Source organism: Pieris napi, chromosome 23 (genome assembly GCF_905475465.1).
Source record: "Pieris napi chromosome 23, ilPieNapi1.2, whole genome shotgun sequence".
Taxonomy (NCBI): domain Eukaryota; kingdom Metazoa; phylum Arthropoda; class Insecta; order Lepidoptera; family Pieridae; genus Pieris; species Pieris napi.
The window spans coordinates 5,844,239-5,973,617 of NC_062256.1; the positions used below are offsets into that span (position 1 = coordinate 5,844,239).

The window sequence follows — 129,379 nt, forward strand, 5'->3', positions numbered from 1 at the left end:
CTATAAATATTATAGTTACAATTTCAGTTGGAAACATGGCATTGCTTGGAGGCGCCCTTTCGTTTCACCTGCTGCCATTGACTACTCGAATACCAGCACCACAATAATTCACCTTAAATGAAATGAAATAGTTTATTCTTGCAAGTAGGACTATATAAATCACTTTTACAATGTCTTCCTAAACTAGATGAAGTCGACATTTCCTAACTGACTGCCCTGAGAAGAAATGTCGAAACAAACTCGGGGGTCTTAGTCTCTTTTATAGTCCAGATAATACAATGATAAATTAATAAGTTGGTGTAAACAAATGCAGAGTATTTACTGGACTGGTCTTTGGAAGAAAGAACCAGATCGATCTGAGCAAGCCTGCGCCAGCAGACGGCTAGCATGCCCCGAATAGCTCATGCAGCTCAACCATTTTTGAGGGAGCTGCACAACCCGGTACACAACAATACCGCCAGTGGCACCATAAAAATCTGTGGGGTAAGAGTTTATGATATACCCGCATAATGTTTACACTTACAATGGATACAAAATGTATTTTTAAGGTGTACCTTAAAGCAAGGAAAATATAATGAAATTGAAAAATATAATCGTAATATAAACATTATTCACTTGGCATGTCAAAGTGTAAAATATTGTATGCAAAAGCACAAAACATGTCAGTATTGTAGAAAAAGAAAAAATGAATATGCACTAAGCACAAAACATGTCAGTAATGTAGAGAAAAAAAAAATGTAAAAAAATGAATATGCACTAAGCACAAACATGTCAATAGAATAAAATAAAATGCATATGCAAAAGCACAAGACATGTCAGATTGTAAATATGTACAACATGCAAAAAAAAAAAGAAGTGAAAGACAGCTTAAAAAAAAACACAAGCGATAGCTGTATAAGCGAGCAGCTCAATCCCAGGCGTTTCTATCATTTAAATAATCGGATATCCTGTAATATCCTTTAGTTAATAATTTTATTACATTATAACATATAAAATTCAATATTTTAATTAAAACTAGTTCTTAAAGTAAGATGTATAAGAAGATATATATAGATAGACTACAATGTCTAATTGCGATATATTAATAACAATTATTTAGATTGAAAAAAAAAAAAAAAAAAAAAAAAAACTAAACTTAACATAAACTAAAATATATCATTAAAAGGAGTCCCTTTAGGCAACGTTCCGAAGATACTGGCAGCGTTCCCCCTTTGAATTGCTAGACTAATTCTTTGTCCGAGGTAGCTGCCAGATCTTCGGTCTCCTGTGATGTCGACTAACCTTTTTGAAATTTCTTTGAAAAGCCTTAAAGCGTTAGGACCCCACGGACCAAGGGTCTCGACACCGAATGGGACAAAATCATATTCTGAGCCTAGACCCCTGTATTTGCATGCTTTATTTTTTTCAGCCGCTTCACAAGCCGCACCAGCTCTGTAGTTGGTTCCATGTAGATGGGAAGGGGCCAGCGTGTCTGAACAGGTTGCATCCCATACCAGTACCCGACCCATCTTCCATGGAATCAAACTCATACCGTCCGGTCTCTTGCCATCGTCTCTTGCAATACCACTCGGCTCAAGTATACTTGGCACGTTGACGGTGGCAAGGGAACGGCGTATGATATCGTTAAGTGCGGCATGTCTCGAGAAGCGGCCTGCACTTTTTTGGCATGACAGGCCGTGATGTCCTAACTTGTCGACATCACTGCCACAGGGACATATATGAGGAGCGCAGACCGGAACCCCAAGCCGTAGACAGGTTGCGATTCGAAGCGTGTCAGGCTCAAGAAAAGTTCCTGTATTTGTCGATGGGTAAGCTTGAAGCCAGTAGCCGGCCTCATGCGTACCCACGGCCAAAAGCCTAGCACGCGCCGAACCTGTACTACAACTCAAAAGATCGTCAAAAGTCAGTTTGCAGTGTATGTCATCCCAGCTCCTCTGTGAATTTAGAGATAATGGAAAATTTTGACCTGGGCATGCAATCAAGAAAGCGTTTCTAGCTTCTTCCAAGCCAGCAATCTCAAAGTTTGAAGGGGAAGCCCTTAAAATTTTACTTATGAGATTTGCTGAACTATGGACAGAAGATAGAAAGGCTGGCAAAGCGACACTGGAAATTTTGCGAATCCCTAAACCACCATAACGGATGGGTAGGGAAGCTTGGGTCCAAGATTGCTCGTTCAGCTGCATATTAAGAAGTGATTCTAAGCTAATTTTAATTAAGTCGTCTAATGGTGTTAAAAGATCTGGGTGATTCCAAAAGGAGCAGCAACGGAGCACATACGTAAATTTTGGGAGAAAAAGACAGAATTTTAGGATGCAAAGTGCATAATGTGGACTAATTTCAAGGAGACGGTCAGCAGAATTTTGAAATTTAGTAATTGAAGTATGAATATAATCAGAGATAGATTCATTAAAAATTGGAGAACCTAAAAGGTAAAAGGAATTCCTGTTAACTATTTTAATGTTTGGAGCCAAAATTTGAATTTTTTTTTTTACATCATTTAAATTTATGTCGCAGTTATTTATGAAAAGTTCGCATTTGTCAAAATTAAGCTCCAAACCAATGGCTTCAAATTTATTTTTGATTAAAAGAAGGTCCGAAAACACAGTATCCACATCACCTCCTAGGGTTCCGTCGTCCAAATACCAAACATTGAAATTAGAATTTAAATTTTTGATTATCGGATTTATAGCCAAACTAAAAATTGCAGGCCCAAGGGGATCACCCTGTTGACAACCTACTTCCGAGGAAAGTTCATTAGAACGATATAACAATTTAGTTGGATCAGCGTAACTGAGAAGAAGATAATTGTATATTTCCGGTATATGTTGTTTTATTTCAGTCAGCAGGGTATCCCTATTCACCGAATTAAATGCATTTTTCACATCAATTTTGAGCAACACGTCTGGCTGTCCGTGACTTAGGAAAGAGCGTAGGGCATGGACGGCTGCCTCACACCCTCCTTTCACACCGAAGCCTAACTGTACAGGTTCAAATTCTGAATTTAATTTTGGTAAAATATGTCGAACAGCAATTTTGGAAGCCAGACGTCGTAGTGTTGATCCAACAGCAATTGGTCTCACCCCTCCGTCCTTTTTAGTGAGGGCAATGAGGTTCGCGCCGAAAAGAATGGGAACAATTTCTGTATTTACATCCCCGGAATACATAAAATTTATTAATTTTGTGATCGAGTTAATAAGTTGCTCGCCTGCATCACCCACAGAATGCGATGTTAAATCTTTTAAATGTTGGGGTGAGATACCATCCAATCCTGCAGCCGAACCTGGTTTAAAAGATAAAATTGCATCAGTTACATCTTTGTTTCGAATTTTAAGGCATGCTTGTCCTGCTGTTGGTGGGTCGAGAAAATATGGGTTTACTGGAGCTGGGGGATGTTTTGTCCGTAATGCCTCAAGGGTGTCAGGGGTATCTGGTGATAGCACGTCATTGGAGAACAAAAGGCGAGCGGCACCTTTAAGATCTCCGTCACAAATTTTGTTCTCGATGAGTTTTTTGCGATTAAAAGGGGCATCATGTTTAATTAGAGGTGCGGGAGAAGGTGAGGAACTTACAGCACAGTTATTCTTTATCTTTTGTGTCAGGGATAAATTCGGTTCATCAGTTTTTATTATGTGTAGTGTACTGTATGAAAATAAAAACAGGTTCTGCCAGTCTTGAGTACAATTGCTTATATAACATTTCTGGATTAATTTTGACAAATGTGTAGCAACAGTTATTCGAGCTCCTCGAGGGATTCTTTTAACAATGGGTACATTATTTTTCAAATGGCTAAGTAATGTATGGAAAGAAGTTGGAGCGTTGGCTACAGAAACAGAAGTAGGCGCACTCGGAATAATGGGAAGGATTTCTAAAAGTGAACTGGTTTGGCTAATACAGTTCCTGTGTGTTTTAGTAATGTGTATTTTGAGGCCTTTCAAAGATTTGAAAGACTTGTTGCAAAATGTACATATATGGGACGCGTTCGACGTGCCATCACAAGATAGGGTCACGGCCTGCATTCACAACAGTTAAGTACTTACATAAAAAAAACAATAACTTAAAACAAATTTAAAAACACAAAAAAAAAATAAATACTTAAAACAAATTTAAAAATACAAAAAAGTAACTTAAAAAGGACACTGATAACAAAAAATAGGTCAAAGTCAAAAATAAAAATTAAGGCTGCTGGTTTTGGTAACAGAACGCATTCGTGGTTTCGTCACAGGATGGACTTGCAATTGGACGTTGCCTTAGCAACCGCGTAGGCAAAAAAAGGAGCACAAACACAAGCAAAAGCGGGAGCACAGAGAAAACAGGAGAGTTCAGGTTTAGGAGGAAACAATGCTCGTCTGGCCACTATTCATTGGTCCATTTCACAAACTTTGCACAACACAAATTTTTTCTCATCTCATGTTTTTTTGTAATTTAAATTTTTATTGAATTTGTTTACTTCCATGTAATATTTGTTTACTTCCATGCAATTTCGCAACATATTCCATTTATAATCATTAATATATATTTCTAAATTCTTATAAATACAATTTTTGATGTTGTCACTTTCTGCTTAATAATTTGCACGTTAATAATTTTGATTTAATAAAAAATTTAAATTTCTTAAGGGGAAGTTTACGAACATCCATAGGAAGTTTATTGTAAAAGCGTATTACATTGACCCATGAACGAGTTGCTTATTCTATGAAGGCGAGTAGCATGAACTGTTAAATTATTTTTGTTCCTAGTATTTCGGGAGTGAAGATCAGACAATTTGACAAAATCCGGTTCGTTTTTGTGAACATAAAGTAAATTTTCAAAAATATATTGTGAAGTTACAGTCAGAATGTTTATCTCTTTGAATTTCTCTCGGAGAGAAACTCTAGGACCTAAGTTATATATAGGGCGGACAGCTCTTTTTTGTAATAAGAAGATTGTATTAATATCCGCACAGTTTCCCCAAAGGAGAATGCCGTACGTCATCAAGCTATGAAAATAACTGAAATAAACAATTCTGGCTGTATCCACATCAGTAATTTGTCTAATTTTCCTTACAGCATAAGCAGCTGAACTGAGCCTTCCAGACAATTTGTTAATGTGTGGGCCCCACTGTAGTTTAGCGTCAACAGTAATGCCAAGAAAAACAGTTGACTCAACAGGTTCCAACTCTACTCCATTCAGTTGTACATTGGTGCTTAACTGTCTCACATTAGGCGTAGAAAATTTTATTAATTTAGTTTTACTTGAGTTCAAAAGCAGATTATTAACATTAAACCAATGGACAACCTTAGATAGTGCCAAATTAACTTGGTCAAAATTTTCAAGTTGACGCTTAACTTTAAAAACAAGCGAAGTGTCATCCGCAAATAATAGGATTTTGTGATCATCCCTTACACAAAAAGGTAAATCATTGATATAGATAAGGAATAAGAAAGGACCTAGAATTGAACCCTGCGGAACACCCATAGTTACCACAGATCCTTTTGATTTTTTGCCATTAATATCTACACTTTGTATTCTATTGTCTAAATATGAACTGAGAAGTCTAAGAGCCTTATTTCTAATGCCATAGTGGTGTAGTTTCTTGATAAGTGTGTCATGGCAAACACAGTCAAAAGCTTTGGACAAGTCACAGAATATGCCTAAAGCATCCTGTGAATTCTCCCAAGCCTCGAATACATTTTTGAGTAGTTCCACACCGACCCTTAGTAAATCCAAATTGTTTGGAGTGAAAAAGATTCTGTCTGTTAAAATGCTTTAGCATTTGCTTTAAAATTATTTTCTCAAAAATTTTGCTCAGTGTAGGCAAAATTGAGATAGGGCGAAAATTCGTAGGATCGGTTGTACTACCAGATTTGAAGAGTGGAATCACCTTGTTATTATAAATAACCCTCATTATAAAGCTAGATTAATCTTCAAGATTTCTCCTTTAATTAAAAAAACATTATAATTATATTTAAATACTTATGTAAGTATCGCTCTAATCAGTGGATTAACGTTAATAAATGAACGATAAAACAGTTTTGTTCATTATGCTGATTATTACACAGTGCGTCTGTATGAACGCGATGAACTACTGAACAGATATTTATACGTCAAACTGCTCAAGAAGTTTGCCGGTATCTGTATCTACTTTATTATTTATTAGCACTTGACACTTGAACCCCACTGCCCAAGAGTCAACTCCAAAGGAAACAAAACCAAAGTTGGAGGAAAGTTTCTTATCAACCGTTTATGATTATGTTATTGTATTATTATGTAAATGTTTCAATGTTAAAGACTTTTTTCCATATACTTAACAGCTAAGTAGGAAGTTCTTGTTTAGCATTTCTATTGATAACACTCTGATAATATTTACACGAAGGCTAATTTGCATGATTGATGTTTCTAATCATCATTATTGTTTCCCTCGTCTACATTTGATTCGATTTACAAGCATTTTAATCTTATCTTTTTTTAATACTAGCTGTGCCCTGCGATTCCATCCGCATTCATTTGGTCATAGAACGATGTTCTATAGCATAATGCTTCTCGGTAAGAGTTTTAATTGCAAAAAGAATTTTGGTATACACATAAAGCTTTTTGTAGATATTGTCTATAATTCTGTAGTACATCACTTTGCTCTAAGCCCTAAAGCTAGTTCCCGCACCGCCCGCGATTTTGGATTTTTAATTGGTTTTTCACACATTGGGTGTGAAACTATGGAATTACGATATAACTATCTATCATACTTTCATAGAATCCTATTTTTTTTTAAATATTCTATAGCCTATGTTCATCAGGGATAACGTAGGGTTCTAAACGTGAAATAATTTTTTATGTTAGTTCTATATTTTTGGAAGCTATTTAATGGAAACAAACAATCAAATCTTTCCCATTTATAATAATATTATAATGTAGATAAGTAATTTTATTATATGTATTTAAAAAATCTTAGCCTACGCTATCTATGCATTAAATAAATAACATATAAAACTCAATATAATATTTATTATATAACTAAAAAATCCCATTAATCAACATCAAGCTAAATTGGGTGATGGTGATTAAGGGAGCGTTCAAGTATCATGTAACGAATTTGGGAAGGGGGGGAAACCGTTACGATGCGAACGATAACGAAACGTTTCCTTTTGCAAAACGTTACGATGCTGAGAAACGGTACAAAGATACCGCCAAAACCAATATTTTCTCTTTTCTTCAGACATCCTTTCTAAGCAATGTCATAGACGGCTACAAATTATTAGACAGAAAAGACCATTTGTGGACTACAAATGTAGATATTAATGGATCATGGAGCGTTTGCTGAATAACTGTACATTTAATCTGAAATCAGATTCCACAAGTACATGCGACCTTCAAATAAGACGGACAGTAATGCATCTCATTATAGATTGACCAGTATTTGGAGCCGCCAGATGCGACCTGTAGAAACAAATCGATATTAAGGCAGTCGATATTATTAGCAGTTACCCGATGAGGCTCCAGTTTTTTTTCCGCTATCTCTTTTATTTCATCTTCCCAAGTTTTCGGTGGGCATCCTCTCTTTCTTTTCTTCTCTTTTTCTTTCTAGCCCTTCGACATACTCCAATCTTTTTTATTAACGTTATTAAAAATAAATTAAAACATGTAATTAAAAAGTTTTACGGGTATTCATAATTATCGTATCTTATCATTTTAATCCATATCTTTAAAAACACAATGCTATCATTCTATGATTGTCATTATTCTTTGGCCAAAGAGCTGGCCAAGACCTAATTCAAGATGAAATTTGTTCTGCTTGTCACGTTGTTTGTGGTGGTGTCTTCGATCCCAACAGAGTTGCCATATCCAGATGAACTGGTCTATAAACTCGGGGAAGAGGAATTTGAGGACTATGTTGATAAGTGGATAGAATACCAACAACGTAAATGGACCAATGCGTCCGAAGCAACAACCACAAGCGCCAGGAGTGGTGAGTTTTTTTTTTTTTTTAAAGACAATTCACACCAATTGACCTAGTCCCATGCTAAGCTGGTGAAGCTTGTGTTATGGGTACTAGGCAACGGATATACATACATATAAAAGATAGATAGACATATAAATACATATTTAAACACCCAAGACCTAAGCTCAACACCAAATGCTCATCACATCGATGTTCGTCTCAGCCGGGGATCGAACCCGGGACCCATGGATTCGCAGTCAGGGGTACTAACCACTAGACCAATGAGTCGTCACGTAGTACTTTAAGCTACTTAATAATATCTTCAGGCATTTCATATACATATCATGGTTCCCGTATCTCTGTCGTAGAACAAAGACTTCTTATATATTTAAAAAAAAATCTTTTTAGGTCAGGGCCTCAGATTTCTGTATCTGTTTCATGATCATTTGTTTATTTAGGCAAGTTGGTGATCAGCCTTCTGTGCCTGACGCACGCCCTCGACTTTTTTAGTTTACGGCAAGCCGATTTCCGCGCGATGTTATCATTAACCGTTCGAGCGAATGCGCACATAGAAAGAAAGTCCATTGGTGCTCAGCCGGGGATTAAACCTACGACCTCAGGGATGAGAGTCGCACGCTGAAGCCACCAAGCCAACACTGCTCACCTTATATCTTTTAAATTAAAATAAATACAAAGATTAATCAGTTCTTATCACTCACGTAGGGTTCATGCATGCATTGTCCGACTAACCAATCCAAAAAAATCTAATTGGATTTTTTTTGATTGCTGATTGCATTTACAAATATCGTACATAATTATGACAGAATGTTTCCATTTTCAATCCTTTTTACGTGTTTTCTGATGAAGAAAGAGAAAGAAGAAATATATGATCATCATTAATTTGTTGAATTTAATAAGTTTACAGCTTACAAATGCAGCTAAACAATTGTTTAATATCTCTTTCATAGGGATCTCCATGCTTACGATCTAAGATGATCTTTAATTACCCCTTTTCAGGATGCACTTTAAACGTGCGCAATGACTTCTCAAATCCACAGCCAGTTTTCATACACAGATGGTTGAACAACTACCTAGCACCACATGGCAACTCGGGACAAGTTCGCCTAAACAGTGGAGACGAAATTATTGTCGCATGTACTGGATCAGGACGTCAAATACGTCACCCTAATATCATATCCAATGTTGCAGTTGCAGTAAGTACCATTACGGATAATAATCATAGCTTCCCCTGTGTAACACTGATAGACTCTTGCCAATGTTTTATATCACACATCTTAAAATGAGGACAATCAAATACTTATAAAATATGTTTATTATGGAACATAAGATACAGGTATCACTTATTCCACGTAATTAAATTTGAATCGGTAGACATCCCTACTCATCGGCAAAGAAGACAGAGGGTGTAGGCCGAGAGAAAAAGCTCTCGGTACTCTTTTAAAATAGCAAATCATCAAACAACACTTATTTTAAAACAAATATCGCAAATTAATTAGAAGTAGCCTGTCTAGCACTAGTCCCAGGCCCTTTTATCAACTAGATAATCGTTAACTTTATATAGCCTTTTTACAAAGCTTTTCTTTAATACATTTCTTAAATTTATTAAAAGGCAGAGATAAAATATATATATGAAAATATGTTACACATACTACATAGAAAGGATGACATGAGAACTAAAAAGCACAGAACTAACCATATCCATGAAACTTCCTCACAATCGAGTAGCCCCCAATATCGCAGCACAAACCTCTCAAGGGGACTCTTTGTATTGAAGAAGACCCATGGGTCCGCCAAGCATCCGCGAATATACACAGTAAATACATAACATAATTAGGTAGGAATATAACAAGCAGAAGAAAACAATAATAAACAATTAACAATGAAAGGTCTCTATGGAGTTGCTGTAATTTTCCACCGAGTCATTTTTCACAGTTTTATTGTATCTGTTTCTTTAATCGCTTTTCTTTTAGAGCAGGTTGGCCTTTTACGCCGATGGTTAGGTCTAAGACCTGTTTTCCCAAGTTTTCTAGGCCGGTTTTCTCACCAAACATCTTCGCCGTATCAAATAATAGAGGAGCTACAACCTTTTATGTCCGGGCACCAGATTTCTTTCTCATCCGATTCTGTGCCTGACACAGAAGTGTAAGGAATGTCATTCCATGTTTTACTTCACCGTTGCAGCGAGTGTTAAATTTTTATAGAACAGTGGGCAAACGGGCAGGAGGCTAAGTGACCGCCGCCCGTGGACAATCTCAATGCCAGAGGGCTCGCGAGTGCGTTGCCGGCTTTATTAGCTGGCTTTTGAAGATTTGTTCGAACTTTTTGGCCCACGAAATTTTTAGCAGTAATACCTTTGAATGATGATTCGCCGAGGATGACAGTACAGAGTTTCCCCTGCCAGTTAAAAGCATGAAGTTTGTCGCAATCGATATATTATCTAATCAACATATTTCAGACGGCAAGATGTGTGAACAATAACCTCGTTTCCGGTGCAGGTTGGTTAAACGGAAATCGAGCTTTCAGACAATTGACATGTAGTGACCACTCCACTAGTCAAGCCGTCGAGACAAATGAAAGATGTTATGGCAATAATGTTGTTATAAGGTAAATTTAATTATGAAGGTTTATAGAGAGAGCTATTTTATCTAATATATAAAATTCTCGTGTCACAATGTTTGTTCCCATACTCCTCCCAAACGGCTCGATCGAATCTCATTAAATTTATATGCATATTCAGTAAGTCTGAGAATCGGCTACTATATATCTTTCAAGTGATAAGGGGTGTCCACCCCAAAATTTTATTTTTTTGTTTCTTAGACAATTTTTTTGTTTTTATTTTTTTATGATACAGCATACAAAATTACATACAACCCTAATTTTCATCAAAAAAATTACCTAAAAATTAAAAATTTTTTTGGAGTGGACTACCCTTAACATTTAGGGGGATGAAAAATAGATGTCTGATTCTCAGACATACCCAATATGCACTCGAAATTTCATGAGAATCGGTCAAGCCGTTTCGGAGGAGTTTAACTACAAACACCGCGACACGAGTATTTTATATATTAGAAAAACATGTTTCCTAGAAGTAATATACATGACAACGTTTTCCAGGTCATCTAGTACTTTAAATGTTTAATGAACTTTATTTCTCATTACAAAAAAAATATTTTTATTTACATGAGAAACTTAATATAATATAAATATATGAACTTGTATTTCAAACGTAATAGATCAAGTCTTATATAAAAATAATCAACTATAAAATTAAAAAAATATTCACATGTTTAATTTATTTTATTTTTATTCTAGAGTCGGATACGTCGTGAACAACGTGTTCTATCCAACTTATTGGTCATGCTACGACAAGCGCCGTTTCGAAGTGCTGTATGTTTGGTATCCACAAAATCCAACCAACTCTGTTCCTCAGACTGGCGTTGACCGACCTAACTGGATGGGTAAGGTTTTTGATACAATAATATACGGCGGCTTAAAGGCTCTGATAATTGCCCTTATTTGAATTGACAACCCATCAGGAAGAAGCAACCCTATCATATAATCCTTCTGTACTTTTAATATTTGAATCACACGCCGTGTTCATAATCTCCGAGCTGCCCTGCGATTCTGTAACTCACTTTTCGAACTCACACAGCGGTTTTCGCATCGGCGGTCGCTCTCAAATCAGTCGTGAAGCAGTGATTTTATGATTTGGCATTCTGAAAAGGTGGGAGCTTGTAGTTTATTGTTTATCAGAATGCCAAATCATAAAATGACTGCTTCACGACTGTTACAGAATCGCAGGGCTGCCCAGGTTAACTAGGTGGTTAAGAATACTTGATAGTATCTAATGTCTGTCTTCTGTGCATATGTGAAATTGTGGCCCCATGAAAACATCCGATCGAATGCCACCCTCATTTATGTATCCTGTTTGGAAATGAAAAGCACACAAGTGGGCTACGGTTACAAACAAAAGAAAAGTGTCAGTCGTTGAACCACGGGACAAGTTCTAGTTGAACAGTTGAGGTACTACTCGTGGTGACTGGTCGAACTTGAATTCGTGTATGCGGTGATGTTAGTTATTTGCGTATTGTTCCCACGAGAATGTAAGTGCGTGCTCCCATTTCACCATGCCTACTGCTGATAGAGGACACATCTTTGTTTTTAATTTTGGTTTTTATTATTAATTACTTAAGATGTCATGTGGAACATGTGTAATGGTTGCAGCTCCTTACAAACATTGTGTAAAACAAAAAACTTGGCGTTTAACAAGAGTGGCGGAGAGTTTATTGCCAGTTCTTCTCGTCCGTTCTACACCCTTGATTTGAGAACTGGAAGTTAATGTAAAATCAAACGAAACATCTAGCATTTAATATGTATTTCTTTATTGACGTTCAAAAGTTTACATGAACCTAAATGAATAAATGATTTTGAATTTTGTGGGGTAGACTAGATTTCTTAACACTTGCCAAATTACAGCTGGGAACTTCTTTCCGGGAGTGAATATCAACAACCTTTACACGAGGAATCGCCAGCGCGAAGCAATAGCCAGGTCGGTTGGTAACAACATGGTCGATAGATACGTGACCAATCAGCAGTTTCTGTCACGTGGTCACCTCATTGCTAAGAGTGACCAAGTCTTCGCTACTGGACAGCGCGCAACGTTCTACTTCGTCAACGCTGGTCCTCAATGGCAACCGTTTAATGGTGGAAATTGGAACAGTCTCGAATTGGTAACTTTTTTATTCTTTCAAATTATGTTTTCGTAAAAGTTTCGTCACAATTTTAATAATGAGCAAGTACCTTGTTTTTGAATTCATATAAATCCGTTTAAATGTTTTTAAATATTAGCTTTATCGAACGGATAGATGTAATATTATGGGTGAGATTGAGAAACGATCTCTCACCCCGCGACGCCCCAAGCCGAAGTTCGAGTCTCACAGGAGACGCCATTGCGCTAGTCGAGGGAAAAACGCCCATTCAGGATGAGCTACGCTCGCCAAAACAGCCCGAGCAGCCCTGCGATTCTGTAACTCTAATAAACAATAAACTACAAGCTCCCACCTTTTCAGAATGCCAAATCATAAAATGACTGCTTCACGACTGATTTGAGAGCGACCGCCCATGCGAAAACCGCTGTGTGAGTTCGAAAAGTGAGTTACAGAATCGCAGGGCTGAGTTTTAAAGGCCCTTAGACGAACAGCGAGATTCCATTAAAAAAAAAAGAAACGATACTTAGAGCCAACTTTGACTCTCCTATGTCAAAATCCAAGAATTTAGCGGTATCGTTTCTGAAATTCCCCTCAAAGTAATGTTATTCTTATTGTGGCCCAATATTGTGTGTATATTATATAAATTAATCAGTTATTAACATTTATTTATTATTATTTTTAAAATAGTATAGTGTACAGACTCGCCCATACCCACGCTGTAAGTAAAAGCTATAAAAATATTTACAGAACCTTCGTGATCGCATTGCCCGTGCGGGTTACCACACAACAATTTACACGGGTACGTTTGGGGTCACACAACTCCGTAACTCCGCTGGCCGTTACGTTGACCTATTTCTTGACAACACTGGCAATAATCGCAGAGTGCCAGTTCCCCAATACTTCTACAAGGTATTATACTATCTTAGTTAATATTTTTAAAAAAATGTGTGCGTGTACTAGGTGTACACACGTAAGAAGTGAAACTTCTTTATGACCTTATTTTTCGAAAAATGATCTACTATATGCAACTTTACAGAAATTGGTTAAATAAAGCTAAATTAGATAAAGTTTAACAAAAGGCTTTTATTATCATAGACATGAATACAAATACAATTATTTCATTTTAACTTATTACTGTACTACTACTAGTACTAAGATTATTACAGAATTTCATTAATTGTAATAGAATTATTAGTATTTCTATCATTGTTATCGTTATTATATATTTTTGTTACTAATGGCTTCGAATCTCTTCGGATCAACAGTGGTAGGAACAAGAAAAAGATGGCGCGTAACCGAAAAATGTGACAAATGTGTGTAAATTTTTTTCCAACGCCGATAAAGAAGTTTGACTTCAAAAAGCAACATGGCGCGTAACCTGCTACAAAATTTCTCCCATACGTCGATAAAGAAGTTTCACTTCAAAAGATGGCGCGTAACGGAAAAATGTGACGCGTAACGAAAAAATGTTACACTAAATTTTTTTCCAACCCCGATAAAGAAGTTTCACTTCAATAAATAATCATTGGACAATCTAATTAGAATAATATAGTATTTCCTTGATGTTCGTATTACCTATATAAATTAAAATCTTATTCCAGGTTGCATATGATGCAAATAGACGCATTGGAACCGCTTTTATCGGTATCAACAATCCATACTACACATTAGCTGAGGCCCGAGCTCTGCAGTTCTGCACAGACAGGTGTCGGAATAACAACGCGTTCAGCTGGCTCAGATGGCAACCAGATCGAGTGGACATTGGTTACAGCTTCTGCTGTACTATCGCTGATTTCAGACGACGAGTGCCGCACCTGCCAGCTTTTACTGTGAACGGGTTACTGTCATAAATAAACAACAAATACCCCTGTTAAAATTAATAGTTATGTCATTTTTCGGCAAGAAATACACAAAAAGATTTTTGGCATTGTGTGCATCCCTTGTAAAATATAACGTCTGGTATTAGGCCGCCGTTGGCTGTATATAAATAAAATTATTTACATTTTTAAACAAGAAATATATATTTTACTGAGTGAACTGTTTTATTGAATTTACCCAAAAATGAGATTTAAATAGATGTATTTTTCTCTTAAGTAAAATATTAAAAACTATTACTTATTCCCATTTGTATCTGAAATGATAACCTCATCTTGAGCACTGTTAAAATATTAGGAAAATTCTTACTAATTTTTTCATTAACTAAAACTAGAAATATTAATTCATTAACTAAAACTAGAAGGATCAATTCTATTATTTTGTACAATAAACAACTTAGTCTCCTCAAAACTAAAGTGAAAATTAAATTATACTAGCGGATCCGATAGACGTTTTAAAAATATCTAATAATGTAAATCATTCTCGACTCCAATTGAAAACACAAAAAATTTCATCAAAATCAGTCGAGCCGTTTAGGAGTTTAATAACGAACACAGGCACAGAAGATTTTTATATATATACTACCTGTTTTTTTGCTGAATAGATAAATAACCTAGACACCGGGCTGGTTTGTGAATCTAAACCATCGCTTACAAAAAGATTCATTCAAATCGGTCTAGCCGTTTAAGAAGAGTTCAGTGACAAAAACACGTACAGTAAAATTATATATATAAAGGATAATGAAATTATATGTAAAAATGTTATAGGAGGTAGGAGCTCAATTTTAATTCCATACTAATATTATAAAAAATAAATAAGTGGCGCTACAACCTTTTAAGGTCTGGGCCTCAGATTTATGTATCAGCCTTGCGATTCTGTAACTCACTTTTCTGATAAGGAGGGAGCTTGTAGTTTATTGTTCAGATCAGATCAGAAGGCCAATCGTAAAATGACTTCTTCACGACTGATTGGAGCGCGACCGCCGCTGCGAAAACCACTGTGCGAGTTCGAAAAGTGAGTTACAGAATCGCAAAACTGTTTCATGATCAATCTACTAGGCAAGTAGGCTAGTTCATGAGGAAGGTTTGGTGCTGGTGCGAAGCCGGAGAGCATCGCTCGTTTAATTTTAATGTTCAATTTAAAAATAAAATTAAAAAGGTCAAACAACAACGTTTATGTTATCTTATTCAATTATTAGTATTGATAAAAGCGATCCCGTATAATCTCGCTGATTTGTGGCTTTGCTACGTTTTTTGTTTTCGTAAGTAATTTTTTTTTGAGAAAGATTTATTACTAACTTACTAAATATAAAGTTCTTTTTACGCCATTAAACACATCTTTACATATAATTAAGTACTTAATAATTAAAAGGATAGGTAACAATAAAATAATTTTAATCCAACAAAGAAAGCAATAAAAACTTACTAAAATTTGTTGAGCAACACTTAAGGTAGTATAAGTTATACACTTATAATAACTGTGCACTTGACACACGCCGTCGTTTTTGTAGATTTCCCCACGATGTGTAAAGCGGGCCATAGACGGACCGCATGTTGCAGTCAAGACCGACTGCAATATGCGGTCGCCGCACGGCGATCTGCAGTTTCCAAACTAAATTCATATTCGCAATACACGGAAGTTGTAGTAAATATGCCTAAGATCGATATCTGTATAAGTTTTATTGATAATATTCCTTAAATAGCTTATCCATTGCTCGCGAATTAGTTCAGGTACAACCTGACTCAGGTCCTTTTTTAAGACTACGGCATAACACTGTTACCTTACGATTTTTCCTTCATCATACAGTAATCACACTTGCATGCAATTAAGCCGAAAATAAAATCCATAGATGCATATTCATGGAGCGATAAATATCCAATATCTTGAGACAATGAAAGATTATTGCATTATTTATTTATTTATTTTATTTATTAACACTTCGTTGCATTACAACATAACAATTTAACATAATTAAATATAAAGGAGGGCAACTGCCGGGCTTATCGCTTTCGAGCGATCTCTTCCACTGTAAGACAAGAAAAAATTAGATAAGGTAGGCAAGAATTGCAAAAATACATATTACATATATGTAGTTATTAAAAAAAACTAAACAGGAACAAGGATATTGATAGGATTTCAAGGATATAGTTTTCGGAAGAGCGTTAGCTATAGTTATGGGCTCCCAAAAATTTTAAATGATTTTTGATCCATTATATTTAAATAACTAAATTATTAACCTGTTTTTTTGTATTTAACAAAAAAGCTGTGATAAAAAAGGTTTGATAGAATTAAAATATATTAAAAAGACGTATAATTAAAACTTAACTTGGAAGATATTATTAACATTTATATTTTGTCAAGGGTAGGAATAATTATTTGTAATAAATTTTATAAATAAGAGACGAGATAGAACTATCTACTAATTCCTATAAAAACTAATCAATCAGTAAAGGAATTCTGCCGACTGGATATCTTTCACAAATATTAAAATGCAAATACCTTTATCTTTTATCAATTTAATCTCTGTCTATAAATATAAAAGTCTTTCCTATCTCAAAGTCAGCAGAAAACTGAAAGGCTGGTCTACGGACCACTTTTCAAATCAACCATTAACGGAAAGCAAAAATGAAGATTGTGGTACTTTTCACGCTCTTTGTGGCGATATTCTCGCTACCAGCGGAAATGCCACATCCAGAGGAAATGGTTTTCAAGCTTGGAGAGGAAGAGTTTGAAGACTACTTGGATAGGTGGTTGGAAAAAGAGCAAAGCAAATGGCATAATATCTCTGACGCACAAACCACGAATGCTAGAAGTGGTAAGTCATTAAAAGTTTGGATTTTAGTATTTCTCAGACTCAATCATTAAATTTTAATAAGAAATATACAATTAAAAAAAATATTAAAAATAAAAATAAGATAAAAAAATATATATATAAAAATATAAACATTAAAAAAAAAATTATAATTGTTGATTTATTTATATAAAAATATATAAATCAATAATTATAAAGTATCCTTGATTGTCCAAACATTTTGGAGCGTTGCGACGTTTCACGTTGTTACGCTGTCGTAGAAATCTGAGCTCGGGTGTCACCAGTACCGTCTAACAGGAGCCTAATTAAATATTTAATTGTCTATACTGGAATTAATATTTCATTGAAATAAATATTAGATCCAATTATATTAACTGGGTAATCCCGAAAATCTTATTATTTTGATATAGTCGTTCCCTTTATCTGCTCTACTTTGTGCTTTGTCTTGTAAAATCACTAATTATAAATTTTAAGGTTGTTCACTGAACGTGCGAAAAGATTTCGCCAGCCCCCAACCAGTATTTATCCTTAAAAAGATAAACAATTATCTAACTCCAGACGGTAATTCTGGAGTAGTTCGTTTAAAAACTGGCGATGAAGTTATAGTCGGTTGTAATGGCCGTCAAATACGTCATCCAAATATTGTTGCAACTAATATGGCTGTTGGTGTAAGTACAAAGATTATAAACTCTAGTCAAGTCAAGTCAAATCATTTATTTCAATTAGACCATCTAAAATGACACTTTTGAACGTCAAAAAAATATATAAAGAAGATTCTAGTTGCCCCTTCCAAAAGGTAGTTTCGTGTGGAGAAGAATGGGCAAGAAACTCCACACTTACTCTTTTAAAATAGGTTTACAATATTTTGTTACATTTGTTTAATAATTATATGGGAAGACAATGTATTCTTAGAATAAACTACTATACTAAAAAAGTTAGTATACATGTTCCTCACATATTTACAAATATCGAAACCGTAGAATATTAACATTAAAGAGTAATAAAAATATTAAAAAAACACAACATAACAGTGTGTGAGATACAAAAAAAAATAATAATAATTACATTTGTAGCATTATAAATTAAAAAAAATATAATAATAATAATAACAAAAATATGTTAAAGCAAATTGTAGAAGTAGACATAGTTTGTTATGCTTTAATAATTATTCCGTACATTTATTCCGAGGTCATTTCTATCATCCAAGAATATAATCAGCTTAAACAATACGAGTTTTAAGTTATAAACTTACTTTCAATAATTTTTCAGCGTTTTAAGAAAATAATTTAAACTGAATTAAAAACTGCTACTTTTTCTAACAGACTGTAAGGTGTGCTAATAGCAATCTTGTCACGGCTCCGGGTTTGCTGAATGGAAACCGGGCTTTTGGTCTATTGACATGTAACAGTAATGTTAATAGTGAGGCCGTGGAGACAAATGAAAGATGTTATGGCAATAATGTTATTATTAGGTAAGCAATCATCATCATCATCATCATCCAAGAAGGATGCTTTTTGAATCATTTTCCCTGAATTGGTGAACATCATACATTTTAATTAATTTAATTTCAGAGTCGGTTACAGTGTTAATAGAGTGTTCTACCCTCTTTATACGGTATGCTATGATAAAAAACGTTTCGAAGTTCTATATGTATCATACCCGCAAACCCCAATAAATGCTATTCAACAAACAGGAGTCAGCAGGCCCAGTTGGCAAGGTATCCCATTCAATTAAATTTAATTTTTCAGAGCGTTAACTAAACTGTAATTCTTGAAATCTAATATATAAAATTCTCGTGTCGCGGTGTTTGTGGTTAAACTCCTCCGAAACGGCTCGATCGATTCTCATGAAATTTTGTGTGCATATTGGGTATGTCTGAGAATCGGACAACATCTATTTTTCATCCCCGTAAATGTTAAGGGTAGTCCACCACAATTTTTTTTTTAATTTTTGATAAAAATTTTATTCTTTATTTTTTTATGATACAGCATTAAAAAATACATACAACCCCTAATTTTCACCCCTCTACCATCAACCCCTATTTTTTTATTAGAAATGATAAACATGGCAAAACGACGTTTGCCGGATCAGCTAGTTATAATATAAAATCACTGTTATATTTTAGCGGGAAATTTCTTCCCTGGTGTAGATATTAACAATCTATACACGCAAAACCGACATCGCGAAGCCATAGCAAGAGCAGTGGGAAATAATATGGTGGACCGATACGTCACAAGTAAACAGTTTTTGGCCCGCGGTCACCTTCTAGCGAAAAGTGAACTTGTATTTGCTGTCGGCCAACGCGCAACATTCCACTTCATCAATGCCAGTCCTCAATGGCAACCCTTCAATGGTGGAAACTGGAATAATCTCGAACAAGTATAATCATTTTTACTTTACAAAGGATTGCTTTAATAGATTCATGAGTAGCTTAACTCTCTCCTTTCCTTCTTTAATTTATAACAATAACTTTAAACTGGTCCCTTCTCTAGTCACCTCCTAGATTTGGATCAAGTATGTTTTTTTTTATGTAACAGTAGTCAAACGGGCAAGAGGCTCTCCCAATGCTAAATGATACCGCCGCCCATTGATACTCACATTTTCAGAAGGCACGCAAGTGCGTTGCCGGGCTTTTAAGAAGTTATTTTTCGCTCTTACGCTCTTTTCTTAAAGGACCTTAAGTCGAATTGGTTCGGAAATACTTCATCGGCAGTACATAGTAAGCAGCTGATTAAGTCTAACCCAACCCGAGTCTACCATCCAAGGTTGTGTTGTATATCATCTTGTTACTTGTTTATAGCTTTTAATTTATCCTTTCTACTAAAGATTACGTATAAAACATGATACTAAGAGAAGTCTTATTAAACCTTGTTTATAGAACCTACGGAGTCGCGTCGCCCAAGCGGGCTACCACACAACAGTATACACGGGAACATTTGGCGTCACTCAACTTCGTAACTCCGCCGGCCATTTTGTTGACATTTATCTCGACAACACTAACAATAGGCGCAGAGTACCCGTACCCCTTTACTTCTACAAGGTATGTTATCAATTTTAAACATTTTAATTATGCCATTTAAAATCCTATCTATTAGTGCTTATCATATCGAACGATGGCCATATTTCTTGATTAACTAAAGCTTGTATTAAAGAGATTATAAGCATTAAAGTAGCGTCTTTAAAAATTAAAATTTAATCGAATTAAAATGTATTTACATGTTACATAGTTATGTTCCAATCTTCGTCTCCTTAGAATGCTTAAGCTTACGCTAAAATGTTTTCAGGTGGTATATGATGCTAGCAGACGCATTGGTACCGCATTCATTGGTATCAACAACCCATACTATACGGTTTCTGAAGTCCGGGCTCTGCAGTTCTGTACAGACAGGTGTCGGAATAACAACGCTTTCAAATGGCTCAAGTGGCAACCAGACCGTATAGACATGGGATACAGCTTTTGCTGTACTATTAATGACTTTAGGCGACGAGTACCTCACCTTCCACAATTTCAAGTTAACGGCCTTCTGACATAAGCATCAAACACCGAGAAACCTCCCGGATATCAGACTCTAAATTACCTTTTTAGATTTCTAGAATTTTTTTAATTGAAAATTTATTATTGACATTAAATGATAATAATTATCTACATTTGTATGCAGGAAGTATTTATTTTTGAAATATACCTAAAGATTTTTATTATTTCTTATTTTATTCTCAATTTCAACCATATTATCTATACTAATATTAAAAAGAGGAAAGGTTTGATTTTTGTTTGTTTGAAATGAAAAGGCTCCGAAACTACTGGACCGATTTAAAAAAAATAGGGATGCTTACTAAAACTAAAAACTAAAAACTAATACTAAAATAATCTAACCCAAGGTGTAAAAAAATAAACAAAAAACTTCCTTAAATCGTGTGCGCTGCGAAAACTATTAATGATAGAACAAAATTATGTATTAAAATTTTTCAGGACATATCACTGTCTATAAAAAATGTCGCGACAACATGTCTCTATCTTTTATAGTCACGTCACAATAAGCGTCCTTTTATTAATTTTTTTTATTAAAATACCACCGCTATAAAAGGCTCTTTATTCGTACCTAGGGATTGGCTATTATTTGATTGACTTATTTGATTAGGGATGGCTTTTGATTGGCCTTATCAAAATAATTACCAACGTTTCACATAAGCTACAATTTAATGGCATAACCACCAAAAAGCATGGTGGATTGGTGTTCTCCTGCCGTTTCTCTTGAATAGTTTACTACTATGTAATATAACAAAAATCTTAGCCACAGCAACGCTTGGCCGAGTCTACTAGTATTTCATATTGAGGAGAGTGGGCGAGAGCTACGGGTGCAGCATAAAGCATTTCATGTTGTGTCGTGTTGCATTCATTTTCGTCCAAGTGCTTGTGTGTTCAACGTTCAAGAGTAATAATAACAAGAATATAGTAATATTTTCGCTACCCAACTTCAAAATTGTACGATGAAACGAAATGGCAATATTCCGCCTTTTGTGGAAACAGTCACAATATATACAACTTAAACCTTTAAAGCAACCCAAAAAACGCACTTTTCTCGCCCAACGATTTTCTCTTTCAGAGACCCAAGCATCTTTAACTAATTTCTTAAAAACAAACTTCTTACTATCGATTCAAAACTTTATACATTCTCCAACAATTAACAATCTTCTCAATCTGTCATATGTTGAAACCAAAAGTATTCTTCTTGTGCAACAGTAATTTTATAATAATATTGTAAGTGTTATATAGAATTTATTTCGTCAAGTAACTAAAATAATTAATATGTCAAATGGAAGAGACTAGCTTCCCACAACATAGAAAAGCCTAATGTGGGGGCTAGTGGACATATATTTTAACTATACATCCTTTTTTATAACGTGTTATAAAGCATTTTTCTTTTATTCCATAAAAATTCAAACTCATATACGACACAAGATATTAACAGTAGGCCCCGTATTCTAGAACGTCAATCAAACTAGATATGTTTAGACACATTCTTATGTTAAACATTAGCTTTAAGACTTAAATTACTTATTAGTTATTAGTCTTAAATTTTAATTAAAAGAGAATAATATATTGTTCGTCTCCGATAATATTTTCTTCTAAGATGACCTCGCATAAACCTATGATATCACGACTATTGTTATGCAGTGTTGCTTTTTGTTCAACTTTAAAATATTAATAGGGTTCGTAACGGTCAAATATTTAATGCTTATCGCGACGATACGGTAAACTATGCCCTCAAATTAAACAACGTATTTTAATAAAGGTTTCGAATTGACAATATATTACAATATTCTATATACATTTTAAATTAAAAAAATGTGAATTATACAAGTTATGTAAAAGGCTTGACATATACCTATATATGTATATATATATTGATTGTGAAATATGGCTGCGTACATTCAGGCGCTTATTTCTTTTTCTGTTAATTTTTTAATAAAGTAGGGAACCTAATATTATTTGTTTTGTATTAATTACTTTCATAAAATCATACATTAAGTCCAGTTCTAATAGCTGTAACAGGACATTTATTGCCTGTTAGGCGGTACGAAGTTTCCCGAGTCAGCTAGTATTTTATCTAACTACTATCACAAAACACATTTAAATCAATGTTAATTGCATAATTAAAAGAGATTCCAAAACTTTTATTGTTGCTCCTAAAAGTATTTAATTTATATAATACTTAATTTAATAAAATCTGAAGCATCAAGTAATATATAATTGTAGGGATGTGAAAAAATAATCGATTATTTAAAAAATCGATTAAAATCGATTTTTTTAAAAGTAAAAGTTGATTTTTTACGCGATTTTTATATTTAAAAAAATCGATTAATAATCGATTATTTTTATAATTGAAAATCAATCATAGTCGATTTTTTATCTGCCACCTCCTGACATTATGTCTGGTCTTTTATAACCCGGACCTCGAACTATTAGGGATATTCGATATACAACGATGTTTACAATGCGATACGTTGAATCCGATTCTTTGAAGATGTATTGATATACTCGATGCATTGATGTTTTTTTGTAAAATATCGAAAGGATGATAAAACCAGTTAATTTTACAAAAACGCAAGTTTGAATGGAACACTATAATTTAAAAGTAAAATAAATTTAGACACAAGATTACATACAAATTCATACATACATTAAAAATACAACAAAATTCTACAATGTGCTACTGAAAAGGCATACACTCAGCATTTATCAAATTTCACCTAAAATCTATCAAAACGAGATTAAGTTAATTTCGATTTTTATTATTCTTAAACGTTAATTTGTATTAATAATTTCTATTGTTTAATTTTAATTTAAAAAACCATGAAATATAAAATATTTAGGGTGTTTATTTTGAAATTAATTCAAAAATTAGGAAAAATCGATTAATAAAAAAATCTATTATTTATTAATCGATTTTTCATGCTAAAAAAATAATCGATTTTTTATGCAGAATGTCACATCCCTATATCATTGTCAATTGTCACGTTAATAAAAGGGTTCTCGACTATGGAATCTTCCCGAATTTCAGGAGTAATGAAGTAAGAAGCGGAACATAAATGTGGAGTCTATTTATTTATTTCAAGTCTCCAAAGAATCTACTGTCATTACTGATATTCTTACATACTTGTATATGTGAAATTTATAGTATTTTTATACAATTAATTATATGAATAATTATTGTTACTTTCTTCAGTACCCAAAAGTTTGTGTTTTTATATTTTAGTACTACTCTGGCTCAATTTGTTCCTTTTTATTTAAATCAGAAAACATTTAAGGGGTTTTGACTTTAATTTTAGGGATATTTTTTTTTGGAGGCGGTAACACTGTAATTGATAAGTGCCCGCTGAATGCTGATAAGTGATTAGAATTAAATGAAAAACAAATTCATCTAATAGTATCTTTATTTCAACATACGTCTGTAAAATATTTATTGTATTACGTAGATAAACTTATATAGTAGCAATGGCTGAAGAACAAAAACCAGTGAACGCAGAAGATTTCAAACAGCTTAAAGAAAGAATGAAACTAATTGCTGATGCTGATCCAGCGCAATATCACAATGATTATTCTTTAAAACGATACTTAAGGGCGTTTAAAACAGTTGATAGTGCCTTTCAGGTAAATAATACTTTTAAAAAAAATCAAACAATTTGATAAACTAAATTAGTAAAACAATAATAATGAATAACTATTCATTATTATTAAGTTTATAGATTGTTTTGTATACATATAATCGAAAGTGAAACGAAGCAAAATGCTAAATCATTTTTATGTCGCTTTATGTAAATTAATATATTGGATTGATTTACAGGCAATATTAAAAACCAACAAATGGAGAACAGAATATGGTGTTACAGAGCTCCATGAAAATAAAGAAATTATTGAAAAATATAGCAATAAAGCAAGAGTACTTAGACACAGAGATATGGTGGGAAGACCAATTATCTATATACCAGCTAAGAACCACAGTTCTAGCGACAGAGATATTGATGACTTGACAAAATTTATTGTACATTGTTTAGTAAGTTTTATATATTTATTATAGTATAGTAATGATAGTAAACAAAATTGTGGTGGTTTAAAAATTCTATAAACTTAAATAATTTTGGAAAGGTTGATAGTAATAGTGAAGCGATAAGAATAAAATACTAATTAGCTATTTGTGACTTTCAGTATGCTTGTAAAGTAAACAAATTGTATTTCAAGATTTATTGTGATCATATCTTTGTTGCTAAATCTGATATATTAATTAATATAATAACTGCATAAAATCAGATACTTGCATTGTCTTAACACAAATATAATGCGAAATATGTATCTATATATAACATAGGTTTGATTTTTATGAAACAAATTATTTGAAGTTAGAAGAAATAGAAATAAGACTTCCGAGTTGGCTATTCAAGGCTTACGGTAAATTTTATGCTGCATAGTTCAAATACTTCCTATTATCAGATTAGGTAGCCTGATCAATTTCTTTTAAATACTTGATTTAATTACTAAAGAGCATTTTGAAGAAGTAACACAAGCCTATCAAAGTTAATACACAAAAACAATACAACAAAGAAATCAAAAATTTGAATAATTTTTTACAAATTTATATTAACACAATTCCAATATTTATATAATGATGTAATTTCTTTTGGTCCATGCACATGTTCATGCTGTGAAACATAACCATCCCATTTTTACAGAAGTCCATGTATAAAACAGCATCCATTAATTTTAAAAGATTATAACGGGATTGCAGAAATGTCCCATTGAGAAATTCTGGATGTTTTGTGTAAATATCATTTATGTTCTTGTTCTTAGTAATTGCAAAAGTTAATCCTTAATTTCAGGAAGATGCCAGCAAGAAGTGTTTTGAAGAAGTTGTAGATAATCTATGTATAGTGTTTGATTTGAATAATTTTACACTTTCGTGTATGGACTACCAAGTGCTGAAGAATCTTATTTGGCTGCTGAGTAGACACTATCCGGAACGACTCGGTGTTTGTCTTATAATTAATGCACCAACATTCTTCTCTGGCTGCTGGGCAGTTATTAAAGGATGGTATGTATGGATGTGTATGTGAAATCTTATGACCATACGGGTACCACAAACATTATAGTTTTATAAAGTATTTATATTTGTTAATTCAAACTTTAACTTATCCTACTACCTCCTAAAAATAAAATAAAAAAGGGTGCGTGTACTTATGTACGCGCGTAAGAAGTTATACTTCTTTGGCATTATTAAAAATAGTTTTGATTGCATGCAAATAATTAATTACAATTAAATAATCAAAGACTGGAAAAGCAGTCATTATAGTCAATAAAGTTCTGTTTACATTTGAAAAATTAAATAAATAAATATTTATTATTATTCTCTTACATTAAGTGTAACATAAATTCTATTATTATTCGAATGGGCTATATATTCCGTGGGCAACTTCATTCTGTTAATTTTGTGTCACGGTGCGCGCGCATCGTAAAATTTCACTCTCATAAATTTTTCATAACGCGCCTAAAGAAGTATAACTTCAAATAAATTTATTGTTTAAATTACTGATTGTTTACACGCGAACTAAAACATTATTTTTAATTACAGGCTAGATGAAAACACAGCGAGTAAAGTAACATTTGTAAATTCTGAAATGGATTTATGTCAGTACCTGATACCGGATATCTTGCCCACCGATATGTAACACCTGATAACATGAGATAACATTGTAAATAACTGTAATCTAATAACTAGTCATTCATCTGTGGTCTAACGTTTATTATTATTGTCAATGTCGTTTTTATCGATCTCATGATGTGCTACAGGTCAAAACCTTTTTTGAATATCTTATTTGTCTTAGCTAAATAATAATAATATAAATCTTATAAAGTTTAATGTAATAAATTTGAAGTTGATACTCAAATTTGCTATCATGTCTAGGAAAAATTAATTCCTCCAAATTTGCAAATCAGTACTGATGAACAAGATTTATTTTTAGTATATTCAGAGTATGCACACAAACAAATTGACCTAAGTATTAAATTTGACGATATTACTAAAAGGTAAAAACTTATTAAAAAAAATTATACACTACCTCCCTTTCTAAGATAGTGCATTGAACCTCATTAAAAAAATTGATACTTTAATAGCATAGTCGTTTGGCTATTGTTTATTTTGTGTCCGTCTCGAAGGACCAAACTTTACTGTTCTTAATTTTGATATAGATATTTAATTTCAACAATTTATTAACTACTCACGTACAACAAAAGGATTTTTCTATTAAATTAAGTGCTTATTCAAATCCTGAAGAAAGTTCTTGCTTATAAAAGAAGCAAGGCTGTACAGTGTACATTTCGGCTCATACAATTGATTACCAATAACTAACCGTTAATAAAAGAAGACCCGGTTACTATAATGTTTGTCGTAATGTGTCATCAATGTCTATTAAGCAATTCCTGTTATATTATTTAAAATAATGTTTTAAGGTAATGCTTGGTGTTTTTATATAATACATTCACGTATTATTCTAGAATTCAGTCAGAGATTTAAATAATTTATCTTATATGTTTTTGATTGAGTAATACTTAGTGCTAAGTAAGGCTCGCAATGTTGCCCTAACTACCACCGTTATAAATATATAATAGATACATTGAAGTAATATTGTTCATAAGTTGTTAATATCTATCATAGTATCTTTGTTGTAAGTAATAATTTGTGCTAATCTTGCCATATTTTTAGCTTGTTTATGTATTTCATGATATATCTTTACACCAAAAATTTATAATTTATGGGATATATGTCGGCCATTTTCTGACTGGTTTTTACTAATGTTATAAAAGACTAGTCTAGAACTTCATGTAAAGTGTAAAAAACACGAAATAAAAGAGAATTATTTGAGTAAAGTGCCAGCTCGCGAATAGTAGATAAATTTGGAGTTATAAATTAATTCGCGCTCTCTACATTTTTATAATATCGAAAAACTGTCAAATTTGAATTCATTGTAATACCAAAAAATATGTGACAATTTAGTAACATTCCATTTAAAATATATTATTAATAATCATGAAGTGTGTTTTTTTCTTCATATATCCTTTTTAATAACCAAGGTATGCTTAATGCTTGTTGATTAGAACGATTAGAGTTTAAGACTCTGCGGATAGAAGAAAGAATTTGTCTTCGTCAAATTGTTTTGCCTGTGGAGATACAAATAAGTGATAAAACATTAATGATATCACCCTACCATCGTTTATTGAAAGGATTGTAAGACTCGATTCATACTCTTTCAGAAGACTGAGAGCAGAAGTAAGGCTTGCTGATGTTATGTACCTAATCAATCCTATGATAAAAAATTTTATAGCTGACTTTCATTAAACATATTTACTTTTATTTATTTATAGCCGCGCCAACAAAAAAATATCATATAATATATATATATGTATAAATACTACAAACGATGATATCTACCGATACCTATTAAATATTTCAAGATTTGGATCCCAAATTTACACTCAATTACTTATGTCGTAAAAAAGCGAAACAAGTTATAGCAAAACTTCGCAATCTTGAACTTTCCTTAGATTTAACGACATTAAAGATATCTGCTTATCAATGGCGCCATCCCGCTATTGTTCATTGCTTAAATTAAATCGTAAAAATGAAACAATGCATAATTATATATTTTATTTAAATTTTACAAAATAGGTATACAAATAAACCGCTGTACAAAGCAAACACTATTGTTATACAACATAGCACTTAAATGGTATTGTACTAGTAAATTTTACAAAAAGCATAAACCTAATATGTATTCGGAATACAGTCCTTTGACCGCGAGGCCTCTCTCTCAAAATTTTCTCATATAGTGAGTCAATTGTCGCCGTAAATTCCAACTCAAATCAGACTAGTAATATAAAACATAATCAGTCGAAGAGTATAATTATAAACAAATCATAAGCCCTTTTATAAAACGTAGATCAAACGCGTTACCATGGTTACCGTTATTTGTACATGGAGAAAACTTCGTTGCCATGGTAATAAATCTATATTTGATTCACGTTTTATTAGGCCGAGAACGTATAAGGACCGTTGCTGTTTATTCAATAATAATATTTTTGTTTCACATTCAAGGTTTTTTTGGCATTTCGAAGTACAAAAATATATCGAATAGCAATGAAGGCAAGTATACAAATTGTATGGAGAATTTATGCATTGAACTGTCAAAAATTGATATCGTATCGTGTAAAAATACTTGTCATAACTCGTAGTTTTCTGTTCGTATACTAGAAGTATACAATATCGAAATGTATAAAAAGTAAAAATCCGCTATTTGCACATACTGACTGGCCAATATAAATATACATATGTATTATTAAATTGCAAAAAAGTTGACCTAGTGGCGTCAGCCACTCTCATCCCTGAGATCACAGGTTCTGGGCATACTTCGCTAAAACTTCGTAAAAAGCATGTCTCAAATCCTAAAACCAACGACATATGTCAGACACAAGGGTGTCACCTACTTGTCTATGAAACTAAAATTGTCACGGAAACGAATACAATCGAACACCCATTTAAGGTTGCAGCGCCTCTCGATTAATATAACAATAAATTTAGAAATCAACAGCAGCGGTCCATTACTCTCACCTCACATATACCCGCGTTATAGTTTACCGTTTCAATCATCACAAAATCATTTTTACGGTTACAATTTTTTCTCATATTTCAGCCGATCATTATTAATAAAATTGACCATTTTTCTTAATATGTACTTTCACTGAAAATCAATTATAACTATTCAGATAAGAATAGGATCGATAAACAAACTTTAGTTATGCCTGACAAAACCATTATGCAATGCCAAGTTTTTTTTAAATCTTGTGACAATTGACTATTGACATTGTACTTGACGTTTCTATTCTCATTTGAAGAGTACGTGAGATCCCATCCAAAACGTAATACCGAATACTTAATTCATCTAAAATATGACTAGGTCCTTAAAAATGACGTCATAATTAATCAGTACGATGTGTACGCTATGTCCAAAGGTCTTAGCACGAACTATCATAATAGAAATGTCTATGGAATAGGTAGCGCTCTATGGTAATTGGAACTAAACTTAGTATGTACTAAGTCTATGGAACTAAACGGATGCAATGGTTCGGTATAAAAATTTAAAGGTTTCCCGCTTTTAAATATACATTATGGTCGCGTATACGTTGACGAAACTATCAACACGTTCGTGCTAAGTCCTCTGTAATTCACTACTAGTTTCTGTTTCACTACAACTTAGAGTCTTTCATTATGAGCGGCTACTGATGCTATTTAGTAAATATAGTAATTAAGATTTGTTGAAAGGGGTGGTTTTTCTAGTTAATTATTACTCTTACTCTCCAGAAAAGACGGTCAAACAGACTTCAAAATTTCGAATTGATATTTTTAGGTTTTTGTAAGTCTGTCAGAAGCAAAACCATCTGTTTTATCAGGTTTATTCCAACATTTTTTAAGAACCCTTTTCTTTACTAGTAGCGAATTTGTACTTGCATTTTTCGTAACAATAAAGGAATGTTATAAACAAATTATTCCAAACACAATTAATATACAACACTAACTATATACAGTTAATTTAATGATATGGTTAATGTACATTATTTGAGCTGATTTATTATTAAGTGAATGAAAACGCTAAGAAATGGCGACTAGAAGCTACATCTATGAGTATTTATACTTTGAAATCAAGTTTGCAAAGCGGCAGTGGACGGCCAGTATTAGAGAAAACAGTATGTGGTTACCGAAATTTACGCGTAAAATATAATATATACATAAGTCCTTTATATACTGTACAAAATCGGGTGTGGCTTTTAAATTAGATCAAAGGGTAGACTCAGAGTTTAGACTAGGGAGCGTTCAAGTATTACGTAACGCAATTTGGGGGGAGGGGGGAGTCTTTTGAAACGTTACAGCGCGTTACATGGGCGGGAGGGGGGTTATTTAAACAACGTTACGTAACGTTTTTTATTTTATTAAAAGAACTGGGGGATTAATTGGCAACCCTTTTCGTTTATGTACGGGGAATCCCTTTATTGTATTGTACGTTACTTCTATTTTTGCTTTCCTAAGTTTATGTTTCGGGGAATCTTGTGTCTTTAATGGTCACTTAAATGTTACGTAACGTTAAGGGAGGGGCGGGGGGGTTAAACAGAAAAACGTTATGGTGCGTTACATGGGGGGGGGAGCTTCTAAAATCTTTATAAATTGCGTTACGTAATACATGTGCCGAATACTGTTTATGACACACAGATACTCAAACCTAAGTATCAACTCTGTATACCTAAGGGTGATATTAACGAGACAGGGCGCTAAGTGTGACTCTTGCATACAGGAGTTAGAGTTTGCACTAAATCTCGTTCCCGAGTCACTTAGGGAGCGTTCAAGTATTACGTTAAGCAATTTTTGGAGATTATTGGACCCCCCCCCCATGTAACACGCCGTAACGTTTTTCTGTACCCAATAGTAAAACGTTTCGTGACCACCCAATGACTCTTTATACCTAAAAGTTACCATTATGTGGTGTAAAGTACTGGACAGTCGAAAATAATATTAACAATAACGCGTAATTCAATAACGCCGCGCATCGTAACGTTTTACAAAAGGCCCCCCCCCCCCACCCCTCCCAAAATTCGTTACGTAATACTTGAACGCTCCCTTAGAGACGTATTAGAGGAACATCCTTTTCAACATTTTCGGATTAAACATCAATCAATTGATAATTCATTGATTTATTGATAAAATCCAATGAGTTTAACAATTATTTTTATAAAAACTTGGTTGTTCACATAAAAGATTTAGAATTTTCATACAAATGTGAAAACCACGTATTTCACATAACTGAGATTCAATTATCAACACACTCGACTATAGTAAAATTTGAAGAAATAAATTGATAACGAGATCCGATTACACGTCGAGCGTGCGAAGCTTCATATAATACTGTACTCCAAAAGTAAATTGTCAAAATTTTAAATGACATTTGATAACATTGTTTATAAATTCGCATCTATTAAAATCGAGCATCTTTGGGCGCTTTCAAAATATTTTTGCCGTCAGATTTTAACTTCAAACTAAACGTTTATTAGCTAAAGGTTAATTTGACTGCGTAATAGTAATTCTTACGTAGGCGATGCGTGTACTCTGCGAGCGCGTGGTAATGTAAGCGCGTGTTGGGTCGAGGGACTGACGGGCGTTGCTGGAATTATAGGACTTCCTATACTGGGAATGAGGAAATTGGCACTTAGGTCGCTGGAGAGAACCGGATTACTCGCTACACCCGGATTGCTGGAAATACCGGGTATACCGAGACTTATAGCGGGATTACTGATACCCGGATTACCGGGTATACCGAGACTTATAGCGGGATTACTGATACCCGGATTACCGGGTATACCGAGGTTGGAAATACCAGGGTTGCCAGGCGATACTGGCGGAGTGGGACGCAGCAAACAGAGCAAGAGACGCAGTCAATCAGCGAGTACGGTGTGAGCGATTTGAGCCAATTCTTCTTTGAGCACGCGGAACGAAGGCCGTTCGTCGGGCGCGTGTCGCCAACATGCTCGCATTACCTGTTCATCAAGTACACGTGAATACAAGCAATAATCAGGTTGGACTGCCCCTATCTATAGTACTGTGGGAATCTTCGGGTTGCAAAAGTAAAGTTTCTAGTAAATATTGTTTTTTTTTTTATTTCTACTCTCTTTATTAATTAAATGACTGTAGACTGACAAATATAATATAAATTGTATATGTCGTCGTGATCGTAGAACAATGTCGGATTAAAAAAAAACAAAATCCATTTTTTATCATATTTGGATGTTACATTGACTAAATATTACGGCTACATTAAAAAATAAAAATAACATGTGTTTTAAATTTCAAATTAATTAGTCGGTAAAGTGACGGATTTGATAGAAACATGTGATTATCCTATAAAATTGTGTAATTTAATGTTATTATTTTTATTTTGTTTCAAAATAAAATTTGTTTTGTTGGCTTGTCTGCCAATTTTCATAATAACAGAATATGAATTAAAATAGTTATGACAAAAACTAACATGATTATATTATTTTGAAATAGCTGCCCTGAAAGTTTACTATTTGTCAGATCCGTCACTATTCTACGACTATGACGATGTAAGTCACCAGCTCGAAGATTGGGTCCGACTATTAACACCAATTGACCTAGTCCCATGCTTAGCTGGTGAAGCTTGTGTTACGGGTACTAGGCAACGGATATACATACATATTATAGATAGACATATAAATACATATTTAAACACCCAAGACCTAAGCACAACACCAAATGCTCATCACATCGATGTTTGTCTCAGCCGGGGATCGAACCCGGGACCCATGGATTCGCATTCAGGGGTACTAACTACCAGACCAATGAGCCGTCAATTATAAAAATGAATTCATATTTAATCAAAAACCTATTTTGTTGCGTAATAGTACTGAAACTCACATTATATATCTCATTCAAACATCCCTTGGGCTTCTCCAGCACTTGCCCCCTCTGAACCATTTCTACCACTTCCGAGTTCTTCATCCGTCCATACGGCACTTTGCCGCACGTGAAGACTTCCCACATCAGTACTCCTGCAATTAAGAACCTAATGAAAACCTAGATGTAAAAACTGTCGTAAGATTTGTTAAGATAAGTTTCACGCCCCTCTTTTGACCGAGTTCCCATCTCGTTTTTGGGACCCATTTCGTTTTTGGGACCCATTTCGTTACAGTTTTGTTTATAGTCAGATCCTCGCATGGTGTGTGTTCCCGTCCATTTCATTTGTCCTTTTGAATACTCGTAAAGTGTTTTCTTAAAAAAGTCGTGCGTACAAAGTACACATATTAAGAAGTGAAACTTCTTTGTAAATTAATTATTGAGTAATTAAGCTGCCCAAATCACACACATTTTGCCAGTCTTTCTATATTAAGGAATGATACTAAGGCTAATAAAATACCATAACTAAAATAAGTTGTTGTTATGTATTTAGAAATACAACCATAAATTACCAAACAATATAACAAATTCATTATTATCATAATTGCTAACTTGTGTCCACATTTTCTAAAATACCCTAATAAAATTACAAAACCATCAAAAAAAATGTAATTTAGTTACTTAATAAAATAATAATGATACTGATATATATGTTAAAAACACCATTGGTATTCAAGTCTCAATCGCTTTCTCCCTCTTCTTTGACAAAAACGCTGCACATGTTCGTGACGTTCCGTAAAAAATTTACCCTCATGCGCCTAAATAAGTTTCCCTTCAATAAATAGTAAACTTCTAACCTAGACTGTACGAAATACATAATTTTAATTTAATAAAATTTGATGTCCATCCAAAATATTTCTACTCGGCCGATCGTCACATTTTTTGGTTAGTGACTGCTTAATTTTTCTCGGGTTATGTTAGACGCATTATTTGTTAATAGTTAATTTATAACTTTATAGTGAGTGTATTGTGCGATTTTTGTGAACTATTGTGAGGCAAGGTATCAGTATCAGTCTAGCCTCTCTTCGTTCCCAAACTAAAACTATTTCTCTAAATCCTAGCGACTGTAAGTGCGTGCTCCTATTTCATCATGCCTCCTGCTGATAGATAAGTCCTTGGTTTATTTTTTAATTTATGTTATTATTATTAATTACTTAATATGTCATGTGGAACAAGGTGTAATGGTTGCAGCTCCTTACAAACGTTGTGTAAAAAAATGGCGATAAAAAAGAGTGCTGGAGAGTTTATTTCCAGTTCTTCTCTTCTGTTCTACGAACTGGCACTAAATGTAAAATTAGAAGCATTAATATGTATTTCTTTACTGACGAGTCATAAGTGTACATTATATAACTATATGATTAAATAATTTCTTACTTTACTGATAATTGCGTGCCTTTCTTCTTGGTAAGGATACATCGTAACGAGGAGTGTACTCAGGACTTATTATTTTAGTATAATTTGTGTATCGACAGCCACCGAACCATTATTTGTGGTACATAGACGATAGCACTTTTGATGCAAAATTAAATACAACGTTACATACCAAACGCCCAAACATCGGATTTAGAGGAGAATCTCGTATAGTTGAGGACTTCGGGCGGCGCCCATTTTATTGGGAACTTGGTACCGCCAGAACTCGTGTACTGGTCGTCAAGGACATACCGAGCCAGGCCAAAATCTGCTACCTATAAAGAAATTACTATATATAGCAAAGTAGTACGTAAACTGAAAACCTCAAAGACAAAGATGGTTATAACAACTCATAAAGAGGTAAAGACTCACTTACATAATAATATATAATAAGTAAAGGACGTAAACTACAACTATTATTTTTTGTATTTAAAAATATACTTAAATAATCTTAATATATATAAATTACGTGTCACGTTATTTTTCCGCTATGGACTCCTAAACTACCGAACCGATATCAATCAAATTTGCACACCATATGTAGTTTGATCTAACTTAAAAGATAGGATAGCTCACATCTCAATTTATACCCGCAATATTATTTTATTGCAAATTATTTGTTTATTATTTGATAGTCACAATTCTAACAAATGGCACTGTTTTGAAAGTACCAACGTTTCACATAAGCTACAATTTAATGGCATAACCACCAAAAAAGCATGGTGGATTGGTGTTCTCCTACCGTTTCTCTTGAATAGTTTACTACTATGTAATATAACAAAAACCTTAGCCGCAGCAACGCTTGGCCGGTCTGCCAGTTAAAATTAAAAATAAAGTAAAATTCATATGGGGTTTGTGTCTCAAAAGAAAGTTTACATTCATTTATTTAGCGTTATGTGAAAATGTTAGACTTCTTGGTGCCTAAACTACAAGACTTTCCTGGCTATAACCAAAGAACATGGTTCCAGCAGGACGGAGCAACGTCACACACGTCCAATACGTCTCTGCCACGAGTTCGTGAAATTTTCTCAGGCAAATTGATCTCCAGGAGAGGTTACATAAATTGGCCTCCACGCAGTCCTGATTTAACCCCTATGGATTTTTTATGGGGTTATCTTAAATCTAAAGTCTACGCCAATAAGCCGACTTCTCTGGCGCAATTAAAAGAAAATATCAGTCACGAAATGGCAGCCATTGAGTCCACCTAACGAGCCGTCGTAAGTAATTTTATTAAATGAGTTCCGCGAACGCGAGGGTCTACATTTTGACAGTATTATTTTTAAGAAATAAATTTCCAAAATTTGTATTTTAATAATGAATAAACCCTTTTTTGCTACACGACTTATTTTTTTTAATAAATCAACTAAATATGAACTTCCTTTTGGGACATCCTGTATATAACTGGGCATAAAAAAGGGACCACTTTTTTTATGTACATGAACTACTTTGGTATGGTTGTCAAATGTTGACTAATTAATATGAAGTATTACATTGTGTGGTGAGAATGGAAAACAAAATAATGTCGTATTCCATTTGATTCTGATTGATTATATTAAAACCAACCCACGATATCTTCTCATTTTCCATTCTCACCTTCCAGTAGACTTACTTTGACAACATTTTCATCTCCAACCAAACAATTCCTCGCGGCCAAATCCCGATGAATGTAGTTATGCCTCTCTAAGTACGACATACCTTTGCACACCTGAAAAAATAATTATTTTATAATATTATAAAATATTTAATGGTAATGTAACCAATAATCGTGTATCCCTTAATGAAGGGCGTAAAATGGAAGAGAAGAACTGGCAATAAACTCTATATCTGGTACTCTTATTGTACCTTTATTTTATACATATATGTATTTATTGTATATATTTTAAACATTACACGTTTATGTTTAACTAAATTGTCATACATTTGAGATAAGAGTTTGTAACATATACCGTAGATTTAGTACTACGTATGATGTGGTGAACTTTAATAAATAAAAAAATAATGTTGGCCTAGTGGCCTCAGCGTGCGACTCTCATCCCTGAGGTCGTAGGTTCGATACCCGGTTGTGCAGCAATGGACTTTCTATGTGCGCATTTAACATTCACTCGAACGGTGAAGGAAAACATCGTGAGGAAACCGGCTTGCCTTAGACCCAAAAAGTCGACCAATGTCAGACACCGGAGGCTGATCACTTACGTGCCTATTAGATTTACAAATTATCATAAAACAGGTACAGAAATCTGAGGTCCAGACCTAAAAAGGTTGTAGCGCTACTCATTAATTTTTTAAATAAAAAAAAAGCAGTGCAGTCTGAGTAGTAGCGTGTATCTCTCAACTCTGGCTGTCTTTTCAACACTCAATTGTACGGTGAAGGAAAAAAAGGGTGCGTGTACTTACGTACGCGCGTAAGAAGTTATTCTTCTTTGGCATTATTAAAAATAGTTTTTGATTGCATGCAAATAATTAATTACAATTAAATAATCAAAGACTGGAAAAGGAGTCATTATAGTCAATAAAGTTCAGTTTACATTTGAAAAAATAAATAAATATTTATTATAATTCTCTTACATTAAGTGTAACATAAATTCTATTATTATTCGAATGTTGTTTTTAAAAATCTTGTAGTTGTGATGTCATGTTATCCTATTGATAAATAAATAGTTTACCTGTATACACATATCGAGCAGAACAGCAGGGCCGAGCTGGTCTGGAGACGTGCGTCGCAGGTAGTTGAACAATGACCCATGTCGCATATATTCAGTTACTATGTATATCGGTCTGTGCTTTGAACACACGCCGTATAGCTGTACTAAGTTCTGATGCTGGAGTTTGCTGGAAGTAAAAGACTTGGTAATGGCGTATTACCTTAACCCTTAGGCTAAGAGACATCCTTGGTAATAGTGCGTGGGCACTGTCCAACAATTTTAAATAAGTAATTTAAAAAAAAAGTGCGTGCGTGCACATGTGAGAACTGAAACTTCTTTGGCAAACTAATTTAAGTCTTGTTCATATTTATACAAATCTAAAACTTTAGATTTCCGATACTTAGAGGGAGGGAAAAAGGAAGATATGTTAGGAATTTAATGAATTTAATTGTCATTAAAATATTAATTGTCGATAATTAATACATATATAGTATATACATATAATTTTTTTTATATGTATTTCTTCGATAATTAAAACACGCGGCATTTTAATTTACCATTCGTCATTGGAGATTTCAATAAATGATTTTGCATAAAAACTAAACTACTAATATTTCATAATTTCTCTTAAAATTTATAAATTTTTTACAAACTGTCACGAAGATGTGTAGCGTTTTTGCGAAAAAAAGGGAGAGAGCGATTGAGACCGATTGAGAGAGAGTGAGAAGGGCGAATTACCTTATAGAAATTCTATTTTTAAAATTAAAATTTCGTAAAGAGAATTTATGAAATATTAGCATTTTATATTTTATGCAAAATAATTTATTGAAATCTCAGTAAATCTTAATGTGTACTTTGTACGCATGCACACTTTAGTTTTAGGTTCATTGTTCTAGTAAAAATGATTTTTTAAAACTTCATTTAAGACTCAAATTTCATATGTAAAGACCATGGTAAGGAATTGTTAACTAACGTAATATAATATTACAATATTACTCAATAATATCAAATAAAATCTCAAGAATTATGAACCAAGAGACCTCCAGTTAAAACTGGTTCAAACTAAATTGTCCGTATAGCCGTCTCTATCATTTCTGTGCAATCAGACAAGGACTTACGTCATAACCTTGGCCTCATCAATGAAGTCGTCTTCAGACATCGTCCCCTCCTTCATCATCTTGACAGCAGTGTCAATTCTTCCTCGCCACTTACCGCGACGTACAACGCCGAATTGACCAGCCCCTAATTCTTCTAATAATACTAATTCCGACGGATCTATCTCCCACTTATCTGAAAAATAAATATTCATACATATTTTTAAAAGCTCTGGTATAAATAACATCGAATATGTAACAATTATATAACAAAAAAACCGGCAACGCACTCGCGAGCCCTCTGGTGATTGAAGGTGTCCATGGGCATATGGGATATCACTTAACATTAGGCGAGCCTCCTGTCCGTTTCCCCGTTTTTTTTTTGACGTGATAACGTCTTTAAAATCGTTTTAGTCGAGTGACATGTTCAGAAACTTGTGTCACACCAAAACCTCACGAGCGCGATCGCAGGTATAACGAGAGAGAGAGACGGACCGATCTCCCGTCTCATCCCGAGCGCTGCCAGTCATTCCGTGAATGTATGAAGAAAAATGTATATCATAGTCGAATAAGTAAACTTGTCATTTTACACCCGAAATTTATCATCAAAAGTGTGAATAAAACGATAGATGTAATTTAAAATTTGAAAAAATTGTTATCTTCATTAATTCCTTACTTCCCAAAAACTTATATCACCAATAAGACGTTATCACGTAAACATCTCGATCGTAAACCTACTTTACAAACAACCAATATTTATATTTATACTCCAAAAAAAAAGACTATGCCGCATTACCCTAAAGAAACTATGCCGCAAGTATAAAGCGTTTTGCATTTTGAAAATTATTGATTATGCATAAAGATTAGATGAAATAAAGATTAAATCGTCATTTTATTCCATTTAGGGAGCGTTCAAGTATCACGTAACGCAATTTTTGGAGATCATTGACCCTCCCACCCCCATGTAACGCGCCGTAACTTTTTCTGTACCCAATAGTAAAACGTTTCGTGACCACCCAGTGACTCTTTATACCTAAAAGTTACCATTATGTGGTGTAAAGTACTGGAAAGTCGAAAATAATATTTACAATAACGCGTAATACAATCCCCGCCCCGCATCGTAACGTTTAACAAAAGGAACCCCCCCCCCAATCTTCGCTACGTAATACTTGAACGCTCCCTTAGCCATTATAGCCAAAATAGTTAACCATAACTACAATAAAAATTGATAGTTTATTTCAAATGCACATTTGGTAATAATAAATTGATTCCTAAATGAAAATAGATACTTTTATCACTTCTGGTATTTAAATTATATAATAGTCTTTAACGCGACATACATCATTTGGACAAAGGGGCTTTCATAAAATACGTTCGCATAGAAGGGGAGGGGAGGGGTCTGGCTGAGTGTGACAAGATGTGACAAGGGGGAACGGGGGGTATACGGCAACATGACGTTCGACGTTTATTATTATGGACTTCTGAATAATAGACATATTATTTATTATTTATATGTTCGTTATAAAAGATATTTATTAATTTATTTCAATTTTATTACAACTTAATAAATATTTTTAATTTTCAGTAGGTGTGTATATATGTGTACTATCATTTAGAATTTATCATACTCAGCAGGGGGGGGTCCTTAGTTTTTGTGACGAAATATTTCTAGGGGGGTCACAGAACGTGTGACACAGCGTTACAATAGGGGGTGAGGGGTCAAAAAAAGCTGATTTTAGTGTGACGTATTTTATTAATGGCCCCAAATATTATTTTAATCCTGGGCAGACGAAGTCGCAGGCACCAGCTAGTATCACAATAAAGGTCTTACCGTGCGATAGTCCAGCCGTGGGCGGGGCAGGGCGATCGCAGGGCGTGGCCTTGAGTCGCGAGCAGAGTCCGCCACTATTATGCCTGTGGTAGTTGATCAGGTCCGGAATTGTCGGACAGCAATGCTTATCCGAGAGGTAGAATTCGCCCCGTCCGTTGTGCTTTATGTGGTAATGTTTGGTTTGGGGGTGAGTGCTGCAATTGATAATTCAAGTTTAAGCAGCCGGCCTATATGGCACCTATTTGATGGCTCGTTCATAGCAAGTCAGAAAGCTTACTGCTTGACGTGAGGAATATTTTCGGTAGTTAAATGTCGATTCTAGATTTTTTTTAAGTCACTGTGTCGCTACAACCTTTTTAGGTCTGGGCCTCAGATTTCTGTATCTGTTTCATGATTATTCGTTAATCTAACCGGCAAGTCGGTGATCAGCCTCCTGAGTCCGACGCTGTCGACTTTTTGGGTCTAAGGCAAGCCGGTTTCCTCACGATGTTTTCCTTCACCGTTCGAGCGAATGTTAAATGTGCACATAGAAAGAAAGTCCATTGGTGCACAGCAAGGGATCGAACCTACAACCTACAACCTCAAGGAAGAGAGTCGCACTCGTTTAATTTGGCACGCAATCCATTGATAACAGGAACCCCTAAGATAAAAGTTGGTGAAACCACTCTGCTCTCTATGTAATACTTACACTTTGGTATACAGTGAAAGCGTGTACATTCCCTTGGTAGAAGAGTTGCGTACAACAAAACATCCTTCCTTATCTTCTTGCTTGAGGAGAGATTCAGCTCGCTGTCGTGACATTTCACCAACGTACCATCTGAAAAGTGGATATAAAATTCTGGTGTCATTAAAATCCTCCGGACTTAGATCGTAAACAATTTATCAAACCCCTTATCTAGTTTTTTTTTTTTTAATAGAACAGGGGGCAAGAGGGCAAACGGGCAAGAGGCTCATCTGAAGTTAAGTGATACCGCCGCCCATTGCAAAGGGGCCGTTATTACGTAAGCCAGATTTACTGCAATTTATAACATCACCCCCCCCACCACATAATAATTTTAGTAATTTGTCCCGTTGTGAAAAGGAAATACTTAAAAAAAACAGTATGTCTGTGGTAATGATCGACTCTGAGTATTAATTAAAAAAATACTTACTCGTATTTTTGCAATCCTATCGTTTCCTTTTCCTTAACATAATTACTTGGAATATATCCAACGGACCTGAAAATTATAAATATAATTCAATAGCGATAGGAATTACTGTAGGAACTCATTGATCTATCAAGTCTCGGGTTCGAATCCCAGACGGGAAATTAAAACACCAACCTCAATAGAGATAAACATAGACGAATCAGCTCGAAGTTAATCATTCTCGACTTCACTTGAACACACAAAAACTTCATCAAAGTCTATACAGACGTTTAGGAGTATAATTACGAACACATGCACAGAAGATATAATATATACCAGCTGTTTATTTGCTGTATAGATAAATAACCTAGATACCGACTGAAGCGCCATATGCGCTTAGTTTATCTAAACCGTCCAGGGCGCCACACAAACGCATACAAAAAATTCATTCAAATCGGTCTAGCCGTTTAAGAGTTCAGTGACATACACTCGTACAGTAGAATTATATATAATTATATATAAATATATTTATAACATAGATTGTATACATTGAGACTAAAATAATACTTTTATTAGTAATTAAGTAACCAAAATATCAACAAAAAACTATGTTACAATTTATTTCGATTATCTCACCCATTTTCATCTTTCACTTTCCACCAATGCTCTTGCGAATCGTCTATCACTTCATATTCTGCACCCTGAAACATTATTTGACATTAACTGCGGTTTTACCAATAACTTTTTAGGTCATGGCCTCAGATATCTGTATCTGTTCTGTGATCATTTTTAATAGGCAAGTAGGCTAAGGCATGCCGGTTTCCTCACGATGTTTTCGTTCACCGTACTAACGAGTTTTAAATGCGCACATAGAAAGTCAATAGGTGCACAGACGGGGATCGAAGTTACGACTCCAGTGATGAGAGTCGCACGTTTAAACCACTAGGCTTTGTGGTTTTACCTGCGTGAATTTCGGCCATACTCATATCAAATCAAAATCATTCATTCATATAGGAAACACAATGTACACTTATGAACGTCAAAAAAGAAATACATATTAAATTTTTCTAATTTCACATTTACTGCCAGTTCTCAAATCAAGGGCGTAGAACGGAAGAGAAGAACTGGCAATAAACTCTCCGCCACTCATTTAATCGCCAAGTTTTTTGTTTTACACAATTTTTGTGAGGAGCAACCATTTTTTTTTTTTAAAGACAATTCACACCAATTGACCTAGTCCCATGCTAAGCTGGTGAAGCTTGTGTTATGGGTACTAGGCAACGGATATACATACATATTATAGATAGATAGACATATAAATACATATAAACACCCAAGACCTAAGCACAACACCAAATGCTCATCACATCGATGTTCGTCTCAGCCGGGGATCGAACCCGGGACCCATGGATTCGCAGTCAGGGGTACTAGCCACTAGACCAATGAGTCGTCAAATTACACCAATTACACCACACTTGAAGCCAATATGAGCCCTTTAGTGTTTACCACACTCATAAATTGTAATTTAACATTCTCGTTTCCGATAATGTCCAATAACATAATAAGTTAAGTTCGTTTTTTGTTAATCCATCGTCGCAAACCCACTACCACTTTAGTTATAAGCTCATGTTTCAAACAATTAAAGCCAGTTGTTACCCAGCTTCAAACAAAGTGTTTTTTTTTTATAGAACAGGGGGCAGGAGGCTCAACTGATGATAAGATACCGCCGCCCATGGACACTCTCAATGCCAGGAGGATCGCGAGTGCGTTGCCGGCCTTTTAAGAATTGGTACGCTCTTTTCTTGAAGGACCCTAAGTCGAATTGGTTCGGAAATACTTCAGTGGTACTTTAGTAGTTTCGGTAGTACTTTATTTGAACATATCCATACTACAAACGCCACCGAACTTAACTAGCTTTATTACCTTTTCCAAAGAGAGATCTCCACTTTCAATTGCCTTGAAAGGGTACAGAGCTACGACAACTTTGGTCCGCTTTTCCTAGAAAAACAAAAAAAAATGTAAAGATATTATCATGAGCTATCTTCTTCATCAATGGACGTGGTTCTCTCATCTCCAACTCGACAGGCATTGAGGCTTTTGCAGCCTACATGCTTTGGGATGTCGACTGTCTATCGGCCAGGCAGTTTGTTCTGCCGTCTCTATTTAAAGAGTTTTCGAGTCTTGTCCATGCGCGACCACCACCATTTTAAGGTCCGAACATCAATTAGTATTAATACTATACACCAGAAATATGTATTGAATAGTCTTTGTTCTTAGAATTAGGTCATTATAACATTTTTTTGATGAGACAGGAAGCCAATCTGACAGTCTGGCAAGACGTTGTCGGAAAACTATGACTAAACAAGATTTATTGGTTTATAAGTTTTGTTTAAATACTGTAATGTTTAAGTTATCATATGTAAGTCCTTAATTATGTTAATATCTTTTTGAAATTAAAATATCATTAATATTTAAGCTTCTTCTAAAATCAATGATTTCTTTGACATTTTGCAATTTGCCTGTCCAGGGATAACACATTCTAAAGGTAATAAATCGTGCGTGTACGTAGACGCGTTAGAACTTATACTTCTTTGGCGTAACAAGATAACTTTACAAAAAATTTATTCTACGTTTGTAGAAAAAACTAAAATGTTGACTATAGCTAACTTTAGGGTGTCGGTTTTTTGGGACGGTGTGCGCGCGCATCGTAAAAAAATATCATTTTTCTCTAACGCGCCAAAAGATGTATTTAACTTAAAAAAAATAAAGTTTTCGAATTTATTTCTTACAAATATACAAAAATGTTAGACCCGTGTTCTAGAACGTCAATCAAACTTAAGTTTCAATAGAAGTCAAACCATTTTTCTGTGTGAAATTTGACATATTGGACAGTGCCCAAGATTGACCTATAGATAAAACTACTCACTTTGGGTTTAGCTGATGGCGTCCCTGGAGGTCCACTCCCTCCTCCGGGCATCGTGACAGCCGCCGTGACCGCTGTAATAATATTAATTTATGAAAAAACACAAGCTTTTATTATCAAGTAACAATATAATATATTTTTTTTTATGATTGGACAATTCACACCAAATGACCTAGTCCCATGCTAAGCTGGTGAAGCTTGTGTTATGGGTACTAGGCAACGGATTTACATACATATTGTAGATAGATAGACATATAAATACATATTTAAACACCCAAGACCTAAGCACAACACCAAATGCTCATCACATCGATGTTTGTCTCAGCCGGGGATCGAACCCGGGACCCATGGATTCGCAGTCAGGGGTACTAACCACTAGACTAATGAGCCGTCAAATTTAATTTAATAGTTTAAAAAAATAGCAATACTATTCCAGATCCGAATTTTGAGCATTAACATTTATATGAATTATTTGTTTTATTTGTAAAATTATTTATTTATTAACTTCGTTGCATACAGAAATATAATACAATTGACATAATTAAATGAAAAGGAGGGCAACTGGCGGCCTTATAGCGAGCGATCTCTTCCATGCAGCCAAAATAGATAAGGTACGCAAGAACTGCATACATAATACATATAGTTATTTAGACAGAATTAAAACAGGAACAAAAAACTAAACTAAAAAGGACACATGAAAAAGAAGTGCACATGAATTACGATACTTTTAGATCAGTTTCACATCAGTTAGTACGAAAGTTAGGGATTCGATGTGGACAGGTAATGTTTGTACAGTAGAGATTTAAAGGAAGATAGAGAAGGAACTAAGCGATTATATTTTTATTTATTATTAATTGTTGTTGTTTTTTTTTTTGAGTTGTGTAATTTGTTCATTATTTACAGTTCACCACTAAAATCAAGCGTAGGTACAAAGGACGAGAATTCCTAGGTATTAGTTCTCTGCCATTCATAATAATCACCAAGTTTTTATTTAACTAAATTAAAAAATGTATTTGTTACAAAAATACTTGTTATTTTTGTTTTTTACTGAGTAAGAATAGAAAATATTAATAAAGCACGTATCAGATTAAGGCTCGACTCTTAAATTAAACTGTTTTATCTATATAACAAAAAATGAATCGCAAAATATGTTGCTAACCGTAAAACTCGAAGACATTGGACCAATTCAAGTTTTTTTTTCCTTGAACTCTGAAGGTTTTTATGGAAAATTTGTACTTATACATTTACTACGAAAAAGCAAACAGTCTCTATAGCAGTGTTTCCCAACGTTCCCACGTTCCACAGGGGGGCAATTTGATTGTTAAGGGGGGCAATCGAAATCGGCTGGATAGTACACACGTGGAGACTTGGGAAGTAGCTAAAAGCATCACTAAATCAAAATAATAAGAATTTGAATTTCAGTTTTTCATTTTATGAAAATTTACTTACTGTGTATCGTTAACACTACTAATTTCTTCCTAAAATTTAACATTTAAATTTCTTAAGTGAACTTTATGTTTTTTAATATGTATGTTATGTATGTTACACAGAGGGAGCATAAGAATTTTATGTGGGACATGGCACAAAAAACGTTGGGACACAGTGCTCTATAGGGTAGCATAGCAAAATCTTCCATATGTTATTATGTACTAAAAAGGTAGGCTAAATAAAAAAATCAGAAGTTCGCGGGAGCAGTATTCAATAAAATTGAACCTCAGTGCGTTTTAAATCACTTTCCTTTTCAAAAACTAGTAATCGACGCAATAGTTATTGTAAGCATTTATCGTTGCGTATAATATGACCCAGTAAGATATGAATCACCCAAGCAATGGAGAAAGTAATACGCTCTTCTACCTTTTACCAAGCGTGGGTATTATTACTATTTTATCAAAGTATCATCAACTTATAGAGAACGTTTTATAATTGTCACGAGTCGAATATTTTTTTCGAAATATTTACTGAAGAAGCCATCAATTCTTTATATTCGTAATATTATACTCAAGATTTTTTTTTCACGTTTGCATTAAAATCTTACTATCTATCTAGTTTAATTTTGTATTTTCATAGCGAATTTTTATTTAAGAATCAACAATCACTGTTTTGTTTTCTGAATTGTTTAAATAAACAATTCAAACACTTCAAAAACAAAACACTTCACTTTATCGGACTTATTAAAAGATTGGCGATTTGCGTAAGACAGGCTCAAAATGTAATTTCCAAAAAAATACTTAATTGACTTCGGCAGTTTCATGTGTTTTTAATTTCATTAAAATGTACTTAAGAAGAATAATTATCTTATGTCCATTCTCTTGATTGGCATAAAAAAATAAGGGTTTTTTTTTTTCACATTTAAGTCAGTTCGATTCCCAGACGAAACAAGTAATTTTTAGATAATCATTGAATGCAGTTATACTTACTTTTCAAAATATATAATAATATAATAAAGTCTTCTTTCAGAAAAATATCCTATCTACGCTACTTTTCCTTGATGTCCCATTTTATAGCTTTTGTCTACATTTCACTGATATTATCAATTAAATAGGCACAGAAAAAATTCTCCTCCGTGCCCATAGCCATAGGTTAAAGACAAAATATCCCTAATAACTAAGTACCTATGGTAGTAGCTTTGCCATTTAATATAAATGTTAGAAAATATATATAATTGATTTTTATATGTGGAATATCTACTAAGCTATACGAAATAAGTAAAAAAAATTGTTAATTTATATAACTTATCATAAATTTAATTTTTTTAATCTTTTAATATCGCAAATCGTAGGCTTCTGAGACACATTTTTAATTATACCACTGACTAATTGCCTGAAATTATCAATTAAACTGTCCCCGAGATAAAAAGGCAAGTCAGCATAGCTAAAGCTGCCATGACACAACATTTGGAAGAAAAGAGGAATAATAATAATAATAATAATAATAATAATAATAATAAAATATTTATTTGTTTTCTCTCACACAAAAAAAAAATACAGACAAAATACAAATTTCAGCATTAACAGGCAAAATCTGTGTGAGAGACTGGCGACTGTACTAGGATACCTGTATTACAGATTGCCAGTCCCTCCGCATCCGGACCGAATGGAATTTAAGTAGGAACATCAATTTGATCGAGAAACTATTACAAATATTACAAATATACTCACATTTAAGTGGGTGTATGTGATGGTGCATGTATGGTTTAGTGTATGTAAGTGTTAATGTATGTATGTGTTAGTGAATTTATGACTTAGTGTATATATGTCTTAGTGAAGCATATATGAGCCTGGGTGATAGTGTACCTATGTACTCGTATACATAACGTGTTAGTGTTAGGTATTAGCTGAGGACTACTAACAACTTCTCAGTCCCCTCGTAGTCTAGATTTTAAGCCATTTGACTGTAGCTTTTTTACACTCATATTTAGTAAGCGGATATATGTTGATCAACCTGTTTATCTTGTTATATAGGTGACAGCCCATAAAACCAAAAAACCTTCTTGAGAAAGCTGGAATTGGTATCAAAACCAAAACCAGACTGACACGGGCTCTAGTACTCTCTATCTTCCTGTATGGAGAAGAAACGGGCACCATCTTGGCTCAAGAAAGGCAAAGTATTGATTGATGACTTTGAGATGTGGTGCTGAAAGAATACCATGGTCTGCGAATCGATCTTGACCCAACAAGCCATACGGACTCGCCTGTACAGGCTGAGGCGAATTATAACATACTTCGGCCATACAATGCACATAGGCGATGCGAACTTGGAGAAACTGATCGTGGTTGGTAACACAGAAGGCAAAAGATCACGTGGCCGTTCACCAACAAGATGAACCGATCAAGTGAAAGACTCATCGTCCTCAAAACTATACACTGTTATAAGAGAGGCGCTGGACAGGAACCGGTGGAAACAGATTGTCCAGGTGTTTCCTTGCTGATCAGAACGATAAGACATGAGCTACCGACTGAAGAGAGAGAGACAATCCATTAACAGATGTGGAAATGTGTCTGCTCTTCGGTTACAGGACAATTTTCCCTAATAACAATATACTATCAGATATAATCTTGAACGTTACAAAATGTCTCTAATTGATTTTAATATACTAAATTATATTGAATAAGTAAACAAATATTGTAAATTATTATAAATAAATTTAATGTAATGTGTAGTTCCTTTTATTTATACATATCATTTATCCTTTTAGAAATTATTGGGAACTTGTTAACGATACACAGTAAGTAAAACATATTATAATGAAAAATTCAATTCTTATTCCATATAATTGTATAGCCCCCTTAATAATCAAATTATCCCCCTGTGGGGCGTGGGCCCCACATTGAGAAACACTGTAATACACTAACTGGGGAATTATACTAAATCATGCCGTGTGTCAAAATGTATTGACTAGTTTCATACAAACGACTCTACCCATAGACAGCATTTGGTTATTAAATCATTTATTAATCAAATTTCTCATACACTTGAGTACCCAAGAGCCTTTACCATCAACTTATAACCAGTTTCAATACCCAAACTGCACTACACGTCACTAAACCCCCGAAAAAGCACTTAATTTTTATCACTTTAAAATCCATTTTGGCAAGTACCGAGACAAGAAAGTGATTGCGAGTGAAGGCGATGGCGAGGTCGCGAAAAAAGGTCATTAAAAAAAATTACCCTCTAACGCCGGGAGGAATGATGATAGCGACAGACATGGTATTTTGGACTTCTTTTTGGTAACCATTGGTTCACTATCAGTTTTTGTTTGTAACATTCGATCGGCGAGACGTCCGCACGCGAGACACACGAAACACGACTGAGGTAAGAGGTTCATAACTTTTCAATGTACCGTAACGAAACTAAGGCGACGTGCACAATAGAGCATTTCGTCATGATCGTAGAACAATGACGGATTTGAAAAAAATCCAATTGTTATTGTATTTGGATACTACATTGACTAAATATTACGGCTACATTTAAAAAAATCCATGTGTTTTAAATTTCAAATTAATCAGTCGGTAAAGTGACGGATTTGATAGAAACATGTGATTTTTCTAGAAAATTTAATGTTATTAGTTTTATTTCGTTTAAAAAAAACTCTTTTGTTTGCTTGTATGCCAATTTTCAAAATAACAGGATAAGAATTAAAATAGTTATGACAAAAACTAACATGATTATATTATTTTGAAATGGCTGCCCTGTAACGTTTACTATTTGTCACATCTGTCACTATTCTACGACTATGACGATTTGTAACATTATTAAAATATGAGCAGTGTTGGCCTAGTAATTCTAGCGTGGAACTGTCATCTCTAGTCGTTTCGATTTCCAGCTGTGCACCAGAAGACTTTGTTCTATTAAGCATTTAACAATCGCTCGAATGGTGAAAGAAAACATTGTGAGGAAACCGGCTTGTCATAGACGACAGCGTGAGTCCGGCACAGGAGGCTGATCACCTACTTGCCTATTAGATTGACAAACGATCCTGAAATAGTTCAAGATATCCACTGTTTTTTTTTTTCATCATAAAATATGTAAAGAAATAATTATATCTCTATTAGATTGTTAATTATCTGTCTTGTGTCAAAAGTGTTTTCGTTTCTGTGGAAAAAGACGCGAGTTGTGGCTTGTCACTTGAATTTTTACATCATTTTTGTTAGAATATTTATTAATGGAAATTTGATTAATTAATACATAACTTTACTTGTCTTCACGTATATTTAGTTTTTAGTTAATAACGAGTATTAAGACCTTTTGTTACATTGTTTTGATACAACTTTAATAAAAATAAAATATTTATAAACCACTGTGAACGCAGCGTTACTTAGGGCGAGACAGTGAGGGCATCAAACGTATACGGCCTACATTCACTATTCGATGCTCACATAGCCTGCCCCTTTCTGGCACGAGTAATAACCTAATGGAGTGAAAGTGATGCAATAGATGCTGTTGTTATTCCCGACTCGTAGACTTTAGCTTAATATTTACATAAATTTTATAATATTTTAAATGTGACTAACTACAAAGCGTTACGCCACCAAGGTTTAGTGGTTAACACACTGCACAATCTGAGGTAGACTTTAATTTCCGGTAAAACAATTTCGCTACTAATACCTTTTTATTAGAAAATCTGTCTCATCCGCCTTTAGAAACAAAACACGTATGTTCATACCGTACATCTGTCGTTAACTAAACGGGCACTATTTTACCATTACATATAAATTAATTAAAATTTAAAACCAATTCGACTTAGGGTCCTTCAAGATACGAGCGTACCAATTCTTGAAAGGCCGGCAACGCACTTGCGAGCCTTCTGGCATTGTGAGTGTCCATGGGCGGCGGTATAACTTAACATCAGGTGAGCCTCCTGCCCGTTTGCCTCCTATTACATAAAAAAAAATACTGAGTACAGCTAAAAAGTCTAAATGTCTATGTAGTCCCAAATAATCAACATTACTTTTTTGTTGTGCTGTGTTTAATACAATATTTATTTAACGACAAATCGTTATATAGAAAATGCGCAGGCATATCAATGTCGCTATATAGTGTTTACTATGTCTGTTATATATTCTGTACAAATTACTGCGTTTATTAGATGTAAAACATATGAGAATTAATATAATAATATCTTATTTAAACCCCTAAAACATCGAAATTAATACACTTTGGTTGCATTTCTTACTTTAGTATTATAACGATGCAATCAAAAATCGGTTCGGAAATACATAGTGGCCGGCTGATTCCACATAGTAATAATAATAATTCCACATAATGGTGCGCGGCAAAAACTGCCTTAAAAACGCTCAGTTGTAGAACGATCTGGTCACACACAACACAGGGATGTCCCTAGACGCTGATCCCCAGACCATATATGATTAGCTACCATATAATTGTGTCATTTTTTTAATAAATAAAATAATTTTGTTCCCATATGGTCTAAGATCCCGATATACAACGACCTTCACCAAGATGCTTATTTAATGAAACCTATTTTATATTTAATTTATTATGTCAATAAATATAATCCATATGGGTTGCCTAGCGAATTTCAGTCCAGAGTATTTTAATTAATATTAAAAAAAAATATTTTTTTAAACATTTCAGCGGTATGATTATTAGATAAATTCTATACCAATCGAAAGTATGAAGCCCATAGAATATCCAAACGTTAGGTTGTTTTTAATCAATTAATTATTTATGTGACACTAAAGTATATATCCAACTTTAGTAAAAAAGAAAGCTATAGTGATACATATATAATACTACCCTGATTAAAAATATTGATTGAAAAAAATTTACTACATGCAAATTATAAAAAAAAACATTTTTTTTTAAATATTAATTAAACATACTCTGGACTGAAATTTGCTAGGCAACCCATATGGATTATATTTATTGACATATTAAATTAAATATAAAATACGTTTCATTAAATAAGCATCTCGGTGAAGGTCTTTGTATATCGGGATCTTATACTAATACAAACGAATCTCTTAAATAATATGACTCAAAACTTTCCAGTACCAAAGAAAGTGAAGTTAGCAAAAAATGGGGTCGCGTCACTCATATGACAGTCATGTTATAAGTTACTTTTAAGAAACCCCACTCAACATTTCAAACAATATAGAAAATATTTCACTAAAAAAACAAATTCAGTACGGATCGAATTTCGACAATTCAAAATGGCGGATGTGTTTACGATCAGCTGTTTTAGTATTTGTTAAAATAATTTTATTCTCAAATGAACATCGTCAGTGACCTCTTACAGAACATTAACATTATCCCTTATACATTCCCAACGTTGAATCAGCAGAATTTTCCGAATTCCGTCTGCAAAAACTAACATAGCAACCTCTCATTCGAATTCTTCGCGAAGATAACAGAATAAACACTACTCATCCAGATCTTGATGATTTTGGTAGTAATCAATTAATAAAAAAAACAGTGATAAGTACCTATATGATATCTATTCCGCTATTTTACTAGTAATTTTATGCTTCTTATTAAGTAAAATCTAAAATTGGAAGAGAAATATTTTTATTATTTATACTTTTTAATTTTTTGTAACATTAAGATTACCATAATGGTCATAAATTTAAAAAATACTTGCAACATATACTGTAGATATAGCATTATATATGACGCGGTGAACTTTATGAAATGAAAAAATATAAACGCACATAACATCAATACATAGCTACAAATTGACACTCAAAAATATAGTCTTAAAAAAGCCTTTTAAAACCGTTGTTCTAATTGTTTTGTCCTTTGTGCATGTACTTTAAATTGCTGTTTACATTTGCAGCTATTATCGTTTTTTTTAAAGTATGAGAATTTTAATAAATCGTATCTGTGAAACAATTCATGGACTCTTGTATAATTATAACTAGTATATATTTTTCGGTCTGCTTTCATATTGATAAATAAAAATATTAGGAACCCAATACGTTCAAATAATCATAGGTATAGTTTTAAATAATAATTCAGAATGGCTTAGAAAGACTTAATTACTCATAATTTAAAAAATTACAATAAAATGAGAAAGTGCACTAGCCCCAACAATGGGGTTCCCGGAGGGCAGCGCTATTTGACATATAATTAAATATGTACTATAATTTTAGCGAAAGCTTTTATACTTTTGTCTAAATCATTAATAATAACAATATACATTTATACTTACATGGAGTAAGACTACTTGGTTCGTGCAATATCAATTGCAAATCGGGCTCCGGCAGCGGCCAAACCGCTGTGAGGGCGCAGCCCGGGGCAGACCGGCGCTCCGCGTCACAGCACGCCCAGCGACGAGCAGACCAGACAGCTGGGTGATATCGGGCACGCCGTGTGTTCGATATACACACTGTAAATAATTAGAATTGTAATAATCTGTGAAAATGGGATAAATACACTACAGTTAAGACACTACAGCTGTCACTTCGATGACGTTTGACAACTATGACTGCTGTAAAACACGCAAAACGTGAACCTTCTTAGGTTTATAGGAAACTAGTAGACTCGGCCAAGCGTTGCTGTGGCTAAGATTTTTGTTATATTACATCGTAGTAAACTATTCAAAAGAAACGGCAGGAGAACACCAATCCACCATGCTTTTTTGGTGGTTATGCCATTAAATTTTAGCTTATGTGAAACGTTGGTAATTATTTTGATAAGGATCAATACCTAGGTACGAATAAAGAGCCTTTTCTAGCGGTGGTATTTTAATAAAAAAATAATAATAAAAGGACGCTTATTGTGACGTAACTATAAAAGATAGAGACATGCTGTCGCGACATTTTTTATAGATAGTCCCAATTGTAATACATCATTTTGTTCTATCAATGGTGTAGCTTGCCAACGGTGAAAGAATTTTTGAAATCGGTCCAGTAGTTTCGGAGCCTATTCATTTCAAACAAACAAAAAATCAAACCTTTCCTCTTTATAATATTAGTATATATTAATATTTAATAAGCTTTTACTATGATTTCATAACTCTTCTAATTATTACTACAAATTAATAATACGTAAAAACATATCTTAATATAGCATTACAACACATCTGATTTTTGTATGTCATAAATTCATGCGCACAAATTAATAATGTAGTTCATTGTTGACCTGTCGGGATCCGAATCCAAGACGGGTAATGAGTTGCGCTTGGCTGGGCCAACACAAGGCTAAGTAAGGTTATTTATATATTTTAAGTCTCCAGGTCAAGTTTCTGAGGAAGGCGATAGAAAAAGTTACAGAAAAAGAAACTAAAAACAATAACTAACCAATGCTTTTTTTAAGATTTCAGCGTGGTAATTTAATATTTTTTATAGGCACTTCTAATATTATTTTTGTTAATTTAGTATTTCTACATTTTTCATTACTAGCGTAGGAACTGGCACAGATCGCACGTTAGCAAGAGCACCGTTGCATCTTTAATAACATAATATGTTTTCTTTTTATTTCTAATGTGACGAGGTTTTAATAAATAAACAATAGATAATAGATTTCTGCGATACTTGATTAATTATTATTAATCAAAAAAATTGCACACACTGCAATATATTCGTGCAAAGTACCAACCATCAATTTTGACATTACATGACGCAACGTTGACCGCCTCCATACATTGACGCAACACCTCGGTCATAGGTTCAAACTAAATTCATTAGTTATAATTCTAAGCTTATTGACTGACTGCGCTTTCTGTATCTGTTTCGTGATAATTTTTTTCCTAATAGGCAAGTGGCCTTCTGTGCCTGACACACCCTGTCGACTTTTTGCGTCTAAGGTTTCCTTACGATGTTTTCCTATCTACGATCGAGTGTTCATATCGTAGGTTCAACCCTCGGAAGGGTCGCCTACCCTTTCTTTCGTGAAGGAAACCAAAAAGTCGACGACGTATGTCAGGCACTGGAGGCTGATCACCTACTTGCCTATTAGATTGACAAACGATCATGAAAAAGATACAGAAATCTGAGGCCCAGACCTAAGAAGATATTAGTGCCACAGATTTATTATTAGTACCTCTAAGGGAGCGTTCAAGTATTACGTAACGCAATTTTTGGAGATTATTGACCCCCCCCCCCATGTAACTCGCCGTAACGTTATTCAGTACCCAAGTATAGTAAAACGTTTCGTGACCACCTAGTGACTCTTTAGTTACTATTATGTGGTGTAAGTCGAAAAAAATATTAACAATAACGCGTAATGTAATCCCCGCCCCGCATCGTAACGTTTTACAAAAGGAAAAAAATACGTTACGTTATACTTGAACGCTCCCTAACCCATTATATTTTGTCACATATATTTAAAATTTAACACAACTTAAAATTAAGCTTAGCTTTAAATTCAATCAACCAGTTGGCAAGTGGGCAAAATTACCACATACAGTGCTCTTTTTTCTCAAACTCGGAATGTAACCGTAACCACAAAATGGAATGTTAAAATGGTGACTCACACTTCCTACAGTTACTGATTTGCGTCCGATAAAAAAGTTAAAAGATAAAAACGAACAGGTAGCACAATCATAATATCAAACTCGATTAAGAGCAACGAATGTTCTGGACAAGGATACGTAGGCTCAAAGTTCTCTTAATCCATGAATAAAGGGCTCATAACCAAAATACAGACACATTTCTATGCCTGACACACGCCGGTTTCGGCACAATATTTTCCAACATTGCGTGTTAGATTATTAAAATAAAACTTTTACGGTCTGTGCCTCAGATGTCTGTACCTGTTTTATGATCATTTGTCAATCTAATAGGCAAGTAGGTGATCAGCCTCCGGTGCCTGACACTGGTCAAATTTTTGGTTTAAAGGCAAGCCTGTTTCCTCACGATGTTTTCCATCATTGCGTGTTAGATTATTTAAATAAAACTTTTTCGGTCTGGGCCTCAGATTTCTGTATCTGTTTCATGATCATTTGTCAATCTAATAGGCAAGTAGGTGATCAGCCTCCGGTGCCTGACATTGGTCGACATTTTTGGTTTTAAGGCAAGCCGGTTTCCTCACGATGTTTTCCTTCAACGTTCGAGCGAATGTTAAATGCGCATATAGAAAGTCCATTGGTGCAAAGCCGGGGATCAAAGCCACTAGACTAAGACTGGTCTAGTGTCAGTTTATTATAGAGTGTAAAAAATCCATTGGTAACTGTGGTTCGAATGTACTTCAGATTTGGGGATTGCTAAAAGGCCGTACGGGGTAGAGCTTGACTATTATCTATCTATTTATCACACTATCTATTCATAGTTTCACGTTAAGGTGGAGTACCTAGAAAAGTCACGTACGACACCTTATCTAAAAAAATCTAACACTTCTAAAAGTAAACATATTATCTGAACAAAGTCTACTATTCATAAAAATTCTTCTAAAAACCAGTTCCCTTTCATCACAACGTGAGCAAATGTTGTCTTTGAAAGAGATAAATAACTACAGCCATCTCTATAAATAGAATCTAGGTTTTATTGAAAAATCTTCATACATTAATAAAGGATGATTAGATTCTCTTACCAGTTCTTATATCATGTATCCAGCTCAAACGTTCAGAATGCTCGCGTGCTGCCAGGTACAGTGTATAGTCAGAATTCTGCTCCGTGTAACCCACCTGTGCACAATCTGCGATATATTATGTCATCATGAAGCTGTGCTGCAAATATTATGAAATAACTTTGACCACTCATTGGTCTAGTGGTTAGTACCCCTGACTGCGAATCCATGGGTCCCGGGTTCGATCCCCGGCTGAGACGAACATCGATGTGATGAGCATTTGGTGTTGTGCTTAGGTCTTGGGTGTTTAAATATATATTTATGTTATATTTTTTAAAGCCGTTCAAAAACAGCAAATGCTTACTAATATTGGATCCAGTATGGGATGTGTAATTTTAACGGAACAAATACCATTAAAAATCAACCTATAATAAAAATAATTTTATTAGGATATCAAATATGACCATAAAATTCTTTGACTAATTGCCTTAATATAAACACAGTTAAGGTGACACAATCACATCATATAATTATATGCTATAAAATTTTGATGTTTAGATAACAGTATTATTTTTACTTCGAATGTATTTCTGGTTAAATATTGCATTCTCAATCCGTTATTACCTTCAAATATCTGCCGCATTAATAATTTCTAAACGCGCCTTTTCTTGGCTGATTTAGGTTTATAGTTACGTATATGTCGGGGAAATGGCATTACTGTCATCTGTCATTGTCATACATGACTTATAAATTATCGTCAAATTAATTGCATTCAAAGTTACTAGTATTTGTCAATATTGCTAGATCTATTAATTAACGACTATTCAATGGTAGTAATAGTGTTTCCATAGTCATTATTAATATTAAAAGTAATTTACTATTATAATTGTCCGCCATATAATATGAGGTAGTCATCTGCGGATGCAGACTTAGCACTAAGTGTAACTCACGTATGTCAAGTAATACGTACTGTATTGTGTACAGACATACTCCTATACTTAAAATTCATATAACATAAATATTTACCTGAAAGGGATACCTATATCCTGGCGTTTTCTCGTTATCACCTTCCGGAACTTGCTTGCTGAGTTCTCCAAGCTGCGCCTGTTCCACTGTGTGTATCATATATGTTGAAATGCGACCACGTTCTTTCCGTTTCTGTTGAAATTTATTATCTATACTCAATGGTCATTTAGTGGCATAGACAATAGGATTTTTGTATTTTATGTTCTATTGTAAAACGAAATTACAACGCTGATTACCTTAGTCATATGCGAGGGTGATTCGAGTAGAATAATTCGGAGTTATTTCGAATCATAACAAAAAATCAAATAGGTATTTCCTAGACACTGTGTGGTATGAAATCTAGAATGTATTCTCATACCTACCAAATATACAACATCATAAGAATCACTCGAGACGTTTTAATACCAGTTTAAGTACCGCAAACACCAACACGTTTAATTAATAGATTTAATAAGAGTTGCCTATAACTCCGTTTAATATCATTTCTATCGTGCTGCAAAATTAATATAATCACCAGCCAGGTTTATATTACGGGTGTCAACCTCCGCGGCAATTTCCAGGATATAATGGCGTCAACCAATATCCTGATTTCATTCCGACCGTATCCTAGTATTCCTTTCGTAGTTTAAAACATATTTAAATATTTTATCTCGATTTGACTAAATGATAATTATGTATAAAGATTATTTACATATCAGATGTTATGAATATATATATTTAACGTTAAAATTACATAAAAATACATTATACATTGAAATTAATAACTAACCTTAACATAAACTAAAATATATTATTAAAAGGAGTCCCTTTAGGCAAGGTTCCAAAGATACTAGCAGCGTTCCCCCTTTGAATAGCTAGACTAATTCTTTGTCCGAGGTAGCTGCCAGATCTTCGGTCTCCTGTGATGTCGACTAACCTTTTTGATATTTCTTTAAAAACCCTAAAAGCGCTAGGACCCCACGGACCAAGGGTCTCGACACCGAATGGGACAAAATCATATTGATATATCTAAATGATATATCGCGGTACATATGAGCGACGTAAACATATGGTATAGGATAAAAATCAAACCTAATTCATTTACGTAAATTTTCTAACGTTACCACGATATTTATCTCAACTGAACTGAATCTGTTGGCCTGAAAATGTACACGAAAAGACGCAAAGGGAGCTTCAACAAGCACTCTAACTGAGGGTTCTCAATTAATGCTGTTCACACACCACAACTGCCTATGCATACATTATCATGGAGGGTCCCCTTAGTAAGCTAAGCGCTGCGCAGTGCACTGTTAAAGCGAAGTGCATTCACGCCTTGATATTTTTATAAAACTCTACATTTGACATTGCAACATGGATGCAATAACGACCTAGTTAGAATCCTTAAAATGTGCATTAAAAATGCAGTTTTTAGATTTAATTTTTACCTAGTTATTTAATGAAATTTACGCGTATCGATTCACTTCTACAGTTCTTGTATTTTTCCGTAATCTATGTTCGAGAATCCATATATAACTCGATGAATATTTTTACTATCATTGGATAGATTTAGGTAATTAAGGCCCGCCTACATAGTTAACAACCGGCTTTTGTGAGACTGTTAAAACACTAATATTTAGAACCAAACCGAATATGGTAAATAAATATTTTCAAATGTCTTCATGAAAAACACACACCAATTGCAATAAAACACTATATAAGTATGCCGATAAAAAAAATTAGCAATAGACAAGAAATATTAAATCTTTACCGGAAGGAAAGGGCGACGAACGGTACTGCGAAGGACCTAGACTGCCGGACCCCATTGCGTTGAGCCGACACGCCCAAACCACGCATGCGTCTTCCGACCCTTCCTATTCACCCTAGCCCCAATCATTCTTCCCACGCGTTCATACACTTTGTCACAATGATATTTAAAAATAGAATTTCACTCGGCTGTACCATTTGAAACTACATCGAAGTTATATTCGAGGCACGCTTGAGGTTTAGAAAACTACTAACGATCGAAATATACGTGTTCTTAAACATTTCAGCAAATATACTAGTCTCGTTTTAAAAAATTTTTAAAGGATTTCAGGAATACAATTTTTACGTGTTATAACCCAATATATGTTCTCTAAATAGTATAGCCTCCATAATCCAGTTTACACATATTAATTCAATGGTATTCACTTTGAGGTCCTAAATTCGTTTTCCATATGCAAAGATTTGAAGAGATTTTTATAAATACATGATAAGATTGGATTGTGAAGTATATAGGTTTCTTATAAGTTATCCTCCATACATACACTCAAGTGTTAAAACACAGTTTAAATTCTTTAGATATTGCATTGCTTGAATTACTTACACTTTTTAGTAGCAGGTAACATCCTTGTTTGCATAAAATAATAATATCCATATTAAAATGTAAAAAGCTATTCTAACATACTTAACTTTAATAATGATGCTAAATTTTGCAAACTTAACTAGAATAATAATATATAATGAGTTGATACTAAATGAAGTTTATATCTGATATAGGTATTATATTTGTAACAAAAACCTGGAAGTATAAAATTATGTAGCTGAGTCGCGTCTTTAAATAAATTAATCTACCATCAAATAATTTACGCGAACTTCTGTTTTACCATTTTATTTTTATTTAGGAGAAATTAAAAATCTGAGGAGAGTAGATCGTTGAGGTTTAACTTTTGTTTTCCTATCTATAAACTATAAATCTCGATTAAACTTACTGGGCCATCTGAGTCATAGTAAATCAGTACTTGGCGAGTGAGGACAAACCATCGTTCTTTGTAGTTCACTGGAGTAAATATTTTCTTGTTTTGAGACCTCTTAACCATAAATGCTTCTCTCAACACTTCATCTTCAGTGCCAGCCATAATGATCCTACAAATATGTTTAATTTATCATATAAATATTTAGTAACATAAAATATATTACAAAGTTTTTTATGGTACAAGTAACATAAAGATTTTATTATTATTAATATATTGATTATTATTAATATACTTGCCGTCTAATATTACTAAACGAATGTTACTTTGTTATTGTTGTTCCTCATGGAAGGACAATTATAAATAAAAAAATATCAAACATATTTTACAGTTTCCGAATTTTATGTCAACAATTGCTTTATAAAAGTACTTAAACTTGAATTAATTAGGCCATAAGTATATAATGTGCATACGTACATACCTAGTATCTAGTAAACCACTCAGATAACACGGGAAGACGCCTTCTTTGAAACTACATTCTACAAAATATAACAACGATAGTAGTTTTTAAGTACGTATAGACCGGTCTGGACTAAGCACTTTAAATATTAAGCTTTGTAATCATTCACTTAGAAAAAAAAGCATTGAAGTTCCCTTGAATAAAAGCACTTTTTAAAAAGGTGTTCTATATGAATATAATTTAACTTTAACTTTAGAATATAGTGTATGTATAACAATTTATTGGGAAAACGATTGCCGACGGCTGCAAGTTGAAACTTGCAAGTGACTAAAACTTTTTGACAGCTGACATACTAGTCAGTAGTCATTATGTATGGTTCTGTCAAGTCACAAGAGTGATTTTATGACAGCTAACGGATGACGCTAATAGGTTATTTGACAAGATTTAAAAAAAAACATAATTTCGACGGTGACTGATTTTGATCGAAAATATATTATTTTATTATACAATATTTTTACGTGTTAATTGCACAAAATTCTTTGATGTCACCAACAGTTCTAATTTATTGCTTTTCGCGCGCCGCGTGCCGCTTCGCCACAAAATCATATGATGCTACGTATGGTTTTTACTTTAAGTTTAATAACGTGAGATAACCCAATTTAATTAAACGTGAACTTATTGAATTTATCACAAAGAAACATCCCGATTGTAGGTATTCTTTTTATCCTACCGATAACCGAAGAACCAAACTAGCACGCCAATGCGCGGTGTTGCCGTTTTTCACCGATATCTAGTATGACCGTATTTGCAAGGGTTTTAAATTTTCTGACTCATTGGACCTCAATATGTTTGTATGGAAAATGGGCTTTTTAATTACAACATTTTTCTTGTACTTTTACGTTAATATGCATATTGGCACTGATATCCTTTAAATAAAAAAATAATTGCCATTAGGTACATTTAAAACACGTTGTATATTTAATATTTGACAAACATTTGTTGTACCAAGGAACCTATACTGGCGGTTATACCGCTGTAATAGTTTTGATAATTTCCTGTTTATATATGTAGTTAAAATTAGAGATATTTACCGATGTAAGGGTTTATGAAGCTAATTTTCTTCAATGACACTATTCAGACATACAATATACTGCAATTCACCATCATTTTATAGGTACCATAATATTAATAATAAAATTCTTAGTGGATAGTTCGTTTGTTTGTTTCCTTGAACTTGCTAATTAACGACTGACTTAAGGCGCGCGAAGCTGCATGGCAAAGCTAGTTTATGATTTAACTATATTTTAACATCACTAGTCTACAGAATACTAGTAGTAACTTAAATAGTCTGTATCTATGTCGATTGTCAACTCAATAGTCAAGTTAAATTTGTGTATATATATTATTATATATGCTCATTGTTTGTAGTTTCAAGTTTGTCGTAGAATTTAATATATTCCTATATTTTGTAATCGTGCATCAGCATTCTAAACAAAAATATCGTATATTTAACGTTTCAATCTGTTACTTTCATTTTACCCATAAGCAATTTACTTTGTTGTGAGTAATTTAGTGAGGCGCTATTTAAGTTCTTCTATGGTCTAATTATTAACACCATGGTGTTCATTAATTCTTTTCGTTAACTTCGTTCCAGAATCGCTGATTCAGAAATCCCACAATGTCTTCAGAGACAGCTCAAGTCAGTTCGCTGCCTCTTCCTCCAATGCAGTATATTAATTTTTATACGGATGAAAACGTAAGGCGAAATCGTGCACCCTTACCACCAAGACCAATTCATGACACATACTCGATGTTCGGAAACGCGTTTAATGCTGATGATACTATTATTCGGTCACTAGAAAGCCAGGTACATGTACTATTAAGTTGTTGGAAATTTTTAATATTTACAATCGTTTGTATAATATTTAATACTTACAGGGATTTAGAAGACTTTATCCTATGCATTTTGAAAGAAGAAGAGAACTGAAAAAACTTAATCACTCATTGCTTGTAAACTTCCTAGATTTATTAGATTTACTAGTACATTGTCCAGACTCTCCTAAAAGAGCTGAAAAAGTTGAAGATTTAAGTCTTCTATTTATTCATATTCATCATCTATTAAATGAATTTAGACCACATCAAGCAAGAGAGACCCTAAGAGTTATGATGGAGTTGCAAAAGCGTCAAAGAGTAGAGACTGCTATGAGGTAAATGAATTAAGAAATGCTATAATGTATAGTTGAGAAGATACTTCTTAAATTATGTCATTTTTTTTTGGTATCATTTTTATTTATACAAAGAATGGTAATTTATTTGTTCTAGGTTTCAAAAGCATCTTGATAAGGTCCAAGATATTCTACAAAATTCTCTGCAAAGTTTACCAGACCAGAATGAAATAGAATCAAATTTTAAAGTACCAACAGAGATTCTGGAACAAATGGAGAACAATCCAAATGAAAGTGCTAATCCAGATCCCTGCTATGAATTAGACTATATTATGTGCAATGTTGTGGATAATATGAGATAATAACTTGTACTGATTTTGTATTTCTAAAATAATTTTAAGTTCGTCAGTTTCAAAAATAAATTCAGTAACCCATTGATTAAAAGTTTATTGTAATTTTTTAAAATAAAACCTTATATAAGTCCGGAATCGATTTCTAAGGTTATTACACCTGGAATTGATTTAAGTCTACAGAAAATAACTTTAGTAGGTTTTGAAAATTACATTTATATATTCGATACTAATATTACATAGCTGAAGACTATTTAGTTGTTGGTGGGGAAAAGGTTAGGAAAATACATATTTCTATCCATTGTATACACACATGGTATTGTTGATTACTTTAAATAAAATAAAACCAAAATTCAAAGTTTGATAATTTTATTTATTAAATTAAAGTTGAAAATCTGAAAAAGATACATTAAATTTCGAAGTTGACAGGAAAACTGCATACTAAAATCTCTGCTGCCCAGGATTACTATAATGTAGTAGAATCGAAGATACTACTTACCTTGAGATGTTCTGCAGTCTATGGATGAAGTAAACTAAATATACTTATATTACGACCAGGGATAGTACAGTGATGATCCTACCAAACTAATCAGCATCCACATCTATAAAAAAAAATTACCAATACTTAGGTCATGCATATACTCACATTCATTCTTATTGCAAAAAGGTTTGCTGCATCCTATATGATATCCTGAAATGATGGATCTCTGGCTAAACTAAAAATCAGGACCCTTTTCCAGCCATTGCCAATAAAAAATATTGGCAAACCTCAAGATATAAAAACTAATATTCACACAAGTCAACGTCAAAGTCAGTTTCTAAAATGTCATTTGTCATTAGTATTAGTAATTGCGCCTTCTAAATGAAGCACCATTGTTTTGATAGTCCCGTCTGCCATAACCCCTGCCCCTTCCAGAATTTCCCCCACTAAATCGACCCGTGTTGAATCTTGAACTATATTTCCCTGATGGTGGAGTATACATTTTTATATTTCTATCGCCACTTCTTGAACGCTTTTCGGGTGATTCTTTTTTCTCGCCATTGTCAAATGTAATGGGACGGTGTCTTTTTTGTGCACCTGACTCTTTTTCTTCTGGTTCTAAAACTACTTTTTCCTGGAATGCAAAACTTCTATTAAACACTAAGTTTTGTTTTCATAGTTGTCTATAACTTTATTATAAATTATTTAAATATAAGTTATTATACCCAATCTTCAAAAGTTATTCTTTATAAGCAGAAATAACAATCCTAGAGTATTAGAATAAGAAATTTACCTCTTTATGTTCTTTAGCTGATGCAAATGACAACTGTATTTTGCTCTTGAAACTGGGTGGTGTTCTGAATAGGTCACGAATCAATGTATTAATATTAGAAGTTGTTTTCAAAGCAGCTATCTTCAACTTGTTTTCATCACTGTTAGCATCTTCACCTTTTTTACCCTAAAAAATTAAGTAAAATTATAATTGAATGTTTATATGTAACATATTGACTATACCTACTCATAGAAAATTATTTTTAATGATTACCTATATAATAATTTATCCTTATTTATGGATGAATTTCAGTTAAACATTTCTATCAAATATTAGACAAACTAGTACAGTTCTAGTCTCAGTCTCCATTTTAGATGTCACAAGTATTATAGCAGGAATAATGATTAGCATTGAACTGGATAATGTTTAGGTGTAAGTGTTACTAAAATAAAACAGAAACAAACTACAGTCAAAACCGTTTATAACGACATCGTTTACAACGACCTATCGGTTACCAGATTGTACGGTCCCGTCCGAATCCCTAGTAAACTATTCAGTAAACAAACCGCTTATAACAACATCGGATACAGCGACATATCGCTTACAACGACGAAATTTTATCGATATTCATCGGCTATAACGACCAACCGCTTCTTGTCTCAGCAAAACAAAACAATACAAACGATTTTAAATCTTATTTAGAGGCGTTGAATGAATATTTCGGCATATTATTACCTACGCACTTTCTCCCAACGAACAGTTTCAGCCAACAACGATTTCGGAGGCTCTTAACGCTGTAACGATTTTACAAAAATTTGTTGCCTTTAACGAACAGTTTGATACTGGTGATACTCATACCTTGAGGAGTATGAAACGTAAAATGCAAAAAATATTTGAGACTGGGCTAAAAAAAAACAGACCAAAATGACTGATTACTTTTGTACCTAATTATTTCGTAATAAATATTTTTGTTTCTTTTTTGACTCGTTTACATATTATAATATTAACATACCATATTATAACCCATACCTACCTATTCTAGATAGATAACTATGATAATATAACTTGTATGTATTGTACATACATATAAACTATACTTGTGTGTATATAATATATGACATTGCTTATAACGACTATCGGATATAACGTCGGCAACTATACGGTCCCTTCAATGTCGTTATAACCGGTTTTGACTGTATTATGCATTTAATTACCTGAGTAACTTCTTTTAACTTTTTAATATATCCCTGCGTCAATCTTGCTGTGTACTGTAGTCGGAGACGTAACACCTTAAGTCTTGCTGCATCAGCACCAATTGCTTCTGGAGATTTCCTACATAATGAATGTAAAGCAAATAATGCACATTCTACATGAGAAAATTGAAGAGAAGGAACTGTCTTATTTTCCTCAGATTTTTCTTTTTCCACATCTTTATCCGCGCTTTCACCTTCTGTTGGTAATGGTGCTTCTGGTAGGTAATCCTAAAATATAAATAACAACAATAGTACATAATTGTTAATTTCAAGTATATTACTTCAGTATTTTTAGAAAAAAATTATGAGTCACTAGGAAAATCCAAATGTCATATAACTACAGAAACCCTAAATTAAAATAAGCTATTTATAAAATACTAATTTATATGCCAATCACGAAAATCTTTATAGATTATAGCCTCGGCACTAGTTAAATTACTTAACTTGCATATAATTTCATCACAGTATATTTAATATTATGGGCAAATATAAATCTAATACTTTATTTAGTATATTGAAATTTAAATAAAGCCTACACTAATTACTAATGACCATAACTTTTCATTAGTCATAACCATTAGCTAATAGCAACTTACCAATAGAACATCGTAAACAGTGTTAATTTTCTTTTCAATATCTTCAATATCTCCACAATGCTCAGTAAGTTCTGCAAATATTTTTAGAATTTCCAGCTTAGTATCTGTTCCTCCACCTGTCGTAGCAATATTACTCCATTTTGATAGAACATGGTCACAAAAGATATTAACAAACTGTGTTGAATCGACTTGTGCCTGCAACAAAAAACAATATTGCAAATAGAAGAATAGAATATGTAAAGAAATTAATAAGTTAACCTATAATTAAAGTCTGTAATTAGTAGATGTGACTGTTAGAATTTTGCTAATGACTTCATACCGTAAACAATGGCAAAGCATGTTGGGAGCACTGTATTAGTCTATCCACATATTCCAAATCCTCAGGATGCCAATCATCTGGTGAAAAGGCAAGAGTTGCAATAATTTGTGTCAATTCTTTTTTGCCAGCTGGGGTCTTTCCTAGTCGTGACCAAGCTAACAAATCCATTATGTGTTCAAATTCTTCAGCTCCAACATCCTAAAAATATAAAGAACATACATTTAACATATTAAAATGCTTATTTAAACTCAGTTGAGAACACATTAGTACCACACAACTAATGAAATACTAGAGACTAGTCTTAATTTACTAATTGTCTAGTGTAGTTTAAATTTAATAAATTAGTTTTAGTTTAACAGCTGAGGTAAACTTACAGAAGGTGGACTGTAACAAAATAAAAAGACTTACCTCTAATATTTTCTTGCCTTCAACAATAATCAGATCCTCTGTCTCTTTGTTAATTACTTCTCTTCCCAGTTGTTTAACTTTTGTAGCAATAAACTTAATACATCTCTCCCTGACAGTCTCATTTGGTACTTCACTATTAGTACTCTGATGAATTTGAGAAAAAATACCAGCCAGAGCTCCTTGTGGCTCAATTTTTACAATGGCCAATAGGGAATTAGTGACCACATTGATTTCGGTAGGGTCCTCGGATTGCATCAGTTGTGCTAATATATCAGCAATCCTTTGAGTGTGTTCCTTATTACTTTTACACATTATAGGCAACTCTTTGATAGCTTGTTTACGAATCTAAAATTGAAAACAGCAAATTAACAACAAAATATAATCTTAAGAAATATTAAACTGTTTTAAAATTTCATTTAGATTTAAATAATTTACGTTAAAATGTTCACATAAATGTAAATCTGTTTAATTGTTTTACTAAATTTACCCATGCTAAAGTTTGTTAATTTGATATCGTTAAAAGGGTGGTTGGTTGGTGGAACTTATAATTGAAGTATACGGACGGACGGAAGTAATACATACCGCAACATCGTCGTCTTCACATAAATCAAATTGAGCCTCTATAGCTTGTTCAGCTAGATTAGGAAAACTGCTAAAAAACTTGGCGATAAACTGTGATGCTAGGCGTTTTTCTTTATCGGATCCTTTGACAGCAGCTAATATTTCTAAATACTCTTTTTCATACTGAAAACAACATAGTAAGTAACAAATAGCTATAATAATATTATTTAAAATAAAATACTTTTTGTTTTGTGCTTTATAGGTTACCTTCGAAATATCATCCTTGGCGTCGGCGAGAACTCCATAATTTTGATATAACTTTTCAATATTATCGGTAGTCATTTTCAATAAACCTTATACGTAATCTCGTAATCGTTAATTTACACCCGAAAGCGAGTACAATTTAGATACACACAAAAAGCAAAAACTCCTACAAATCTAAAATCAACACGCGTTTTTCGAATCACAAACAGCGATGAACAATGGCCGTACAGTTATTGCTTTGGCGAATGGCGTCGGAGATTAGGGATTGGTGATTGGTCAATGGTCATTTGGCGTTAACTCGTCATCGTTAGTGTTGCCGTCTTAGGATAGGAAGACATCACTACTGTCAAATTGTCAATACCATTTCCGTGCTTATTATCTGTGCTATTATCCATACATTTTATTTCCTAAAGTTGCCCATAGTTATGTTAATGTTACCAATATTACGTCAAGGTCATTTTTCTAATGAAAAATATTTTCTACAATATAGTAATTAATAAATTGAAAATATCATAATAAGAGATTTGTTGTTTTATTTATATGAAAGTACTGCAACAAATGTTGTCATTATCATTCTCGTGTCACTTTAAAAATATATAAGCATTACAAAACATTATTTTACCATTCTTCTCGCACTGCGCCCACTACGACGACGCAAATATTCGAGTAATAGGGAATATCAATAAAATTCAAATTCGTCTCAAGAATTGTTTTCTACTGTCTTTTTTATCATCACATTACGTTAACTAAAAGGTGTTTTTTATTAACTTATTAAAAAGTGCAAAATAATAAAATAATCCCAAAATTAGGAAAATCCAAATTTACAAACGTCACCATTATTCGAAACGTAATGTGAGTTGTGACGTCATGTGACACATCATTGGAACTATCGGCCTCGATATTCATATGTGTTGTAGGGTTAGTGAGAAAATTAGTTTAAACCTGTATTTCTGTGTCCATTTTAGTGTATCTAGGACGATGACTGAAAATGTATGTATTATTAAAATTTGGTGTTTGACCAAGTAATTAAACACTACGTGTCAGGTGACGTTAAAGCAAAACATCGTGCGAGTCAGCGTTTAAACGGCTCAAATTTATTCATTATTCTAAATTTTATTTTGAAACATAATTTAGTTACTTCGATGACTATTTTTATGTAAATAATTAAAAAAAATATTTACAAAATTTATGCATAATGTCGCCATGCAAATAAAATTGTATTCAAATTATAATAAATAAAGTTTAGGATTTTTTTTCAAAAAGGAGAAGAGATGATTTATATATGATTTAAATTCATAATAAATTAATAGTGTAATTGTATCCTAGAGGGCTAAGCTAAGGCTCTAATTATACGCTCTCATAAAACTATTATTTAACTTCTCTGTTTAAATAAATAATTATTCCAATTAGTTATAAATTATAAATAACTATAATATATATAATAATACAACATATATGTTCACTTGAGTGAGAATCCATATAAGGGTTTAAGATGGCAAACTTTTCAATCATAATATAAAGTATAAAGGGTGGGTCCCAAACATGTAATTTTACATATTGTATTGTGTGTCAAATATTCAATTCGTCTATGGCAACATTAAGTTCAGGTGTGATACGATTGAGACTAAGATAGAATGAGCTTGTCAGCTGTCAGAATCCAGAGGTAAATTTTTCCATTTCAATCATTTTGTCAATAGATGTCGTACTTGATGCGCTGAACGAATACGATTGAATGGAATACAAAATATTAACTAACAGGGGGTCTAGCCATATTGGTGTCGAAAAGTATTCTACATACACTACCGCTTTTGCGTAATTGTACTGTCGAAAACGCTTCGTCCGTAGCCAAGAGGCATGTCGATACATTACCGCAAAGTCGACAGCGTAGATGCGAGCTGCTGTTCGTAGCACCTTATTCCGTCATATTGTCTCTGGATTAAATGTATTGCTAATGTCACTTTTATAAACAAATAAAAGTTAAAACTACAATATTATTGTAAATTTGCAATAATTGCAAATTCCAATTATTGGAAGCTGCAAAAGGGACATTAGAATGTCAGCAAGGTCGGAACAATTTTCGATTTAAGTGGAATTTCCGGAAGGTGCAAAGTGAATATATGAATTTTAATTGCATGTTTAAATTAATTATGGTTTGTTTCATGTTTTCTCAGAAATTTAAGGCTACAAATAAATACAATATTTTGAAATTGCATAATCGCGATATATAATAAGTAGTACTCATACTTTGATATTTTTAGGATTTGACCTCACAACTAATCTGCATAATGAAGAAGCAACATATTTTGTTACCGCTTAGAAGAAACAATAGAAATAGTACTGTGGATTGATAAATAAAGAGAGAAAATAAGGTTGACTAGAAGTTGATAAGGAATAGAATGATAGTCCAAGGAATTAAAAAACAATAGAAAAAAAACGTAGACTAGTGTGAACACTGAAATTAGAGTTTGATTTAAGCTTTAATTAGGTTTGGTGTTTGTGCTTGAACATTTTTAAAGTCAATTTGTAAGCAGATTTATATATAAGTGTAGATTTTATTAGTGATTTGCTACTAGTTGGAATTATCTCTGTCTATGTCCAACAAACAATTTCAGTTTAAGTTAGAGTCATAAAGGTTGATTGTTTATAATATATTTATACTTTTAGAAAGTGAGAATTGAAAAACAGCAAGTACTCAATGAAATGAAAAGAGGGATTAATAAAAATTATAAAATAGAAACTTAGTCTGGTATGAAATTATAACCCTTAATCAACCTTTGATTCCATATTGATGCTCCAACATCTTAGATATAAATTTAAGTTTGATGCTGTTTTTAAGTTAATATTTATGTCTATTAACTTTTGGTTATATCAGTGATTTGCTACTAGTTAATATGTTTAAGTAAGAAATGAATAAACATTGTATGTTATGTATTTGTCAGTTTTATTTTTGGTAATTTACCTATGTCTTCTTTGGTAGGAAAAGCCATTAAAGTGGTTCACAATATTAGTTTATTTTACAAGAATATACAGATAATGCATATATGAATGACCCGTACCTACTAATAGTTAGGAATATTAACCAAAAGGTAGCAAAATAAAAATGTTTCAGTTATGGTTATTTTTTATTAAATTAAGGCACCTTCACACACACCTTACATCTTCCTTAACATAATGCAGTCTACATAGAAAAATAAGCATATGTAACAACTTATTAAACAATACAGACTACTACTAAACACACACAGGTGCACCAAATTAAATGCATTACTACCTAATGTAGATGTATTCATATTTATATATGTAGATAATTAACTAATAAATGTAAGTGTTAATTTGCAGCAATATCAATATCTTGTTTGTGTGCTGTTATATACAAAAAATTGTTCAATTCATAAAACCTAACATTATATATTGTGACAATTTCATAAAATTACTATGATACCTACAGTTACTATGAATACATCCTGGGTGATTAAAAAAATAGTGATTGTTTCCTTAACACAACAATTGTAAATAATAATAGTTATTGTAAAGATATAATTCCTCCCAAAATCTGCAAATGCAGATTGTTTATAATAATACCTCATTAACATTCAAACTGCTGAACTTATTAAAATTAAATGTGGAAGAACATAGTTTCAGTTACTGTTTCCTGTTCTTGAGGTAATGTTACTAAACCAACCATTATTTCATACTCCATTTGTCTTATCAAATTCATTTTCAGGTACATAATATAACACTTAAATTAATTAAAAGATAAGACTTTAATAAAACTTGTCCATTTGTGTTTTTTTTAATACTTTTAGTTGTCATATTAGCTTCTCTTTTTCTGAAAATAAAATATTTTGGTTAGTACTTTGATCAAATAGAAAACTGACAAACTAAACTGTAAGATTGGTCCAAGGTTTGTTAAATAGGTAACTTTAATATTAAAACTCTTTACTTAATTCTAAACTTAAAAATATACTTAATTTGTCACTTTGCTGCTTATTGTCAATTAAAGTTTTTAATAACCAAACAATGTCAGTAACTCCCAAGGGACTTGAACTCAAACTTCTCATTCATTAACAATATTATAATAATTTCTCTAGGATATTAATTTATTAAATAATTAAAGAAAATATCTGCTTACCATTACTTAGTATTGCTCACTAGATTTTATATTTCCAAAGTTCATGAAGTATAAATCCACTTTATTTGATTAATTTAAATCAATATTATATCATTAGCTCCTATTATAATTACAATAAAATATATTTAGGACTTCTAATTATGTTCATTAGTGACTGCTTTCTCATCTGAAATATACAAATAAAATGTACAATCATTTTACTTTGTGATTACATAATATATGCAATATTAAATGGTATATGTATTTTACAAATTAAAGAACAATTTCAAAAACAATTTTAAAATATCAATAAAAGATATCCAATATAACTAGGATTTACCTCTACTAATTTGCTTGATATTTTCATATTTATCTGTGTCTATTATGTTATCCTCGCATTGATTCATAGAAAAACGAAAACTCTTAACTTAAAAATATTAATTCTAGTTTAAATTATTATAATTACACGAGAACGTTAAAAAAAGACAGATAACATATTAAAACCATTTTGTTAAAACGTCCAAAATATTACATGTTTTTAAAACGGTAGCCATTAAAGATGGCAATAGTTGTACTGAATTATTGCAAACAGCAGCTTTTGAGATCACGCTAAAACATGGCGGAGAAACGCCGTTTTTTCTACACTGCCGAAACATTAATTGGCCGTTGGCTACCGAATAGCGTAAGCGTTAATGTGTGTCTTTTCGTAGCACTGTCATGGCGTCGCTTATTGTATCCCGACTCACGCCTTTAGGGCCTAGGCTACCGACTGTCGACACAAGCTGTCATTTTCATACAAATTTAGTTTTCGACTTTCTACATACACTACTGTTAAGCCATCTTGGCTAGACCCCTAATTTAATTAGTGTTTTATTTAAAATAATAAAAATATCTATAAAAAATCATAGTATTTTTTAGCGGAATATTAGTCTGTAGGAAAGTTTTATTACTTACAATCTTTTCTTACTTAAATTTCAAGACTAAGCTTTTGCTTATTTTTCCGAGATCTCGGAGACTGGACCCACATTGCAAAACACCGTAACTATATATGCAAAAGTTAAATATTAATACATAATTAAAATAAGGAAAAGGGAAACATATGGGGGTCATAGTTCTGGGTAAGTCTCGTTTCTAAATTTCCCACTTAACACTAAAACGGTGTCACGCAGTGGAATACACATACAAAAAAAAATTCAATAGGTAATCGGATGAAAGAGTTCACTATCATCGCTAATGAACGTATAAATTTAAATCATAGTTCTGGTGCACATTATATTATAATTAATAATTTATTTGGTATGTAGCAAGCTTGATTGTTGAACAAGGGCCATAGAAAACAATTTCTCTTAGGGAAAAGACAATCACATACTAAGTAAGCCATGTAAATATAGCAGCTATAATATAACACATAATATTATTAAATTATTAACAGTAGATATAAAATCTATGGTCTAAGTAGATATAATATCTATTATCTAAAAACGTAGGTTTCCCGCCATCTGTACGTTAAGACATTTTAAACTACGCGACGGATAATGCGCTTTGTCAGTACATAGATTCACAATGGTTATGTCGTATGCATCAGCGGTAAGGTCACACAGTCAAAATATTTTTATAAGACCGTATATATAATATCCAAGAACATCACACGCGCGTGTTTGTGTTCATAATTAGTAGAGTAATTTGATTATTTTGTCGGAGATCTTTGTTATTGTCTGTTGAATGAACTGACAGAAGTTTTACTATTTGTCAGTGTCTATAGTTATTTTTTCCTTTCTTAATTGTAATCGTTCGTTTAATTGCAATTTATTGTTTATCTTATGCGTGTATTTTAAGATTTTTTTTTTGATTTAGGGTCTCCTGTTAAGACTAGATTATAGTTTTTTAATAAATATTATAGCGAAAACTTTCTTTAGCGGTTACGCTGTGAGTTTTCATCATTGTTTTGATTATTTGTCGCCGCTTTTTCTCTTATTACCTACTAGCTAACCTTTGACACATGCCTGTCATTGCAGATTATTAAATCACATAGCATATTAGCCTACAGCCGGTTGCACCGAAAACTAAGCTATGCCAAGGCTAAACTAAGCTATGCCAAGCAAGCTAGGCTAAGCTAAGCTAGAAATAAATAGCGTGCACACCAACAGCTAAGCCAAAGCTCAGTCAGTGTGGCGAAGGATGTGCAAATGGTGTGCGGGGAAGCGGGAGGGGCTTAGCTTAGCTCGTGTAGCTGCGCATCGGCATACACAACTAAATTAGCTTCGCATATTTTAGTTAGCTCACATAGCTTAGTTCGCATAGTTTGCGGTCTGCACACAAGTATGGAAAACTGCGTCAGCTATGCGAGCTAAGCTAAACTAACTTAGCTTAGCTCTTGGTCTGCAACCCGTTGTAAAAACACCACACGACACACTTTTTAATTGAATAATATTAAGTTGTTGTAGGTACGTGGTAAATATTGTACAGGGAAAATCCGTGTAATTTAAATACAGAAATAGGCATAATGAACGGTTAATAATTTATAACTTAAATTGATTATATGCCATACCAAGTTTCATAATTCGATCTATAATTAGATTAAAAGAAATAAGGATCGTCAGTAAATGAGATCTAAGTAAAAATCAAAGGAATATTTAAACAATAGTTTTTATTACCTATAAACAGATGCGTGCCTTATCGCGGAATCCATTGATCTTTACCCAAGGTATTCAGGTAGAAATAGTACTTTTTTTTTAATGGGATCTCGCTGTTGGCCTTTAAGGGCCTTTACAGCTCAGCTCTGGGTATTTTGGCGAGCGCTGCTTGTCCGGAATGGGAGAAATAGAACGAAAAACAGGTGAACTTTATTACTTGTATAAACCATATAATGCCTTGTTTTTATTTATCACCCTTTTCAAATAATTTATCGAGATATGAGTGTTTCAAATTAGGTAGGCATTAATTATATCACTTAGTTAACTTTGAACTAAATCATATTTACTTAAATAAAACAAAAGGCAAACATTAGCTTAGTAACGAAGTACTAAGCTAATGTTTGCCTTTTGCGTCAGAAGATATAACTATCGAAAATTCAAGCAAAAAAAAAAATTATTTGTATACATTTTCCACACTTAATATTTTAATGACAATTAAATTCATTAAATTCCTAATATATCTTCCGTTTTCCCTCCCTCTAAGTCTGGGAAATCTAAATTTATATGAACACTTAAAAATTAGTTTGCCAAAGAAGTTTCACTTCTGACATGTGTACTTTGTATGCACGCACTTTTTTCTTTCTTTCTTAGGGCTTAAGATAACGCAATCGCGAGTCCTGGCATTGAGTGTCCATGAGTATCACCTACCTAACATCAGGTGTTCCATCCTGCCCGTTCGCTATCTGTTCTATAAAAACAAAGGACCCAAAGAATTTTCCAGAAGTACCGACTTTTTCTAAAATAGATTGAATTCCCTACGTTTCTTCATATTAACATTGTGCCTAGAGGGTTCTGTAAACCGGCGCCCTTTGCTATGGTGATGATGGAGTAATAGTTGAGTGCACCTTCCTCTCAGGAAACAGTAATAGTAAGGAACAGCTGAATTTTACTGTAGATTATATTTTTTCTATCATACCTATGATAAAAGATTTTCGAAGAGAGCGTAGGTACCAATTCTTAAAAGGCCGGCATCTCACAGCGGTATTCGCAGTGGCGGTCGCGCTCAAATCAGTCGTGAAAAGCGTGTTAAACAGAATCGCAAGGCTGCATTATGAGTGTCCATGGCCGACAGTATTACTTACAGTTAAATTACCTACCCGTTTGCCCCTTCTATAAAAAAAACTATCACTGTGGAGTATGTTTTTTTTTGGTTTAAATGTGTCAACCCTGAGTCGAATCACGGCTGTGCACAAATGGAGGCTAAGTGCGTATCCTCTCGTACTATAAAGAAAACTATCGTGAGTGGTATGCCATAGACCTAAAATTGTGTCAGGCAGAGAAGGCGTATTTAAATTTTTTTTTAAAAACAGAAATCTAATAGCCAATACCTAGGGTTATAACTGGTTTTTTATTTATTATAGGTACATATATAATAAAAGCGTGTAAAGACGTCTTGCGCTTGCTCATGTAATACTGCGGTTGTCTCACTACTATAGGAGAGTTATGGAGAAGATAATTAACACACATGATACTATAACATCCCTGTAAACCGCCAGTTTTGGAGTAATCGGCACCAACTATTAAAAGCACTTTCCCGTCTTTACCGTATCGGCCTGAACGGAGATAAAGGTCAAAGCTTATAGAAGTATATACCTATGTAGTATGTATATAATTTAATATTTTATAAAGTATTTATTCTATAGATTCGTTTTATAAATATTAATTTTAAACACACGTCCGTCGTTCGACAAGGTAAGGCAGTTTTTGCCGCGCACCACCGCTGTATGGAACCAGCTGCCCACTGAAGTATTTACAAACCCATTCGACTTAGGGTCCTGAAAATAGCGTACCAATTCTTTAAAGGTCAGCAACGCACTTGCGGGCGATCTGGCAATGTCAGTGTCCATGTCACTTAACGTCAGATGAGCCTCCTACCTGTTTGCCCCCTATTGCTAAAAAAACCGTCGTATATAGTTATAATGTTTTGAGTCATATACTTATCGTAGTATATTATGTATTATAAAGATTTTTTCAAAAGTGCATAACTATTGTGTGCCTAAAATAAATTTCGCACAGACTTTAAATTAGCTTTTTATTTAAATCATAATTGTAGTCAAATATAATGGAGGTAATTAATTAACTTTTATGAAGTAAAAACAATAAATCATATCCCGTATTTATGGTAAAAGGAATCCGAATGTCTGTGGTTGAATTATGTAGATTAACTAGTTTTTTAACCATCTTATTAACCTAAGAAGAAACTTAAATCGTCTATGTGAGTAAAAAACAGAAGGTTGCTAAATAAATAAATCACTGATAAAAATGAAAGGATTTTAACTCATTAGTGACAAAAACGTTGTTTAGCTAGTAAATTATCTTCCATAACACATTTTATTGTCATTCAATAAAATTCATCAGAAAATATACCTATCACTAGCTATCATAGTGAATTTTTGTAATCTATCATCTCCGTGTTAGCTAGCTATTTTATTTATTAAGCAACGTTTGGTACCAAACAATTAAAGTACCTAAGTCTACTGTAGCTATAATATAATATTAATCAAGAAATTTACTCTTGTATCAATCACTATAAGTAGATATCAGTATTAATTAAAGTTCGATTTAAAATTAATATAAAACACACGTCACATTTTATTTCTCTTAAATGCATACATGCAAATGAATCACACCTTGTGCTATTAACGACAATCCCTTTGTGAAGGAAGTTCGAAATTCGAATTCATTACGCGCGGTGTCCATTATTTTTGTTTTAATTAGGCAAATTGTATTGGGGCGCGACTGAGTCATTTTGCGAGGCGGAGACTAAATCGAGCGTTGCGATTGGTCGAAACGCCTCCGCCTTCCGCCCCTCTAGTCACAATCTCGTGGCTGGCTCCGATCGCGGCTCAACGCCTCAGTCTGCGGACGTCTCGCGTTGCTTGCTAATCGAGCAGTGCAGTGTTGTGACAGCCAGTGTATGTGCGATGCTAGGACGGTGATCGAGAAATGGTGAATTACGTTAACCCGCTGGCCATGTACCAAGGCAAGGGCGGGCAGTACGCGAGTGGCTGGTATGGCTGGCAGCACCAGAACTTTGAGGAACAACAGTGGTGTGCATGGAATGGAGCCCCAAGTGAGTGGCCGACGGACCCACATCATTTCAAGCGGGAGCCCGGTGAGAGAGATATGGGGGAGATGCCGTCACCGGCCCGGGGAGACCTGGCAAGCCCAGGAGAAGGTTCCCCCGGTTCCAGACCTTCACAGCCACCGGCCCCACCTCGTTCCCCATATGAATGGATGAAGAAACCGAGCTACCAGTCACAACCTAACCCAGGTATATATTTTTTTTACAATTTATCAATTATTTATTGTTAAAACAAACATTTTATGTACTTCATTACCTACATGGATGCTACCCACAAAGTGTGATCGCTTGGACTGTTACTAAGATTTCATAAAATATTTCGTTTCCCATCTATAAAAGGGTTAGGTATAAAATATCGCCTGTAAAAAAAACTAGTCATAGGTTATCTATAATATAATTCATAGACGATAAAATAAAAACTTCATAGTGTTCTATAATTTATATCTCTGTTCGCATACCCTAAAAGCTACGTTATAAACAATGGTTTACTCGGCGTCATTTTTCCATAAGTAGGTATATCATATCAAAACGAGATATCAAGACAAATGAAAAACGACAAATTAATTTTATAATTAACCTTAGTTCTCTCAATAGTTGTAATTTGTTTTCTGTATATACATTTTTATATCTTCGTTTTGGACACTAGCTAAAGTCACCGTCGGCAAGCGCACAGAGAATATTTTGACCGCTTAAAATTATGTTCACAATACCGTCGGCATAATAAAAACAAAGTGTAAACTTTTATAATGGCAATAAACAGCTTAAAAGTATCGTAAACGTGCAGTTTTGTAATTGTTCTATATTCTAAGAAATGTCGGATACTTTTGGTGGGTTTTCGAGAATTTATATTGAATACAGTTAATTAGGACCGGTTAAGGGATAGTTTAGAAGCAAGTTTCGACGTTTCTAGGTTTTTAAAAGACCTATCTTTATTTTATATATATTATATGCTTTACTAAAAACATACTGTAGATATATTTCGTATGTGTAAAAGATATTACAACCGATCCGATAATTATTTTAGAATTTTTAGTGTATACATTTTTAAAGAATTTGATTATTTATTAATTAGATACTAACTTTAGTTAAGTACCTAACTACCTTGTTATTTTATATGATACAATTACAAAGATGACATCTAAAATATTGAAATCACTGCAAATTGTATGCGAAACTAAATATCATACATTGAAATTCAACTTATACCTACCTATTGATATACTTTCATTTTTACTATAAGTAGGTAAAAATAAATAATATTTTTATATATAAATGTGATTTATATTTTCTGTGATACACGCGACAATCAAATACAACATTATACCTACGTTGCTATTCTCTTAGGTTGGTTGATGCGTTAAGTCGGTCGCAGCGCCAGGTTTCAAAAGGTTTAATACCAAAATTCTTGACATCCAATTATGTAATATGATTTATATTTAATGTAGAATGGAACAACTTCCCTGGATTTAGTTTCAGTGGATACAGGCCTCAAAAAGATGATCACGGAAATCTAAAGTTCGTCCAACTCGCAGGTCTTAATCGCTGTTTAATATGTCAAACTGCATACATATTAGTTAGACAGATATAAACTATTCTCATTATTACGATTAATATTACTTGTGATTAATGTTTTGGTATACGGGCCTAAGTTTTAGCCGCACTAAGATATTCTAACATCCACTTTAAAACTGGCCACTAAGGCGCCCATTATACTTACATCAATTTAGATTGTGTCAATGTCAACGGTTGGATGCGTTCGAGTCAATACTAGTCATAAATATGTATATACTCTTCCTTGAATATAGTATATCTACAAATGGGCTAGATGGTCGACAAATAATAAAACAAATAGGAAATAAAATCTAATCTATTATATTACATACGCACATATGACGCGTGCGATAGATTGCTATTTTTGCTTCATAAACGACACACAACATGCCACATTTGTTTTTATAATCTGTGACCTTGACTGGTCAAATAGCCAAACCGATATCCAGGTTTGGCTATGGCTGCGTGGCAAATTGCAATTATTTGGTTCTTTGTAAGTCTCGATTATAATTGCGCACTGTTACCTAGTTTTACAACAGCAAGATGAAAGTGGTATTTTTAACAGTTTATCTTGTTATAGTATTCAAAGGATACGTTCTAAACTATTTATTAGGTTCAACGAGTATGTTTTATCACATTTGGTTGTGTGTAAAACCATACCAGTTTGAATGTTTTAAGTAGTGCATTTTAATAAATAATGTAATTTACTGAGATTATAGAATAGAAATCGCAACTTTGAGATGTCAATTGTCATTAGTGAAATTTGTCTATGGTCAGTTTTTAATACTTATACACATCCTTATCCTAGTATTTGTCACAATATAATAATCTATAAATGTTATTTATGTTGCCATTAAAACCTCTAAAATAGTTATTAATGTTGAAATTTCCCACGTTACTAAAAATATTGTTGCAAACAATTTATTGATACAGTTAAAAAGATATTTTTAATTGCAGTTTATGCAAATCTGGCCATGAAATTAATTAATTATTTATTTATTTTTCATGTACGCTCAATGACGAAGGAATGTTAATAGTCGGTACGTACATTTTTATTGATGTATTTATATATCTTAAATAATAATGAAGTTTACGTATTCTTATATATTATTACTCAATTGAAAATAATGTTCCTAATTTCTATTTAACAACTTTATTTGAAAAATATTGTATATTTATATTACATAAAATAGTGTATCTATGACTTATAGGCCTACAAAACATACAAACACATATACCTACATTATTTACATGGCTGGACATTAGTTTGTGACACAGGGATTGCGTTTTATGAAAGAATTTTCGAAATCCAATAGATTTTTTTACCAAAATCTCTCTTCAGTCGGTAGCTCATGTCTAAGCGTTCTGATCAGCAAGGAAACACCTGGACAATCTATTTCCACCGGTTCCTGTCCAGCACCTCTCTTATAACAGTGTACAGTTTTGAGGACGATGAGTCTTTCACTTGATCGATCCATCTGGTTGGTGAATGGCCACGTGATCTTCTGCCTTCTTCATCAACCACGATCAGTTTCTCCAAGTTCTCATCGCCTGTGCGCATTGTATTACGAAAATACTAATCTATAAATACTAGTATAATTATAGATAGTTGATTATTACGCATAGATATTAATCTATTGCAACATAATTTTAAATCATAAATTCCATAAAACATTCCAACAATTACATTATTTTATGCTTAGCTGTAACGTCTGCCTAGGGAGATGGTATGGTGTGAACAATTAATCCGGGAAACTGCGGAATGGAAGGGGATAACCCCCGGCGACAATCACGGGAAATGGCGCCCGCGGGAATCGAACAAGTTAAATCTTTGCCAACTTTGTCCGGAACTGTAATTGTACTTAGTTTGTCTTATTTAGTGCAGTCTGCAGTTCATGACTATTATTTAAGAGGAAATTAAATTGATCTGGAATTTTGATATCAATGAATAGGATTTAATACACATAAGTGTAGTCAGTATAGTCATATATTGATACATTTTCTGATAATAATTTAGTTACGTATCTAAATCTTTCACTTTGTCCATGCGGTGATCGCGAGTTATCTGACAGTAGAAACAAAAATATACTCTATTAGCTATTGTTTATAAAATAAATGCAAAATTTTTAAATATGGAACCTATACTGGTCTTGTCAAACACTGTAAATTACAAGGTATATAATATATATTTAAATTTCGAATTCTAATTCAGATGCCACTTTTAAAACACAGACAATATTAAAAATACAAATGAAAATTTAAATTTCGAATTCTATTAAAAGGCAATTTTAACACGACGCAAGACAAGTCGAAACAATTTAGCCTGCCCTTAATGCTACTAAAAAATATATATTTATAGTCTTGCATTAATACACGATTCAATACTAGGTTCATGTTTGTCAAGCCATTGTCTCAGTCACAATAGTGTAGCACTATTTGTCTATTTATTCAAAGTGTTTGCCCGTCTCAAGGAAATTCTCCGTTCAGCCAATGAGATGACGATCCATCAATACTAGAATGATACTAATAATAATTCTGAGAGATTTCTATTAACTAATGGTACATTAAGACTGAAATGAGGGTGAAATACAAATTGACCAAGTATAAATTCTTTATTAACCTTTCCTAAGTACATAGCTATTGTATCATCATATTAATATTATTACCTACGATGTTTTACTAAACTTCTAAAACGGAATCTCTCGCTACGGATGTTAATAATATAATATTCGGGTTTATGTCTGCTAAACGTTCTGTGTCTTAGGGGTTTTTATTGTAACACACAAACGCGAGCTTCAAGTGCTAGCAGTACCTACGTGATCGCTAGAGGTTTTCTCTAGTATCGAAGTCCAAAGGTCAATAATAAAAGAATATTCGTTTGACTGCTAAATCTTTTATTTCACACTTCAAAACTCCTTTTTGAAGTTATACTTAGGCGCGTTATGAAAAATTTATGATAGTGAAATTTTACTATGCGCGCGCACCGTGACACAAAATTAACAGAATGAAGTTGCCCACGGAGGATGCTACGGCATTGGACATAATTTAAAAACAACATTCGAATAATAATAGAACTTATGTTACACTTAATGTAAGAGAATAATAATAAATATTTATTTATTTAATTTTTCAAATGTAAACTGAACTTTATTGACTATAAAGACTCCTTTTCCAGTCTTTGATTATTTAATCGTAATAAATTATTTGCATGCAATTAAAAACTAATTTTAATAATGCCAAAGAAGTATAACTTCTTTTTCACCCTTTTTTTTAGTTCTAAACACGCTCACGAGTCACGTTGCGCTACTTAAGGTTTCAATACAAACATGTATTCTTTGTTATTTATTAACTAATTTGTTCCCACTGAGTAACACGATAATATATCTGTATTGTACCAAAACTGTCACCCACTAATGTATCAATGTATAATAGAAAACAATGTCGGTCACGCAGTGGGGAGTCAACGGTAGTAAACAGTAGAACTCGCCAAGCTTATTCTTCCATCAATAATTGTCTTCATTATTTGTCGTTATTAGTTTCGCACTCAAATCTTTTTTGTCGTTCAATCGCGGAAATGTCTCGCAAAGACGGCTGGAGTTAGGCAATAATTTAGGCTATTTTCTTAAAATATCTCATGGATAAACAATAATCAGAATATTTGGAATCGGGTTTTGAGTATTTGTTACTATACAAATCAGTATAGCCAATCAGAACCAACGCGAGCTTCTAGTGCTAGCAGTACCTTGTGAGTTATGGGTAAAGGCGTACGGAGTCCAAAGATCACTATGGGTCGTTGCGCCAGAGTCAACTAAGATACAATAAAATAATTACGCACGTTGAACGAGATGTTTCAAAGTGCTAGTGCTTAAAACGTTTCCAGAGAAGCCCTAAAGACCATAATGTTTAGATTTAATTAAAATAATTACACACAGTATAATTTTTAAGGGGGAAAACTATTATTTGGTACTGACGTAATATGGAGTATTCTGCCAACTTATGTTACTTTGAATATAAGGGTTTTTACAAGGAGTTAAGTCTCTTGGTTTTTTCCTACTCGAAGTATATGCGCGAACCAAAACTAAATAAATTCTTATTATTGGAATTAATGTAATAAATCAGTAACATGCTGGAAAAGCATATTACCTACCGCAGCCCAAGAATAGCTACCTCTGAAAATTATATATTACACATATAATATTATTAATATTACATTATTTATGTACATACACTCGGCGTCAAAAAAATCGCACCTTTCTTAAAATTCGTGTCAAGCGATTCTTTCGTGTCAAGATCCTTCCTGTACCCTATCATTATTAGTATCATAGAAAAGCTCAATTAATAAGCTTTCAAAAAAATAATCATTTGTTTACGGAAAATCAAAAACCACAAATCGCCAGCACTTTGATTAAAAAGTGGCGATGTACGCGTTTGGAGGCTCACTAATTGTACAACCCTGGACGCGTATAAAACGAGGGGGTAAAAGTCAATTATGGGTTATTCGCTATCCAGACGTTACAAAGGTCACACCTGAAGAGCATCGACAAGAAAAAACCCAGTGAAAATGGATACCATGGCAAAGAAGCAGTTCAAGTGGTGGCCCTACAGCAAATCGGCCTACGACAGGTTGAAGTTTCTCGGCAACTGAAAATCAGCCGATTTCGAGTGCAACGGGTATACCAATGGTTCCAAGAGACTGGAGGTTACATCAGGAGACATGGATCCGGGAGACGTCGCTGCACTACCGTCAGAGGTGATCGCTCCATTGTGTCGACGTCTTTGCGGAACTGCTTCTCCAACGCTGTGGAGCTACAGCAGCGGCTTTGAGCTACTCGAAGGACAGCTGACAGCGTCTCCACTATCAGAAGAAGGCTGTGAGAGAAGTATTTGCTGCCCCGGAGAGCTGCTACAGGCCCCCAATTGACTGGCATCCACCGGACGAAAAGGAAGCGATTTTACGAAACGCACGTGCCGCGGACATTCGACCAGTGGAGGAATGTCCTGTTCTCCGACGAAACCCGAGTGTGCCTGTACACTAACATCATGCGTAAGAGAGTCTACAGGCGACCAGGGGAGCGTTTCACACCAGCCTGCACCGTGGAAACCGTCGGGTATGGAGGAGGATCCTGCATGTTCTAGGGCAGCATTTCTATCGACGGCAAGACAGACCTCGTGTGCGTCTCCAGAGCTGGAGATGGTCGCGGCCAGGGGTCTCTGACTGCCCACCGGTATATCACCGAGGTTTTGGAGGAGCATGTGATCCCATGTGCAGGTTTTGTCGGCGCCAACTTCGAGTTCATGCACGACTTCGCCCGGTGCCACACAGCCTTGATTGTCAAGGACTACCTACGTCGAGTTGGCATCAAGGTTATGGACTGGCCAGCAAGAAGCCCCGATCTCAATCCTATCGAGCACCTCTGGGATGAGCTGAAACGGCGAGTTCGGGCCCGTAATCCAGCACCTGCCACTCTCGATGAGCTTCGAGATGCCGTCATCGAGGAGTGGGACACCATTCCCCAGGAACACGTCGTGATGCTCATCAGGTCCATGACTGACCGCTTGGAAGCTGGTCGGAGGGCTAGAGGAGGCAACACTAGGTTTTAAGACAAGTTTTTAAGGATTTTCATTGTTTATTTTTAATTTTTGTATTGTTCCTTTTATTTGTAATTTTGATCAGAATACACATTGTTTCACATTTTCCCAGAATTTTCTTTTTTTATGGGGGTGGTGGCCAATTTCCTACAGTTTTCAAATAAGGGATTTCATTAGCTTTCAAATGATACTAATAATGATAGGGTACAGGAAGGATCTTCGGAGTTATAATCGCTTGACACGAATTTTAGGAAAGGTGCGATTTTTTTGACGCCAAGTGTATTTAAATACACAGAGCGCATATTCATTTTGTTTCATCACCAACAGGGAATTTATTTTGTAATTATTAGATAGGTACCTACTTTAAACGGGTTTTAATAGTTTTGGACTAATTCCCCATTAAAAATATATTCTTAATATAATTATATATATGTATAATAAATATAATATATACGGACTTAAGCATAGTTTACGGATAAAACACGGTGTTTTTAATGACTAAGGTAGATCTCTTTTTGTTCTTAATCAAAGCGAGCGTTCAAGTATTACGTAACGAATTTTGGAGGGAGGGGGGTCCTTTTGTAAAACGTTACGATGCGGGGCGGGGATTGAATTACGCGTTACTGTTAATATTATTCGACTTTCCAGTACTTAACAAAACGTAATGGTAACTTTTAGGTATAAAGAGCCACTAGGTGGTCACGAAACGTTTTATTACTTGGGTACAGAAAAACGTTACGGCGCGTTACACGGGGGGGGGGGGTCAATAATATCCAAAAATTACGTGACGTAATACTTGAACGCTTCCAAACCTAGTGCTTAGAGAAGCACGGTTATATTTAAATTATGTACTAAAAGATTCTAAATATTCTATCAATACAGAAGGAAATCGAAAACACTCAGATTGTTGAAGATTTCCACTTCGTTATCATTATCGGTGACCGCGCCTCGTCCATCAAAAACGTATTACAGGCTTACAAGAAGGTATGAGATAGTGTTCCTCAAAAAGACCGCTATCTTATCACGATTATTTATTTGGACTTTACCGACAAAGCTGTAACATCCAAACATAATGTTCGACAAGCGATTTGCGTATTATTTTTCAATTAACGACTTCATAGAATTTGCATGAATGAACCTTATCGATTGGTCTATTATCTTGAGTGGACCGGATTATATTCGCTTTAAATGTTTTAAGATCAACAATTTTCATATAAAATATATAAAGAATGTATATAGAGATATGTGTGTATTTTATTAATAACAATTGAATATATACAAAGAACGGTTCGGTAGCCGTTGTTACACAATTTTATATCAAAACTAGCTGACCCGGCAAACGTTGTTTTGCCATTTGAAATAATATGTAACATACATATTATTTCTAGTAAACATTTTTTTAGTTCAATCAAAATAACTGTCTTCTATAATAAAAAATTGGGGTTGATCGTAGAGGGATGAATTAGGGGTTGTATGTATTTTTGTATGCTGTATCATAAAAAAAATTGTCTAAAAAATTAAACTTTGGGGTAGTAGCCGAATCTCAGACTTACTGAATATGCATAAAATATTTCATAAGAATCGGTCGAGCCGTTACGGATGTAACGAAGTATGTTCGTGACACGAGAATTATATATATAGAACATAAGCCCTGAGTACATACCTGGTTTCCATATATTCTTAACATGAAAGGCACACAATTGTCAGTCGTAAGAATATGGAGAAAATTAGTTAGGTAACAATAAGAGAGGTTAGACTGATACTACTAATACTTGGCCTTTACAAAAGTATAGAATAATAAAAAGTTAGGACGGATATAATTGGCAAAAAGCTAATAAAAATTAAAATGAGTCTAGTATAACGCAAACGAAACAAAAGCAAGTTATCAAATGACGATCGGCCGAGTTAAAATATAAATCCTCATCAAAATTTATGAAAATAAAAACATGATAAACCAATTAGAAGAACGAGCAGAATAACAGTATTATGTTGGTGGTGGACATATGAAATCGGATTTCCAGCATGGTTACCTCCGGCAGCCGCGTTTTGCATGATGAGGGTCTCTTCATTAGAACTTTTTCCTTCCATTTTCGGAAACGATTATTTTCTCGCGAACGTCTAAGCCATAGAAATAATAAAACTTCACTCTCTCCATTGTAATATCGAATAATTTCGCGACGCGCAAGATTCCGCTGACAGGGTCGCTATGTAAGGTTTGGTTTTGGACCGAGTTATTAGAAGTGAAACGTACGAGTGTTCGAATAATACTCTATGTATTCACGATAGAAATCATATTATATAGGTTTACATAAAGTAGGTTATACATACAATGCGATGAATGTTTCATACATATGTATTTCGTACAAATATAATAGCAATAAAATGTGTTCTTTGCCTGTATTCTAACAAAATCGCGATTGCAATTCGTGAGACCGAAAGGTATTTTAAATATGGAGAATTTTTGAATTTGGAATAGTAAAATGGCGGCTGAGATGAGGTCTGGGGCCACTTTATCTAAGCGTATATTTGCCTGTGATAAGGCAGTTCTATCCGCCCCAGGCCGACGCCCGCCCGCAATGTTTGTTTACAAATATTTTCTCTGATTCAAATGATAACTGTTTTGCTATTATAGATATGTAAGAATTAATTTTCATAAAAAAGGCTTTTAGCGACTTTAAATTCCTGTTTATGTTTTAAGCGGTCGCCGCACGGCGATCTGCAGTTTCCATACTAAATTCATATCCGCAATACACGGACCGCTCGAGCAGTCTATGGCCCGCTTATGGACCGCTTAAGCGTCAAATAGCAATGTTTTGTCTTTATCACTCTCGTGTCAGTTTGCTAGTAAATAACCGTGACACACGAGCCCTGATTTATGAATTAGTTTTTTGTAGGTATAACGCAATGAGCATGTTTAAAGTATTAAAAAAATAACTATTCATTTTAAAAAGTTGCCTTTTTTGTTCCGTTTTCCTATATGAACGTTACTTGAATAAATATTAAGATCCGTTGGCGATATATAATTCTTACATATAATTAAAGTTACATAAAGATAACTTAACAATACTATAAAAACAAATGCACATCAGTGTTTCTATGCGCAGTTTCATCATCGGACGTCGAGGCAGAATACGAAATTACATCCTTTCCATTTTGTTCATCGTTTAACAATTGACTGTTATTGCAGTTTTGGGCGCCTTATGTGGAACTAGCTGCCCACTGAATTTCCGAAAGTAATAAAAACTTGAGGTCCTTCAAGGAAAGAGCGTACCCACTTATAAAAGGCCGGCTACCGGCTAGCGACCGCTCTGGCGTTGAGTATCCACTATCCATGTCATATCATTTAACTTCGTATTAGCCTCCTGCCCGTTTGCCCATACATATTTTTTTTTCATGAATAAAGCTTTAATAAATCGCAACGTTATACAATTTAAAAGCTAAAAAAAATATTATCTCTTCAAATTTAGATTGATTAATATGGTAATGCACCATGAGTCTATTCTCGGTTACCTTAAAAATTAACACCTTCCATCAAAACCGCATCTTTCTATAGACAGAGCGCATATTCATTTTGTTTGCATCCCCAACAGGAAATTTATTTTGTCATTTTAACGTTCAACGTGTTCAACGTATTGAAATTATTTTCAAAATAAAGTATGTAATGGCATTTAATTAAAAAAAGTAATTGCTTTTAGTCACAATTTCCCTTTAATATAATAAGATATTCTTAAAGCAAGTCCATTGGTATACAGCCGGGGATCGAACCTATGACCTCAGGGATGAGAGTCACACGCTGAAGCCACTAGGCCAACAATGCTTCCCCTTTGAATAGCTAGACTAATTCTTTGTCGGAGGTAGCTGCCACTCGTGGATCTCATGTGATGTCTAATATTCCTACTAATATATATATTAATATATATATGTATATTAAATAAATATACATATGTATATATATATATATAAATATATATTCAGATCTAGACTTGTGACAAAGTGTGTGTGTAACTTTTCTATTATGTACTGATTTAGAAAATAAAAACTAACACTAAAATTATGAATCTTGAAAATTGTTTAAGCTATCGCGGAATATGCTTAAAAGAAGTATTAAGAACATCAATAGCGCTATAACCGGCATCATAAGCCCCACATGACCACCCTCTCGTACACTTTCACATCTCACAACATAGCCGAATTAGGTACTTAGTTAAATGTATTTAATAATTTGTATTTCTTCATTCGTAAATGTTTGAACCTTATTATTATGTATTCTATCCTTGACTATATGTTTAGTCTAATTGTTTTTTGTTGTATATAATTTATTTCAGCTGTAGGAATTAGAAATAATGAATTAAATTAGTTTTAGAGTCCAAAGCTTTAGGGAGCTTTAACAGTGAAGTAAAACATCGTGAGACCGGCTTGCCTTTGACTCATTTTGTGTGTTAGGCATGATCATGAAACAGATACAAAAATCTGAGGCCCAGACCTAAAAAGTGTAGCGCAACTGATTTTTTTTATATTTCAGAGTTAGGTTTGTGGGCTTGACTAAGTCCGTGGTAACTTTTCCAGCATTACTGATTTAGAACATTCATTCAAATTACTAAGAACTAATTCAGTGTGTTCCTAAAGCACAACTAAACAAGCAAATTAATGTCTGCTTTGCGCATGTTCTAGTAGGAAAAACCTAAAGGCTTTTACGCATCTAACGACTTAACTTCTAGTACAGCCCGAAATATTCATAGTAACATACGTTGGCAGAATACTCCATTTTATCTCAGTAGGAGAAGAAATAGTTTTCCCCCTTAAAGCGTCATTAACCATGATAATAGTTTTAAAAGAATATCACAGTATCTGCGTAGCGTATGTCTCTAAGCAATCATTACACAATTGTTTTAAATTCCACATTTCTGTCGTATGTGACAAACATAATTTATGAAGTTCCTAATACCAAGATAAGAATTATTTACACACTCAGAGTACACAGGCACCTCAACTCTTGTGTCAACAGATCTACCTATCTTGATTTTACACGTTGAGAAATCAACAGATAAAAAATGTAAATAGAAATTAACATTTTCTTAACTGAAAATGTTCACGAATTTCCTTTTTGAAGTTATACTTCTTTAGGCGCGTTATGAAAAATTGATGAGAGTGAAATTTTACGATGCGCGCGCACCGTGACACAAAATTAACAGAATGAAGTTGCTCACGGAAGATGCTACGGCATTGGACAGAATTTAAAAACAACATTCGAATAATAATAGAATTTATGTTACACTTAATGTAAGAGAATAATAATAACTATTTATTTATTTAATTTTTCAAATGTAAACTGAACTTTATTTATAATGACTCCTTTTCCATTCTTCGATTATTTAATTGTAATTAATTATTTGCATGCAATAAAAAACTATTTTTAATAATGCCAAAGAAGTATAACTTCTTACAAGCGTACATAAGTACACGCACCCTTTTTTTTTTGTTTATTGTGTCTGTACACGAGCAATAACTGATTTCCTCATATTCTACATAGTGACGGATCTGACTAATAGTTAACTTTACAGGGCAGCCATTTCAAAATAATATTCAGTTATTATGAAAATTGGCATTAAAGCAAACAAAATAAAAATAATAACATTAAATTACACAGTTATCCGTCACTTTACCGACTGATTAATTTGAAATTTAAAACACATGGAATATTTTTTTTATGTAGCCGTAATATTTAGTCAATCTAGTATCCAAATATAATAAAAAGTGGATTTTAGATTCTTTTCAAATACGACATTGTTCTACGATCATGACGATTTGTATTTTGTAGTAATTGAGTTTTTTTACTACATATTGTTATATCTATTAAATTAATTAAATATTTAGTCGATATAGTATGCTACTTCCAATAATGTCGACTAATATTTTTTAAACTCTTATATTTGGCTTCTTCAGTGTGGTCCTCGGTGATCCTTTACTAAGCCCACCACTGCGGTGCCTCTGTAGTCTACTTGGATTCATCTTATCAGCTTCATTCTACAGCTGGCTATGTCTCTAGTTTTGTCTATGGTATAAAATAGTCAATAAACATCTAAATAATCATAAAATAGATAAAATAATTTAGATATTGTTTTATCTACTTGAATATGGGAATTTAAGTATATAAAACAGAAGAACTAGGGGTCTAAACACAAAAACCTATATCTGTACACACATAAAAAAATGTGAATGTAAAGAAATTATAATCAAATTGATATATTTAATTACTTTATAGCAGACTTGATTTATTTGACTCGATAAAATTACATAAATAAATGATCATACTTAATTATAAAAACAATATATCAATAAAAACAATAACTAACCTTAAAATATAATAACTAAAATATATTATTTAAAAAAAAAGAAATAATTATATTACTTAGATTCGATTCTATGGAGATTTTTATTATTCGATTACTCGTGTTAACTGATGTTTTATTTAATTTGTTTGTTAGAGACGATGTTTGTTAAAGACGCTAGTTTTGACCTGTCATTTAAATTTGAATACGAAGATTTTTTGTAAGAATACTTTGGATTGATTATAAATAGGATAAAAGTGATTGTTTTCAAGTAAAATAACAACCTCTAAATGTTGTTTCTTAAAATACCTATATAACAAAAATTAAGCGTAATGTTATATACATACCTAAAATTATGCAATAAGTACTAAATACGTAAACCTTTTGTTACAGGCAAGACAAGAACAAAGGACAAATATAGAGTGGTATACAGTGATCATCAGCGGTTAGAATTGGAGAAGGAGTTCCACTACAGCAGATATATCACCATCAGGCGAAAGGCAGAGTTAGCCGTCAGCCTTGGACTTTCTGAACGACAGGTAAGCAATGTTTTTAAAATAAAGGATTATGATCTTTATGACATTTTACTACCTGAAGGAGTTCAAAGTAGGATCTAGACAAGCTAATATAATATTTATTCTTTGGGCATACGGTTCAAATTTCGTTGATGCTGTCGCAAATCGAGCAATGGACGTTGTATTGAGAATTCTTGAGGGCGTGCGTATATATAGAGGTGCTCAACCAATAATAAACCTATAGGATTAAGAAATAGAGTCAAATATCTATCATTTTATACATTTAACGTTAAATTATATCGCAGTGGTATTTATATCATATTTATTTAAACATAAACCGACGTATCATAGCCCACGGTAACCTTATTTTATTTATTCATATATATATTATTGCCGTCGGCCAGCAGACTCAAAAAATACGCGCTCTTTGTACAGACTGCAAAAAAAATTCTCGTGATAGAAATTTGTGTCCAAAACCAAGGGTTGTAGCGCCACTGGTTTTTCAAAGATTTTCCGACGTTTGTAAACAAACTCTTTGAATGTCGTTATATAAGTTAGAAGCCCCAAATCTCTATTGTCAATAAAAGTTTTTAAACGGAAATGCGATGTCGTTAAACGAATCGCCAAACTTGCGTGACTACCGTAGTTATACGTTAGCCAGTATTTGTTCTTCTTTCATTTACCTTGTTAATTTATTTTAGTATCATAAATAAAATGAAAACTATGTAAAAATTGTTTATTTAGGTAATCCAACGAATTTTCATCACATATATACAAATTATACTGAATTTAAAAGCTAAACCCAACGCGTGCGTTTAATTTGGTCTTAAGGAATCCATTTAACCTATTTAGAATACCCGTTAAGAGATAATATACACTATATTATTAAGAGGAAAGATTTGATTGTTTGTTTCCATCGAATAGCTCATTCTAGGACTGATTTGAAAATTATTCACCTATTAAACACTACGTTATCCCAGATAAACATAGGCTATTTATATTTTCAAAAAGTTATTAATGAAATTACAAAAGTGTTAACCAATAAAAATTCCTTAATCGCGCACGCTGCGGAGACTATTGACAATAGAGCAAAGTGATGTACTACTTTATATAAGTAATCAATATCTACTAAAAATTCCCGATAATATGTCATAGATTATAGAACGTCGTGCTACGACCGAATTAATACGGGTGGAAGCGCAAAGTATAGGTAGTTTAATACGTGACTAAAATACATCATATTACATAGAATTATTAAACATATTAATATGCAACATTGTTACAGGTAAAAATATGGTTCCAAAACCGTCGCGCTAAAGAGCGAAAACAAGTCAAGAAACGCGAGGAGGTAGTGATGAAAGAGAAGGGCGATCACGCCTCACTCCAACACGCGCAGTTACACCACGCCACAATGTTGCATCACCAACAGATGATGAACGGCATGATGCACCATCACCACTACCATCAAGGCGTTCTTCAGGGCGTGCCCGAGCCGCTGGTGCCTAGCGTTGCACCCGTCCCCTTGCTGTGACCGCAAAGTGAAGATTTCGGTGTTTTTGACACTTATCAGTGACAATTGACCAGTGTAAGCCCATGGGCGTTGTGCTTTAAATTCCTCTTATAAAGTGATAAACGTAGTGCAATATTCTCACCGTATGCTCGTGAGTATATACTCTCTGAGGTTCAGGCTATTCGTTAGTTCCGTTCCCTCGTTATTTAATACCTCATCACGAATTAACGAAAGAGCTGCGCCTCAGAGACGGACAATCACAGCCTTTTATAGCTTAGTATGTGCCTAAACGGTTTCGCCTTACGGCTGTCTTGAGCCAGTTAGATAAGCGTTTAATTTAATGTTCCATTGTAAATATAGAAATATATTTTTTATATAATACATAAGTATGACCTATTGCTTCTCAGTGGCACTTTTGTTTCCCGCTTAATAAATTACAGAGCTTTCTAGAATCTCTTTGAAAATGTATTCAAAATTGTAAAGCATTATTGGCATTGAGAATTTGCGTTTGAGATTATCTTAGTTATAATTGTAAATATGATTTATTTAGACTGGATACATTGCTTAGCCGTCGGTTAAGTTATTAAAATGTATTAATATAAATAATTTATTCATCAATTTGATGTCAATGTTTTGTTGTTGGCAAGCGTAATGCATCAAACGACACTTGGTAAACGTGACGCAAAATTACGCTTGTCTGCGTCGATAATCATAAACATGTTTCCTAGACATTGTATAGTGTGTTAATATTGTTTGGAAACACTTATGTAAGAAGCACCTACACGAAACACATTTGATAAACTAAATAAATTCATGTTATTCAATAGTGTTTATATTTTTTCCCACACGTTTTATTAAAGGCCTATTTATTTTAGTTCACATCATATATAATGTATCTACAGTAATTGACAAGCTATTTATTCTAAAATACATGACATGGTGAAAAATGTTCTTCCAATTTTAGATGTTACTAGTAATTTTTTGCTTAACAATGCGGATTAGGTTTCAGATAGGCATTTAACAATGCTTTTTAATTGATCAGCCCTTTACCGAATATATCAAGCTCTGGATAAGTAGTGTTTATTCTATTATATTAGCGAAGAATTCGAATGAGAGGTGCCTGAACTCCTAGGTTGGTTCAGACGGAATTTGGAAAAATTCTGCTGATTGTGAACCTTGGGAATATATAAGGGACGACAATTTTACTATTCTGTATTTGACCATAAGAACGTAATACCTTCTTGATCTCAGATCGTACAGTGACATCATTTTAAATTTCCTAAGTCGCTGATGGTACGGCCTAAGAGAAATTTCCTTAAATTTTCTACCGTAATTGCGAATTAATGTTTATAAAAACAAAAGAGCATCATAAATACTAAAAGTAAATTACAAAGGAGGTATTTGAATTCTCACTCTTCCTGTTTTCGTTATAACGATGTCGTACTATTTATCTATTTTTTTCCAAGTATCTCAGATTCAGTCTCGATTAAATTATGAACTTACAATAGGTACAATTCTAAATCTATATTTAAAGGATAATAATGAATACTTTGCCAAATGTAACATAAAAATGAAATCTATCAACAGTCTCATACGATGCCGTAAATAAATTATTTCGCATTAATTATTGTTTAAAAAGTATCAATCTGTAGCCAGTAGGCACGATATACTAGTATATAGGAGCATTTCAATGAAATTTAAATATGGAACAGGGCAACCAAAGTGAATAATTCTTTATCTATAGGAATATAGAATAGAGTAAAGACTATCCACAGAACAATCATATTTAGTTTTCTATAGTCTATAGTTTACTGCATTCTTAAACAAATATTTACGTGTCGAAGCAAAATTAGACTACGATTGGCGGAATGGCATGAGGCATCGCAAGTATTATTAAATATAAGGCGAAAATCTTCTGTGCAGAGATTAAATAATAGAGGAAGGCTTTTTGGTTTGGTCTTAGGAGTCTATGTAGGTAAGATGTAAAGAGATTTAAACAGGAAATAAAAATAGATTGGCTATTCCACACAAAAATACCTTTCATATCAAAATCATTTTTTTTCTCTAATGGAACTATTTCGTAAGTATTGCAAACGTTATATTTAGTAATAAAAGAACCTTTATCATAAACGTGATCCTGTATGTATTCTGTTTTTGTCCATAAAAAACGTCGATATAGGATAATACTAGCCCGAAAGCCAAGCCGACCTACCGAAAAATAAAGCATGCGAAACATAATTTTATCTCATTTTTACGCATTAGAATCATGTTAGAGAAAACAGGATGAACATATTAATACGTTTACTGTTTTCGCGCGATTTCTATGATTCTTGTTATGTGGTACTTGTCACGTTGCACGTCGTATTTAATAATGGGTTAAGTATCAAGGCCATATATTACGACGTTATGTTATAATTTAGAAATTTAAAGATATATGAGATTTGCGCGTAAATTTACTATAGATATAAGTGAGTTTTTTGAAGGTATACAAAAAACTATTAATAAATTTAGATGAATTTGTATAGCAACATTAATGACGGAATTATAATACATATTCAGTTGCTCTTCTAATAATCTTTTTGAGTATTTAGGTGATAGGGCCCCGTAACCTCTGACGGGACTGCCAAGTTTAACTCCAAGACCTGAGTCCTTTTTTTCTGTTCAGGTTTTAGATAGGTCACTCGCCTCTCATGGGTATTCCGTTTGGCTGCAGAAGGTAGTCGACGACGTGGATGTGGCGGAAGGGCTTGCTAGTATCTAAATGAGAACACCAAAAGCATTGCAGAGATGTCCGGTCTTAAAATGCATCCACCTATCATACTTATACCTAATTATCATAAAAGCCAGCAGCATAATACAAATGGAATAGTTTGTGTAATCATAAATCAGACTTTTGTGACATAGGTACGTCGTTCATTGGGTCTTGGATAACGCTCTCTTCCCGACATCTTCAGTACGAAAGTTCACGCAGTTTTAGTAAAGAAAACCTAGACTTCTGTAAATCTAATAACACTGACCACTGAACTATAGGTAGGCCCTCTCACGGCGGACTATTTCAAATATTTCGTTAATAATTAGAGTGCTTGTGTAATAATGATGAAAGAATTTTTTAATCTTTCAATACTTTGAATTTATTTGTCACAAATATAAAATGGCTTATCTGGAAGTAATTGACGATACACATATTAAACACAAAACTTATACGATTTTTAATTTTAACTACTATAAACTATCGGTAATAGGATATAATAGAATAAATAGTACCTACAAATTAGTTCGAAATAGTGATAAGTTTGAGTGAGCGAGAAAGAAGATATAAATTTAATATACCTACAGTCTTTAATTTCAGATACTTGGTACATTAAGATAGATTTAACGTTCTATTATCTACGTGATGATTCTTTGGTGTCTGTGGTAAGGTCCGGGTAGAATGCGAGAGCGACCCCGAAGCCTCTAGAACGCGGCTTTGTAGGAAACTTCTCGAGGTGGTTTTAGCTCACCCAGTCTCTGAATAGCAGAGATTCTGGTGTGGGTCGAGAGTCCCAGATACTCCTGCCAATTTCGGGGGCAGGGGATGCGAAAATGCATTTCCACCTCGGGTATAAAAAAAACGGTATCTGTGGTAAATGACTCTATGCCTCCCGTTGTTGTTGTTGTTGTTGTTTACTTCCTTAGCATAGCAAAATGTTCCATATTTTAGTATTTTATAGAGACTGTTAGTTTTTCCGGAATAATACCTAAGTACTAAATAAAACTACTAAGTACTTTATGCTGCCAGCGTTACTGCCAGAGAGACCAAACTTTTTAATTTTTTAATTATTATTATTACCTGGTTAAGAAAATTGTGAATACTGTATATTTGTTTAATTAAAATGGAAATCGAAAACCTTTACTATGTATAAAAATAAATAATTTCTTTTATATTTTCCAATTTTCTCTCCATAAAAACCTTCCTCAGAGTTCAAGGAATAAATTTAAAAAAAATTGCGCTTAGCAACATATTTCGGGATTCATTTTTATATTATACCCCTACGAGTTATTTTATTCCCATTTCTATCATATTCATATTAATTTTATATTGAATAGCGCTTTGTATTCGGCTATACCTAAGTGCGTTTCTGCAATATAATAAACATCGTTATGTTTTCCAATTAATTTAATTAATGCATTTAAATAATGGATTCGAAGTCACGATGTTGCATCCGATTAAGATGCATTTTGTAAATTGTCCGTAAAATATTTGAAACATAACCATTGTGTTTAATTGGAAATCATTATCTTTTTTGCTCTTTTTATATCAATTTGGAATTTTTTTAAGGACATGCGGCTGAAAATGGTAACTGATGAGAATTGTTTGATGCAAATATTCCCGCAGTCAATTATTTCAATCATTTGTAATTATTGTATTTTTTAAATTGTTTATGTCAATAATTTTGGACTAGGTATTTGCGCAAGCACAGATCTGAGATGGGTTCAATTTAATTTTTCCAACAATTTAATAAATTTTTTGCGTATTTTTCACGGATAAATTCTGTGTGATTTCATAGTAAATATATAGGTTTTTTTTGCATAGTTCGAGTCAAGAGCGCACTGCGCGATTCTAATACGTGACTTTAATATTAAGTAGGTACCTTTTTTGAGGCAGTTTTTGCCGCGCACCACCACTATGTGGAACCAGCTGTTGTATTTTAGAACAACTACGACTTAGGGTCCTTCAAGAAAAGAGCGTACCAATTCTTAAAAGGTCGGCACCTGTAAACGAGAGTCTATAGGCTATCTATCACTTAACATCAGGTGAGACTCCTGCCCGTTTGCCCCCTGTTATATCTACAATTATTGTCGGTTAAATGTACATAGTTGCTTTTTCAAGAAGAGAAGAATGTCAGCGCTAGTTCTAGTTTGGCTATTTCCATAGCTTCCAAAGGAATAAGGAGTAGGCAGACAAAGGAATGCTGCTAAGTGTTATGTACACTATGCTTATTGAGAGTACCTTTAGGGCTCAAAGGCACCGCGCCCATATCAATGACTTCCCGTAGCACAGCGCTAATTGTAATAATTACTTTAAATATTATCTTAGCCCATTCAAACTTTTGTATTTTACGCTATTAATACGGGAAAAGTACAAACAGAAAAATGTGATTACATGAAGGTGTCCTAGAAATAAAATATATCTTATATGAAAACATATGTGCAGTGTTGGCCTAATGGCTTCAGCATGCGACTCTCATCCCTGAGGTCGTAGGTTCAATACCCGGCTTGCGCATTTAACATTCGCTCGAACGGAACGAAGTGAGTTAACCGGCTTTAGACCCAAAAAGTCGAAAGTCAACTTGCCTATTAGATGGCAGGCCCAGACCGAAGAATGTTGTAGCCGCACTGATTTCTTTTAATTATGAAAACATAAATTTCGTAGGAAAATACTTGTAGTCGGAAATAACAGCTTTGTCTAGTGTCGTCCGAGGTAGACCTGGTTGGCATTAACCACTGCACTTGTGAAACAGAAACATTCTAATGCAATTAATTAGCAAATCCAATCAATTCTGGCAGAACATTAACTTTAAGCTATTTATTGAAATTGAATAATATAAGTCGTTAAAATGATTAGTATTCCAATACAATATTGTGGATCTTATTGCGCATCGAATCGAAAAACAATAGACAAAAAACAAATGACAGTCTCTAAGTTGTAGAAAATATTCGTAAAATCCTTGGAATATTCTCGCCCGAGAGAATCTCTCATCATCACTTGTCGGAGCTATGCAATAAGGTGCCATGTGACAGATCTATAAAACGCCGAAAGTGGAAATTGATGGGCCATACGGGATCCAAATAAAATTGACGAGCAAGCTCCACTGGAATCCTCAAGGCAGAAGGAAACATGGCCGCCCAATACAGACCTGGCAATGAAGCTGGAATCGATGGACCGATCAGGATGGTTGTTACCGTCGGTAAACCTGCCCAACTTCGGGTACATAGAACTTTAACGAAATTGTAGATTTTTTAATTCGCGTTCTATAAGTTTAGATAATATAATTATCTACAGAAATGAGTCAATGCACTGTAAATTATGATATAAATACCTTAATAGCATTACCGTTTTGTCATATAAGCGGATTACATGGCCGGTAGTTTTTAATCCACGAGAATCAATCAACTTCGCAATGTTTTGTTTTCACACCTATAATCGCCGGAAGTCACTGACGACAAAATGTAATTAAGGAAATAGAGTCCAAGATATAAAATGGCCCACTGGGGACGGGACACAGATAGCTATATGAGGCTAATAAATTGCTAGTACTAGTAAAGATAGGAAAAAGCTGGAGGAAGTTACCCGTGAAGGGGTTCCGATCAATGGTACTGAAGGAAGCTAGGATGTTAGGGTAACAAGAAAAAACTTATAAAATAAATACAACAAATCTAAGCTGTATATTCTACTTTTGTAGCTATTGGAAATTAAACAGTCTTATAAAATTTATTTAATGGTTTTTAACGAATCGTAAGCAAGACATTTATGTATATTTTGTATTGACCACGATTGGATATAAAAAAAACATGATAAAGTAAAAGAGATTATACAGCTTGCCAGCCAGTGGATTGTGAAATGTGAATTTAAAGTTATATGTAATACATGTCAGGTGTGTAGTAGTGTATGTATTAGCAAGCTGCACTACATAACTAATTATATGGGAGGGACCTAACAACCCTACGAATCCCTACAGATGTACCCTAACATATATACTAAATATATAAATCAGTACGGGATGTCTGCACCAAGAGACCTAAGGTAACAGACGGAGCCATACGGGTAGGTTCAAGGTGGTGGGATTATCTCAAAACTATCGGGCAGGCTCACCACGATAATTAAGAGCTTGAAGGAGTCTTCGCCAGTTTTAGATAAAGCGAGAAATGCAAATCAAATCTGATTGATTGTTATAAACCAAAATCTTAAATACTACTTACACCTATTCACACATATATTAAATTACTCTCGTAAGCTGTCCTGTGTATTCTTCAGCTATTAAAATTTGGAACAATCACGTGAGCCATGTCAGCAGGTCAATGTTCAAGTGAAATTTGAACAGAGATTTTAATGTGAAGTACTCGCCGTTAAGTACAGGCAATATTAAACAATTACACTTTTTTTTCTGTAATAGAAGTCAAACGGGCAGGGAGGCTCAACTGATGTTAAGTGATACAACCGCCCATGGACACTCACATTGCCAGAATGTTTGGAGTGATCAGAGCTTATTTGGAGATTTGGATGAACTCCCTTCGAAGAGTGATATATGAATATTTCTTTTAGGTATTAGCAGGCAAACTAGGGGCTCACGTGATGTTAAGTGTATGGACACTTACATTGCCAGAATGCTCGCAAGTGCGTTGGCGTCCTTTTAAGAAGTGGTACGCTCTTTTCTTAAACCCTAAGTCGAATTGATTCGGAAATACTTCAGTGGGCAGCTGGTTCCACATAGTGGTGGTGCGCGGAAAAAGCTGCCTTGGAAAACGCTTAGTTGTGGAACCACGGACGTCGAGGTGATACGGATGGTATTATGTATTGCTTATTCAACCATTCATAACGTAAAGGAAAAACATAACATTCAACATCCTATTGCGTCTAAAGAGTTAAATCTTTCTTGTAGAAGTTACGGCAACCTTATATTATTCCTCCCTTCCTAGTAAACCGCTTCGGGCTGTGGAGCGCTTAGGTCCTCTATTATCGGGTATAATAAATTTATTTATAACCAATAGTATCTTTATACTAACCCATAATACCATTTAGCGATGTAATACGCCCTCAATAAAGGGGTTATAGATTAATTACAGATTCGACCACCGCGGAGTTGACTACGATCACAGCGTCTCCGCCGGGCTAAGCAAACACAACCAATGTTTGCCCTTCCTCGCTCTGTTTACACTTTGACAGCAGTCTTACAGGTTGTTAACACGTCACGCCTAACTGGCGGACAATGTCAACATGTAATTTAATTAAATCACGAGCCACGTCATTACACCACGAACACGGTAGTGTCGCCGGCGGATATTTAAAGAGTGATGCATTGTTATTAATTCACCCGTAATGAATTCCTTGAAACGGTAGAATCTTTGGATTCCGAGGGAATATAAGTGTGACTTCTGCTTGGGTGGAATGTGAATTTGTGAGGCTCTAGGCTATTACGGGGGACTTCCCCGTAATAGACGCACACGCGAAAAAATACAACGACCGAAAACAAGCGACGGGGAATTCCCCGTTCCGTTCGATAGACGCGATATGAATAGATTTTATTAAAATTACAGATATTTTGTGTTCAGTGGGGACTTGGGGCCCTTTGTATCCACGGGGCCCTGGGCTGCAGTCCAAAAAGCCCTTAAGTAGATCCGCCCCTGGACGTCTGTGTGTGTTAATAAGACAAACGGGACTCATACGAGTAGTTCACGCTAATTCTTGTTTCTGAATCTTTATAGACTAGAGGACCCGAGGAACTTGTGTTCAGCGTGTTATAAGTCACTGCTGGACATGGCTCTACATAATTTTACTGTAGCACGGGTTCCGCGTTTCCTGGTGGGAGGCCGTCCTATGGTTAACCGACTGGGGACTCAAGGGGGCAAGTCGGCGTGTGTAGGATTCAGTATTTTGTATTGAGATTGACCATGATTCTACTCAAAACGTCGAGTCATGTAAATAACGTAACAAAACCGTGTTAATATGAAGTACAGATACCGGCAAACATCTTGAACAAATGTCGTTCCCTACGCAGAAGCGATTTTTAGGTATCACTGGGGGGGGCGGCAAGAGAGTGACGTGTCAATCGCGTGATTGGTAAATCAGTTGACGTTTGTGTCCCGCGCTGCGCAAACTTTCACCCACACCCTTGTTTAATGTTCAAGATGTTTACCGGTATCTGTACTGGAGTTTTTTAACCGGTTTGCACCCAACGTCTTTCGTCCACCCGCACCAAATCATTTGTCCACGTGGTGGTAGGCCGTCCTATACTTAACCGACTGGGGAGGAGAGACTCTGTGATGCAATAATAGGTACTTGGAAATCACGTTAGTGAGTGTCATGGGAATCAGCAATTTGTACCAAATCGGTAACTTTACCCCACAAACTGCAATAGAGATGGACGAACCTTATATGAAATTATGGGAAATGTGAGGCATATATGGAACATATTATAATTATTTCCGTTACTAGAACTTTTAAAATAGCTAAAAATTATTTTTATATGAGAAACACGATAGGTGGCGTGCAACTGTGCATGAATTTTTACTTGCAGTCTTTTGAAAACTTAGAAATAGTTCTGACGTACAAATTTTTATTACTTTATGCATTTATTTACCCGAGCTGTTACCAATTGGTACGAATTCTAGAAGTCCTTTGGAAATAAAATAAGCATTTAATTTTGACATCAAAATGCCCGTGGCCAGTTTAGAATATGTGTGACTATAGATTGTTTAGCTATTTCAAACCAAAGGTATACCGTGAAGGATGTAATACGAAACACGTGGTTCGATTGATTGTGATTGGTCAATCTCTCTAGATATAGTAGACCGAGGCGAATCGGATCACTTTTTCTTTGAGGTTGAGTAAATCATACTAAAGTGCTATATAATGTTATTTTTATTGATAAAATCGTAAGAAGTAACAATTAACTATGAAATAAATATTTAAAAACTTAAATCATACATATATTCTCTTAATTAGCTATTAAAAACTAAAAAAAGGAAAATATCCGATTCGCCCCAACTGTCGGGGTGAATCGGATCGTGCACAAAATATAACAAAATTTTAAGGTATAGTGTTAAATAACTTTGGAATCAGTAAAAATATATAATAATAAGATCAATTTTAATTATTGGCACATAATTCACATATACATATGGTCCTTTTTTTCTGTTAGCTCGTGAACGGTGCTGAAAAACTCTTAGCAGCTTTACGCAAGGTCAACTCTTTGTTCTGGACTTAATTTACAGCCTCTTTTATTTTTTCCTGACACCATTCTCCGGTGGTCATGAAATAAATATGAATCAATAACCTCAAACATGTAATAAATCAGTTTAAAAGTATCATCCAATTCGCCCCTAAGGATATGATCCGATTAGCCCCATAATTAAGACTTTTGAAATAAATATTTTAGACGTTAACCTCTAAGATTATACTTAAAAGCGAATTGGTTCTTCAATATTAACACCTTGCTCAACAATATAAACCAAAGTAGTTAAATTTTAAGACAAATCCGTCATATGACACAAAGAAAACGTAAGTACGTAACCTTAGATGAGCGCCAAATTGCGACACACACAAAAAACCGAGTGGCTGACGAGCGACATTGCCACTGATCCACACGCGCGATCGAAATACTGCTTATGTCCGGAGGTGCTCAGTAAATGGACAGACACAAAACGCCGGTTGAGTGCGTTCTATGTGAATGTGATATTTGAATTATCAACACATTTCTTATTTTGATCCGATTCGCCCTGTGATCCGATTCGCCTCGGTCTACCCTACGCGAAACGATCCGTTTTTGCGTTTGACTAACGGTTGGTTGCTGGCTGGCCATAGCTGAGCAGTTGGCCGTTGTTGGAACTAAAAGGCACAAGACGCATTGTTCGAATAGAATTCCTGTTTCTACTAATTATCTATGAGTTCAAAATTAACTATTTTACAAAATGGGCACCTAAGGAAAGTGACGTTCTAAGTTCGATTTCAGTTAAATAATTATTCGGTAGTGGGCTGATCAATTTTAAAGCTTTGTTAAGTGCCTATTTGATACCTAATCCGCATTATTAAGCAAATGATTATTAGGGGATAAAGTGTTTTTAAATAGTGAATTACTAGAAAACATTAAAATTTGTAGTTTATGTGTCAAATTTAAAAAAAAATTGGAAAATTAGCGTTGACCTTACGGTCTGTAATGTATTTTAAAATATTTTGATTGTACTTATACTGTAGAAGATGCATTATACATATGAATGTGGTGAACTTTAATTAATTAAATTTTAAATGTGTGACGTAGTTTATATACTTATGTGCAAATGAACGCGTGAAGTGGAAGGAAATTGTTTAATTAATTTTGGATGAATACATAGAAACAGATATACCTACACCACACATTGAGAAGGCACCAATAAAGACAAGAAGATTTTTGTATTTAATGAAAGGAAGTTACAAATATACTTGGTTTATTAAAAACTATTCGCATTTAATCGTGAATTACTAACGTTTCTAGAGAATTCATGTGCTTCCAAAATGGCGGCATTCAAGCGCATTGCCGCCTTTTTCAACTATTCAACTGTTTGTTGCCAAGTTATTACAATATAAAAATACAAAATCAAAATGTACTTACAAAGATAAAACGCGGAGTTAATAATTAATTCTTATCGCGTAGGTACTATTTAGAATGCTTAATCCACATGAATTGATACGTTGATAAACACCGGATTATCGGTAAACATGAAAGCGTCTAAATGAATTTTTAATCCCGCTTTTCCTTCGCCATATCTTGATTACGTGACTCTGATAACCCGTGCTCATAAAAACTAACAATATTCTACGGTGTATAAAATTTGGGGTAGGTACTTGGTAAAACTACAGATAGAATTTCCGTCAGTTATTAATGAATAAAAAGCGGTGTATAGAAGTTATAATATATAGGGGAAGGTGGGGACCCTTCGTACGGTTTTCACATTTTATTTTTTAAATTTTTTCTTTTTCCATGAATCTATCACCTGATAGCTTAAATTTATAGTCTAACTATCTGAGATTCAAATAAAAAAATGACAAATGATTTCATCCGATGTTTCAACCACAATTATGATTTAAACTAAATCTGGAATACGTACGAATCTGCCCCATCAACGGGGCACCTTCGTACAGTGTTGGGGGTACCTTCTTACGCTGTGGTGTAGTTCAAAATTCATTTATTAGCAATGAAATTAAACACAAAAATAAAGATTTAACTTCTATTAAACAAAAATAAAATACTTTTCTTATGTAAAACAAAATTTAATTAGTTAGGTATCTTAAATTTAGAATTATACATATTTTTTACTCTTTGGTGTGGATTAGAACTTCTTATTTTCGGGTGTGGCAGTATAAATTCGTAGTTTTCCTGGCCGTCATCGTCATTTTGTTTGTTTTATTACTTCTTACAGAATGCGAATAGGGTCGAAATGCCTCTGGTGTCAAAACTGACTTCGACGGAACTACTATTTGATGGATTGGTAAATTATTCACAGCATCTGGTTCACAAGCATCAAAATCAACCTTAGTCAAGATGCCTTAACAGTAGTGTAATATGTAGAAAGTCGAAAACTTAATTTGTATGAAAAAGACAGTTCGCGTCGACAAATTTTTATACAAATTTAGTTGTACAATTCGTTCAAATGTGCCCCATCTAGTGCTGTCCGAATGTACCCCGCTAACTGAATAACAACAAAATATAACTTATTTAATATTAATAGGAAAACGTCATAAATTAAGTATTGGAGACGTATCTTAAGTATATTTTGCTAGTTACTGATAGAATACTCTACACGAAAACTTATTTTATCTACGGTAACAAGAGATAAAAACATAGATCAAAAAATTACTTACCGAGCGCGAAAACACGTCCATGCCTGTAACTTCACTCTCATCGGTGCGAATTTCACGAAACTTCGTTGATGTATAGTTGGTACCTCGACTCATGCACACATACAAAAGCAAGACTGTACTTTATTTCGTTCAAGTTTTATTTTGACTGTATGAATGTGCCCCGCGTACGAAGGGTAACGATCTTCCCCTATATAATAATATATGCATTAGCAGGAAGCGAATGGGGAAAGAAAGTAATGGGAAGCTGGAAGGAGCCCATACCGGCTAGGTTCTGATCAATGGTTGACGACTCATTGGTATAGTGGTTAGTACCCCTGACTGCGAATCCATGGGTCCCGGGTTCGATCCCCGGCTGAGACGAACATCGATGTGATGAGCATTTGGTGTTGTGCTTAGGTCTTGGGTGTTTAAATATGTATTTATATCTATCTATCTATAATATGTATGTATATCCGTTGCCTAGTACCCATAACACAAGCTTTACCAGCATGCTCAGCTTTAGCATGGGACTCGGTCAATTGGTGTGAATTGTCTTTAAAAAAAAAAATGGTATTGAAACAAAAAGCATTCTTTGCACTTTGCACTTCTTGCACCTTATCGATTTTTTTTTCATAGTGGTTGCCTGGAAGACATCTTTCGGAAGCGATAAGGCCGCCAGTTGCCCTCCTTTTCATTCAATTATGTCAATTTTATTATGTGTTAGTAAATAAATAAATAAAGGTTTATAATAATGTAAGCTATAGTCTGCTAAGTATATTCCTTTTAATTACTTTTGTAATTATTGAAAATTAAACGGGTTTTTATTATTATTATCTATGATTAAGATATACACAAGTTTGTGTTTTTCTTATGTCATTACGAAATTCCACCCGTATCACCTCGACGTCCGTCGTTCCACAACTTCGTATTCAACACAGCCGTGCACCACCACTATATGGAACCATCTACCCACCAGCATTTCCAATACGAGTAAGGGTCTTTTATGAAAAGAGCGTACCATTATAAAGACCAGCAACGCACTTGCGAGCCTACTGGCAATATAAGTGTTTATGGGCGGCGGTATAACTTAACATCAGATGAGCCTCCTAAGTAAAAAATAAAGTATTTCCGATCCAAGTCGACCTAGGGTCCAAGAAAAAATCGTACCAATTCTTAAAAGGCCGGCAACGCACTTGCGAGCCTACTGGCAATGTAGGTGTCCACGGACATACCTAATATCAGGTGAGCCTCCTGCCCGGTTGCCTTCTATTATTACCTAAAAAAATAAGAAATATTCATAAATCACTCTTCTTCAGGAGTTCATCCAAATGCCAAAACAAACTCTGATCACTCTTACCAATTCTTGCGACTCTCAGTTGCGGCTGAAGCAGGAGCCATTAACGTAAGAAAAAGCACGAAGAACTTCTGCCTCACCAAGGGGACGTCTTATGAGCCGATAGTTGCCTTTGACTCACAGCACCAATGGGTTTTCTATATCCACACGGTTTCGATATTTGTAAATATGTGAGGAACATGTATACTAACTTTTTTAGTATAGTAGTTTATTCTAAGAGTACATTGTCTTCACATATAATTATTTAACAAATGTAACAAAATATTGTAAACCTATTTTAAAAGAGTAAGTGTGGAGTTTCTTGCCCATTCTGCTCCACACGAAACTACCTTTTGGAAGGGGCAACTAGAATCTTCTTTATATGTTTTTTTTTGACGTTCAAAAGTGCCATTTTAGATGGTCTAATTTAAATAAATGATTTGACTTTGACCACATAGTACTTGCTCGTGAATAAAAGCGCGAGAAAGCCGGCATAGACCTATAACTGTATTTCTAATTAATAAACTACAAGCTCTCTTATCAGAATGCCAAATGACTGCTTCACGACTGATTTGCGCGCGACCGCCGCTGCGAAAACCGCTGAGCGAGTTCGAAAAGTGAGTTACAGAATCGCAAGGCAGGTCCCAGAGTTTTTGTGTTTCTTTTTCTAAAAAAAATGACACTGGCCTTGTACTTATCACCTTAGTTATGAAAGACGTAGGTAAGCACGTAACCAATGAGAGTTATCTTTACTGATGTTTGTTAGGAACGTTTTTAAATTCATATCAATAGATAAGTTTATTTGCGGAGTGTTACGTTTCTCTTATTGAGGTAAATGTCTTAATTTTGTGATGGAAATAACAGCAATTACGCACGTAACATCACGAACACTGCTTTAAACCATTGGTTAGATATTTGGCTCTGAATATATGAATCGATTGTGCACTGAAAGAAATCTGATCAGAGACAAAAGACGGATGATGACCCAAAGCCAACATTCGTATTATCAATATTATTAGAATAACTGGTATAAAATATGGATTCGCGATGAGAAGGAAGCTGTAAATAGATAAATAACCATTTTGCAGACAGTATAGATTGGGCCTAGGTATATAGTTCTTTAGGCACATTAACTTTATATTTAGCATGTAAGCATAAAAGGTATTAAAAGGCGGTAAAAGTGCAGTGTTGGCCTCGTGGCTTCAGCGTGCGACTCTCATCCCTGAGGTCGTAGGTTCGATCCCCGACTGTGCACCAATGGACTTTCTTTCTATGTGCGCATTTAACAGTCGCTCGAAAGGTGAAGGAAAACATCGTGAGGTAACCAGCTTGTCTTAGACCCAAAAAGTCGATGGCGTGCGTCAGGCACAGGAGGCTCACGAAACAGATACATAGATCTGACCTTGATGTCGACAAGCTAGGACATCACGGACTGTCATGCCAAAAAAGTTCAGGCCTCTTCTCGAAACAAGCTGCACTTAACGATAACATACGCCGGTCCCTTGCTACCAACGTGCCAAGTCTACTTGAGCCGACTGGTATTACAAGAGACGATGGCAAGAGACCGGACGGTATGAGTTTTATTCCGTGGAAGATGGGCCAGGTGCTGGTATGGGATGCAACCTGTTCAGATACGCTGGCCCCTTCCCATCTACATGTAACCAACAACAGAGCTGATGCGGCTTGTGAAGCGGCTGAAAAAGCTAAAGCATGGGGGCAATAAGCATAAAATATAGGCTCCGAATATGATTTTCCATTCGGTGTCGAGACCCTTGGTCCGTGCGGTCCTAGCGCTATAAGGGTTTTTAAGGAAATAGAAAAAAGGTTAGTCGACATCACAGGAGACCGAAGATCTGGCAGCTACCGCGGACAAAGAATTAGTCTAATCAACGGGAAAACGCTGCCAGTATCTTCGGAATCTTACCTTACCTAAAGGGACTCCTTTTAATAATATATTTTGGTTATTAATTATAATTTAAGATTAGTTATAGTGTTTATTTTTTTGACGTGATAACGTCTTTAAAATCGTTTTAGTCGGGTGACATGTTCAGAAACTTGTGTCACACCAAAACCTCACGAGCGCGATCGCAGGTATAACGAGAGAGAGACGGACCGATCTCCCGTCTCATCTCGAGCGCTGCCAGTCATTCCGTGAATGTATGAAGAAAAATGTATATCATAGTCGAATAAGTAAACTTGTCATTTTACACCCGAAATTTATCACCAAAAGTGTGAATAAAACGATAGATGTAATTTAAAATTTGAAAAAATTGTTATCTTCATTAATTCCTTACTTCCCAAAAACTTATATCACCAATAAGACGTTATCACGTAAACATCTCGATCGTAAACCTACTTTACAAACAACCAATATTTTTTTATTTCAATCTATGAAATGTCAAACTTCTAAAGTATATAATATTATTTACGTAAAGTCTTCCGCAGGTTGATTTTAAATTTCGAATGCGATTTGACGTGATTCGAATTTATGACTATACCCCTTCTAATTTATGATGTGCTATAAAATACATCGAAAACGTCCATGTACGGGCTACGTATGTTTTTTTGTAATTAGCGACAATTTTTGAGGGTTGAGACATCTTATCAACGTCAAGTCAAAATATATTCATTCATTAATCATTTATCTTTTGTTCATTTATGAACGTCAAAGTTTATTAAATGATAGTACTCTCCGCTGCTCTTTTTAATCCCAATTATTTACAAGATATTTGTTACATCTAGCTCCATTTGATAGCGAAATATTATTTTTAAATATTAAAACATTCTTAAACTTTAAAGCTTATTATTAATTGGACTTAAACCTATTTAATATTGTCTTCGTATTACGCGTCTTTTTATCTATACTAATATTATAAAGAGGAAAGGTTTGATTTTTTGTTAGTTTGAAATGAATAGGCTCCGAAACTACTGGACCGATTTCAAAAATTCTTTCATCGTTGGCAAGCTACACTATTCCCGAGTGACAAAAGCTATGTTTCATTTTCAATAAAATTAGGCATGCTTACTAAAACTTGAATAATCTAACCCAAGGTGTAAAAAAATAAACAAAAAACTTCCTTCAATCATGTGCGCTGCGAAAACTATTAATGATAGAACAAAATGATGTACATATTACAATTTTTTAGGACACATCACTATCTATAAAAAATCTTTTATAGTTACGTCACAAGAACGACGTCCACGACAAGACGTCCTTTTATAAATTTTTTTTTATTAAAATACCACCGCTAGAAAAGGCTCTTTATTCGTACCTAGGTATTGATCCTTATCAAAATAATTACCAACGTTTCACATAAGATACAATTTAATGGCATAACCACCAAAAAAGCATGGTGGATTGGTGTTCTCCTGCCTTTTCTCTTGAATAGTTTACTACTATGTAATATAACAAAAATCTTAGCCACAGTAACGCTTGGCCGAGTCTACTAGTATATTATAAAGCGTAAAGATTTGTATTTTTCTACGTTAACGGATAAACTCAAAAACTTTTGGGCCGATTTAATAAAATCTTTTACCTACTATATCCATGAGCAGGCTATATTATTTTCCAAAAATATATATATTCCTATATATCTTTTCTTTAACGATAACAGCGAGACTCGCTGATCGCTGGAGAACACTCGAAGCGTGGAGTTATGTAAATAATATAATAAATTTGAGTTTACGGTTAAAGAAGTTTTATAATATTTTTGTTTTACGGCCTTATTTCGGGACTTTTGATAGGATTAATTTTTTGCTTTATATAATTAGGCGTTAATCTGGTTTAGTACAATGAGTATAGAAACATCAAATTTTTTATACAACAACAAGTGGCTTACCTAATGTTAAGTGATACCGCCGTTCGTGGACAACCTCAATGCCTGAGGGCGAGTGCGTTGCCGGCCTTTTAAGAATTACTACGCCCTTTTCTTGAATGTGTCTTTTCAATAAATAAATACTATGTATTGCGAGAAAATGGAAAACAAAACCAGAACCTACTAACTGTCTTGCCATAATTACTGAAACAAAGAAAAAAAAGGAGCCAATATGAGAAAACTCAATGAATAATCATATAAAAATGACAGATTCCAAATTCAAAAGTTATATTTTGTTTATTTTTTATTGTAACAGTATTTACGGCCAGACTAAGTATATAAGACACATTCTTTTATTTTTACACCTAATACTAGTAGACTCGGCCAAGCGTTACCAAAATGTATTCCCCCAGCCGTCACTATGAACACATTTTACACCACCACACACTATGTGAAACCAGCTACCTCAGTATTATTACCGAACCAATTCTACATAGGGTCCTTAAAAAGGCCGCACTTGCATGTGAGTGTCCATGGGCGGTATCACTTAACATCAGATGAGCCTCCTGCCCATGCCCTATGTTTTAAATAAAAAAACACTAAAGCTACCGATTTTTTTACGGTTTTCAACCGCAGAGTAAATCTAAATTCATTATGTAATTTGGCGGAAATATAAAATTATTATTAAAGAAAAGCTGTGGATGAAAACTAGTTTAACGTTATGTGAAATTAAGTAATCAAATAAATAAAAAATACATCAATGGCGCTACAACCTATTTAGGTCTGGGCCTCAGATTTCTGTATACTATTCATGATCATTTGGCAAGGTGATCAGCCTTCTGTGCCTGACACACGCCGTCGACTTTTTGGGTCAAAGTCATGGCGGTTTCCTCACGATGTTTTCCTTCACCGTTCGAGCGAATGGTAAATGCGCACATAGAAAGAAGAATATTGTTCCGCCGGCGGTATCGAACCTACGACCTTTGGGATGAGAGTTGCACGCTGAAGCCACTAGCCACTGAAAATTAACTAATACTAGACAAATTTAGAAAAATTAAGAGATCTAAAGGTTTCGCACGTGATGATTTTGAATGAAAAAATGTCGGCGTATCTCAAAGCAACAGTTCTGAAAAGGCAAGTCAAAATATGTACAAACGAATGTCTTAATGGGCGAAACAATAAAAAATGGATATCTTATTTAAGTCCGAACAATAAGTGCGGTGCATTTGGATCTGCTCGTTTCAATAGGTTTATGGCATCATAAAGGCAACCTCTTTGTCCACGACTTGGTCAATAAACGTACCAAAAACTTGGGTTTTCAATAATGAATAATTGAGGAAATAGTTAACCTCATAGGTGAAATTCTCAACTATTACAAGCGCGTACTCTTCTTCCTTAATCCTTTTTACTAAATTAGGTCAGACTTAAATTACTTATTAGTCTTAAGTTAGACTAAATCGTAATGTTCCATGAGGTCTTAGTGAAGACACATGTATAAAAAAAAATACACTTCTTCCATACGTGAGCGTTTTTTACGACAGTTTTAAGCGCACCATCACTATGTGGAACCAGTTGCCCACTGAAGTATTACCGAACCAATTCGTTTTAGGATAGGAAAAGAGCGAGCCAATTCTTAAAAGGCCGGGAACGAGTCCTCTGCCATTGAAATTGTCCATGGGCATCACTAATAGCAGATGAGCCCATTGCCCCTGTTCTATAAAACAAAAAAAGTGCGTACGTACAAAGTATATATATTTATATATACGTATATAAAGAAGTTTCACTTTAATAAGGATTGCTAGAATTCAAACTCGAGACTGAGGTCTGTCGAAAAGATATTGATTGACATACGGGAATAATGAAGAGCAGAGTCAGCCTTGTACAACGGGCTTGTGAAGAATGTATCCAGAAGATAAAACACCTTATATGGAAATTTTATTCGTTTTTACAACAAACACGCAAGCTAAATTAGAGAATTATCACTAAATAAATTCAAAGCTCTTGTTAAACGTAAATTAATCGATAAATCTTTATATAGTTTGGACGAATATATAAATGATCTTTGGGATTGAATTGCTTCAGTTCAAACAATTTGTATTACTCAAAATTGAGCGATTAAAAAGAGTGGCGGAGAGTTTCTTGCCAGTTCTCCGTGCCTGCCTTACGCCTTTGACTCGCGAACTGGTAATAAATGTTAATTTAGAATTAATTTAACTTCTTTTCTGACCTTCATAAGTGTACCTGTTTACCTATATGAATAAAGTTATTTTGAGTTTGAGTTTGTGCTAGTGGAACAATGTCTATCTTTGCTCGTAGGTACGCTAAAGGAGGAAACCGGCTTACCTTAGATCCAAAACTCTACGGCGTGTGTAAGAAGGCTGATTACCTACTTATCTATCTATATATTAAATTATTACTAGACTATCTAAAGTTAGTAATTCTTTTTTGGGAAAAGGGATACTCTTCTTTAATAAAATCCCAAGGCTCTTTTATCTCTGCCTTTTAATAAATTTAAGTAATGTATTAAAGAAAAGCTGTGTAAAAAGGCTTACTATAAAGTTAACGATTATATAGTTGATAAAAGGGCCTGGGACTTGTGCTAGACAGACTTCTAATTAATTTGCGATATTTGTTTTAAACTAAGTGTTGTTTGATGGTTCGCTATTTTAAAAGAGTACCGAGAGCTTTTTACGCCGGCTTTTTCTCTCGGCCTACACCCTCTGTCTTCTTTGCCGATGAGTAGGGATGTCTACCGATTCAAATTTAATGACGTGGAATAAGTGAAACCTGTATCTTATATTCCATAATAAACATATTTTTTTTATCTATTATTAAGAAACATATATAAAGCATGCTAAGCTGTATATATGTAATTTGAATTCGTAAAACGGAAAAGCCGTTTCCTTATTTGTTCGTCTTCAGGTTACGGTCACCTCTAGTTAGATACCTATAGTATTATCTACAACATGATAATGACATTTTGATTAAATACACAGGAAAGCAAATATCTATCATGTCTTTGACACGTATTTAATGAATGATTAAAGAAAATACACCGTATATTGACAATAACGAGAGAAATGACGGAGCAGTTTTATGTTTAGGGTATGTTTCACAATGTACGGATAAGTTCTACATAAGTTCCAAATTAGCTATTTATTACTTATTGGTAGGATAAACACTATTGTTGCGTGTCACGACTGTCAGATAGCGCTATTCGTCACATAAAGTCCATCATAAGTTATGAATCCGATGAATGTCAAATAGCACAATTTATCTTCCAAATAATTTATGTGTTGCATAGCTATTTGGTACTTTATCCATAAATTGTAAAACAGACCCTTAGTCTATTACCTTTATTTATTACTTATTACAACTATTCGAAAAATCTATTACTAATTTGTCATACCTACTTAAAGAAGTTGACATCATACAGTTTTGACAAGTGTATATATGTAATCTACTATATAAAAATAAGTCGGGTTTTCCTTCCTGACGCTATAACTCCAGAACGCACCAACCGATTTCTACGGTTTTGCATTCGTTGGAAAGGTCTCGGACTCCGTGAGGTTTATAGCAAAGAAAATTCAGGAAAATTTCAACAGAAAAGCGGGATCACCAAACGAAATGTTACATAAAACGAAGCCATCTGGTGGCGAAACGGAGTTCGCCGAGTTTGCTACTTATGTACATATATATATAAGTGTAATAATAATGTTAATAAATTTATTTGCAGGAATATATGTAGTACAATGTGGTATGTAGTACAATATAGGTGGTAGAATGTTAACTTCGCAAATTTTGCCAAACATAATGGCGTACTAATTTGTCTTACATAATTAAAAGGTAAAATTTTATATGGTGGTAACATATTACATAACATTATCAATACCATCATAGTGAATGCTTAAATTATTTTATCACTATATTAAAATATATTTACATTATCAAATTAATATAAATTATAAGGGATATAAAAAGTTGTAGAAAATAGTCCAGCAACTTATTTACGTAATATATTACGTAGTAGAAAAAACTTCACATTTAAGTCGATATGCCCTAAAAACAACTGAAAATGTAACATTCAGAGACGAGATTGTAACATACATGAAACATTTCGCGGTATTCTTAATTCTAATTACCAGTATGACAATTGCCAACTTTTGGCGGGAAAATTGTGCTAAACTCTTGCACAGACACAAAAAATTAAATTAGTTTAAAATACATGCACTTCTATCCATAGTTTTTACCTGTATCCACAGATAATTGAAACAAAAGACTGTAGTCAAAGCATACCGCCACGGTAATCCCCAGGCTGTACCTAATTGTAAGTCAATTGTTTTGAAAACAATGGTTAAATGATTTGTTACTTAACTGGATTTAACAGATGCTCTTCCAAAATTAAGCCCACGCCATAAAGTATTCACAGAAGTTATTGTTTACTTGATTTTCGACAGGAAATTTCGGAATCAAAATATTGCATATTTCAAGTGGTAAATATCTTAAAGTTTTGAAAACTAGTACGGTGAGAATCCTAATAGATATTAACGCATATAACAGGTCTAAAGCATAGCTTGATAAGAGCTTTCGAGTTTGATTACATTGTTTTTAATACCTAACTTATTATTAAAAGTATTAACAATACTTTACCTACATGTAATGACATCATATTCACTCATACATTAATATTGTACTTGTGTGTAGTAGTCATAACCGTTTACTTTGTTTGTAATATTTTTATGTTCGCTAGTCTAGATCCCCTACTTAGCGCTCGTAATAATTAGATATATTTATTTACTGAATTTTTATTAAAGTAAGACAAAGGTAGGACATCACTAAGATTGACTTCATCCGTCCTACAGTTCTTACATACATATTAATAATAGTAATTAAAAATTAAAAACAAAAATATTTTAATTATGTCCCTGCCGCCGTTTACCTTCATTGCTGGCAGCATTTCTTCGCTGTATTACGATTCATTGAGCGAGGAATCCACCAGCCCTGTGGTCACTGGTACTATATTCTACGTGCCTACTTAAATCTTTAATAAGGACCTATGCACTTGAACTACACGGTCCATAAATCTTCTCCAAAGAGAAGCTAGAGCTACAGTAGATTTAACAATTAAGCAGCGCAAATTATACCGAAAAGCTTAAGTGTTTCTGTAAACACCAGTCAAGGGACTTTAAATAAATAATTATTTTATATTAAACTATTACTAGTAACTTAAATAGGCTAGATTACAATAGAATTAAATTAGTGTAAGTATGTTTTGTGGTACAGGTCGTCAATGATTTTTAGCGTATTGAAATCCGTTATTTTTATTAATAGAAGAAACCGCGCTTTAGATATTCGTGTTCATAGTAGGCACTTTAGTAATAGACAAACAAAACAGTACATACATATTACGTTTGTTGTATTTTGAACAAAGCTAGTAGAGCAAAAAATAAAATAATTATATAACATTAAGTAAGTCTGAAATCCAAAATCGGTGAAAGGTTAATGCTGAATGAATTAAACTCAAAAAACTTCTTACAAAGATTTTGGCGTAAAATATTAATGACACATGCACTTCTATTTGTCTATAGTATTTACCTGTATATTTCTACAGATTGTTGCAGACTTTGAAACAAAAGACAGCTGTCAAAGCATGCCGCCACTATAATCCCCAGGTTGAGGATTGTATTGTAATTAGAATTGTTCTGAATTTCTAGTTTTAACACAAAATGTTTTTGTTTATCTTCGTCTAGTGACTTTAATGCTTAGAGGGCTATTGAAAATTAATGGCTCAACCATAGACATATGACATTTGACACAGCAAATTCTTTCTTGTACCCCGATTTAATTGTCACTTTCTTTGTAAAGTAATTATTCGAAGTTCGAACACAAGAAAGGTTCACTGCCACATGAAGCAAAGTTTAATTTTCTTTTTATTCATTTTTAATTATTATGGGACATGTAATTTTTATTATTTCATTTGTTAAATAATAATAAAATGTGTAAAATGATTTGACAGCCGAAATTTTAATACTTTCTTAAGTTGTTATCTTATACCTATAGATAGTTAATTTGCAAAAAATAATTTTGTTTGTTTTTTTTAATGTAATATTAGGCAAATGGGCGGGAGGCTCATCTGATGTTTAGTGATACCGCCGCCCCTATAGTCGGACTCATTGCTCACATTGCCAGAAGGCTCGCAAGTGCGTTGCTGGCCTTTAAAGAATTGGTACGCTCTTTTCTTGTTTTTTGGTTTCCTTCAAAAGAGCATACCAATTCCTAAAAGGCAACGCTCTTGCATCTGACAGCAGGTGAGCCTCCTGGGCATTTGTCCAATATAATAAAAAATATCCAACTTTCCGAAATTGTTCGGCCATTTTTATAATACATTTTAAATGTAGTTCATATCTCTTATTACTCGATGCACAGTAGATATTATTTTTATTGCAATAATTAAATTTTACGGCCTTAGATTGCATGTTCATATTATATGTCAGTATAACCATACGATGATAATATAAATATATAATGATAGAAGCGCCATCGTGTTTTAATAAGAAAAGTGACAGATTTGTTTGTAAATATTTTTTATTTTTCGAAAAATGTATGTTTAGCATAGTATTTTAGAAAATATAGCTTGTAACCTATACTGTAGATATATTATTGTGGTGAATAAATAAATGGGATAACATAAAACATGAGCGCGATTATGAATGTTACAAAACGACATATACATTATATGAGAGATTTATAATAATACATCCATTCCGACCGATTAGTTATTGGGAATAAAAAAAATATTCTCATACTTTGGTAGAAAAAAATCATAAGCAAAATGAATCTACCACTAGCAAACAATATAACGTACAAGAACTTTGGAGGGACAGCATTAATTTTTTATTTATTTGTTTACAAAAATACATATACATACAGCCATTACTATAATGTCGAAAAAAATTAAGTATATAATTTAAAATACATTTATAAAATACAAGTACTGTTACTACTGTGAAGTCGCTCTGCAAACAAACATAATATAAAAACGTCGATAGTGTCGAAGATATAAACAGTTATTTTTCTTATTCATTCAGTTGATTAAATTCATTTAATTAATATAAACTTTTTAGTGCATTTGTTAGTTAGATGGGGCGGAAAGATACATCAAACCCAAAAACAAGATGGCGGACATACTTGGCTAAAATCGCAATTGCACATTATCGCAGAAAATTTATAATACCAAACTTTTCTGTCTATTTCAGTCAAATCAAATCAAATTTTAATTTATTCATAACCCTACTAAATTTACATTTATCTGTATTGCAAGTATCACTATAATTAACTGTGTAAGACTTTTTAAAGTACCCCAATAGGTTCATCATAGTCCAAAGTGTATTTGGATATAATCCGGAATTAATTTCGTACGTACACTTAATTAAATGCCAATAAGGAAAAGCTGCAAGGAAAGGCAGTACTTAAATTTTAATAAGAACGATTATGGGCTATAAAACGTTGTAAAACCCTTAAGTTAATTCGCAGGACGCAAGATGCAAGAGACGCCATTAGACCCAACACTTAAAATCGAAACAGCTCTCAGCCAGTTTTTTGACTTAAAAATCTGTAGGAGGAGGTTATCAAATCGTGATGATGAAAAGTTCCAAAAATTTATAAAATTTTGCAGCGATTAGGTCTTGTAATCTAAAGTTTGATTCCACAGACCTGCAGACATAGTCTAACTCATCATACATACAATGTTGTTTTGGTAAAAAAAAGGGCGCGCGTAAGAAGTTATACTTCTTTGGCATTATTAAAAATAGTTTTTGATTGCATGCAAATAATTAATTACAATTAAATAATCAAAGACTGGAAAAGGAGTCATTATAGTCAGTAAAGTTCAGTTTACATTTGAAAAATTAAATAAATATTTATTATTATTCTCTTAAATTAAGTGTAACATAAATTCTATTATTATTGGAATTTTGTTTTTAAATTATGTCCAATGCCGTAGCATCTTCCGTGGTCAACTTCATTCTGTTAATTTTGTGTCACGGTGCGCGCGCATCGTAAAATTTCACTCTCATCAATTTTTCATAACGCGCCTAAAGAAGTATAACTTCAAAAACTAAATAAGCGCTACGTATTATAGAATTGATTTCGTGTACATTTTGCCAAGTAATAGTTTGGTGGTCAATCATTCAGTGTTCAGGTCAACATAAATTTCAAAAATAAAAACTTGAAAACCAAAACGTCAACTTTTACCTACTTTACAGTACTATTATCTGTCAAAAACTGACATTTGATGTCTCAAATACGAATTCGTTTACGTTAGATTGTCTATGTCATGAAAAAACCATCGTTTGTGTACTGTACTGATAGTATATTTTAACAAAATAGTTCAGAGATTTATTAACATGAACTAGAAGATATCATCCAAGCTATAAAAAACTGTATTACACTCATGCATTCTTCTTGTAGTGATTATCTCACACTGAAAAGATCCCGGTGATTTTCTTCGAAACGGCAACAGTTTTTCGACGTGCGCATAGGGACTGGTTAAAGAGAAAGCTACGAAATTACAGGGATATAGTATTGTACATAAAATTTATTTATTTCCTTATTGTTACAATAAATTTATACTAATATAATATAAAGAAGTGCATATACAGAACAAGAAACCTAACCCAAGTAAATTCAGTCAGTGTGTAATTAAATAATTCAGTATCAGATACAATAATATTGCGAATGAACATCATTAATGATAAAGCGCGCGCTCGCAGCACTGCTAGAAATTGCGACCGCTATCCAAGCCTAGTGTTTATTAGGCACTTGCATTCCTAGTCTCACCCACATTTCCGCATTATGTTATACGTACTAAACCCCTTAACTAAAATAAACTAAACTTAAAATATAACTAAAAATAAAAATATTGATCTATTGCAATTTACCAATGTAAATACAATTTAACAATATTTTTATTATTTAATGGATTACCGTCCAAAAGAAATTATTTTAGACGTATTTTTAGAGGATTTAGAGGTCTGGAGGTCTCCAAACCACGTATAGATTTTAAATATGTATTTATATGTCTATCTATCTATAATATGTATGTATATCCGTTGCCTAGTACCCATAGCACAAGCTTCACCAGCTTAACATGGGACTCGGTGAATTGGTGTGAATTGTCATTAAAAAAAAAAAAAACCTATTTTGGTTTACGAGAATAAAATTCTATGAGCAATAAAAGTGTGGCTATGTACCTGCCCCCCGCCCTGACTTCAGGCAGATGTCTCACTTTATAATTTCGTGAACAAATTCAATTAAATGTACCTTTGTATATACAAGATAACATGCCCACGTGAGATATATAGCGGGTATTATTCAAGCGTTTGATAAGATTCGTCGGCGTTTTTCATGTTCGCCTTTGTCCATTTATAATCCGCCGCCCATACGTTTCAATATACGACGTATTCGACCCTAGAGATCGCTTAGGTTTTCTAAGTTATATTGACCCCTAGGGGCTCACAGAAGTGCTAAGTTAGACTCAATTATGTCAAATATGTATTGTATTTTGACATACAAGAGTTTGCGTTAAGTTTCGTTTCTAAATTTCACCCAAGGACTCAGCCACGACGGCGATTTCTATTGAAGCCGCCTCTCGATAACTTAAAAGTTGGGACGGATGTCACGACTGAAGAGAAGTACCCAGAGCTGATTGAGCTGATGTGCTCATCCGAGAACGGGAAAAATCTTACGGAATAATCAAGGTTTTGGAGCCACACCGGGCAGTTTCAAGATAGCAAACTCCCATCACATTCTCGTTCTAACCGGACCTCAGCGGAGTAGTTATCAGGATTCAACAGTGTGGACTACACTGTCAAATTCGTATCAAACTTTTATTAACTACTAGCGGACCCGACAGACGTTGCCCTGTCTTAACTATGAATATTGATTTCAAATTGGTATAATGAATTAAAAAATATTTCAGAAACAAAGTGTTTATTATTCTAATGCTTCATGTTATACAACATTCTTTGTTTGTTTTTCTGGCTCGCATATTATTATATTATCAATATAATAACTCCGATCGAAGCATTTATTTTGAACGATATTCATTTTTCTTACATCCTCTGACGATATTTGCAGCACGTAATCGGTCGAGCCGTTTTCATGTGATGTCGTGACAACGGAAAACGGGTTTCATTTTTATATATATAGATAAATAAAGGGGCCTCATAGCCTAGCGGTCTTATTAAGTGGCAGCTAGGTGAGGGGTACCGGGTTCGATTCCCGATTCGAGGGCAAGTTTTAATTTAATTTAAAAATTTGTTCTCGGCCTTTGGGAGGGTTGTGCGCGGTACCGGGCGAGTGCTTAAACCGTACATGGAGGGCACGGTCGAATTTCTAAGGCAAACAGTGAGTGTGCTTCCTAAGAAAGGAGACTGTGAAGGTTTAGGACGTAGCAATACGTTCTAGGCCGAGGATGGTAATTACAAGTGCAGATTACAAAAATCTTATACTTGACGCTGGCTAATGCACCGTGCCAGAGCCATAAAGGAAAAACAAAAGAAAACTATAAATAAAAAACAACGGTCTATTATGATAATTTACAAAGAAGGCTATAGTGTGTTCCCACTGCCCACTAGGAGTATAATCTGAATATGTAAATAAACAGTGACCTCTCACCTTAGAAATCGTAGGTGTTGACATGTCATATGTTAATTCCACTCTAAATTTTAACACACTACGAAACTAGCTGTTCAAATGTTTTTTTAATATAGATACTAATTACTAATCCTGCTCGAAGATATTTCGTCTCTTTGTGTCAAGTTATGTAAACGCTGTGATGGAAAGAGACGCTACACTTCTTATAGTTAAGTAATTTACTTTTTAAGTGAAATAAAAAAGATAATTAATATACTTGTATGTTTCTTTATTATGAACTAGATGGCGCTATCAGCCATCGTGGTTGGAAAAAGCAGAGCAACATAATTGTTTATTTGAATTTCATCAATTCCATATAAAATAAGATATATAATAATCTTATATACTTAATAATTATTCTAATTCTGAGTTACTTTGTAGAGTTACAGGCGCTGCTTATCCGACCTGAAGCGTTCTCCTCAACCAGGCTAACCTCTGACTGAACCGAAGGCCTGGACTGGTTCAGCTAGTGGTATTGGATCCGGATCCATTAGAATGTGTCGGGGCCTCCTACGGGCCTTTTTGTCGGGAAGGAGTTTTAGTTGACGTTTTTACTCACCAACGGATTGGATTGTTTGAGGAAGTGGCGTGTGGACGCCGACTTCATCCATTGGGCTATGGTAGCTCCAGGTAGTGGAGGTCTAATGAATAGCGACTGGAACTCGCTCATTGATGTGGGAGGGGCACAACGCGCGAAGACTATACTAGCGTAGGTCATGCATGGTCGGATACAGGTCTTGTCAGTATCACCTTGTATCTATGGGACATCTGACTCCTTTTATTCAGGAGAAAGTAGAGGCGAGAGAGGCCAAACGAGAGCTTGCAAATGGCCGCTGTGTTTGCGGAAGCACACAGGGTTAATTTAAAGGAATTTTTCTTGAGCGAAAGCACCTGAGTTGCTCCTGGCAAAGGGAATTGAGAGTTGTACATATACAGTCAAAACCGGTTATAACGACATTGAAGGGACCGATAGTTGCCGACGTTATATCCGATAGTCGTTATAAGCAATGTCATATACACAAGTACAGTACATATGTATGTATATAGTTATCGATCTAGAATAGGTAGGTATGGGTTATAATATGGTATGTTAATATTATAATATGTAAACGAGTCAAAAAAGAAACAAAAATATTTATTACGAAATAATTAGGTACAAAAGTAATCAGTCATTTTGGTCTGTTTTTTTAGCCCAGTCTCAAATATTTTTTGCATTTAACGTTTCATACTCCTCAAAGTATGAGTATCACCAGTATCAAACTGTTCGTTAAAGGTAACAAATTTTTGCAAAATCGTTACAGCGTTAAGAGCCTCGGAAATTGTTGGTTGAAACTGTTCGTTGGGAGAAATTGCGTAGGTAATAATATGCCTAAATATTCATTCAATGCTTATAAGTAAGATTTAAAATCGTTTGTATTGTTTTGTTTTGACAAGAAGCGGTTGGTTGTTATAGCCGATGAATATCGATAAACTTTCGTCGTTGTAAGCGATATGTCGCTGTATCCGATGTTGTTATAAGCGGTTTCTTTACTGAATAGTTAACTAGGGATTCGGACGGGACCATACAATCTGGTTGTAATAACCGATAGGTCGTTGTAAACGATGTCGTTATAAACGGTTTTGACTGTATATCCTTCGGAATAATTTCGCTAGCGCATTTCAGAGTATGACGTCACCGTATTTTTTAGGTGTCGGCAGACTTTATTAAAGTTAGTTTTGCATAGAGTAGATATTACGCGAAATCCCTGAGTCGCTTCGAATCTAGGTACTATTGTTCTTTCTATATGGGCAATCAATACTTGAGAAAAACATTGTAAGAAAAACAGCACATAAGGCAAACTTGACAATAAAAGACTAGCGCCACTGGAATATTATTTACATAAATTAATTGATGCTATCAATTAAAGTTATATAGATATTTAATTAGCATACATACGCTAAATATTAAAGAACACTCGACATAGAATTATAATATTGATGTCAAGGTATCAGATTAAATCAATTGCGTAAACAATGTGTTGTTAATGTTCTAATTTATTATTTTTTCTAAAGTTAAACAGTACAAGTACGCTAATAGCCACTAAATAATAATTTAAATACAAAAGGAAAGTAAGCAAAGACTAATCAAAAGATATAGGTACTATTGGCCAATTAACGCCTAGCCACTGACAAGCGTTGTCAAAGATTGTTAAATAATCAATATTCATTGATACAATATTTAAGAAATTTCATTCCGAAATCAAGAGCATAGAGCGGGCGAGAAGAACTAGCAAGAGACTTTCCGCCACTTAATCGCCAAGGTTTTGCAAGTACATGCAAATTGTAAATAATTATCGATGACCATGCGCCATTGAGCATGATATGGCAAGATTAAACAGGTTCTTGCAAGAATTTGAACTCATTTGACGTTAAAGATTTGATATGTTTTTTTTTAAGTCTATTCTCTCACAAAAGATGTATAAAGAAAAATTAAAATAAATCAGTGGCGCAACAACCTTTTTAGTTCTGGCCCACAGATTACTGTATATATTTCATAATTAATCAATCTAATAGGCAAGAAGATGAGCCTCCTGTGCCTGACACACGCCGTCGACTATTTGGGCGTAAGGCGAGCCGGTTTCGGCGAATGTTAAATGCGCACATAGAAAGAAATTCCATTGGTGCACAGCCGGGGATCGAACCTACGACCTCCGGGTTGAAAGTCGCACGCTGAAGCCACTAGCTCAACACAGCTCGTTACAAAAGATCTACACTTCGCACAAATCTAAAATGAAGCTAAAGACCAAATTTCACGGTAATTAAGCGACCATTGCCATAACCTATAGACAACAGAACAATGATTGGTTCATGGCGTTGATCACGTTTTGTTTTGAATTCCGAAGTGTTTTATTATGTACTATATAACTTTATGGAATCATCATCGTTGTATGGACTCTACTGTTCGCAGCGGGTCTATAACCATTCATATTTGTCTTCTAGTTTATTGAGTTGCGCGAACGAATTTAAAAGCTGGTGGCATTTTTAGATATTAGAAATAAAGCTTTATTTGTTCCAAATTAATTAAGTTTGCAAACGTTTTCAGTACTTTTGTTACCTTATTTTTATAGAACAGGGGGCAATAGGGCAGGAGGTTCACCTGACGTTAAGTGATACCGCCGCCCATGGACACTTTAAAAGCCAGAGGGTTTGCGAGTGCGTTGCCTTCCTTTTAAGAATTAGTACGCTCTTTTCTTGAAGGACCCTAAGTCGAATTGGTTCGGAAATACTTCAGTGGGCAGCTGGTTCCACATAGAGTGGGGCAAAACGGTCCTAAAAAGCACTCAGTTGGGGAACGACGGACGTCGTGGTGATTTTAAATAAGAATTATTGTTGGCTATAAATAGTAATTCTGGTAATTAAAGTAAGTTGGCGCCTTATAGACCGGTGACTCCATAGCTGGTGCTTTCCTTATCAACGATTAAGTATCGCAATACAGCGACGAAATGCTGCCAGCATTAAAGGCACACTACCAAAGAGACCACACTTTTTAAATTTGTTTTTATTTTATTTTTTTATTTCTATGTAGGTTCAGAAAATTATGATTACCTACTGTATATTTATTTGTTACTAGCTGGCCTGGCGAACATCGTGCCGCCAAACAGTCGATTCTTTATATGTTTAAAATACATATTCTGCTATTCGGGAAACCGGTCTAGCTAGTAAGATAAAAAAAAATTGATAAGACAACAAATACATTATGTCAAAAAATAAAAATTTACCTTCCCGGAACCACTAACACTTGAACTTTATGCTATTGTATTAAAGTTCAAATTGACTTTTAAGTATTATTACGAATATTTTGTATGGGAATATAGAAAAGTGTTGTGTTGTCCGTAAGAACCATCCTCGTACTTCAAGGTATATTATTAAAAAAAAATCAGACAAATCGGTCAAGCCATTTTCATGTTATGTCGTGACAACGGAAAACGGGTTTCATTTTTATATATATATATATAGATGATTAAACGTCATGCATGAAAATAATTATATTAACAGACATGTTAAATGTTGTGTTGTTTTTTTTCCTGTGTAATACACAGTGTGTATGTACGTGACCTGTGGTTGTTGTCTCGTATTTTTTAAAATCATTTTACACCTAGTATACTCCTTACAAAATAAAGTAGCCGTACATAACCCTACGTTCAAGGGTATATATTTACACATGGGAGCTCGTTATTTTCTGGTCAATTGCAGCTTTACTGCGCCAACGCATCCTTCCAATTACCGCCCAGCCGCCAACGCAATAAAACTTGCGCGAGTCAAAATAGCACACATACAATACTATGCACAGGATTTTCAACTTAAACAGTATGTAATAAGGGTAAATTTTGTGTGTATATAGAAAAGTTTATACGCCTTTTATTAGAATCAGATGCAAATTACGTATAACGTGTTTGTTGTCCAGTATTTTTTATAATTATATCGAATACTTGGAAATGCATTCAGAGGTCCGAGACGGTTTATTTAATAGGCTTAGATTAGATGTTAAAAGCAAGGGCTTTTAGGACCCTATTCTTAAATACTCAAATATTAAGTTCTAGTACGCTGTCGGCTGTAGAACACGTCTGCTCCACAACATAATGCTGGGCCAGTTACAGCCACAACGCACACACATTACACATTTAAAATGTATCTTATTTCTTTTTTTCTTTCCATAATTTTGTGTTATTTTTCTTTCTTAAATGTAAGTCTAGATTTTAGACGATGATTAATACCTGAAGCTGAAGTTTCATCATCGGAAGTCAATGCAGAATACGAAATACCATCCGTATCACATCGACGTCATTCGTTTCACAACTGAGCGTTTCTTACCGAAACCAGCTGCCCACTGAAGTATGTCCGAAATCATTCGACTTACTTCAAGAGAAGAGCGTACCAGTTCTTAAAAGGCCGCGCTATATTGATATACATATATTAATAATAAGAAAGCCTTGTTTTATTGCTATTACATTTCAAATATTGTTAGTAGTATTGTTAGTATTTCCTTTTAACTAAATGTTAGTAGTAAAATATTAGTACTCTGAATGGACACCTCTTGGGTACAGGCGCTTCTTCAACCTTAACGAGACGGCTATAAAGATATAGAACTTTTAGCTAAGAAGCTAAAAGTCTACCAGTCTTTCCTGCTATTTCTATTAATAAATATACATATATATATTTGGCCGTACTGGCCATTTAGACTGTGATAGGGCATTCGAAACCGCCTTCAAAGATGTTATTGATTCCCGTCCGAATAGATTGTTTAGTGAAGGGATCAATGAACTATAAGATGTCAAAAGTGCATATATATCAATGGTATTTTGATGATTTAAATAATATTAAAAAAATCTACTTTTTGTTCCTCCCATACAAAAAGTCAATTTCATATATGTAAGGATCTAATATAATACTATTTTTTAATACACCGACGTCGCCTGGTCGCCTGCTCTATACAAATCTGTTGTCTCTACTAACCAATGTGATCGCAATTAACGTACCTAACTGTTTTTGAAAGAATACTAAGTAATAAAACAATTTTGCAAGCGCAATTAAAACTAAGACCCGACAAAGGGCTGATGGCTTTTGAAGGCGCCGTCGGCATCCGCTTTCTCTTTACCGGATGTGACGTGGCCTTGCGAGAGAGCTTTTCACGAACACTTGATAAATTCCACGGGTTAGATAAAATACATGTATACACGAATAAAATATATATATAATAGAAGTTGACACCAAATATATGTTATTATGAATATATAGGTATACATAAAGGCTATTTTATTTGGGTTGAATATTACAATATCAAAAACTCGCGGCTATATGTAGCGTTATAATTTTTATAACACTACAAGACCTTTCTCATAAATTGATTTATCCTATGAAGTACTAGACTACTTAGTGTCTGTTTCACAATGTACGGATAAGTTCCAATTTAGCTATTTATTACTTATTGATAGGATAAACACAATTGTTGCGTTTCACGACTGTCAGATAGCGCTATTCGTCACATAAAGTCCATCATATAATAAGGTATGAGTCCGATGAAGTGTCAAATAGCATAATTTATCTTCAAAATAGTTTATGTGTTGCATAGCTATTTGGTACTTTATCCATACATTGTGAAACAGACCCTTACAATAAAATTCTATTTATATGTCAATAATTAGGTATTAAAAAAAACAACTGAGATTTCTGTTTTATTATGTCTAACATCTGGGCTATTCCTGCCAGTATTTTTATTTCCTCTTAGGTTTCATTATCACTATTGAACACCACTCGCACAAGTTGTTGTAAAGTAATCTATTTATTTACAATTAATTGAAGGTAAAATTTTATTTATGTGTAAATAGTTACTTATATTATAAAATCTGTTAAACCTATTAAAACTATAAACCAAAGTGTATGTTCAGCTCCATATCCAACAAGTATATAAAGATTGAGCAAAAACAATATGAAAGAATAATGTTTGTCATATTTATTGCGACTTATTATAAGGTTAATATTGTATATCATTGTAATTTATAGTATTTTATAATACTATAAATTACTATATTATCAAAGTTATGTATTTAGGGTTCGGTCCATATCTAAAATGTCATAATATTAGTGATTTTCATTTAAAAGCGCCATATAATAACTTTTTTTTAGGCAGACTATCATTACCTCACACACACACACAGTATGTCTAAATTTTTTACGATGCAGTCCAATACAGGACCTATCTAAGGGCAATCCAGCCTTCCTGCTATTACCACCAGTATGCTGTCAGGGCTGGAAGGAAGTGAGATGACTCTTTATTTGTTTAATCTTAAAGGATCTTAAATACCGAGTACTGAGGGCAACCCTACCACCCCTTTATTTACCTGCTAATGCATACAAGTCTTTATATCTCTAGACGGGATTCTATGACTAACATTTGGTGACCAGTTTTATACTTTGTTTCATTTACTATTGCTTAATATAAACTAATAGTACAGAAAACACGAAAAAAACATTAAGGGGTAACCTTGGCGCCTGAATGGCTACACCACAGTACAAATTTTTAATAACTTATAAACTAAAGAGTTTAAAAAAAAACATTACAATGAACAGAGAGAAAAAAGAAATGTTTTATACCTTATACACAATATTACGATATTATAATATATATATATATATATATATATATATATATATATATATATATATATATATATATATATATATATATATATATATCTTAACTTTATGCGCTACTGGGTCACGTCGAACGCGACTAACATACATTCAACATAACCTATAATCCAATATGTAGCGTCGCGACTGCATAGGGAGCGCTCAAGTATTACGTCACGCAATTTTTGGAGATTATGGACTCCCCTCCCCATGTAACGCACCGTAACGTTTTACAAATATAATAAAATTCGTTACGTAATACTTGAATGCTCCCTTAGTACGAGATGCTGATGTCATACTCACTATTGGGAGTATACCCACTATTAAACCCCATGGCGCCACCAACAATAGACGCCCTAGGCGGGATGCGGTAGCAGCACAGCCTTATCCACTTAGTATGAGCTAGGGGAGATCGAGTCGAGTACTTGCACGAATCAGCATCCCTTCTTATGAAGGCTTGGACCCCTGCTTCCCCGCTTGGGCACTTGAGAGTTGCTTAAACTATGCTATCAACATCAACATCAACGTATACTACCAGTACATAACCAAATACCTATATGGAGGCTTCAAATTTTAGTGAATATTAATCAAACATCCCCCACGTAAATTTACTAAGGCGATTGAATTTCTATATAAATATTTATAAAAAATCA

General features: G+C 33.9%; 7 protein-coding genes and 2 long non-coding RNA genes across 18 annotated transcripts; 6 read left to right on the forward strand and 3 right to left on the reverse strand.

Annotated features, from left to right (window-relative positions):
- The first annotated feature begins 7,726 nt into the window (after positions 1-7,726).
- LOC125061274 lies at positions 7,727-14,646 on the forward strand. Its single transcript, XM_047666626.1, has 7 exons — positions 7,727-7,939; positions 8,930-9,126; positions 10,389-10,537; positions 11,246-11,391; positions 12,410-12,663; positions 13,390-13,551; positions 14,244-14,646. The coding sequence occupies exons 1-7, from the start codon at positions 7,750-7,752 to the stop codon at positions 14,490-14,492; spliced, it is 1,347 nt and encodes a 448-aa protein (XP_047522582.1). The 5' UTR covers positions 7,727-7,749; the 3' UTR covers positions 14,493-14,646.
- Positions 14,647-17,083: 2,437 nt separating this feature from the next.
- LOC125061275 lies at positions 17,084-20,983 on the forward strand. Its single transcript, XM_047666631.1, has 7 exons — positions 17,084-17,332; positions 17,804-17,997; positions 18,652-18,800; positions 18,901-19,046; positions 19,455-19,708; positions 20,208-20,369; positions 20,614-20,983. The coding sequence occupies exons 1-7, from the start codon at positions 17,143-17,145 to the stop codon at positions 20,860-20,862; spliced, it is 1,344 nt and encodes a 447-aa protein (XP_047522587.1). The 5' UTR covers positions 17,084-17,142; the 3' UTR covers positions 20,863-20,983.
- Positions 20,984-24,187: 3,204 nt separating this feature from the next.
- LOC125061280 (CRAL-TRIO domain-containing protein C3H8.02) lies at positions 24,188-26,931 on the forward strand. Of its 2 annotated transcripts, none has more exons than XM_047666640.1 (4): positions 24,188-24,482; positions 24,676-24,885; positions 25,706-25,931; positions 26,455-26,931. In XM_047666640.1, exons 1-4 carry the CDS (start codon positions 24,327-24,329, stop codon positions 26,457-26,459), a joined length of 597 nt encoding a protein of 198 aa, XP_047522596.1. In that variant the 5' UTR covers positions 24,188-24,326; the 3' UTR covers positions 26,460-26,931. The 2 variants fall into 2 exon arrangements, with proteins under 2 accessions (XP_047522596.1, XP_047522594.1); XM_047666638.1 differs by having other exon boundaries at positions 25,706-25,917; positions 26,455-26,930.
- A 4,752-nt stretch (positions 26,932-31,683) lies between these two features.
- Positions 31,684-60,917, reverse strand: LOC125061267 (tyrosine-protein kinase Btk29A). Of its 6 annotated transcripts, none has more exons than XR_007119016.1 (18): positions 60,605-60,917; positions 60,146-60,299; positions 57,417-57,548; positions 56,415-56,508; positions 53,095-53,271; positions 44,427-44,497; positions 43,424-43,498; positions 42,137-42,201; positions 41,525-41,590; positions 41,062-41,190; positions 40,374-40,567; positions 38,567-38,738; positions 37,470-37,635; positions 36,416-36,511; positions 34,940-35,081; positions 33,358-33,491; positions 32,246-32,459; positions 31,684-32,199 (listed from the first exon to the last, which is right to left on the reverse strand). XR_007119016.1 is itself a non-coding variant. In XM_047666618.1 (18 exons), the coding sequence occupies exons 4-18, from the start codon at positions 57,513-57,515 to the stop codon at positions 32,358-32,360; spliced, it is 1,782 nt and encodes a 593-aa protein (XP_047522574.1). In that variant the 5' UTR covers positions 57,516-57,548; positions 59,761-59,783; positions 60,146-60,299; positions 60,605-60,916; the 3' UTR covers positions 31,684-32,357. The 6 variants fall into 6 exon arrangements, 5 of the variants coding, with proteins under 5 accessions (XP_047522574.1, XP_047522573.1, XP_047522572.1 ...); XM_047666618.1 differs by adding an exon at positions 59,761-59,783 and having other exon boundaries at positions 31,684-32,459; positions 60,605-60,916; XM_047666617.1 differs by having other exon boundaries at positions 31,684-32,459; positions 60,609-60,917.
- A 1,283-nt stretch (positions 60,918-62,200) lies between these two features.
- Positions 62,201-63,188, forward strand: LOC125061281 (mediator of RNA polymerase II transcription subunit 7). Its single transcript, XM_047666641.1, has 3 exons — positions 62,201-62,454; positions 62,526-62,794; positions 62,910-63,188. The coding sequence occupies exons 1-3, from the start codon at positions 62,266-62,268 to the stop codon at positions 63,112-63,114; spliced, it is 663 nt and encodes a 220-aa protein (XP_047522597.1). The 5' UTR covers positions 62,201-62,265; the 3' UTR covers positions 63,115-63,188.
- Positions 63,189-63,454: 266 nt separating this feature from the next.
- Positions 63,455-68,014, reverse strand: LOC125061269 (apoptosis inhibitor 5). Its single transcript, XM_047666622.1, has 8 exons — positions 67,760-68,014; positions 67,514-67,675; positions 66,932-67,276; positions 66,524-66,721; positions 66,205-66,399; positions 65,570-65,836; positions 64,377-64,541; positions 63,455-64,217 (listed from the first exon to the last, which is right to left on the reverse strand). The coding sequence occupies exons 1-8, from the start codon at positions 67,832-67,834 to the stop codon at positions 63,945-63,947; spliced, it is 1,680 nt and encodes a 559-aa protein (XP_047522578.1). The 5' UTR covers positions 67,835-68,014; the 3' UTR covers positions 63,455-63,944.
- A 1,654-nt stretch (positions 68,015-69,668) lies between these two features.
- LOC125061287 lies at positions 69,669-70,835 on the forward strand. 3 transcript variants are annotated; one of them, XR_007119019.1, is made up of 2 exons: positions 69,669-69,906; positions 70,015-70,835. It is a non-coding gene; the product is annotated as an uncharacterized LOC125061287 (long non-coding RNA). The 3 variants fall into 3 exon arrangements; XR_007119018.1 differs by having other exon boundaries at positions 69,669-69,865; XR_007119020.1 differs by having other exon boundaries at positions 69,669-69,858.
- Positions 70,836-71,553: 718 nt separating this feature from the next.
- LOC125061288 lies at positions 71,554-71,945 on the reverse strand. Its single transcript, XR_007119021.1, has 2 exons — positions 71,889-71,945; positions 71,554-71,585 (listed from the first exon to the last, which is right to left on the reverse strand). It is a non-coding gene; the product is annotated as an uncharacterized LOC125061288 (long non-coding RNA).
- A 5,464-nt stretch (positions 71,946-77,409) lies between these two features.
- On the forward strand, positions 77,410-93,963 carry LOC125061279 (homeobox protein CHOX-CAD). Of its 2 annotated transcripts, XM_047666636.1 has the most exons (4): positions 77,410-77,834; positions 80,222-80,236; positions 91,508-91,653; positions 92,915-93,963. In XM_047666636.1, the coding sequence occupies exons 1-4, from the start codon at positions 77,507-77,509 to the stop codon at positions 93,158-93,160; spliced, it is 735 nt and encodes a 244-aa protein (XP_047522592.1). In that variant the 5' UTR covers positions 77,410-77,506; the 3' UTR covers positions 93,161-93,963. The 2 variants fall into 2 exon arrangements, with proteins under 2 accessions (XP_047522592.1, XP_047522593.1); XM_047666637.1 differs by lacking the exon at positions 80,222-80,236.
- Positions 93,964-129,379: the final 35,416 nt, after the last annotated feature.

What these genes read in the sequence shown, in the direction of transcription:
- LOC125061275 (XM_047666631.1), top strand. Translation starts at nt 17,143, where the DNA reads ATGAAGATTGTGGTACTTTTCACGCTCTTTGTGGCGATATTCTCGCTA. An exon ending in CAGCAGGCCCAGTTGGCAAG is followed by an intron (nt 19,047 to 19,454) that starts GTATCCCATTCA and finishes GTTATATTTTAG; the next exon opens with CGGGAAATTTCTTCCCTGGT. An exon ending in TACCCCTTTACTTCTACAAG is followed by an intron (nt 20,370 to 20,613) that starts GTATGTTATCAA and finishes AAATGTTTTCAG; the next exon opens with GTGGTATATGATGCTAGCAG.
- LOC125061279 (XM_047666636.1), top strand. Translation starts at nt 77,507, where the DNA reads ATGGTGAATTACGTTAACCCGCTGGCCATGTACCAAGGCAAGGGCGGG. An exon ending in TTGGACTTTCTGAACGACAG is followed by an intron (nt 91,654 to 92,914) that starts GTAAGCAATGTT and finishes ACATTGTTACAG; the next exon opens with GTAAAAATATGGTTCCAAAA.
- LOC125061280 (XM_047666638.1), top strand. Translation starts at nt 24,327, where the DNA reads ATGGCTGAAGAACAAAAACCAGTGAACGCAGAAGATTTCAAACAGCTT. An exon ending in CAGTTGATAGTGCCTTTCAG is followed by an intron (nt 24,483 to 24,675) that starts GTAAATAATACT and finishes ATTGATTTACAG; the next exon opens with GCAATATTAAAAACCAACAA. An exon ending in TGGGCAGTTATTAAAGGATG is followed by an intron (nt 25,918 to 26,454) that starts GTATGTATGGAT and finishes TTTTAATTACAG; the next exon opens with GCTAGATGAAAACACAGCGA.
- LOC125061269 (XM_047666622.1), bottom strand. Translation starts at nt 67,834, where the DNA reads ATGACTACCGATAATATTGAAAAGTTATATCAAAATTATGGAGTTCTC. An exon ending in CCAAGGATGATATTTCGAAG is followed by an intron (nt 67,676 to 67,759) that starts GTAACCTATAAA and finishes TGTTGTTTTCAG; the next exon opens with TATGAAAAAGAGTATTTAGA. An exon ending in ATGCTTTGCCATTGTTTACG is followed by an intron (nt 66,400 to 66,523) that starts GTATGAAGTCAT and finishes TTTTTGTTGCAG; the next exon opens with GCACAAGTCGATTCAACACA.
- LOC125061274 (XM_047666626.1), top strand. Translation starts at nt 7,750, where the DNA reads ATGAAATTTGTTCTGCTTGTCACGTTGTTTGTGGTGGTGTCTTCGATC. An exon ending in GGCAATAATGTTGTTATAAG is followed by an intron (nt 10,538 to 11,245) that starts GTAAATTTAATT and finishes TTTTTATTCTAG; the next exon opens with AGTCGGATACGTCGTGAACA. An exon ending in TGACCGACCTAACTGGATGG is followed by an intron (nt 11,392 to 12,409) that starts GTAAGGTTTTTG and finishes GCCAAATTACAG; the next exon opens with CTGGGAACTTCTTTCCGGGA.
- LOC125061281 (XM_047666641.1), top strand. Translation starts at nt 62,266, where the DNA reads ATGTCTTCAGAGACAGCTCAAGTCAGTTCGCTGCCTCTTCCTCCAATG. An exon ending in TTCGGTCACTAGAAAGCCAG is followed by an intron (nt 62,455 to 62,525) that starts GTACATGTACTA and finishes TAATACTTACAG; the next exon opens with GGATTTAGAAGACTTTATCC. An exon ending in AGAGTAGAGACTGCTATGAG is followed by an intron (nt 62,795 to 62,909) that starts GTAAATGAATTA and finishes TATTTGTTCTAG; the next exon opens with GTTTCAAAAGCATCTTGATA.
- LOC125061267 (XM_047666616.1), bottom strand. An exon ending in ACTATGACTCAGATGGCCCA is followed by an intron (nt 57,549 to 60,145) that starts GTAAGTTTAATC and finishes AAATTTCAACAG; the next exon opens with AAACGGAAAGAACGTGGTCG. An exon ending in CGCCATCAGCTAAACCCAAA is followed by an intron (nt 43,499 to 44,426) that starts GTGAGTAGTTTT and finishes TTGTTTTTCTAG; the next exon opens with GAAAAGCGGACCAAAGTTGT.